The sequence below is a fragment of the Hippoglossus hippoglossus genome, chromosome 20 (genome assembly GCF_009819705.1).
Source record: "Hippoglossus hippoglossus isolate fHipHip1 chromosome 20, fHipHip1.pri, whole genome shotgun sequence".
Taxonomy (NCBI): Eukaryota; Metazoa; Chordata; class Actinopteri; order Pleuronectiformes; family Pleuronectidae; genus Hippoglossus; species Hippoglossus hippoglossus.
This window is the reverse complement of record NC_047170.1, coordinates 8,176,247-8,303,134: the sequence shown is the minus strand read 5'-3', so window position 1 is coordinate 8,303,134 and position 126,888 is coordinate 8,176,247. Positions and strand designations below refer to the sequence as shown.

General features: G+C 42.0%; 6 protein-coding genes across 23 annotated transcripts; 2 read left to right on the top strand and 4 right to left on the bottom strand.

The window, feature by feature from the left end:
* Positions 1-7,149: 7,149 nt before the first annotated feature.
* On the bottom strand, positions 7,150-19,272 carry LOC117753837 (TLC domain-containing protein 4-B-like). Its single transcript, XM_034572269.1, has 7 exons — positions 18,901-19,272; positions 15,653-15,822; positions 13,887-13,976; positions 13,395-13,453; positions 12,750-12,844; positions 8,093-8,166; positions 7,150-7,819 (listed from the first exon to the last, which is right to left on the bottom strand). The coding sequence occupies exons 2-7, from the start codon at positions 15,811-15,813 to the stop codon at positions 7,501-7,503; spliced, it is 798 nt and encodes a 265-aa protein (XP_034428160.1). The 5' UTR covers positions 15,814-15,822; positions 18,901-19,272; the 3' UTR covers positions 7,150-7,500.
* A 2,358-nt stretch (positions 19,273-21,630) lies between these two features.
* On the bottom strand, positions 21,631-66,175 carry phldb2b (pleckstrin homology-like domain, family B, member 2b). 8 transcript variants are annotated; one of them, XM_034572520.1, is made up of 25 exons: positions 65,865-66,175; positions 58,261-58,317; positions 58,018-58,141; positions 56,330-56,428; positions 55,436-55,519; positions 45,848-45,967; positions 43,412-43,596; positions 41,959-43,155; positions 38,195-38,569; positions 36,704-36,865; positions 35,898-36,035; positions 34,182-34,310; positions 32,579-32,734; positions 32,314-32,424; positions 32,082-32,156; positions 30,305-30,451; positions 28,747-28,887; positions 28,520-28,619; positions 27,291-27,441; positions 24,944-25,034; positions 24,701-24,847; positions 24,182-24,401; positions 23,842-23,927; positions 23,489-23,628; positions 21,631-23,394 (listed from the first exon to the last, which is right to left on the bottom strand). In XM_034572520.1, coding segments are annotated over exons 1-25 (4,269 nt in total). In that variant the 5' UTR covers positions 65,898-66,175; the 3' UTR covers positions 21,631-23,393. The 8 variants fall into 8 exon arrangements, with proteins under 8 accessions (XP_034428411.1, XP_034428412.1, XP_034428416.1 ...); XM_034572521.1 differs by having other exon boundaries at positions 21,631-23,628; XM_034572525.1 differs by lacking the exon at positions 30,305-30,451 and having other exon boundaries at positions 65,865-66,174.
* A 4,343-nt stretch (positions 66,176-70,518) lies between these two features.
* Positions 70,519-76,739, bottom strand: plcxd2 (phosphatidylinositol-specific phospholipase C, X domain containing 2). Its single transcript, XM_034572381.1, has 8 exons — positions 76,276-76,739; positions 75,421-75,557; positions 75,146-75,265; positions 74,417-74,470; positions 74,134-74,289; positions 73,013-73,123; positions 72,585-72,715; positions 70,519-70,977 (listed from the first exon to the last, which is right to left on the bottom strand). Exons 1-8 carry the CDS (start codon positions 76,376-76,378, stop codon positions 70,818-70,820), a joined length of 972 nt encoding a protein of 323 aa, XP_034428272.1. The 5' UTR covers positions 76,379-76,739; the 3' UTR covers positions 70,519-70,817.
* A 1,395-nt stretch (positions 76,740-78,134) lies between these two features.
* Positions 78,135-92,068, top strand: mak (male germ cell-associated kinase). Of its 8 annotated transcripts, XM_034572731.1 has the most exons (18): positions 78,135-78,303; positions 80,493-80,595; positions 80,894-80,984; positions 81,087-81,192; positions 82,882-82,936; positions 83,168-83,289; positions 83,967-84,046; positions 85,389-85,521; positions 85,790-85,961; positions 86,455-86,622; positions 86,935-87,216; positions 87,378-87,583; positions 87,729-87,868; positions 88,369-88,518; positions 89,246-89,332; positions 91,049-91,168; positions 91,427-91,522; positions 91,756-92,068. In XM_034572731.1, exons 4-18 carry the CDS (start codon positions 81,089-81,091, stop codon positions 91,914-91,916), a joined length of 2,076 nt encoding a protein of 691 aa, XP_034428622.1. In that variant the 5' UTR covers positions 78,135-78,303; positions 80,493-80,595; positions 80,894-80,984; positions 81,087-81,088; the 3' UTR covers positions 91,917-92,068. The 8 variants fall into 8 exon arrangements, with proteins under 8 accessions (XP_034428622.1, XP_034428623.1, XP_034428621.1 ...); XM_034572732.1 differs by lacking the exon at positions 80,493-80,595 and having other exon boundaries at positions 91,460-91,522; XM_034572730.1 differs by lacking the exon at positions 80,493-80,595.
* A 542-nt stretch (positions 92,069-92,610) lies between these two features.
* tmem14ca (transmembrane protein 14Ca) lies at positions 92,611-96,054 on the bottom strand. 3 transcript variants are annotated; one of them, XM_034572741.1, is made up of 6 exons: positions 96,002-96,050; positions 95,635-95,697; positions 95,463-95,547; positions 93,935-94,036; positions 93,705-93,792; positions 92,611-92,797 (listed from the first exon to the last, which is right to left on the bottom strand). In XM_034572741.1, exons 3-6 carry the CDS (start codon positions 95,536-95,538, stop codon positions 92,740-92,742), a joined length of 324 nt encoding a protein of 107 aa, XP_034428632.1. In that variant the 5' UTR covers positions 95,539-95,547; positions 95,635-95,697; positions 96,002-96,050; the 3' UTR covers positions 92,611-92,739. The 3 variants fall into 3 exon arrangements, with proteins under 3 accessions (XP_034428632.1, XP_034428631.1, XP_034428630.1); XM_034572740.1 differs by having other exon boundaries at positions 95,635-96,054; XM_034572739.1 differs by lacking the exon at positions 92,611-92,797 and adding an exon at positions 93,002-93,035 and having other exon boundaries at positions 93,663-93,792; positions 95,635-96,054.
* Positions 96,055-101,837: 5,783 nt separating this feature from the next.
* tfap2a (transcription factor AP-2 alpha) lies at positions 101,838-114,305 on the top strand. Of its 2 annotated transcripts, none has more exons than XM_034572718.1 (7): positions 101,838-102,041; positions 104,665-105,084; positions 106,217-106,268; positions 107,902-108,127; positions 109,006-109,124; positions 110,930-111,071; positions 112,562-114,305. In XM_034572718.1, the coding sequence occupies exons 1-7, from the start codon at positions 101,991-101,993 to the stop codon at positions 112,845-112,847; spliced, it is 1,296 nt and encodes a 431-aa protein (XP_034428609.1). In that variant the 5' UTR covers positions 101,838-101,990; the 3' UTR covers positions 112,848-114,305. The 2 variants fall into 2 exon arrangements, with proteins under 2 accessions (XP_034428609.1, XP_034428610.1); XM_034572719.1 differs by lacking the exon at positions 101,838-102,041 and adding an exon at positions 103,456-104,137.
* Positions 114,306-126,888: the final 12,583 nt, after the last annotated feature.

Genomic DNA, 126,888 nt, shown 5'->3' with positions numbered 1-126,888 from the left:
CACACACACACACACATACTCAAGGGGCAACTCAAAGGGTGACAGACACACACACACACACACACACACACGCACGCACACGCACACAAAATCAAAGCACCTAAATGCCTAACCCCAACAATTACCATGACCTAAATTTAATCCTAACCCTGACGTTTTACACTTGGACAGGCCAAAATGTCCTCACTTTCTCATAATGTCCATAATGTCCATAAATTCTTAGTGGTCCTCAAAAAGTGTAAGTACAAGTACACACATATATAAAATATATAAAGAATACATATGAACACACACTGTAACAAATGGCTGAAAAAAGCATCCAGATTGTGACAGTTACATACTGTTTACCATTAAAATAGTTAAAAACAATGCATTCTGGGCAATATTTCCCTTCTCTGGGTGTGATGTTTGAATCAGCAGCGAGGCTCTGCAAATATACAACACACTACTGTATTTCTAAAGGAGGAGAAATCCTTGCATATATATATATATATATATATATGAACTCCTGTAGCTGAGAATATCGAATAATTTCTTTGTTATTCCTTTGAGAATTTAGGATGATCTCAGTTCTTAAGTAATCGCTTTTATCTGCTGTGGTGATCAAGATCACAGTATTGTTTAATGGCTTCACGTTGCTGAATATAGCATATCCGTCATATACATGCACTGTGCATGTGCAACCTATTTATCTTGAGAATTTGTGGAGCAACATAGTCAGAAACAGCTAACTAGGACCTGTTATCCTGTGTTTATTGTGTGTGTGTGCTCGTGCACGTTCTGTGCATGCAATAAATAGTTACGTTCATATTTTTTATGGGGGAATAATCACCAATAAAACATTTAATATTTTTTGGGTCATGTCATGAATTTGTTGTGTTGCTTCTTATCTTGAAGCTCATTGAGTCAATGCTTCGCTTATGAAATATGCCATATAAATAAACTTGACTCGACATTCGTGGAATAATATCGTCTTAATCCTTTTATAACATGCATTATGTTTGTTTCCAGGAATAACCAGCTGCTGATGAACCTGTCCTGAGATGACCGGAGCAATCTGTGGAGCAGTAGGGCAGGTGACCCTCCCACTCTCCTGCTGCAGTGGTGACCTGTTTTTTTTTATGTTAAAAGTACTTGAATCTGACGTGTTCTTTAAACATTGACACGGATACTAACTACAAGAAACACGAAGAAACTTATCTCACGTATATCTTCCATTTCCAACAACTAGTTACACAACAATTCCTCACATTTTTTACAACTCTGTCTGAGTCAGGATGTAATTAGTAACTGGTTCAAGTGGCTGTGTCTTAATTTTTGTTGTAAATTATTCCTATTGTCTGATTTGGTCTGATGTTCAGTCTGTTTGACTCTTATGAGAGATTATTTTTTCCTGCCGTGTTCATATTTTTCAATACTTTTTTCCACAAAGTTAAGCGCTGTGTTAAAGTTGTGTGTCATGTACACCGACAAACATTTTTTCAGACAGATGCACATTGCAAAAATAAGAAATTTACGTTTTTCTGCCTCAATAATAAATACACAATAAATATGACATATAGTGAACTTTAGTTGCATAAGCTTTTTATCATTCTGAGGGGAAATGCTGAAACGACCTGTCTTATCTGAAAAGAAGCTCAGAGACATTGAAATCTGCTTGAAACTGTTGACGTGTCAGAGTGTGTGTACACAACGAGTGCAGTCAAGCCATTGAGGGGGGGATCAAAGGGTATACAGTAGATAGCAACACGCAAGAAATGGATATATTCCATTTCCATACAAAACCTTCAAACCTTGACATCATGTGTGTGTGTGTGTGTGTGTGTGTGTGTGTGTGTGTGTGTGTGTGTGTGTGTGTGGGGGGGGGGGGGGGGGGGGGGGGGGACTTAGCTATCATGTCACATGCTCAGCTAATGAGGGACGTTGGAGACTTTCAGTGTATAAGCTGAGAAGGAGTGTGCTCAGAGGTCATTCACAAGAGAAGGTGGAGCACAGGCCCAGGGGCTACAGCAGGGAGCCAGGTGTGGGATTTGAAGCCTTTGGTCTGGGCCTTTAACCGTCGTTAAGTCATAAGTGAGTGTAATCAGCTCATTTCACCTGCAGACGGACTAATATGTGAAAAGAGGGCGTTAAGTTCCCACTTGTCATGCAAACAGCCTCCGAGAGGCTCACACATTCACCGTTGTGTTTGCTCTGGTGAGCAGCTAAACAGCATCTGTCACACCTATGAAGTGTAATGAACTGTTATGTCCCTTGTAACTTTGTGGCACACTCTGCTGTGGGTATGGCCAACGTGGTCATCTCTCTCACCACCAGGAGTTATTTCAGTGATTCGCTGCAACCCTCCTCCTACCCAGTCCCCTCCAGTCTCCATATCCAGTGTCGGGGTCGAGCTCAGCTGAGTCCACTCATCTCATCTATATCAATCATCTTCATCATATCCGAGGTCCCATTAACCACCGGTGGGTTTCCTATACTATGTAGCCACGCCCCATTTCAACCTTGATGACATCACGGGGTCTAAGCACCAAACAGACTCTCGTTTATATCACATCACTTTCATGAAAACATAACTTTCTTTGGCAGAGGTGATAAATGTAGTGGAGCAGAAAGTAAGACTCTCATGTAACGTTCATGCAAGTATAGCAGCCTACTTGAACGGTCACATTTCACAAATGCTTTGATTACTTGCTCATCAGGTTTGTGATGTAACTTTATGTGTGCATGTGTCTTTAAAGGAGGATATTGTCAACAGAAAGATAAAGGGAGTTATGAAGAAAAAAAAAAAGTGTAATAAATACTCTCTCACCAAAGGACGGATCAACGACTTTCAGCATTTATGTAAAATTGAACTTTTATGTTTTTGTGTATGAAAAGCTGCAGCGGCTGCTCATTGGACACAACACACGTACAATGTGAGGGCTTAATAAAGCACTTAGACAAATAAATCACTCACCCGGAACTGAGGAAACGCTGTATCTTCCGAAGTTATACAAGTGCACAGCATTATCTTCGATCTGATCGTCTGTGATGAAATGCTTTGTATGCTGATACATGCCCATCTTGTTTATATCTTGTAACCCTGGTAACGAAGATACTCTCATCTCTGCCTGAAGCAGCATAGCTCGACATTCCTGGTTCAACCAGGTGACTGCTTTGTGGGCAAAATACGATAAAGTGGCAACAACAAACCAATTTGTTCAACGCCCTTTTACTGTAGCTGAGAGAATACAAATAAAATCTAAATCTACCCTTTTAGTCCAGTTGAGTTGCGTGTGAGGTTTAAGTGAGGAGCAGAGGTATCAGGCCGACACATTCACTCGTATGTCCAATGTTAGGTCAGACAAACAGACAGCAGTCTTTCAGATTATAGTAAACACATGAATGAGTTCACCCTTTTTTATTGATAATGACAACACAGCACAAGGAAAGAAACACAGGCACCACTGCCCTCCTGTGGCTCATGAAAGTCATTACCATACACTAACATATTCAGGGAATATGTTGTTGATGACACCCATGTGCTTAATTATGACAAAAAATAATGAATGTAAACTTTAAGACTTTTTTGGACAATAACCATCTTGAATGTGAGCCAACGGACGTCTTGGCAGAAACCCCAACGCCTTCACAGACTGAAATCTAGAAGAGCAGATAAAGATTTCTGTTGTATTGTTTGACGAGATGTTAACTTGCTCTTACCCCGTTTTGTAACTTGAAAAAAGGAGAAAGCCTTTCAGGGCTTCTCTGGTAATTTTTGAAATAATATTTAGTTAAATAAAGAATAAATTATGCATACATTTTGCAGAATTGTAAAAATATGAAATATGCACACAACGACTGAAGAAATTCTTCAATGGAAAATTCAGCAATAAAATTCCACATGGCAAAGTTCACTATGTTTTTATTGGCAGTTTCTGTATATTGCTTTTCCTGAAAGAAAATCACATGAGCAAAACAAAGGCAATAATAACTTGTTATATATGCTCAGCTGTACCCAGTAATAATGACTTTCATGTTCTTGGCAGTAGTTTGAAATCCATGCAACACATTAATGGTTCATTGATTCAGTACTAAAAAAACATTATTTTTCTTGGCCGAGGGTTAATTTGGTATTTATTGTAATGGACAAGTGAAAAAACTGTAAGTGACAAATATTTTCTCATCTCCAACACATTCATGGAACGTCACCAAACCTTCCACCTACGTCTCTCCTGTACATTCAGAGCAGACGACGGCGCCACGCTCCGGTACCATAATGCCTGCTTTGTTTTGTTCTCTTGGATTAATAAATTAAAGACAATGGTACGCCTATGTTGCAAGGTGATCCTAGTATTCATGTCTATTTGCACTGCCCAGGTTCTTATGAACTGTGCTGATCAGTATTCAAGTTTTCCCTTAACGATTTACTTCTGTGCTGGATATTGGACTAAAGTTGTTAAATGTTCTCCCCCACACCATCATCCTCGTCATTTGTGGATTTACATTGTGTGACACAGTACAAGAATAAAGCTTAAGTAATCATTATGTACATGTACTAAGAAAAAAAGAACAAAATTACTCTTGCAAGTGTATATGTTTGTTTTACAGTGCATACCCATGCGATACCACATGCAGTAATAGTGAATGCATGAAGACGTTGACCATGCATGACCCTGCTCAGAGACGCCCACGTCCCCCAGAAGTGGCCGTCTGCTGCCGTCCTGAAACCCCTTGCAAGATTTTCTATTGAATCCCACTGACGTATTAAGACGCCACATCCTGGCTGCTCTTTAACACGTGAGATAAGCGATACTCTCTTGTGATGTGGATGACATATGCCTTACATACATACATACATACATAAATCCGTCCTGATCTAAACACACTGGTTTAATGGCTCCTACTGAAAAGTTTTACCATGGCAAACAGAACAGAACTAATCAGAACCACTGAACTCGTTGCGAGTTGGCACTGCTGCATGGGAAAAGAAAACCAGCATCATCCTACGACGACACCAAAAGATTTTTTTTTAACCATGGAATTGTAATGAATTCAATCACTGGCACATAAACATACGTTTTTTTTCGTTTTTGTTTTCAATTTTAAAATCCTTAACTAAAGCAAAAACAACCAGCCTCGAGAAGCCTCGTGGTTTTTTACATTTGAAACTGCTCCATTACAAAAGGCTTAACAATCACATAGTACATGGGGGGGGGAAATCACACAAGTAAATCACAGTGTTGTGAGGAGTCGAGTAACAAAAATATTCACCGTGCAACAATAATTTGCGAACAAAAAAGGCAACAAAACAAAAATTCGTAACATAAACAAGGCATATTAGCAATCCCTGTTTCGCTTTCACATATGACAGCTTTTGATGTACAGCTCATAAAAAGATACATTTACAGTTCAAAATTCAAGTAGGTATCGCGGATCACCGATAAATCGCAACTTTTAATTTTTAAACAGATGATACACATACCTTAAATACCTTTGAGCTGACTTGTTCCATGTGTGTTCAGTGTTGTACGGGGGTCAGTAGAATGATGCTAAACAAAACAAGTAGAACTCAGACCCACTGACAAACTTAAAACACTTGTGTCCAGCTTGTAAATCATATACAACACGAGGCAGAGGCTGGTTTTATTACAATGCTCTTTCTGATTATAAAATATTTGCTGACATAAACTTCTAAACCGTATGAAACACAGATGTTTTGTCTGGGAAACAAAAACTACTCCTCAATTGTAAAACACGTAGCAGCATGCAGCTTGTTGGCAATTGTTGCCCAGGGGGTGAAATTAACAGTTTGTGCCTGTAAAGAAACAATTAACAGGAAGTGTGAATATTATATAAACCTCCAGACAAAGCTGTGTCCCAATTCACGGGTCGACCTCCTTCAGAGGACGCAGTCTACCCGGACAATAAAGGAGGCGGCCTTTGTGGGCTGGGGAGACCGCTAAGGCTGAACCACAATGAGTCGGTCTGATCTACAGAGGATTTCGATGATGGGTGTCACCAGCTCATCCCGCCCTTATTGCTGTTACCTAGCAACGGAGCTGAAGTTGGACACAGCGAGAAAGTTTGAATGCCCCTTGATTTTTTTAACGTGCGCAACATTGGCTGTTTGGTTGACTTGAAGTGTGATACTTCAGCAACGGATGTCTCATTACTTGCCGGCGCCATTACCTCTTTGAAAAACAGTAAAACGCAATGAATTCTGGGATAGATTGGGATAGATCCACCCATTGAAGCCTTCATTTCTTGGGGATGAAAAGACTAATTTCTCATCCGCGTTTGAAGGGGTCTTCAAAATGAAACGGCCTGATCCTGCCACCTTGACGCAATCGCTCTTCCAATGCAGCCTCCGAACGGTACAGCCCCTGAATTGAGACACAGCTCACAACTCTTCACGGAACATTAGGTTTGTCTATGACACAGATTCCACGTCAGTTTCACCCCTTCACATACATCACAACGTGAAATAAATAAAAACGCAGACTCCCAGAGGAGAGTGTCGGCAAGATATTTGTGTGAATGTGACACGTCACTTTGTATACACATTGAATCATGTGTATTTACAAATCGGATGTTAACTGTGGCCTCTATTTCATTACGGTTACGGTCCTTGCATTGCAAAATCAAGAGTTAAAAAAACAACAAAAAACACAGTATTGACATTCAGTTTCCCTTTTAGCACTTCTGCACTGATGTACCCTGAACACATCAGTGTCCTGTTCGACTTCTGCTCCTGCAAGATTAAAGACACGAACTACATACGTGGCACTGACGCCCTTTAACCCCTACATAATATAAATGAACCATTCAAATGCCACCAAGACACTCACAATGTCGCCATACATTTCTTAAAGGCTGATTTTTTAAAAGCGAATGAAAACGAATGAGTGACCAGGTGATGTATTCATACGTATTCTTCTCAGTTATTACCCTTTGTGCATCTCAACCAAGTACCTGCATCTAAAAGAAGGAGGGGAAATAAAAGTGATGCTAGACTCTTCTCCCTCAGGAGGCAGCTCCCAATGATTTCATGGCACCAATACGTTTATTACACGGTTCCCTCAAGTGTTGGCCTCTTTGTCGACACAAACTCAAATTTTGAATTCATTCGTTGACTAACAAATATGTAAAGAACAGTAAACTTTTGGACAATTTCCGGTTCGGGCTAACAGTCCACTGTCCCCGCACAACCTCTTTTGTGTAGTCGTAAAATTGTTCAAGAGAAAAATAAGTGGCCATGCCGCAGAGTATTGCTAAGACGTCATTTCATGGCTTACGGACGGCCAGTTGATTGGTCCATCGGTACGTCTCGGTGACTGTACCCACTTTCCAAAAGGAATCTCAGTTTCCCTCATTACGTTCAGCCTTTTAATGTCACAAATCCCAGGTGTGCTCCTGCTGAAGCAGCTCGACATGTGAGGGGTCCCACCTGTTGCTAACCAGTGCACTGAGAGTGACGTCATTTTTGTCCATATTGTGGCCACGGACTTCCTGGTTCCCTTAATCTGTCTTCCCATTCTCCTGAGGCGTGCTGGCTTTGCTCTGGTGAGCCGAGCGCAACACCTTGTAGCAGCCACGGGCGATCTTATGCATCCACATAATGTTCATGACATCCAAGCAGATGCTGGAGCAGATCCAAGCTACGCGGCCACCCCACGGCACAAGGTAGAAGGCCTCCGTGCCATAGACTGCATACATGCGACTGTAGTAGACGGGCATGACGGCGATGCGTACCACGAAAAACACTACTGCCATGGCAACGCCATTTGCCATGTTGGGCCGAGAGGACTTGGCATAACCTAGTACCTCAAAGAACCAGCTGAAACAGAAGACAAATTTAAAAATACAGTATCTAGCAATATTAAAATGTCAATATCTAAAAGTTTCATTCATGAGTAACTTGAACCTTTACAGTGCATGAGAGTTTAAGTATGTCAGGTATGACCTCAGCTTTATTAAGATAAATGGTTTGAAAACTGCTTGTGCATATAATTACAATTCCTAACAATCCAAACAACTTCTGACACATCTCAAGAAATGTTAAAAAATTTAGCCTGAATCCTGAATTAAATAACGCAAAGAGGATACATACCGCTGGTTCACACATGGTGTAGAAAACTCAGCGAGCAGACGGAAGTTAGCAAAATAAGGCAACATTCCTTCGCCCTGGAAGAACAAGGCAAGAACAGGAAAACCACAGAAAATGAAATGACCAGCAGGCATGAAGCTGCTGAGCGATCTGCTCCTCAGTGAACACCATCCATTGTCAGTATCTAGCAGATCCACAGCACTTACATCAATGACAGCAAAGATCTCGATTAACTATCAAAACGAAGGTATGTTTAAGATTGAAATACTTTTTTGGACCTTTGATATTTTGTATTTGATTTTAAATTTAAGAAATAATTGTAAGGAAGGGGGAAACTCTAAAATTACATGAAGTTCCCACCAAACTTAGACCCATTTGACACATCTAACAAAAGACCCTTCTCTGTCAGGGCACATTATTATTCCTTCAGAATTTGCAGGCCAAAATTAGACTGCCATCTCCAATTTCACTTCCTGATGATTCATTCTCTATATTTATTGAGAGCAGGAACTCGTACTACCCTACAGGAGGGGCACAAAGAATTGGCCATTGACAAAGTCATATCAATGTGGCCAGTAACTTTCAATGCCCCAGTCCAAAACTTTCATATAAAATTGGTAAGAAACTCGTCACCATAATCCTCCATCTTTCAAGAAACCGAGAGGACAAGGTTCAAATGCAGAAATGCTCACATAAAACTATACATTTGTCTGCACTGAGGTAATAATCACTAACGTATCTTTGCTACTATTGCTAGCTAACTTTGATTATACATACAGATTTATCTATATATATATAAATAGATATAGATAACTTTCGAGAGACAATTCATCCGAATAATATCTCAACAATAGAAAACGGTATTAAGCAAATATCAAAAGCACAGGTTTTGATAAACATACTGTACAATCATACATTCATTCATTCAGCCAGCCACTGGTTGGAGGAGAGATTAAAAGCCATGCAGAGAAAAAAAGTAAAATGTTTTCACTGCCAAACATGTCACAGTTTAAGAGTTCATGGCCGGAATGCCACTTTGTCTTGTATGTAATCTGAGCTCAGAGCTGAGTTATGACTGCTTGAGGCAATTCCTGATGAAACTTGTAATATCAACAGTCATATGTGTTTTACGAAAAGCAACAACAGCTGCGTTTGCTAAGAGGCCCTATTATAAGATAAGCGCTTTCTTTATTGAGACTTTTTCTCAGCACCCCCAACTCTGACTTACTTCCAGCATTCCTGGATATACTTGCATGAATTTATTTTATTTTTTAAATAAATTGCACAATTTTTCAACTGCTGCTAAGTAGAGAGATGAAATGAGAGATAACCATAAAACCAATATGGTTTCAGGAGACCCGAGCTTAAAAAACATTGACCTTGCCACAATACTAAATCATCTGTTATGTCAAAGCTGCTGTGGCTTTATTTATAGGTTTTGACTGAAGCCTTAGCAAGAGCTGCTATTTGGTGTTATGTCTCATTCCAGTCAATACAAAACAAATCAAAGTCTAAATTTGGTTAAAAAAAATACAGTATTCAATTGGACAAAAACATCCACAGAAATGGATTCAAGGTGACTCTTCTTGTGGCCTGATTTATAAAGCATGTAAAAAGAAGACTTACCGTCAGGGCTGAAACAAAATCTGGCCATTGAAATATACTTACTACAACAAACAGGGTGCATCTGCATTTCAGTGTTTCTACCTTGTGATTTGAACTTTCCACCGGGCATGAGAATGCCAATACCTCTAGGAACTGGTAAGTCCATACTGTGACTGGGCATCATATCTGCTCAGTGCAACACAACAGCAATAACAGCAGACAAGACAGGAATAAAGAAGTCCCCATCTAGATCCAGACCCAGCTCTGGGGTCTCTGAATGATACACAACCCATTTTTGGTAGTTTTTGCATGAACAGGGATGACACACCCCAAAGTGCTTGTTGGTAGTTTTTGCATGTGGGGTTTAAAGAGGGGCTTTTTGTGTTAAAGTCAGCGGAAGACACAGAGACAGACAAGACTGTACACATACATTAGAAAAAGATTATTGAAATGAAAAAACAGATGCCGCCACAATTGGAAGCGCCTCAGAAGCGAGACTAACAACACTGAGAAGAAAGCATGCATCTGATATTTAAACAGCATATATATGTTCTGCTTTTTAGTTAAGCTTTAGTCAAGTCAGATTATGCTGCTATCAGATCAGTCAAAGTCATTGAACACTCTCACAACATTAGTGGCAGACTGATCAATAAGCAAAACATACCAAGATAAATATAATCATATTAAATACAGGTTTCCCAAATCCAAGTACATTTAATTGCCTTAATTAGGCTGTACAACTCAGGATTTAATGTTTGTATAGAATAGGTTCAGGTTTTTGTGTATTTTACATGTACACTTCCACATAAACACACTCAACACAACAACTAATGAGACAACATATTTGAAGACATAACTAAATCAAATGAAAAATGACATCCAAGGTTATGAAGAATTTAATGCAAATGTAATAGCGCCAGAAGTAATTTGACTCGCAATGTGTTTTCTTTTTTAAATCACAGTCGTAAAATGTGGAGCATTCATTCTGTTATCCCAAATGAGCATCAGATCTGGTCTGAGGAAACAGTCACGAGTGTCCAGTAACAGTATGGCCTACTTCATCTCACCGACCTAATGGTTTTTAGACACAGGTGCTTGCTCTGTTTCTCCAACTGAAAGGCCAGATTTACAGTCAGTAATCAATCAGAACTTTCTGATGACAATGTGACACTGTTTCAATTTAGATGTAGAAATGTGTAAAAAGTAAAAATGATGCGTGTCACATTTAAGACGAAATCTGTTAATCCAGCCGACGACTTGAATATTGTATAGGGTGAGATGTACATCTGGATTTCTGCTTTGACACAAGTCGTCCTCAGTGCTGTGCTGAACTTGGCACTGGCAACATAAAACTACAAGTATGGAACTAAGCAATGTAAAGCATGTAGTTCTTTATTTTTAATCCAAGGACAGTTTAAGTATGGGGACTCAGAAGCAGAGCAACGCACGCTATATGTCCTTTTGAGTTTTCCTATAAAGAGCATTTATTGTTGGGGAACTGATGGAATTCCCTGCAAGTTTTCTTCACTCTAAGTAAAATGGTTATAAAGGAAAAGACTGACTTTAAAGAGCAACAACAACAGTAATTCCATTGGTTACACCTGACAGAATACTTCCAGCATAGTATTAGAAAAAGGACTTGGCTATTTGGTGAGGGCCTCAACCACCTGGGGTCATATGGATGCCATTCTCTGAGCGGTTTTGTCAGTATTCCCTCACTGCAGAGGGTCGAGAGGTGTGTGAAGCAAGAGAAAGAGGAGGCAGACTTAGGTTCTGGCACAAAAACAAGACAGGCTGAAGGCACTGCAGATAGGCAGGTATGTTATTGAGACAGTCAAATACTGTTTGTTTGGCATGCACAGCAAAGAGAAAGATACCCCGTCTGTGTATGAAGCTGCCGGCATGCACACAGTGGTTACCGCTCGGGGTTCAGCTGCGCTAAGCTCCGAAAAGCTCAGCTTGAGTCATAACAACAGTGAAGGGGATCGGTTAAAAACAAAACAGAGAGCACAGAAACTGGAAGAGCAAGGTGAAGGGGGGGAGGGAGGGGGGGTCATCAGCCAATATCATTATTGAGCATTCCATGCAAAAAATACCATAGTCATTCATTTCTATAGTATATTATGCGACAGATCCTGGAGACCTAGAGGGTTTCGGACTGAACCAAGAGTGAACAGCACTGCCGAGTACGCTCGACAAGATAGGAGCCAACTGAATACCAGCAGCACAGGAATTGTGATCATGCTAATAACCATACCCACAATTGATGTCACCAGAAAGAGGGCCTTTACAATGCAAACTGCTGGACCTCAATGAAATGTGTCAAACTAAGGTTACATCCATACTACTACATTTTCATTTGAGTGTTTTCAAACTAAAAAGGATCTCTGTCCACACTAGCATTTTGGCTCTGCATCAGCTATCCCATCCATACTATCATGCCTTAAAAACGCATTTTACATGACCAGAATTGCTTGAATAATATCTTGTCTTCTACGCATGTAAGCAGTTGTGTCATTTTCTTCCAGAAGGTGGTCATGTGATAGGACAACTTGGTGAAGTCTATGTCTGAAATGGAGGTGGTGTTGATGCATTTTCAAACGAATACGTACTAGTGTGGATGTAGCCTAACATGGCACCTGTGCATATCAATGTTAGTACGACACACCTCATGACAATGTATAGACTGTGTTCAATAGTTTTGAGACAAAACACAACCACAGAAGTGGCAACAAACATAAAAACATCTCAACAACGTCAAAACTGTAGCCACTGCTGAAAACACCAAACTGTGGACTTTATCCATCCATATAATTTCCTTCTCTGATGTTTGTACAGTTTTGGGTGCATTCTTTCCACATATACTCACTATGCTTAACCTGTGCATATTGAACTAACCTATATGAGCTGAATGGCTGCGTGGGGACAGCCATGGACACTGAACAGTGACTAAATTCGTTAAAACACCCAACTCGGCAGGACACAGCTGTTCACCCTTGGTTGTCTCCTTCCCATCTTGCCTGCACGTTCTGCTATTGGACAATAGGGCACTCACCAGTACATAGTAGTAAGCATACAACGCTGCCAGATGGTGAACTACAAAAAACTTGTCCCCTATCGCCTTCCAATAGTAAAATATTAGCAGCAGATCTGCAAAACAAAAGTACAGAGGACAGAGAGATGACATGTCATTGGTGCAATAAAAACATTTGGAGTGCATACAACTGATAAAAAGCATGCTGTGAACTTGAAATACTTTATTTAGAATTGTCTGTGGTAGGGCTGGGTGATTAAACGATATCGATAATTATCGCAATATAACTTTTCTTCGATAGAGATTTTTAAGACATGCCGATATAACGTCGATAGAACTCATCCTGTCCATGTTTTGACAGACAACACGAACAGCCAATGAGATCATGTGGCTGGAAAGAGTTATGTTCATGTTTTCAGCTACGTTCATAGTTTCAGCGGGTTTCCACCCCTGAATAATTATAACACTACTGCTTCAGGACAGACATTTTACATAAACACAAATGTGCAAAAAGGTTATTTCCTGATTATTTAGATTATATCGCGATATATTTCGATATCGACTGATATCGCCATAGTCTGTGGCTAAAACTTAATGGTGTCATCAAAGGATCAAGTGTATCGTATCTTTTACAAAAGTTTTAATTAAACAGTATGTTTCTCTTACCAGATATGAGGTAGCCTGTTGTGATGGCCACATTAGTCTTCACCAGTGTAGGATCTCCCCTATTGAAAATACACATTTGGTTTGACTGGGTTTGTCTGATGAAAGTCACTTTGTTCTGGCCTTGGTAATTTCAAAGTGTGGCTATTTCAAACGGTTGTAAAAAAAAAGATATTTTAAATAAAAGAAATGGAAGGAAAATTTGCCAAATATCAGCTAACTTTACCCCAAGTCCCACCTCTCATCCATGCCTGTCAAGCTTTCTATTCTAGCACACCACAGAAGCAGACCCCACCGATGATGCTGGAAGATGTAACACTCAAAGTTATTTGTAATATTTGAAACAATAGGGATTAAATTTAATTTCTCAATTTAAAAAAGGAGGTTTCTCATTTCTGGCAGATCAATCATCACCAAAATCATAACTGTGGCTGGTAGAGATGTTCTGATAAAAATGTTTCCCTTCCCGATACTAATTCAATGCCAAATTCTCACCAGACTGGGTCTTCATTGACGGCATCATCGAAGAACAAGATGGAGAGACAGAAGATTCCCACCAACAGTGCGTGAAACGTTGAAACTGTCCTAAAATGGAAAAAAAAAAAACATACAGGTGTGATCAGAGACGTGTGAGATTTGATGTTAAATAAGCTTGTCCAAAGGATTTTTAGAGATTTATCTTTATTCATCAGAAGTGCTTTGTTTTAAGGTTTAGCTCTGAGCTTTTAGCACAGTGAATGAACAGATTCCCGGTCAGGGCTGGAGACAGATTCAGACCAATTAGACTAATAGATAAAACACTGCTTAAGGGACAGAATGGCACATAGTCCCAGTCCAGCAGGGAGACCAACAGTTGCTTTTCATTATATTCTGAATGATGTCTCACTATGGGGAGCAAGTCTCATCGTGACAATTACTCTCATTAAGCAAATCTTGATTAAATAACAGACATTACAAATACAGCCTAACTAGCCATGTTTGTACGTAGTATTACCGCCGACCTTCATTCAAGGCAGAGTTGCTTTCCTTGCAAGCCATGCTTGACATTACCGTAAGTGAGGACGGATTTGTTTGAGCAAGTTATTTTGGTTAAAACCAACAAAGAGTAGAAGCATCATCATCAATACCATCTGACATCAGACAACTTGCCAAAAAGAAGGATCTCCAGCTATGCATTAGAGATTTAACATAAAAAAAAACCCTGATAGGAAAAAAAGTTTCCCCAGACCACCAATGTAAGATAAAAAAAGAATCCATACACCACCGCAAAATGTTGACCAGACCAATTGCTGCATCAGCATGGGGAGAATGGGGGTTTGTTGTAGCAAGTTTAAGTATTTTGTTTCATTAGGTTACATTTGAAAATGGTTTGATCTGCCAGTTTATCTCCTTCTTGTCTCATTTGTTTGGTCAGTTGTTTGAGCCAACTGTTTTGTTCGTGGTATTTTGAGTAGAGTTCTGTTTGGTTGACCTCTTTATAAATAAATCCCATCTTTTAAAAAACTCATCCTGTGCTCTTTTGTCATTTTATTGCTTGGGGCCTGACTGTCTACACAGAAAAGAGTGTACATCAACTGAACAGATGCTGGAACACACTTGCAGCAGTGGTTAGGAGGTAGAGGAGGAGCCAATAACGGAGGATACAGTGGCTGTCTTTGAAAAACAACAATGCACGATGCATTATTTATGCTACCTTGCATTAAAAGGTTTGTCACGTGGCACATGAATTATCTGTGGAAATTCATGTTTCAGTGGATGATCAGACAGTGTGAAGGGCATCACATGAATTCAGCCATAGCATCTAAGAAGAAAACCATTGCTCACTTAAACTTGTTGTGATACTGAGCAATGTACTGAGTTATCTTCTATACTTTGTACCGGAATTTTGCACAATCTGGCCAAAATCTGTGGACAAGAGGTTGAGGATGGTAGGGGGTAAATAAGTTGCACTACTGTAGGGACATGTTTGGCATAATACAGTTTGAGAAAAAAAATAAAACATTGCATTGGGTTTCCACCACACTGCCAGAACCTTGAAGCAGTGCCCTGTAGAGCAAGCATTACAAAACACACAATGCATCCTACTGGTGAGTCAGATGTTTGTGTCACAGGAGCTATGTAGGTTGACTGCCAGTGCTTATCTTTGGACCCAGCTGAAACAAAACCCTTCTGGCCAACATCCGAGCTGAGCACACACTCCCTGCCTCACGAAGCATGTGTGTTTTACAACTCATCAAAATCATCGGTTCATGTCAGGTCACCTTGAGTTCCATTCCACCTTCTGCTTGTCACCGAGGCCGAGGAAGCCAGGGCTGACTCGTATGGACACCCAGGGGCTGACTTTGTGGAAGAGCCACTGGAAGGTGAAGAAACTGGTCACTGAGATGGTGAGGATAAGCTGGCTGAATGGGTCCATGGCCATCCAACCCCACTGTGGGAGGAGGGACACAGAGAGGGTAAAGGTTAGACAGAAGACTTCAGCCAAAGTAAGCTGACCTAGATATTGGAGTAAGTTTTCAGGCCAGTGGGGCCGAGCAACAGAACAATATCAATGATTATCCCAATATAACAATATAAAAATACATTGTTCTGCCCATAAAATCACAACCTTCACTCAGATTAATCACAGCATTCACATTAATTAATCAGTCAACATATATGTCTCTATCATAGTAACTGACTGTAAGGAAGACTTGCACTGGAACTGTGGGTGATAAAAGTAATGTTTTTAATGTGAAATTACAGGACTCTATTCTCATGTATCCTGTCCAGTGTGAATACATCTCCCCAAATGATCTTTATATCATAAAAAGTATTTAAAATGGATTGTAATGAATCTCATTAAACTCAAATGTACCCACGTGTGATGCTGGATCACAAGGCCAACAGCTAGAAGCTAATTTTTAGGTACTTTGTCTATTTTAGGGGGATTTATGTGGGACTGGTATTTCAGGTTAACTTTAAGGGGTCAACCCTGTGAGAGTGGAACATTGGTTCATGTTATAAATGCTCATCAGCACGCAATGTTTCAACAAAATCTATTTCATTCCTACTCATACGCAACTTACTACCAAATCTAGGCCTTGAATTATTGTGGTGTGCAGTAAAACCAGGCCCTATAGCTTAAAGCCATTGTTAAACCTAAAAATCTATTCAACATGTCTATATTTGGATCAAAAGCACGTCAACAAAAGATCCAAAATTAGCAGCTCTTCACTCTGGCATGCAGCCAGTAAAATGTAAATGTATGTCAGTGACAGAGGTCCATGCTCTGCAGCCACTGTGAGTCCTGACCACCGAACTGTTTGGAGCGTGGTTCATTGAGCTATTTGCCAAGTCTGTTAACCTAAAAGACATATTTACAGTGGGTCTCCCCAGTAATAGAACTGGGTATCTTCCAGGTCAGGCAAACAAAACACACACACACCTCACTCCCTGGAGCTCTAGCCTCTGCGATTTTCTACCGGCCTTTGTTCCTGTGTTATACCAAAGAAATGCTTGAGGGCCTCACTGAAATCGCTGTAACCAAGAAAAAGCCACCGGGGAACTGAGGCCATTCCCACAGAGCCCTCTCCTTTTGCCTGCACATAATGCATTCGTGGTCAGTGAGTAGCAGTACTTTAAAATAGCATACTGGGAGACAGAAATACTTTTATTGTTCTTATAGGGACACTTGAAGAAACTATAAGCAGGATTCTGCCTGAAGTGATACCTGATGCCTTTTGTTAAGCTTACAAAGCACCGACTGTGTAAGGTACACACAAGTTCCATACAGGACACTGTAACCAAGGCCACATGGTTATAGAGGTCGACTCAAAGACAGGCTACAGACAGGAAACGCCATGGACAAATGTATAGAATGTCCCCATAGACTGGATGTTAAGATGGACGACGTGTCTCCACTTTCTCCTGTTGTACAACAATGAAGCTGAAATAACTCAGGTCAAATAAATATTTCTCAAGGGTGGTTTCGGTCACTGATTTTTTCTAAAAGATGGTTTCTATCATTTTAGGTCTGTTAGTTATTTGTTGCTAAAAAAACTAGTTGAAACAAAAATGCATGTGTGCATGTGAAAATCTACACTCTGGAATAAATAAGTATATAAGAAGTAAACCCAAAGTAACACCATGACTTATGAGCAGTGTTATTCAGCCCCCTGCTGATTTTTTTTAACCTCATTTTGATCATCATTGCGATTTTGTTTTCACTTCAGTCTCTTTGTTGGTTTGTATGGGGTTTTTTTGTAAGCAAGATTACGTAACACTACTGGACGAATAACCACATCCGGATCAGGGGGCGGATCCCAGAATTTTCCCTTTCATTAACATGGTGAGAAAAGGCGTTTACCAACATTGTCTCTAATATCCCAGGGAATAATGAATGAAAAAAAAAAAACGGCATGTGTATTTACAGGACTGCAGTGGTTGATCTAGATTTATTTTTGCCTTAAAGGGGCCACAAAATTGAGACAGAGGGGCAACTTACATGTCCAACATCCATACACAGTTCCTGACTCAGAAAGATGCACATTTAAGTCATTCCTTGTTTACCCTTAACTCAACCTTTTTGAGCAAAGCCACACATCACTGAATATATTGTTGTATGTTTAAGCAGATTGAGAATAACAAAAATTCGTAACAAATTGTCAGATTTATTTTGGGTGTTGTTGGTAACTGACTACTGTTCGATCCCAGTCTTCCCCATCTGCATGCCTAAGTGCTGCCCATAGATGCCCTGTATGGATGTGTGTGTGAATGGCAATAAGCTGTACTGTAAAGCGCTTTGAGTGGTCATTAAGGCTGTAAAGATACGGACCATTTACTACTTTATTAAATATTAAAAAAGTAAAGATGACTGACGGGGAAAGGGGCCAATCAGATTTCACTTGAGGCCTGTGCCCCCCCCCCCCTGGTAACGCCCCTGGAGGAATGATCTTACACACTGAACCTTTAAGGGGGGGGGGTGTTGGGCCTTAGTGAAGGTTTGCACTATACTAGGGGTTATTCTAGTTTGTTATGATCACAGCCATTAGGACTTGCAGGCCTGGGCACGCCTCAAAAACAGACCTGGCATCAGTTTCCCTAGAAGGGGTGGTGTCTTATTTCTACTGCACGGGGAAGACACAGGTTGCTTCCTGGAAGGTTGTTTTCCTCTCCTCCATGTTCCTATGACGACTGGCACGTACGGTTAAATGCGCTTGCGTGAAACGGGGTGGGCCGTGGAAACGAAAGCATTTCGGTGGCGTCACGAAAACAAGACGCAGGTTAGAAACCCATTGACACCGAATAACACGTTGTCGTCAAAGGATTTCAAGCCATGCAGCAAAGCGTGCGCACGTATATACACACACAAACAAACACAAACACACACACACACCCACAAAGCCAAATCACGCCGCATTGCCTGGACAGCAGCTGGAGGACCAGACACTGGCCTGGTGGTGTTAGTGTGGAGCAGCCCCCCCCCCCCCCCACACGAAAACAGCGCAGGTGGGGGAACCGAACGTACCTTTTGACTTTCATCCAGATGATTAGCGCGTCACTCTCTGCGCTGTGTGGTTCCCAGGGTCACGCGCGGAACGGAGTCGTGTGTGCTGGGCAGAAGACGCCACATCCATGTCGAAAACACAGCCTGCCTGCCTTTCCTGTCACACACGCACACGCACGCACGCACGCACGCTAACAAGTTGCGGGGTGTGCGGTGGTCCTCCCGCCGCTGCTCCGTGCCCGTTCCGCGATGTTCACCGAGGAGAAGCCCACAGTGTGACAACATGGAGCGCGCATGGTGGCTGCAGAGGCGATGATCGTGAAGCTCGACGCTCGATTACTGAAGCGACAGCACAGGAGAGGGTGGGAGGTGTTGGTGTGTGTGAGGTAGCACGCACGCACACACACACACACACACACACACACACACACACACACAGCCTCTCTCGCTCTCCAACCCGCAGAGATCATATTTCAAGTGAATTCTTAAAGAAACACACCCGCGTGCGTCTAGTTCAGTGCCGTTGGCATGGTGCCTAAACCCTTATCCCAATTTAACCCTAACCCTCAAACAATCCTTGAATAAAATTGATAGTTGGACTGTTACCATCCCAACTAAATACCTAACCTTAATCTTTATTGCACTGGAAATTACTAGTTGTGCTGGGATTATTAATTAATCGATTCAGGGTTTAAAGGTCCAGTGTGTGAGACTTAGGTGAAAGGGATCTATTGGCAGAAACTGAATATAAAATAATCTTTGTGATGTTTTCACTGGTGTGTTTCATCGATATTTTATGAAATGTTGTTTTCTTTACCATTATATTTAAATACTTCGAAATTATATCGGGAGCAGGTCCTCTCTACGGAGGCCGCCATGGTTTTATTTTTTTACAGTAGCCCAGACTGGACAAACTAAACACCTTTTGAGCTTTTATGACAACTGAAGGCTACCACAGATTGTTGATCATGTTTGGAAGGGGTTGATGAGGTGAGGGGTGTTCAGCTGCAACATCCAATTTCACCACTAGATGTCACTCAATTCTACAGACTGAACCTTTAAGGAATTAATCGGTATGTTTTTAATCTGCCTGTGTAGCACTCATTAAAAGGATAGTAACAGTAACTAATGGGAGGATAACAGTGGACATTTAGGCTATAAACATGGTGTAAATTGCGCCGTTTCGAGTCGAATTTGTCGGGGCTTCCGATCACTTTTTTTTACATTTGAGGAAGTGGTCACCATTTACTTCAATTGCTTTGGATTTAACTACAACGTTGTTTACCCCTGAAACTCCAAAAGTGTTTTGTGAACTCAAACACTTCACCCACCACTCCATCGGCATAGTGGTGAGTAGATAATAGGTCCATTTTCATTTACCAGTGAACTATCCCTTTAAGAGTGCTGCGTTTTAACTCAAAGTGCTCTTTGTGGCACTTGCCCGGCCAAAATGTCCTCACTCTCTAGGTTCTTGGCTCAAAATGGTTCTCACAAGTACACACACACACACACACACACACACACACACACACACACACACACACACACACACACACACCGGTCTTTCCAAGAACACTCACTCAGTCTATTTATAGCCAAGGCTCGTTGAACTGAACTGATCCAGGGTAAACCAGCCAGTAAAGCAAACTGGTCTTTATATCAATGAATCCATTCAGGCTTTTGAATCTCCCCCTTAACTGATGGCGTTTACGTGTCTGTCTCTGGATTATATTGTCCTGCAACGTTTGTGGACTGATGAATGGCCCCATTGGGAAATGTACTGTGCAAGAGTATTAGACTACTTCATATTGTTTACTTTACCTGCCTATATACATATATTAGTATGTATATCTTTATTTGATCTGATCATATCTTTGTTCGGAAACAGCAATTGAATTTCATATCAAGCCACAGACGATACAGTCCCTGTCCTTCCCACATATGCTGATTGCAGTGCAGAGTCCACCCATAAACATTACCAGAGGGCAAATGACATATTAAATGATCATTTGGTGCAGTATATCAAATTATTGTGTTGCTTGAGCATTGAGATGTGGTCAGGCCGACGTCATCAGTGACCTGATTTGCAGTCGGGCACACTACTGGTTTAAAAGTGTCACTATATATATTTACATGACTCCTATACTGGCCTTTGCGACTGAACTCTGCCACACACGTTCAACAGAACCCTCACAACTGGCACAGTGCGTGATTTGAAAATGATTCCTTTCGCAATCACAATCCGTCTCAGCTCTAACGTGGGTTATTACTTTAAAAGGTTGAAATGCTCTAATGTTAAAAAAAACACATCACATACCTAATCCTGTCTATTGCTGTAGCTCCTCTTTTTAGCCTCTGTGTGAAACACTTGGTTTTAGCTCCCGTCTCTTTAAGCCCCTCCCCTTGCCGATAATGCCAAGTCTCTGATTGGCCAGCTCTGTGGTGATTTGTCAAAAACGTCCAGCGAGCGAGAAGAGCTCCCTTTACTACAAACTTTGGGATTTTTTACTTTGCAAAACTTTACATACACAAACAAAACTATATAATACACTAGAGAAAAAAAAAATGAAAAAAGCATCAAGTCTCCTTTAAGCTTCTATTGCAGGTCAGTAATGTAAATGGTAGCAACGGCTTGTTAAGCGAAAGTTACAGTGGTGTTCATCCATGCAAAATTGTTATTGTAGATTATTTTGAAGCATAGGGAGGCATAGTGTGCTCCTCAACAGACTTACTACAAAATGGACAATAACAAAAGTAAATTGTATTTTATTGTTCATATGGAAATACAAAAGATACATGCATTGGCATAAATACAGTATAGTAGGAGCAACATAAAAATTATTATTTAAAAAAAGGTGAAAAATGTTTTTCCTTTAATAATTTAGCATTTCTTAATGCTGCTTTTGTACTGCCACAGGGTATTGAGTGTAAATTGATGAGGGGAAACATGAATTAAACATCTTCAGAGTAAAGCTGCAACATGAATACTTTGTGTGTGTACTGTCTATATTGCACGTCATGGACATGTACTTTGGTCAATTCAACAAAACAAAAAGCAATGTCATGAGGCAATATAATGAATGTACTAGTCAGAGGACGTTTTCTGATGTAGTGTGGAGGATGATAAAAGAAGCTTCAGTAATCAATGCGGAATCGTCAGTTGAAAACAAATACATCACATTGACGACAATCAAAGGAACACATTTAAAGCTAAAGGACCAAAGCAGCACAAGTATCTGCCCGTTTTTACGACTCAATGTCTATTAATTGAGCTTGTGTACCATAGATCTCGTCTGCCTGGCAAATAATAAAACAAGTCATTTTTCTCAGTCAACCACACAGGAACATATTTCTATTTCATTTGCACATTTTCTCACCACAGACAGTTCAGCATTTAGTGTATAGATAAACGTAGATCTTAAAAATATAGACAAAATATGACAAAAAGGCACAAACGGGAGTCTTAAGTGGATAATGGCTCATTAAATGTGATAACTGTTTTAAAACAACTTAAAGAAAACAATATGTACAAATATAACGACTCTGAGGGTTATTAAAAGTCAATATTCCTCTTTCTGATTTAACTCTTGATGAAGACATGTCACATGACACGATTGCACAGTGGTTTCATCTTCATTTCTGAGCCCATGGTGACACTCTTGTAAACCCAGAATAATAATACATCCTACATGATTGATCACTATTTTGAGCATATAATTACACCCCAATGTAAATGTGCTGTGACTTGAATTATTAGTGACATATATAGTATATAAGAATACAACCTTAAAGCTTAATAGGAACCTCATAGAAAATAGATATTTACATTGAGTATGCACAGAAAGAAGGCACTTTTTTTAGGACAGATATATATATGATGCATGTAATTAAATCAAGATGAAAAAGTTTAAATATAAAATATATTTGCTCAGCTACATTTGCTAACTTTATATGCATTATTTATTGTGTACAAATAAAATGGAATAAATGATTTACAATGCACTTGAAATCATCTGACATTTGATAAATCCTTTTAAAATTTGAGTTGTTCCAAGACACATTAAAATTATTGAAGGTTGTTTGGCACTTAGCATTTTAAGACACAACTTTTTATGTATTTCCCCTGTAGATGTAAGTAACAAGATGTTGATATGGACGTAATAAAGCTCAATTTAGCTGGCTGAAAAAATGGTTACAGTCAGCGCCTTAATTAAAAAAAAAATACTAATGTCACCTGCATGTGCAAATCATTGTGATACTCCTGAGCCCACTGCAAGGCACTGCAGTGACCATAGCACCAATTTCCTCCACTTAATTTCTTCTTTTGGCCTGAACCTGATTGCCTAACAATGTCAAAATTATTATCATACATGTGCCTATTCTATTTCACATGAATGGTCCACATAAAATTGTAAAACCCTGCCCATATTGAAAGTTTGAAAACTCAAGGCAGCTGTCTCAGCAGAAACTGTTTTCTTTCTTCAGCATAGATGCAAACAATATCCATCCAGACACTTCAAAAAAAGTCCAGGGATAAAAAAAGAAATAATCTTTGGAGCCACAAAGAGCAGTAACATGTCGGCGTATCCCGCCGCCATAACCCATTCACTAAACCATGAACTGGGTGTATCCCTCAGCACCTGTGACGATTACATCCATCCAGATCCTCATCGCCTCCGGAGAGGGAGCCACCATGTAGTAGACCCGGTCGTGAGTCTTAATACTGAAGGTCAGGGAGGGGTTTGGACTCTGGAAGGAGAAGAACACGAGGATGAGCGAAAAGGATGCGCAAGAGGAAAAGTGTGGGATGTGTTTAAAAAATATAGAAAGATGGGAAGGAGACAGAAGAATATTAGACATGAATATTAAAAGATAAGAAATCTTATTTTTCACAACAAGGGTGAGTAGCATTCATCGCTGTTGGAGTAATATACAGTATATGCAAAGGATGCAAACACATACCTTATGTGCATTCTTCAAGTGATCATAATACACTTCCTCAATAGCTTGAAAGTAGACGACTCCTTTCAGCTTGACTTCATGTTTATCTGCAGTAGATCAATATGAAATTAAATATTCAGTTGAAAATATAAGAAATTCCACTCAATTTTGGCAATAGACTTATTTGACAATAAAAAAAATACATAAATAATAATTACTGATAAAATACACATTTAATTCACTGTAAAGTTCCTTTCTGATAAGAAAGCGATCCGTTTAATGTATATATAATCTCCTCTGCTCCGTATGACCAACACACACATTCATTTGGGTGCATGTGTGTGTAAATCTTCTGTCCTACCTGCATAGTAGGAGAGTGTGCGTCGGTTGCGGTCGAAGACAAACCAGCGTTTCTTCCACGTTTTGATTTTGCCTCCCATCTTGACCAAGTAACCGCGACAGGTCTTTTCGGAGATGGACAGGTGGAAGCATGTGTCGGCGCTGTGGCCCGCCGACTCGATGTGAGCCCGCAGGTCAAAGTCGTCCTTTCTCACTGGCAAGTAGCGTGTTAATGGCCGGGACTGGAGGGAAGGGTGAATGAGAAGGAGAGGGAACCGGTTCATGTCATGACAATGATGCGTTTCTAATTTCTATTAATTAGAAATAGAATTACGAGCCATTGAGATGTATACAATATTTAGCAGTTGGTGGTAAAAATAAAAAGTTAATGGGTGATGCTTATATTAAATTATCTTTAGGTAGAAAGGAAAGGATACGAAACCTCTTCCTGATGACACTGAACACTCCACTGGTTGTAATTAGGGTGGTGTCCCAAAATATAATCACATAACCACCAACACTGTACTTTCCGAGTTCTCACCTGTGCCCTTTGTTTCTCTCGCAGTTTCACCTCGCGGTCGATGAGTTTCTGGCGTCTGCTCGTCTCCTCCTGTAGCCTCTTTTCCAGTTCCTCCCTTCTTTTCTTTTCCTCATCCAGCGCCTGCTTTCGCATTTCCATCTCTTGCTCCTGAAGAAATAATTCATTCACATACCAGTTTAAGTTGTGTCTCCTGGTGTTTAGGTTTAAGATTTGAAATCAGGCTGCATGAATCTCTTTAGTGACCTTGTTTTCGATGAGACGGTTCTTCTCCGCCTGAGCCTCTCTCAGCAGACGCTCCATCTCCTCTAGCTTGGCCACATTTGACGTGCTGGCACTGCGGAGCACAAACACAACACATTCATTTTAAAGTTAAGGTTATAGAAAAAACAAACACCAAACCATCTTTTCATGTTGAACCTTCAATTTCATCACATTGCAAATGTCATGAAGCTGTAATGTTAATGAATTAAACCTGATGCACCAGCAGTGAATATGATGAACTGATTCCATTCTGACTTTAATATTTACTTTGTACATCTTCGACATATACAATCACTAGTTAGATTCCCGCCCAAATGCTGCCCTCTGCTGAGGATTCTCAGTGTTGTGCTTGTGTGGGAGCTGAACGAATCTAAGGAGTAGAGACAATCACGTCCGCTCTAGTTTCAGGTCACCCAGACAGCTGATGATCTACACATCACATAAATTATCACAAGGAAGAGATTTGTGCACATGTTTTGTCATTTTATCACTAACAACAACAGTACTTTTTTCTCTCTTCATCACTCAATCGTTCTCTCTCTTCCTCTGACATGCACACACTAATTCTTATCTGCAGCAAAAAGGAAAACGTGATGACATCACAACTTGAATTAGATGATTGGTAGACATTGGACAATATCCAATCAAATTATTAAAAATAATCAGGCAGACAGAGAGAGGGAGGAAAGAACTAGAGCATCTGAAGAAAGGATTTGGAAAGATATCATGAAAAAATGAAGGAAAGACAAGAGTAAGTGGTGAAGTGAAGAAAAATGCTTTTCATTGTCAGTTTCAACAGTTTCCCTTTGCAGCATCCTGCAATAATTTCAACAGAATACTAGAGCCCTGCCGATATGGATTTCTGAGACTGACGCAGATACAGATTTAAGGGAGAAATACAATTTCCTGACACAAATATATTAAATATATATATTTTTTAATCCTAAAACATCATTGTCAAAACACTTTGACAAAGAAATGTAATTGAGACTTGATATTTTACAGTTTAACCATAACCTTTATTATAAAAGAACTAAATTAAAAACAAACACAAATACATCCAAATATACTCTATACTATACAACTGAAAATATATAAATATAATATAAAAATAAATCTTTTGTGCATTGTTAATACTGTAAAATAAATGTTTTCATATCTGCAACACTAAAACTGAAATGGCTCATATTGGCCAATTTTTACCCGCCAATCAATAACCTGATAGGGCTCTTCTGAATGCCTCCAATTACAAAGTATAGGATTTGGGACGTTCTATACAGGTAGTTAACATGTTCAATATAATTCAGTTTCATTAACAAAAGCTACTTGTCATTACACGTTCAACTCCATCCTTTCCTCTTCCTACAGTCCCCCCTGTCTTTCTCTTACCTCAGTCGACGAGAGGGAATCGTACTCATAGTCACTGCAGACTAACCCAGAGCAAATATATTCCTTTAAGTATTTGGATATGGGACATCACTGACAAGATAACAAAACTAAATCCACTTCTTTACTATCCTGAAACTAATTTGTTGGTCCAGCATTAATCCAGGTTCCACCACCACGCATTCTGAAATTCAATGTAAGATGCTGCAACACAATTCAAACTGGAGCCGAGCAGAGGAGAACATACAATGCAGGGAGATCAATCTGCAAATGGTTTAGGGAAACAAGACCAAACCATTGAGAGGAACAAGAGAAGGGGGGACAAAAGACAGATGCAACCACTGGAAAAAACGTGATAGGGGGGGGAAAAGCAGGCACACATGGTTTTAGTCCAGACTGACTGGACCCCTAAAATGTACCTCCATATTTAAACTGGTTCGCTCAGTTCATCTGAACCTGAGGGGGTTGACTGACACACAAACACACACACACACAAACACAAACACACGCACACACTTCGATGTTTTCTCTCCTCTGTAACCTGACCCCCAGGAGCCCTAATCAAGAGTTCCCCTTGACTCATAACACACACAAATGTACAAATCCTGCGAGGGACCATGAAAGGCGGGAAACCTCTCCACACACTTTTTACATTAACTTACTTTTTCTGTCCTGTTCTTTGTTGCCGACCGCCCCCCACCCCCTTTCTCAGAATCAGTGTTTCATATTAAATACCACAAAGGGACATTTTTGTGTTTTCTGTCTGTCTCTTGTTTTCTTTCATCCTTTTTTGTCATTCTTTCGTGGTTTGTCAGTTTTCTCATAGCACTTATCAGCCTGAGGAAGAGATGATTTAACGTTCAGCAGCACAAACAGGATTCATTCTTTTTTATTTTTCCCTTAACTTCTATTAGTATATACAGTGAAACACGTGTGAACTTACCTGGAGACATTGTCAGGAGAGCAAGCAGAGATGCTGGTTTCAATGGAGTCCGTACTATCCATGCTCATCGTGTCAAAGGCCTGGTTGTCACGGTACCCAAAGGCATCGAGGTAGACGTTGGTCTGGGAAGCGGCTCGAGAGCCAGGTTGACCTGGAAACACAAACAGAGAGAGAAAAGACATTTAGTTAATTAACAGTACTCTCGTGTTTTCCTGCACATCCATGTTGTACCTGTTTCAGTCACATCCTCTGGCACAACGCTTTCCTCAGACAGCTTCGAGTTTGGATCACAATGTCCCGCCACGGTGAAACGAAATATATCCACACCTTAATGGTGCAACTCTTCCTGTGTCCAGATTGTCAAACTAACAATGTACAAAAGACTCAAAAGACTAAGAAATATGAGACATCCTCAGGACGAGAGCGAGGAATGGTGGCAAAATTACAAAGCCGATACTTTAAAGAGAGACAAACTCAGCCTCTGGGTACAGGAAACAGAAACACACACACACAACCTGATACTATCAGCTCCATGCAGCAGACCCACCCATCTGATGAGCCACATCAAGGGACCAAAGGGACTGGGGGGCCAAATATACATCCCAGTGTCAGGCACAAAAAAGATTAAAAGTGGTACATATGTAAATCCATTTTCTTTAAAGACAAAATACACATTAAACTTATCTCACAGCAGCAAAATCTAGGTTCAACACCACAAGTCAGCAAACGTCTAAACCGATAGAAAATAATGATATAAAGATTTTTTAAAGATTGCTTTTGCAGTAGGAAGTTTACGTGTAACGACGAATAGTAGATAGTAGTATAGTAACAATAGTAGTAACAATGAATAGTAGACGCATATAAAACACCTCTAACAGTTGACACAACAAGACTAATTGTTCATACTCAAAAGCATTAGGACGAAAACTGTCCACTTGTTGTAACGGTCTGTATCACTTGACGGGACAGCCCTCCTCCTCTCGCATTCCTCCATGATCTTTCCCGACAGATAAACAAAACGCAAAGATGTGCACACCCACACACAAAACCCTATTCGGGTTATTGTGACCATATAAGGCTTATTTCCATGTCACAACCCAAGCGAGAGATGGAGACACAACTGACAGATTAACACTCTCTCTTCATCCCTATTTTAGGTTTCCAGGCAAGTGTGTTAGTGGATGTGTGTGTGTGTGTGTGTGTGTGTGTGTGTGTGTGTGCGCGCGCACCTTTATGCAAACACCGAGAATCATTTTCCTTGCTGGACAGCGAGAAAATCCTTGGAAGAATGCTGCCACAGCTTGTGCTCTGTACCAGGGGCTGATGGGACTATGAAGAACCAAGAAGAGAAAAAAACGTTTTTACTTATTCCTTTAGTTAATCAATAAACAGTATAACTTCATATAATATGTGATTAACAATTTGGTTATTTAGTCTTTGATCTGTGCGTGTGTACCTTGGTGGGGTAACTGCGTCCGAGTGTTGCACACGTGAACTGGCGGCTCATGTTGGGAGTGACCTTCTTCCTGGGTAATGTGTCGCTCAGATGGGACCCATCTCTCTCAGACCTCTTCCTCTCCTCCAGTAAACGGAACTGCTGATGAAACACACACAAATACAGACACACACAAAAAAACGATGTAAACCGTTAATCTTTACATTAATTAATTTGTATATTTATTAATTAATTTCTAATTCTCAACATTTATTTCAATTAAAATTAACAATCAATATAATCCTAGTTAATTTTAGGTGATTTAACATGGTCCCACTTTTTTCTAACTACTTCAAGTATGAGTTGTTAAATTTCTTACTTTGCTGCCCTCTAGTGGTAGTAAGAAAGAAAAAAGACGACAAGACAATGTGGCAGACAAAACCACACTCCATTGACCTTTATTCCACAGCAGCCATCTTGACATGAGATAATAGGTTAACACCGCAAACACAATAAGCAAAGCTCTGTTGGTGCCTTCAAATGGTTTCTTGTTTACCATGTTCACAAGAAGACGCCCCCCAAAATGTTGATATTCCCAACAGGTGTCATCATTGCCCTCTGTCATTGTGCGTTTGCATTCAGTGCATTACGCTACTCAACTGTTGGCTCGCTAAATTGCTAATACCTGCACCAAGGGGGTTCAATTTTTACTTTTATCTGCTGGTTTGTTTGCTTGTTAGAGTTTCGGCAGAATTACACAAAACCTGGTGAAAGGAGGGAACAGGAGCCAAGAAATAAATCCATTCAATGTTGGCACAGACCCGGACAAAGGAATTTTTGTCAGTTTCTTTAACATTGTGTGAGACATTTCCACCAATTTCTCAGGTTATAATTCATGGATCTCAATGAAAAAAGGCGCATTTAGGAGACTGATATTTATAAATGTGTGGAACTGGTGTGATTGTATTTAGGGGGACTGTTGGACCATAGCAGATGGGCTCTACTACGTGCCAGTGTCGTTAGCCTCTGCGCCTTATAGACACCAACAGAAAGGTTCATAATAATGTCCACACAGTTGTTTAGCAGCGCTTTGATTTGGGTTTTGTGTTTGCCTACAATTTCATATCAAAATGGCTGCAGGGAAAAAAATGTCCATCGTGCACTACAACTACATTTTCAACAATCTATATCTACAGTTCACTTTACCTGGCTGAGATGGTGGTGGTGTTTTTTGACAGGAAGAGGAGGTGGGGGAGAGTCAGGGAGAGGGGAGGGGTCTCGATAAGACACCATGTTCTCTGGCCAATGCACAGAGGGGGTTTTGGGGAAGGGGCGGGGATTACGATGGGAGGAGGAGAAGGAGGAGGAGGAGGAAGAGGAGTGACAGTCGGCAGGTGAGGAAGAATAATAGAGCTTTGGAAAGAAGAGAGGAGCGTGTCAGAAAAGTGAAAAAAACATAAAAGGAGGAGGAGGGGAAATAATTCTTTCACACACACACTTTGTATCATCTGCGTCTGTGTAACTAACAACACACGCAAGCCCTTTGCACCACTACACGCACACACACACACACACACACCTCATCCTCCAGTGGTTTGGGGGTGTCGTCGCCAGGGGAGGGCTTTGCCTCGGAGTCAGGAGAGGCATTGGCCAGAGCAGGGGCGGGTTTAGGTTCTCCTCTTAGCTGTGAGTAAAGCTCATTGATTTCACTGACTGTGACATAGCCCTGGAAAGCATCAACAGAGAAATGGAGGAGAGAGAAGGGGTGAGGCGTAGCGTAGCCATATTAATATGTTATGACAAAGTAGTCTTTAGAATGATGCAGACTTTTAGTTTCAAGGCAAAAAACTGGGGGAAAGTCCTGTCAATTAGAGACAAGCTACACTGTAAATGATTGAGAGGAATAAACAAGACCATTCACATCCTTACGAGGTTACCTCAGGGTTAATATGTGTGAGTATGTGCATAGAATTATTATAATAGGTCCCAACTCAAATTCCTGGCAGAACAAGAAACCAATTGGAGAGGAGGAACAAAGCATTGGAAGTAGTCCGAAGACGATCCTAAGGATCTGGCTGATCCAGGCATTCTTTAATGGATCTGTATCTGATGGAACAACATGAATCCAAATTGTTGTTCAAAACAATGCTCGGCTGTGTTTTGTCCACTTCATCTCGATTGTGTTGCAGCTCCTCTTCCTTAAGACACCTGACTTCTACAGTGCAGCATCAAGCTGCTTAAGCCAGGGAGGATAGTATGTACTGTATAAGAGTGAAATATTATTTGGACGCAGTGGTGATGGAATCTGAATTCAGATTCTCTATGCTCCAACGCTAATTATCCTCAACAGTCAGTATAGAAAACATTACACTAGCAGCCTCTCATTTTTAGGCAGTGCTCAGTTTTGCTTTCTCCAGTAAAATGACAAACATGGCCGGTGGTAGTTCATATCAGCAGTCGCTGTGAGTAACCTGATGGCAGGGCCAACATTTATCTGAGCTGCTCCTGTCCCACTTCACACCATATCAATGATTTAAGCATAAAAATGTGATTTTGATTTGTAGCAGGTTCTACAGTATATGGGGCAAAAATATATATTTTATGAAGTAGTCTACAGCTGTGTTATTTCAAATATGTGTGAAATACAGACAGTAGGTTATTTAATCAACATTTAAGTAACGTAATTTAGCAAGTGTGGCAGCGGACTCTATCGGCAGATACCCAATGTGAAAGGAGTCGGCTTGGGATCAGGGAAATCCCCAATAGGAAGAAATGGGTTTAAACAGACAAGCTGGACAAAGAAGAAAACAGGGGATAGAGGGAGAAATTAGTAAAACAACACAAAAGCCGCAGAGGATTCTAGAGGAAAAAGAGGAAAGGAGGGATGGGGGGTGTAATTTTTGACTGCACCCTCTCACTGACTGCGTTTCCATGGACAGTAATATTCAGACTATTGAGCATAGACCTATACATGTTAACATAATGTGAGTAAGGTCAGAATGCTCCACAAGTCCACATGTCTTGACTGAATTATTGCTTATTCTGAGTATGACCTTATTTGGGTTAAGTTAAAATGCTGTTTGCATGGCATTGACTTTTTCTGATTATTGTCTTAATCGAGTTATTATCGGAACATCGGTGTCCATGAAAACATGTGTCTATAGTTTTGTTGGAGGGGAAATAATTGTAGCCGATGTGCCGTCACAGCAACAGTCACTAAAAGACCCTCGCAAGCACGAAGGGAAACGCTCAGCCATTCAAATAATGGAGGCTCCCTTCCCTTTTTTATAAATAGTTCAAAAGGAGGCAATCAATCATTCTCATTTTCTTGTGTGACAGCTGTGAAATAAACCTACCTCTCTAAGTGTGAAACCCCTGCTTCCAGTGAGGTCGGCATGCTTTCCCTCCAGTTGGGAAAGGTTTTCTTTTTCCTAGAAGAAACGCAAACAAAGGGGAAGCAAAACATAAAAAACTTCATTTAAAAAAAATTACCTTTTGTTGATGCTGGACTTTTATGAACATTTTTATCACATGCAGAAGCAAAGAACAGTCCCATGCATACACATGCAAACATGGATTTCCTTGTACCCTTTGCAGCATTGATTCAAGGTTGCTCCTCTCCTTCAAGAAGCTCTCCTTCTCTCGCTGAGCCTGCTGGGTAATTTGTGCCGCCTGCTTCTTCAGAGTCAACAGTCGCGCCTGACGTTTTTGAAAGGGAAAATAATGATGGTTTGTTTCTTCACAAACATTTCAAAAAGACTGCATTACATTAAAATACAAAGTCAAGATTTTTCTGGACTGATATTAAATCAAAACATTGTTGTCGGGTCAATCGCGAAGAGGCGGCTGTCACCTTGCGGGTGACTGTGCTGCGCTGGTAATCTGCGATCTCTCGCAGAAGTTGCTGTGCGTGCGTTTCCTTGTCCTCGTCCTGCCTGCTCTCTCTCTCAAGCTGCTGAAACTCCAGGTCCTCGAAACGCTTGGTCTCCGTCTCAAGCACCTCACAGTCCTGAACACACACACAAGAATAATGCATCGGTAAACAGGCATGATAAAGGATTGCATGTATACAGGAGTGTGTATGCAATTGTGTATGCAAGTGGTTAATAAACACACACACAAAAAACCCTGAAAACTCTTTTTTTTATTAGAAAAGCAGCTTAGAAGTCGGGATTATTATAATTTTGCACTATAGTCATATATGAATCTTTGTTGTGTATTTTTATTTTACCTGAAAAAGTTTTTTCCAACTGCTTTGAGAAAAACAGAAATAAAGAAGCAATCATGTATTGACAAGCACCTTCTCATTTGCTAATACACCTGATGTCTTATTTCAACCGTCATGCAGACAACTACACCAAAGCATAACCAGTGTTTTACAGTTTAGGCAACATGTTACATTCTGCAAGCATTTACCCAAAATATAGAGTTAAAGAGTTGTAAAAAGAATGGAGACTTGGCCTCGACATTCTATATGTCGTGGATTTCTTTGAGCCCCAAACAGATCTTAAAGCTCATCCATCGAGATAACTCATACTCTTACAGGATCAAATCATTTCATGAAATAAAGACTTAGTTAGTGAGAGAGTGAGAAGTGAAGATGAAGATGAAGATGGACACAGAGAGCAAGTTAGCTGAGGAGAGAAAATGTTCACATGCAAGTTCAAGCAGGCAAGCATCATGTTAACTCCACATTTATAGTACATTGATCGGATTTTGTTCTGGTTTTCTGCTCCCAGTCTGTGAGCACAGCGGCCTAAGTTCCCACTTCTTGTTGAATATTGTTGCTTGTGAGCTTGCCTACATATTGTGTTTAACTTTCATGGATCCTCTGGTTTTACACACTCAAGATTCTGAGGCTACATCCATACAGCAACGTCTTTGTTTTGAAAACGCATCAACTCTGCTACTGATACGTCTGTCGGCCACACGACTCCCAAGTTTTAGAGATGCGAAAATGGAGAAGTTAGGAAACACTGCCGACACGGTTTAGTTGGAAAACTCTGGGGCTGCGTTTTAGTCTGGACGGGCAGAAATGGAGGTTTGGAGAACGTACTCTTTGCTGATTCGTCAGGCTCCTACCACATGACCACTTTCCGAAAGAAAACAGCCGGCATCAGCCTCGGCGACCAGTGTAGAACGCAACATTTAATAGTGTTGCTGACCCTCTTGTCTTTGCTAACAGATACAACTGCTTACATGGAGGCGAGCTACTATTTAAACAATCTGCAACAACCAAATTTACACGTTTACACCGGCACACAAATGCCCAGTGATATGGACTTGGATTAAAACTGATTTGGAGCCAAAACACTTGTGAAGACAGAGGAGCTGTATGGATTTAGCGCGAGATTCACTTTCCACATTCACCAGAAAGGGAAAGTGGTCACAGATTTTTTTGGACCCAACTGTTTCTTCCTGTGCATGCATGAGTGCGGTGTTGAGTGTGTACTGACCCTGGCTAGCTGCTCCTGCAGGGGCTCCTTGGTGGCCTCAGGGCAGCTGTCCAGCTGGGAGCGCTGCTCACACACAATCTGAGCCAACCTCTCTACTCTGCCCCTCTCTGCCTGCAGCAACTCACACGCCTTCGCATACACACGTGAACACACATGAAGAGGATGCCCACACAAGGACACATGTACCGTGTACATGGTTTTTTGTGTACATATAATTACAAAGACACACACACATGCGCGCACACACACACACACACAAACAGGACAAAGAGAGGATGGCAGCGTTAGTTGGATTGGGGAGCCACGGTTAATTACTACAGCGACTGGGTCAGCGATATTAGCCTAGAGGGAGGGGAGGGAGGGAAAGCTGGAGAAGTAAGACCTGCTAAAATGGAGCAGGGAGTAAAAAGGAAGGTGGGATGATGGTATGTAAAGTTTCATTAGTTCTGTTTCCTGCATTTTTTCCTTTATTTGTTGAATGAAAATGAATGATGGGTGAGAAAGAAAGGGATATATGGGATGTTTCAGCAGAAGGTTAACTAACACCTGAATGATTGATTCAATAAATACCACACATACACGCACACACCCAAAACCTGTACAAGCACTCACATTCACCACTCTTAAACATGTTTAGCATTTAACTGTTGAATCTGTCTTTCCCTCTGACTCACTCAGTATCATAATGCGGTTTTACCATTGACTTTATGTACCTCTAATGTGGGGTGCATGGAAAATTCCCATTCAGGGTAAGACTCAATCCAACAGAGAAGAACTTCACAGCACATGTGTGCGCGTCCCCCCACGGCAGTGTGGGTAAGATGGGAGTGCTCGGTGACCGCTATACCCTGGGCAGTATTAACAGATATATATTTGGACCAGAGACAGCATGAGAAGGATTAACACCTATCAGTCAGTCACATGATCCCAACATGTTGGAGAGTCTTTGAGTAACACATGTAATTTCACTATCAAACTCACACACACACTTTGGGAGGGGAAATGCAGGCTGCTGGTTTAAACCATAAATTGTATATAGAGATGGACGATGCGTCTCCACTTTCTCCTGAAAGCCTAAATATATCTGATATGGGAGCAGCCATCTTGTGCTTTTATCGTCATTTGGAGCCAGAGAGTCTGCGCAGTAGTGATTGAGGCGTGGAGTATCGAGGTTCCATTGATATACACACTCAACCAATTGAGTCTCAGCTGTCAAAAATGAACTTTCACCCTGTTTTTGAAGCATCAAATGACTAATTAAAACTAATGTTACAGGGAAAATAAAGTACACCAATGTGATTATAACTACCTAAAAGGACAGAAACCAAACATCCATTTGAGAAAATTTTGTTTGACCCATCTCCCATCCACCCACATCGAGGAGGTGGGATTTATGACACATACTGTAGCCAGCCACCAGGGGGCAATCATGATGATTTGGCTTACATTTTGGAGAGCTGTCATGTTGTCCATTTTATATACAGTCTGTTGTTGTAACCCCCCCCCCCCCATTAGTTACAGTACGTTTTGCCCCTCTCCCAATTATTCCTTACTAATGACTCCCAAAAGTGATTCTCACAATTTGTAGAAGATTCATCAGCAAACACATCAGTCTGTGGATTAAACCTCTTTACATTTCAAGTGTCCTCTCGACAGGTTCTTAGTAGAAGTACCTACTCACTCGCATTGTTTAACGACAAAGCTCACACAGCGTACCTTGTCTTTTTCCTGTTGGGACTTGGTCTCCATGTGAGCCATCTTGTTGCGAAGAGCTTCCAGAGCCTCTTTCTCCTGCTGGATAGCAGCCACCTCTGACTCCTGCTCAGCCTCCACCAGCGCTCGCTCAACCTCCACCTTGGACAAATACACACAGCAGAGCTGATTTATGAAGACCTGCTGTATTCTTAATTTTATTATAACTTATAATGTCACCACTTGAAAATGTGAGCTTTTCACCGAGACACAAGAGTTTGAGTGGTGTAATACAGGTTGTCTTCCACAATTTGGAACGCATGTGAACTGGGGATTAATTGCAAAGTTTAAATATTAGTGTAAAATACAGTATTACTTTGAATTGATTCAGTCTGTGGCAGCTGAGACTACGAGGTCTGACTGTCTGCATGAATGGTAAAAACTGAATGGACGATAGCACAAGAGGGAGAGGCAGAGTGAGCATGAGGCAAAGAACTCTGCAGACGACAGCTTCACAAGGAATCAACAGGAAAAAAAACTCAGAGAGAAATATCTTATGTTATTATGAGAAGTGCACATTTTTGGGGTTCATTATTAAACTGTGGTGGCACAAATTAAAATATGATAATCCGCCGCAGTCAAGATAATTAAAGGGAAACACTGAAGTCACAAAAACAAATTACTATTGTTCATACTGCGCTTCCATTTGTCAGGTGATTATTAAATATTTTTAATTAAAACTAAAAACCATAATCTGATCTGTATATAAATATCCATTTCAACAAAATGTATTATTTCAAAAGATATCATGAGCTGTCTCTTCGCTTTACCTCGCAGGCAGACTCTTCCACTTGGTTGTCCAGGTCCTTGATCTTTTTCTCCAGCTCCTCCATGTTGTTCAGCACCTGGATCCTCTCCTCCTTCACTTGCCTCACTTCCTCCTCTGAAGGTCTCACGTCCTGTCTGCTGCGGCGAGCTGCGTCCTCCAGAGCCTGGTGACATCAGCAGGAGAGTTAGAGATCTTATGCATTCATAGGTGGCTGTAACAATAATCCACCACTCCACAATTGTACTAAATCAGTGGCATAATGTGGAAAAGGAGCACAGACAGTATTCATAATTATATCACACACACACATAGATACCAGCTCTCCATTATAAATTCCCACACTTGACCAGCTCTAATCTAATAAAAGCTCTGTAAATATCTCACATCTGCGTATGTGAGGTATGTGTGTGTCAAGACTTTCCAAGTATTAAGAGGAGTGATCCTTAGCTTTCAGAAAGAACATGGCGAGTCGACACTTCCCACAATTAATCCCGATTAATCTTTTAAGAAGCTGACCAAAGTCAAAGGAGCAACCATCGCAGCCCTGCACTCCTGTCCTATGTCATTAAAAAATTATCTCTAGATCCAAGACGGTAACTGTGCCTCTTAACACATCTACAGCTTCCCCACACAATGACACAAAACAACTAGAAATCACTTCTATTCACCAACTTGTGCAGTCTCCGGTCTCTCTCTTGCCAGCGTTCTAGTACTCTTCTCTTCACTTGTAATTTGTCATAATGAGTAGGATAGTCCTGTTGTAATGACCAGTGATATCAAATTACACCCCACCACTTCAGCTGCTCTCTGATATGCACGGATCTCCGGATAATCTCCTGAAATTATCCAGAGGAGCTTTATGTGAGAACGCAAAAATGTCCGAGTCAGTAGCTGGGGACATTCCCCAGAGTTTTTCCTGCCGGCCCCTTCGTAAAAACTCCAGTGAAAATACAGCAGGATTATGTCCGGAGAATTGGGCACGTTGAAGCTGACTAATGCAAAACTGGGAAAAAAGAATAGAATACAAATTCCTCAGGAGGAAAAGGAGGTACCATACACGTAGAAGACGCTGACTTGGGAAAACAATATTCTAAAGCTTTTGGATCAAAAACACAGAAATATTTAAACGTCATGCCCTGCCTCCTGCTCGACCTACCCAGGCATCACCTTTCACATGAACGCTTCAGCATGTCACAGACTTTGGGATAAAGCAGGAGGACCTTGACAAAACCCATGCACAAACGTAGAGAACATGCAAACTCAACAGAGACTGGGATACGATTCAAGAACCTTCTTGCTAACCACTTAACCACTGTGCCACCCTGAAAGTGGTAAAGTGACCCTGAGAATAACAAACGTATGTAGTGGAATCAATTCACGTATCAGTCCCCTATTCAATGCTCGACTAGAAGATGTGATATTAATAGGAGAGCTGTAGATGTTGTTTTAACACAAAGTAGACATCTGCATTCTAATTAGAAACTTCTTATACCTCATTGGTCCTCTGTGTACGCGGAGAAGGTGAGGGGGCAAAGCTTCGCAAACTGACAGTGGGCGATTCTGCCCTATTGTCTCGGTGGCTTCTGCGCCACTGCAGATCGTCATCGTAGAAACCGTTCTCCGATCCAGGGGAGGCCATGTGTCCGCTCCCTGGGGTGTCGATAACAGCCGAGAAGTCAGAAAAGACAGACGGTGCGTCATCGTCGTCGTCGTCATCATCGTTCAGTTGGAGCTTCTGGAGCTCCTGGTTGATCTTCTGGAGATCTGCCACAGCTGAGGCGGGACTTGAGTTTGAGCCGCCACCGTCCCTCTCGGCCTGGCCCAGCTCCGTACATAGAGACAAGATGGTCTCTAGCCGCTGTCGCTCCTGAGATAAACACACACATATAAACACGAGCATGAGTTACAGCGTACGCAAATGTAGTAGAAGGTTTGTCGTCGACTATTGTAGTAAAGTAGCAGATTATTTAATAAGGTGTACTTAAAAGTGAAAAGGCCTGATTTCAAATTGTATAGTCAGTTTTTTAGTGTTGCTGTTAGGATGCAACAGAAATGCAATATAAGCCTATTTAATTAAAGAAAAAAGATATTTTTATAAAGCTCAGGAGTGGTGCTGAATGTGTGCCCCAAATTATAATAACACACAATTTAAATAAAGATATTACAAGTTGAGATATATCAAACAGATGTCAAACAGTGCAACAACTTCTGACTTTTAAAACCAGTTAACAATACATTTTGCCCTTTTTCATACCAGTTCTCACTTTTCCTTTCTTCATGCATACTGTGTATAGAAAATGTAAAATTGCTCGAAGCACAAATTGTTTAAAAAGGTTCTAGAGCAGAGTCACAACAACACAGAAGAATTATAATTTTCAATTTTCATCATCATAAAAAAAAAAAAAAATCTCTTCAATGCTCAGGTTACCTGAGGAAGCATCGCAGAAATCACTGTCTGTTTTGTCCTGGTTTTGTCGAAAATATACTCTGGATTATAATTTCTTGTATGCCATTGCACACACACCACTTTAGTAGATGATTTCCCAACTAGAAAGTCTAAGTTCCTCTCACTGGGAATCCTGGGAGAGAGAATCCCTTTTTCCCTCGCTTCGTCCAGCCCGGATGAATCTATATGGGGGAGCTACAGAGGCTGCACGGAGTGAAAAAGTCCTCTTACAGGTTCAGTAGTAACGAGGAGCCTGTGTGAGTGAGTAATGTTAGAGAGGGAAAGATGGAGGCAGGAAAAATGTAACGTGGGATGGCGGGGTGTGTGTGTGAGCTAATGAGGCGGTGGACAGCTGTCAACTATGATCGGAAGAGTACGCGAGAACAAGCCGTGACTCCAGACACAGGAATGTGTCTGTGTGCTGCCACTGAGGAAACAAGACTCTTTCCAGGGAATTGTACTTAAAAAAAAAGGAATCTGAACCAGGTGAAAGTCATGATACAGTAACCTCCTTGTTTAGAAAGGCTGGAGAGATATGTCCTATCCTATGTAGGAAAAGTATCATCGCAATAAACATACATTATATTTATTATTTAACATGTTATATTAGAAATTAAATGCAAAAAAAATAACTGAAATCTATAAACTAATAATGAATCACAACATTAAATTGTTTGATAATGTACTTCACATTTGTACATTATGTGTGCATGCAAACAAGCAGATATTCACAGTGCACTGGGTAATATGAACCAGGAGCTGAGACCAAAACAAGCCAGTGTCAGTTTGTCACCTTGCTCGATTCTAATGGCCACAAGCCTCTGTGGAGCCCTTATAGTAATCAGCTGTCAACTGGAGAGGGACAGATGGGAGCGGGAGAGATGAGAGCCGGACAGCGACCACGATAAAAAAAAAGATGGATGGAAGGACTAATGTGAAGGGAGAAAGACGAGGGGATCATGCTGGGAGACGCAGCATGAGCTCGTACTTTGGCGAGAAAATGAGAGAAAATGCCGGCTGTAAAATATTTTGGTTTTTTTTAAATCCTGATGTGTAATTTCTAACATTTTAAGAAAGAAAATGAATATTACGCAAAGTCATAATTTTAGCCTAGGTGTCATTTTGGAGGATCAGAAGATCCGCCTGCCGCATGCGTTAAAATGAGGAATGCGGACATCTGGTTTCAATACAAAATATCAGCTTTTGTCACATCAGCAGCTCATTATCACAAATATCTAGACTCTGAACGGACTGAGCAAGAAACTGTGTCTATTCCAAAGAATAAACTACAGAGAGGAAATTGTCACTTTGTGGATGAGGACATGTTTGGTAGAGGTCGACGGTAAGAGACCTGCATGATATTCAAAGTCGTAGTTTTTCATTCATTGTTTCAAGATGACATTATTCTCAAAATTATTTTCCCTTCAATGTGACCCTTACAACATTTTAATCTCACTCTCTTGTCATCTTTCTTTTTTCCAATCTATGCCCCTTTGTTTCTCTTCATTACTTGTCAGTGATCCCATGCTAACAACCAAATTTCTGCTCTCTTGTTCATTCTGTAAATTCAAAACCATTTACACAATCAACACAAGATGATGTTGATGGCTGGTTCAAAATGCAAACTTAGATGGGAGCTGATGAAATGCCATAACTGACATTGAACCAAAACTCACCAAATCCATCTAAGCTGCACATTGTAAACGGCACAACAGGTAAGGTCAGATACCTATTTAGTGTTACCCTGCAGGTTTCCTGTACCACCACTAGAGGGCAGACACAGCTTGAGAATAGACTTGATGATGCTGATGACTTGCTTACAACATTCCAGTTTATGTGATCAGTTATTTAGAGCCTGCTATTCAAAACATTCAGTTAATAATCATTTTGACAATTAATTAAAGAAATGCAAATCACTGCTTCAATTTAAATGCATATTCACATGTGCCTCAGAGGAGGTTGCAGTCTTTTATATCATCTACTAAAAATAACAGACTAAACCAAATGAAACCTAAAACTGTGGGGTGAAAAGCAAATATTCCATCTTGAAACTAAACAAAGTAAAAATGTCTCAGAGCAGGACATTCCATCTTTATATCATAACTACAACATGTGGAGGTTAGCCCAAAGCCACTGGGAGGTTCGTGGAGCAGTTTAGTTTGTACAGCCTCCAGAAAACTATTTCTCACAGTTAAAGAAGAAGACACCAGTTCACTCATCTACGCTCCCCTCTTTCTGGGTGTAAAGAGAGAAGGACAGTGGGATTTCTGAGTCCACTTGTCATTACACAGTGTGTTGAGAATCTGTATGTTTTTCCACCTGCTCCACGACAACTCTGCTCTCTAATCTTCGAGAGTTTCTCTGACCGACAACTGACTGATGTGCTCTGTGGCTCTTCGGTGGGCCGAACCACACTGGGCGGTTTTCCAGATGACTGATATAAACACACATTACACACACGCACGCACGGACATACACACAATCCAAGCCCGGGGTTAAGAATAGTCCTGTTAGAAACGGTTAACTGCCAGGGACATCTGTGAGAGTGGTGAACCTCACTGTGTGCTTGTGTGCTTGTGTGTGTGTGTGTGTGTGTTAAGCTCCCTGGGAGAGTGTGTTTGAGAGGACAAGGAGGAGGTCAGTGATGGAGGGAGGCATTCCTAAACGCATTCCTTTTCTTTCCACCTTCAGTAATCGTAACAATCAACGATCAAATGAAAATATGTTCCCACAGTGTGGATTTACATTTGCTGGAAGACATGAAGAAAACATGGCGTTCTTTATGCATCTGCACACAAACTCCAACTCACCAGTCTCTCCACCTCCTGCTCACGTAGTCTCTCCTCTTTTTGGTGCTGGTGGTAGTCAGTCAGTTCCTCCTTCCCACTTAGTGAGCTGATGCTGCCCCTTCTTTCCCTGAAGCCCCCCTGTGGAGGCACTCCTGCCTTTCCAAATGACGTCCGTCTATCGCCGAACCCCATCCGAGGCTCCAGCCCCGCCTTTCCAAACGAAGACCTCCTCTCCCCAAGACCAAACCCCAGGGTACCATTGAGTTCAAGATCGCCCCCCCGCCTCTCCTTTTCTGCCAAAGTCTGCTCCATTGATTGGGCGACTCCATGGCTGGCATAGTGTTCTGTGTCTGGAGAGCTGGGGGTTGTGGAGCTGATGGTGCCAACTGAGCTAGAGGAGGTCAGACTGAGCTTTTTGGCCACACGAGGTGATGAGGAGCCCCCCGCTTTGGATGGGATGGTCACATCAGGTGGGGCTGTTGTGGTCGAGATGGAGGGGGTGGTAGAAGGCAAGTTCTTGGTGGAGGAGAGGGAGATAGACACAACACTTTCTCCCAGATTTTGATTCCTGCTGTAAGCACCATAGTGGTTTGCATCCTGGCTGATGTTGCTGTAATGGTCTCTACTAAATTTGTGACTCCCAGCTGTATCGGATCTGCGTGGGGGCAGCGTTGACAAGGTCATCAATCTACCGTTTTCATGAGGAGAGGACGAGGGGCAGAGGCGTGGCAGGGAGCGGCTGTACCCTCCTCCCATCATCCCATTCAGCGAGCCCCCTGAGTATTTCCTGGGTCGACTGCTGGGCGATGGCTCCTGGTTCCCACAGCTGCGACGTCCGAGACGGGGGCTTGAGGGCATGCTGACTGCGCCTCCTGTCGATGGAGTGCGGGATGAGGAGGAGGAGGGAGGAGGAAGAGAGAGGAGGGAGCCATCCATACCAGCAACAGAACTTGAAGAGCCTCCACCGTTCCATGCGGACAGCAACGGAGAGGAGCTCTGGCTATGCAGTCGCCGGCTGTCACCGACACTGAAGTTGTCCTGGTTGCGGGAGGAGCGGGAGGCCAGATAGGAGGAAGGGTCAGATCGACGTCCAGGGGGAAGAGGGGAGGCAGATTTCAAAGACATGGGTGGACGATCCGAGCCATAGAATCGCCTCATCTGTTCCTGACAGGCTGATGAGGATGTGGAAGGACTTGTGACGGGTGTTGTGGGGGGGGACTGAGAGAAAGAAAAGAGAATAGAAATATTTTAAAATGCCATCTTATTGAAATGTCTAATGCACATTTATAGACAGAATGTAATGGTGCAGCTTCAGTAGATTTAAGTTTATGACTAAATCATTTGTTGCCAGTTCAACACTTTAGTAGAGCCCAGGGATAATGGGTGAACCCTGGTTAGCCCAAGACAAACATCCAGGGTAACTGAAAAAGAGTGCCCCTAATAAATCCTGTAGTGGAGCTAAATGATGGCCGACCTGTGTCATGCTGAAGTAGGAGGGGTTTGCATTCCCATTGGCTCTCAGGCTGTTCTCCAGGGCAGTCTTCTTGCGCTGCAGGGTGTCCATCAAGTCCCGGAGTTCGGAGGCCGACCGCATGCCCCTTGCACTGCTGGTGCCGCCCACCACCGCATAGCTGTAGTCACTGCTAAACTTCAGGTAGTCTGGAGGGAGGGCAGAGGTAGAATGGGCAAGAAAATAAATGGACAACATGGGAACGTGAAGATACACAAATACAGGTGAACAGTCGTGGGGAAGAGAAACACGATGAGGAAACAATTGTGTGTAAAATAAATGATAAGACAGGTACAAAACAAAAACATCTGTATAGCAGGGATAAGACATAAAGATGTACAAAGATTATATCAAGATCCTTGGCTTATTCTCTGAGAAATCAAGGAAAATGTGGGAAAATATGCAATGTTAAAGAAAGTCTGCTCCCAGATCTGTATCCGCATAAAAATGTAATGGTTTCTTTTCTGACTCATACTGCATCCTTCTACCAAGTTTTGTGGGAACCCATCCAGTGTGTTTTTTTAGTAATCTTGCTTGCAAACAAACAAATGGACAAGGGTGAAAACATAACCTCCTTAGCAGAGGTAAAAAAACGAGGGGTTAAGAACCACAAATGGTGGCAGGAAGAAGAGAAAAAGAAAGTTTGCATTTACCTGAAGCTGCAGCTATTCATAAACTGGGCCCTTGGCAGAACAAACCAAACCCAAACAATTCCCAACTGGCAGGAGATCCCCCAGAAAAGGAACCAACACACACACACACGCACGCACGCACGCACGCACGCACGCACGCACGCACACATGCACACACAAAACCCTCCATCTGATCCAAGACAAACAGCTCAACTCTAACTGGAGTTCAGTTCCTCACTATAGGATTTGGGGAAATGAAAAAGACCACAAAATATTCTGGAATACCCTCAAGAGGCCCCCCCCCACCCTTTCTACAGCCTTTTATTTAAAGCCGTTTTCAGCAGTGGAAGGGTCTATTTTCCAAACCTCAACCAAGTCCGTTTTTACTTCCTCTCTGCTAAATTTAACTCGGAAATATCAGCCAGAAAATTGTAAAATATCTCCAAGATCAGCTGGAGTTCATTTGATCGATAGCTCCAAGTCAATTCTGTTTTAGAGAATCCCTGAAAGCCTGATCTCGAAATATTGTCATCAAAAAAGGTAGGTAAAACACTTGTGGTAGTGGAAAGGAATGTGTGGGAAACCTACCTAGGTTTTTCTTTATCATGTGTGGTGCTATGTGGAAAAAAGGAGCTATTACAATGTGTCAGCTCGGACCACCCAGTGTTTGACTGCCTCACACACCCACACACATAAGCTGCGGCTCCGCCTGAGAGAAATGAGTACGCTGCATGTCCACATGCCAAGAGCGTACATGTGTGTTGCAGAAAACAGTGCAGCGTATTCAACAGCTACTACCGCCTCGCTGAGTGGTATTGTACGAGGGAAAGTAAAGTATCTAAAAGTGCACGTCATGGGCCATGTGGAGAGAAATGGGGCAGAAAATCAAAGACATCATAAGATCTGCACACGCACACACTCTCTGGGTATTTGTGTCCATACATGGGCAGATTTATACTGGAGGTCTGGTGTGCATCAACTCTCCTCTATTGTGACCATTCTCATCTATGCCTGGCCACTCTTGCCTTTGTGCGAGTCTTCACTGTAGGTGCACATGTCCGAGTGGGAGTCTTGGCAATCTGAAAGGTATATTATAGATGCTGGCAGCCAGTAATAACACAGATGTGTGTGTGTGTGTGTGTGTGAGAGGGCGATATAAGTCGGAGATGTAAGGCGGAGGGAGACAGGATTGCATTCCTTGTGTCTTGGAGTGTAAGGAGCAAGGATTCCAGTGATTATGGCGTGCTTGCACCTTCCACACAGGCCGATCAATCACTAAGGAGACAACAGAGTCCAGCTGAATCACCACGGCGATGAAGGGCCACCAGATGACGAAAACATTCCATCATGTTTTGAATTTAAGTTTAAGCATGTGTGTGACAGTGCAAGCGTGTGTTTCGGAGAGACATCTGAGAGCGCTGGAAGAAAGAGCTGCCCCCACCCTACCTGTTTCTCTTGCTAACACACACACATACACACTCTGATCTTACACACCTGCCTGGGTCGTGTCTACCTACAACTTTTTTGCAAGGGTGTTGATGTTACAACAGGAAAAAAAAGCTGATGAATGTCTAAAGGTGGACAAAAAGGTGAAAAGCAGCTGCGTGAGGATGAAAACCGAGGAGGTGGAGGAAAAAAGATGGTGATGTAGCAGAACAAAGGCAGAGGGGTGGAACAAAGAAAAAAAGAACAGGGATTAACTGCAGTTCATGGGTCAGGGAAGGGTTTTACTCTGTGTGTGTGTGTGTCTGTGTGTGTGTGTGTGTACCTGTGTTGTAGGCCAAAGCCGACACAGGACTCTTCTGTGGAAGCATGCTCTTCATTCTGCTTGCCTCCTCAGGATGGTTGAAGCGGAAGAAGTAGGATTTACCCAGACACAGGGAATAACCTGGAGAGAAAAGAAAGAAAAGTAAAGACCCCAAAAAGCACAATCAAGTAAGTCGTGGCATTTAAGTGGATAGAGCTGCTTTCAGACACACTCTAAAGTCCGCACACACCAACACTGACACGTCAGAGTCAGTTGCTCTGGACATTTTCCCGTCGGCCCCTATGTAAAATGTCTGTGAGCCCATGTGAGAAAGCAGCGGGAAAACGTCTGGAAAATTCACAGCGCTTCAGTGGAGACGTCCACTTGGAAATAAGGGCAGACGAAAGTGTCATGTGCTGTAAACAAAAACAGGATTTCTACAGTAGTAATTATGCATCATGTCCTGCCTCCTGCCTGCTCTACTCAGACGCCACCCCTCACCTGATTGTTCTGTGCATTTTCCTGTTGTGAAAATATGTCTGACGAGGAATATCTCCTCCTGCGTTGAACGGCTGAAAAAGACTCAATAGACTAATTGGGTGATTGGATTATCCTTCATGAGGGAGAGATGAAAATGCGAACGCAGGCGATGGAGGGGGACGATAGAAGGGAGGAACTGGAGAAGAGGCTACAAGAGGAGACGGGCAGAGTTCAGAAATAGGGGGCCGGACATTTTCCAAAATTCACGTCTGAAAACAGTTCTGGTTATTCGGTATATCCCGAAAACTGTATGAAGAGTCACGAGTGGAGCTTTAAAATGAGTTTTTTTTTCACAGCCAGACCCTTGCACATGCTCGCACACAACCAGCAGTTCCAGACCACAGTGTTTATTCTGGCCATCAATTAGACTGAGAGGGCCAGGTATTAAACAAGATGTCAGGGTCACAACCTCTGTAATACACACAGTCGGCCACAGCTGTCCAAATACTTCAGAGGGGAAGGAGAGGGACGGCAGTGCTGACACCACCACACACACACACACACACACACACACACACACACACACACACACACACACACACACACACACACACACACACACACACACACACACACACACACACACACACACACACACACACACACACACACACACAGTCTGTAAAGTTAAAGAAAGTTGAGAGATGCCAAGTCAGAAATCAAAGTACGTCACTGAATAAAGAAAAGATACAAAACCACAAGCCTGACAAAAAAAGACACACGTCATCTTTGCTCTCTTTCCTCTCCCGACCTCCATCCTTATTCACATAAGCATTAGAGCAAACCCCCACAATGTTAGCATGTGAGTAAAAGGCTAAAACAACACAACGTCTCCTTAATAGCTCCATTACAGTTACATCAGATTCCTTGGACCTGAAGCTCGTCATAACCACCGAGGCAGGAGGGGGATGGCAAAGGGGTGAATGGAAAAAGACAGAATGGAAAAATGGCAGGATCCGTTTTTTCTTTCCTTCCCACTTCCCCGGTTCTGATCTCGACTTTTCCTTTTATTCCTCATTCTCCAATTTCACGTGCAGTTCCACGGACACCTCCACTCGAAAGCTGCATAATGTGAGATTATAGTTTAGCTCCAAGAGGTCATACCTGTCTCGACACTGCCTCAGAGCGCCGAGAGTGCAGATTCTCTTTTTTTTTGCTTTCAAAGCTGCAATTTCCCAGCACAGAGGGAGACCTGAGTGCAGCACTGAGGTGGAGCTTACACCACACACACACGTACAAAAACAGCGTAAGAAATGTTTAGTCTACACAGCTGGACTCTCAACCTCTTCAAATATACTCAAGTTAACACAGCCGTGCAGGTTTCGGCAAAAACTGTAAGGAAGTGGCATCAAGACAAGGAGAACAAAAAGATGTGTATCTCCCTGAAGAAAAGAGAGGGAAAGACACACACACACACACACACACACACACACACACACACACACACACACACACACACACACACACACACACACACACACACACACACACACACACACACACACACACACACACACACACACACACACACAAATACTATGTATTTTCTCATCAACAGACATGAGTAATGTGAGTGTATGTCTTCACAAACCATGCGTCAATGGGAATGTGTCTTGTTACAGGGTCTGCCTAATGACTCGCAGTAGCTCTCAGTATTTTGCTAAGCAGCAAACTCACAGGCATCTGCGAGCACACAAACACACACACACACGTACACAAACACACACTTAACCAGCCCTTGTAAAAATCTAATTTCCTATCTTCAATGGCCTCAACATGTGCAAAGTGTGTCAGCCCCTCATTTGTTCACAGCCCTCCACCCCTCCTTCTTCCTTAGCTAACAAATAACTAATCCTCTCCTCCTTCCCTCCCTCAGCATAAACAAATACCAGCCGTATGTGTGTCTATGTGAACGAGATAACAACAAATATACCGTTTATTCATTATACTTCCTTTCTCTGTTTTGGACCTCGAGTTATTATTACCTCCCCAAGGATGTTAGGGTTCAGCCACTGTCCGTTTGCTTGTTTTTTAGTCCGCAGGATTACGCAAAAACTACTGAGCGCATTTCCAACAAACTAGAGCTGCTTTGAGACAAGCACTGAACTCGGGAGATCCTCCAGATCAGGCGCGTGTGTGAACCCAAATGTCCGAGTGAGAGGCTCTGGAGTTTCTGCGGACTTTCCCCTCCTGGCCCCCTGGTATAAAGTCCGCAGGAGACCCTTGCAGGATTCACCGTGAGCGAGTTGACAGATATCGATGTGAGTGTGTGCAATGTGGTGCGGCTTGATTGAACTTGTTGGGGCCTTGGCAGAGGTACACGCTTTATTGAATCTATTTCTAGCAGATATATGGAGACTAATCTTTCCTAGTCTTAGGACTTACTCCCTTAAATTCATCTAACAAAATAACAAGGGAACAAACAGCATAATCATAAGTTCTTCCACACAGATCAAATTTGAAGTCTGACGTCCGACCTTACTTTTTTATGCAAGTTATTCAGGACAAACACATGTTCGCTCCCCTCCGCGCACAAAGACGTACCACATCCACAACAAAACACGTTTAATCTTGTCCCCGTGTTTTCTTGTTTACGGGCTAATTGAGTATGGAAGCAAGGGGCGCCAGCACCCCCCAACAAGTACATAGGGCACAGACCTTCTTCAATAACAATAAAACTTGAAATTAGTCTGTATATACATTTATAGGATAATTGAAAGTTTGCAATCTACAAAGTCAGACCTCAGAGTCTTTGAGGACACAGATGTAGGAGCTGTATCACGTCTGGAGTCAATTTATGTCCCTACGTAGATCCGAATAAACTAAACTCTTGCCGCAATGTTATGGGAGGGAGAAACTCAAAACTGCTTCTCTGTTTGGTTAACATAAGTGGAGGAACTGGCAAATTAAGACCATTGGGTTAGAATGAAAAATAAACCAATGACAAAGATCCCATACTACCTGCTAATTGGTCAGTTTTGATGTCCAAAGTGATAACAATTAAAACTTTCAAAGTGCAGTCTGTCAATCAGTTTTGTTTTTAAATCAAAATGTATGCATTGTTTGAAAAACTGGCTGTCCTCATAATGTTGCTAAGATCCTGAAAATAGTATGTGCATGGTACTTAACTGAAGAGGAATTTACTCAGGCATGCAAAGATGCGCGCACACACACACACACACACACAGGTCCCAGTTTGAGTGTGACTTGGCCTCAAAACCACAAATGAACCCTCCCTGGGGCAAACGGGTCCAGCAGTATCATCACAAACACCAGGCTGATCTTTCTCAAGGGAGTTGGTGTAGATTATTTCACTCTCTCTCTCATTCACAAGAATAATGTTTCTGAGCACCAGCTCAGAAGCCATCTTCTGTCTGCTCCATTTCAAATCGTATCCGCAAAGATCCCCCCCCCCACTTCCCAACGGACAGGGATAAACTTTCCGCAACCTCTGATTTATCAGAAGGTAAACACAAACGGATAACAAAGGGATCTATCTTTCATTTATCTTTATAGCGTAAGAGGAAAAAATATATACGCTGGAGGCAGGCAGAAGAAAGACTTATGAAAATAATACACGCAGAACAATGAAGCAGGTTTTGTTTTCAGGTGTCAGGTATCCTGACCACGCACCCTCTCTTCATGCCCTCAGGCTAGTTCCCTCTCTCACATGCACTCACACCACCCTGTGATCCTGCCAGCTAATTTATTTTAGCCCAAGGCATACGCTACTAGCTTATTTCCATTAAAAGGGGCAGGCGATGAACCACAAGCAGGGTGTGATGGAACGAGTTTGACTTCCCACCCTGGCTTGAGCTGGATTGGATTGAGTGGCTGCACTGATTCACAACTTAACTCCTGCTGAACGAACATGCCATGTGAAGCATAAGGCAAAATAAATCATTGAGTTAAAAAACGATCAGTTCAGTGAGTTCAGCTCTACTGATTCATATTGATACTGATCTATAGTGGCAGATGGACCTTGCAATTTACTGGAGTTCTAGCAGCTTCCATAGAATCTAACTGGCTTTAAAAAAAAATTAAAAGACGATATACTGAAAATTTAAAGTAGAATGGCACTCAGTTAAGTGCATACCTCTGCCAAGGCCCAATAGTCCCCTTATGAAACCACATTTAAAGTCAACAGATCCAGATTTAGATTTGGATCTGCACCAAATTGCACATACACAGAAATCTTGCAATGTGGAGGAAAGTGATAAAACCATTCTTGGATCCACACCATAATTTAACGGGTTCTTCCCCAGACCACATCCTTCCACCAAGTTTTGTGGTAATCCATCGAGGTGTTTTTGTATAATCTTGCTAACAAACAAATCAACCGACAGGGGTGAAACATAACCTCCATGGTGGAGGTGACAAATTCTTCAATTGCTAACCCACAAATTAATGAAATAATATCTGCTACTAATATCATCCTGACTGGCTGAGACGGCTTACACTGCTTATTTAAGGGTCAAGTAAGATAATAGTTTAAGCAAATGCAAATCTATCGACCCATGATGATAACTAGAAGATTTCAGATTAAGAGCATTGCCCAAACATGTTCAAAGAGCACATGAGGCTAGTTTCAAAACATTGATCACAATATGTCACTGGTAACTCACTGAAAAATATCGATTCTGACCACATGTGACATGTTTGGGTACATCTGGCTTATTTCAATCAACTTAAAAACATGTTGATTTAGATTGTTTTATTTTGTGTAACCACTGAACATAATAAAATGTAGTAAATTTAACTTTTCTTTAGTGTGCTGTGGTCAAGGTGAATCAGCCATAAACCGAATCAGTGAAGGAGAGAGTCTGAACACACACCCATCATATCCAGATTCAGCTTTGCACACACACACACACACACACACACACAAAAACAAAGGGCCAGGAAGGTTGTGCTAGCATGATGACAAAAACTGCTAATTACTTGATTAAATATAACAGACGGCCATGAGATGTGTAGCGTCGCAAATTAACACAACAAACTATTTCATTTACAAACATTGCAGGGTACAAATATTAAATATACAGTGAAGTCGAACGGTCTCAATAATAAATTGAATTGAGTTAATTAACTGTTGCTTCTCTGTAAGAAGAGATGAGAAAAAGAAAGAAATCCGTTACACACCTTTTGATTCCCATTCAGTGCGCACTTCTCACGACAGAAACACCAAACTTCTTCCTTCTCACTGTGGATAAATGACTACAACATAACCTGAATCTTCCTCAAAGAAAGAAAAAAAGGGGATAAATGAATTATTAAACCACTATTCCCCTTTCTCTCTCTCTCTCTCTCCCTGTGTGTGTATGTGTGTGTTGATGTCTGCCTGTGTTGACTCTGTGAGGAGGAAAGTTCACAGATTTACTATCCACCAGCCAGACTCCAGGACTGAACCAAACTTTGAGAAGGAAAGGGGGTGGAGGAACATTCGAATTTTTCAAGAGAACACAGTTTTAACTACCAACAATTGTAATTGTACCAAGCGTATATGTCTTTAGCGAAAATAAACGAGTGAAGGAGAGAAAACAGGGCTGTAAGTGTTGAAAACCGCATTTAAAGCAGTAGAGTCGTAAGCCATCACCCCCATATGTAGATGGGGTTTAAAGACCATTCGACAGTGAGGTATTCGTCTGACGCCCCCTCAGCTTCTCTTTGTCTACCTACCTATTTTCTTTCTTTCTCTTTGAAATACCTTGGATTAGAGTAACCCCCCAACCAGTTTGACTGTAGAGAATGACTTTGAAAACAACTTTTAAAAATTGGTGGTTGAATTCTAATTTAATTAGAACATCTTTATTTGTGGAGCACTTATCAAAACAAAGTTTGAAAAGTGCTTCACAAAAAAACAAAAAGACCCACAAGAATAAAATTTAAAAAAAACAGTCTTAAAAGAATACAAAAAGCTAAACATGTGAAAGAAATTTAAGTATGACCACCCATAAAAAGTAGAAAAACTAGAACACACGCATACCTGCACCAAGGCCCAACGATCCCTGAATGAAACCACATTTAAATGCACTAGATCCAGAAAAATATCAGTCCCCTGAACATGCACAAATTTTTTTCGTCAAGATCCATAACTTATTTTCGCCCTAACTCGAAATGTTGAGGAAAGTGAATGTTGATCCATGGGTTCTGCCTGGGGTGATGCCCCTGTCCGCAAACTATCATGGAAGTCAGTTGGGTATAGTTTTTGCGTAGTCCTAGTAACAAACAAACAAACATGAACGAAAACATAACCTCCTTGGCAGAGCTAGTTAAAATCATGGAATGGTTTATGTTAAAAGTATATTTTAAGCTTTGATTCAAAGGAAGCTACTCACATAGCCTGCTGTATTTCCTCTGGCAGGGTGTTCCAGAGCCTCAGGGCTCTTATTTCAAAAGCTCTGTCCCCCTTAGTCTTTGGCCAAGAATCTGGAACAGTTAAAAGGCCCCTGCCAGAGGATCTCAAGGTGCAAGCAGGGTTGTGTGAGGATAAAAGATCCACAAGACACTGAGGAGTCAGACCATTAAGCCTTGTAAATAATTAAAAATAACTTTAAGATTAACTTTAAAACGTGCTGGAAGCCAGTGTAAAGAGGCAAAAACCAGGGTGATGTGTTCCGACCTGTTAAATCTGGTAAAAATAGCCTGGCAGCTGAGTTCTGCTGAGTTCTTCTACCACAACGTAGTTCAAAAGCAGCTTCTAAGATGAAACAACAGATGAGGGAGGGGTTGATTGAGATTTTAGGGTCAGACAAATTGAAAGGGTAAAATGGAGGAAAGGAAGAGACACCACTGAGAAAACAAAGGCTTTGTTGGGAGAACTTTGCCCCCTATAGCCCCAAGTCAGGGGTTTGTGCTACTCGTGTTTCATTTAGACAATTTGTGATTTGCAACCGAGACATGGACCCAGACGGTGTGCAGACGGTGCATGTGTGCGTGGAGACTGACGGGGGGGGGCGGAGTGGCTGTTAAGAGTAGTTGCATTTAATTCAGCAGCTAGATTTGCATTCGCTCCAGACTGGTGTGATTGCTGGGAGATTGGGTTTTATAGGCTCCTAAAACCCTGCTGACATGTGTACAGAAATAAAAGCAGAATTAATGAGGCCTGTATTAGTAACACTGCTTGTTTGTCAGTGCAGTTATTGGCCCACAGTGATTTTTAATTGACATCATTTCTGTGTCTGTCATGCTGTGTGAACATATTATGCTCTAGTACAAGCAGAGGCGGATTTAACATGGGTGAGATTGGGGTCCAGGCCCCCAAAATTCTTGGAATACTAACGAATTATAAACGCAAAATGAAGAATTTTAAGTGTTGAACGATTGCACCGCCCTCTCATATGCCTCACAGTGGTTTGATCATGTAGTAATATAATCTATAATATTTAAGACTAACCTCCCTGAAGTATTTAGGTCCTAAGTATTCAGTCTTCTTTCTTACTCCAGAGTTTAACATATTGACAGCAAAATATAATAGACCTGCTTCCTTGAGAAAACTAAATCCCCATTGGAAAAACTGTGCATATATAAAGGCTACTAGACTGTTAAGAAACACTGCTATTATTCTTACTGTAACTATTCTAAACATTTGAACATCCATTCATTATCTATACTGCTAATGCTCTGAGGGCTGCAGGAGGAGCTGGAACTAATCCCGGCAGACATTGGGCGACTCAAGACATAGAAAGACCGCGGCCAAACTGGGATTCGACCCGGGAATGTTCTTGCTGTGAGGCAGGAATCTCCAGCTGATCCAGCGAGTTAGTAGTGAAGCTGATGAGATTCCAGGTCGAGTCCCAAGTACAGAGTAGATCAATTCCTAAACAAAGCTAATCATCTCCAGACTCTGTGTAAGAGTGTGTGTGTGTGTGTGTGTGTGTGTGTGTGTGTGTGTATGTGTGTGGTTGGAGTAACTCAAACTAGAGCGCACCCTCTCTCTCTTTCACTCTCTCTCTCTCTCACTTGCTGCATGATTTTCCAAACCATGCCCTTTTTTTAACCCCTTTTTTCCCTTCCTCCATCCTTTCGTTTTCAAACCATCCCCTCCCCGCTCCTGCTTCTTCACAATACCCCGGCCTTCTGTGTGTGGACACACCGACACGATGTCAATATTTGAATCGGCCAGGCACGCTGGGAGGATAAATAGGCCTGTCAATATTTAACCCAAAACAGGGCAGGCCACACAGGGCACAGTGAAAAGGAGAAAAGTGCAAATTGGAAGGATGGACACGCAGGGAAACAAAAAGCTGGTGTAATGCAAAAAACGTGTCTGTGAAGTACAAAAGTGAAAGTAGGAAGAAGGGAAGGAGAGTGGAAAGTGTCACAGACGGCAAAACACCGTGAAACTGAATGTGCTCTTCAGCTGCAAAAATCCTGGGACGTTGGGGGAAGAGAGAAGAAGAGAGAAGACAGACTGAGGGGATGAACTAATCAAGATACAGGCAGAGGATAATCAGACACAGGCACGTGGGCAGGGCTGGAGAAAGATAGGAGAAGAGAATGTGGGAGGCTTCTCTCTTTCTCTCTCTCTCTCTCTCTCTCTCTCTCTGTGTGTGTGTATGTTGTTTTCTGCAGTCTAATGTAAAGTTGAAGAGTGCATCCTCTGCAGTTTCTGGAAGCTATGACTCATTGTAGCAGCTCACTTTTGTAAATCACTACAAAATTTAAACCAAACCAGAGGTGCACGTACACCACCTGCAACACACATACACATTGGTTTGGGAGAAACACACACATGGGCCCATACATTTATGTGCACGCACGCACACACCCTGCATAAATATACTTGTTGTTGCAGAATGTCAGTGTAACGTCAACTGTGCACGTACATGACTCAGGCTTTAGGGAATGCACATTACCCAAACCACAAACCAACCCCACTCTCTGTCTCTCACACACACACACACAGACACACACAGACACAGACACACACACACACACACACACACACACACACTGGAAGTACAGTATATACACTTCTGATGCAATTAAATCAACTTCAGCCCACCTCTTTACTGCTATTGACCAGTAGGTGGCAATATTTCAAAGCTTGTACACTGAAGCTCTCACCCTGTGTCAGTGGCGTAGGCGCAGTAACCTGGACTCCATCCAAACTGCAGAGGTGACCACAGGGGTCCAGGGTCACCACCCCTCCTGTTGTATTGGATATGAGAAGAGGCTCAGCTTTAAACACACTTTCAAAATTTGAAGGGCACGTTTAAATTTACTCCTATAACTATCACACTATCAATTTTCATTCCTATCCTACCACACACAAAACCATTGTCATTAAAACCCTTTTAATCGGAAACAATTAAAGACAATGTGCCACAGAGAAATAGCAACTGAATTAAGAGTAATCACTTTCAAACACTTTATAAGATAAGAAAATATAAGATTGCACACACATGTTATTGAAATTGCACGGATAGAAAATAATTATTGCACTGTTAAATTAGTTGAAAACCTGAGTTAGGTATATATAAGGTGCATGTGGTCCGCACGGAGCAGAGATGATTGAAGAGTCTAACAGCAGCAGTAAAAAAACAAACTCTCCCTCACTCCTACACAAGACAGTGTGCTTACAGACAGTTATCTAGCTAGCTAAATAGTTCATTAAATCTCATTTGAAAGATTATCTTTCTTAAAAGATCAGACCCTTCAGAGTTGTGCAAGTGTGCTGCGGTAAGTTCTGTTGCAGATTTCTAACAATAATTAATCCTCTTTTCATAAATTGTAATCTCACTTCACAGGCACAATTCTTTTTCAGTACATTTAATAGTTTCAACAAAAGTAAGATGTTAGGAATACACAATAAAAAAGATAAAATGCCTTGGGGTCAATGGCCCATGCACGCTTTGCAATGTGCTGTATCAATGTAAACTAGGTTCAGCAAATCTAGTACACATTCAGAGGCCGACCAGTGTTAGAAATTCTATTGAGAGAAAGTGAAATGAGACAAACCTTCGTTGAAGATGAGGCAGTGCTCCGCCTCGATGCCCTGCCCCTGGATGGTGATATCCTGAGGAACTGGAGCATCTTCCCGGCCGATGCGAGTCACCCCTGCAACATCAATAAATACACGTGATCATCATTTGAGTAAAAATATCAGCAACATAGAAATTAAATCAGGCTTGATGGTGAACAAGACACCATTTGAACCAAACACTCATGGACAGCATCTTTTTCCATCTCAGTTAAAAAACTAAACTATAGTGTATGCCAGCAATTAAAGAGGCACTACTACACTATGAATTGGAACTGATTATTCTTCTTCCTCAGTAGACACATTGTGGAGAAAAATAGACCCCCATTTGTCCTCAAATGGCTTGTTCACATTGTTGGCATGCCTCAGTGAAATGGAAGGACGCACCAAGAAGGGAGAAAATGTGTGGCAAGGCTTATACAACAATGAAAAAGTAGAAAATGAAAATGTCACAATGCTGACTCTGCCATTGCAATCGACCTTTGTACTGTATTTGTTCCATTTATCCTGTTAAATATACTGTGGCTGAAATCACTCTTGCAATCGCTAAAGCCAACAGTTACTGTCGTACTTCGTCATTGTGACTACAGCTCTACCATCTGAACGTGTTAAAATCCATTTAGAAGCTGGTGCTGAGAATGTGTGTCTGTGTGTGTACGTAATGCCTGTATTTTCAGGATGCACTAGAATTAGTGCCCTGTGGTTGTGTTAAACCAGTGCAGTTTCAGTCTGCATTAATTTTTTTCCACACTCATATGATCTAAGACCACAGAAGTTTAATCAGATAATCCTTGAGTCCAGAACTGGTCCAAATTTGAAGAAATTCTCTTGACATATGTTCAAGAGGCCAAGAGACATATTTTGTGAAGCAACTGTGACCTTGACCTTTGACCCTTGACCACCAAAATCTGATCAGTTAATCTGTGAGTAGAAATGAACCTATTTGCCGAATTTGAAAGCATCCACTCAAGGCGTTCTGAAGATAGCGTGTTCACAAGGTAAAAAAAGGGGTTTGTGAGGTCACTTTGACCTTGACCTTTGACTTCATGACCACCAAAATCTAATCAGTTCATCCTCAAGTCCAACAGATCATTTGTACTAAATTTGATGAAATTCCCGATAGGTGTTCTTGAGATATTGTGTTCAAAAATGGGATGGATGGACAACCTGAAAACATAATGCATAATAATGATAAAACATGATACACTGGATCTCAGTCTTTCAGGTGATTGGAAGAAGGGGATTTCACTCTTTGTATAAATCACTTCCATTGAACCGTGCAGTGTGAGTCATCACTGTTTTAAAACCGTTGGGTTGTTGTCATCACTTTTATGGTAAACTGTGAGTTCAGGCTGTGCAGTAGCACAAGAGTGGGATAATTCTCTTTCCCCAATAAAAATAAACGGAAATAACCAGGGATGTTTATGCAGTAATTTGTATAAGTATGGGTTTCAGTCCTCCTGTGTGGCTTTATTATGACCTAGGATAGAGTAACACTTTCAATTATTGAACCACTCCCAGCACACGTCTCCAGAAACCATGGAAAAAAAGGGAAAAGCAAAGAAGGAAGGGCAGTGAAAGAAAACAACTAGGGAGGAATAAGGAGGAAGATCTGACAGGTGGGAGTGAGTGTAATCCTTCCATGTCTATGCAGCATGTGCATTACCTTCTTTCAGCGGCAGCAGCGTAATGGCCACACTCAGCCTCCCGCTGCCCAAGCTAACGAGATGAGGCGTCGCTGTCTGGACCTTCAGCCCCTTCCCCGTGTCGATCAGGTCCAGGTTTGGAGACTGCAAGAATCAGTCAGAGAGGAAAGATCCATTTTGTTTATTCAGAAACCTTATATGTAATATAATCCATTATTTGTTCATTAATGACCCAACAAATGTATTTGTGTGTATTGTCTTACCTTCGATTTAACTGGAGACATCTGATCTGACTCCGGTTGGAACATCCTCTCAGAGTCCTGCAGCAAAAAAGCAAATCATGTGAAGTTTTCTTGTTGAAAAGGTCAAAAGTTTACACACTCATGTAAGGACACAAATATTTCCTATGTGAAAGCAAAGCAATAGAGTAAAGAGTAAGTTGTACACATCTGATGTTTATACCCATACATAGCTACACTTACTTATAAACTCAAAGAAGAAAAACTATGAGTGGCATGTTGGGTTCCCACATGAGAGGAACTCCCTGTGTGAAAGTCTTCCAGGGAAAAAAACCCACTGGAGAGCAAAATTACAAACACACACAACAACACAGGCTTGTATTGGGAAGAACTGGTAGAAATGTTCCATGAAAACACAGATAGTCACTCTGAGAGCACATACCTCCTCCAAGGCTTATTGGCCACTTTATCACCATGTTATCACGTACATGTTTTAAAACAAGATATCTGGATCATTATCTGGATCGAAAACTAATTTAACCTGTTTATATTTTTTGTATCTCTGCATTTTCACTGCCAAGGAAGATATGTTACTGTCAGATCACACAAACACAAGTGAACGGATTTCCACAAAACTTGGAAGGATGTGCTATGGATCAGGAAAGAACAAATTAATTTTGGTGCAGATCCAATATTTCTTTTCACTTTCTTTATAATGTGAGATAGGGCGTTTTAAACTATTTCTCTATTTTCCCAAGGAATAAGTCATGAATCTTGATGAATAAGATCAGGCACATTTAGGGAACTGATATCTATCCTTGGCAGAGGTATGCACTCTACTGAGTGTTCTTATTTTTCATGAGCAATTCACACAATGAAAAAAACTTGTTTTTCTCATGTTAAAGAAAGTGAGAAAAAAAATCCCTGGAAGTAGAAATCCACTCCGAAAATGAATCAATTCTTCATTGGCCCACATCGCACCATTTCACCAAGTTTCGGCAGAGCAATTTTTACGTAATCCTGCAAAAAGTTTGACAAAAAGAGAAACAAACAGTAATGAAAACACCACCTCCTGCTCCCCAGAGGATGAACCCTTACTCCATTGGCTTCCCTTTTGTGCCAAAGTTCAAATTTCAAGTTGTCATGGCCAATATGTCATAAATTAACAGGGACATTATGTTAGCCAATTCATGGTCATGAGGAGATAAACCTTTGCTTCAGTTATTGAACGTTCATAGTCAACGGATTTGGTTTTATCTGATCTTTCAGCACAATATCTATTTGTAGTGACGTCAGCATAATTCATCTTGCTGTGTGGTTATGTGAAAGCCCTCACAGCACTTAGTTAAGGTCAGGGAACGACTGGTTTGGTTTTATACATATTTACATTGAAACAAAACTGGTCTCCCCCCCCCCCCCCCTGCATGGTGACTCCAATGCTGTTAACAAACATAGTGCTTCACCCATTCAAAGCTTCTCACCACAGCACAGATGATTGCTGCTTACAGGAAACCACCCCCAACCACATCTCCCTGACTACCCTCTGTCATCTCTTCCTTCCCTCTTCCTTCTCCTTGTTGTCCTCACCACCATTTTTTTTTTACCATTCTTATTTTTTTTTTTCTTCCTGATGCTTAATTACTACTCTATTTCTTCGACTGTTTGTCTCGTCTTCTTTATTCTCCCTCTCTCCTTGCCCCATCCTCTGGCCGTTCTACTGTCACTCTCCCCTCCTTCCCGTTCTTTCCTCCAATCACCAGCAGAGGAAGCACAAATTAAAGTCAGCTCCATTGCACTTCCTCTAATTCAGTGCCAGCTTCCTTTCTGAGTTCACTTCCTTTTGCTGCCTTGACACCCTTATTGCCTTCAAACACACACACACACACACACACCACCCTTATAGCTCTTATACCCACACGTACACACTCAGACACACAAACATCCACAAATACGGTCACGCATCAGCTCTTTTTGTTATCGCATGAAGATATGAGGCCCAACATTCCACTGAGTTTTTTTCTTTTTTCCTCTCTGGTGTAGACAAAGCAAACACACTAATGTATGATGGCAACATCAGCTCGACAAGAGTTACGAAGTCCAGATGAGAAATCGAGGTTAAAGTCAAATCACAAAGTTCAAGGAAGACTGTTGTGAAAAACAGTGACAAAGCTCTTTCCTCCTCTTTCTCTCCTCCCAATTCTTTCCTTCCTGTACGTCCTTTCCGGACGGGTTCCTCGACTCTCCCCCTCGTCTCCTCTCTTTACTCTATTGTTCCCAAACTTTGTGTCTCTGTCGTTCTCTTTCTTCTTCTCACCAGGTGAGCTTCGGTCTGGGCAGGTCAGGACACATCTCCCTGGCCTTGTTGTGCTCTAGCAAAGTAAAGCAGTGAAGTATGTCAACCCACCCCCTCCTCGATTTCCGGATTCTGGCTCTGGCATCCTTGAGTTCTCCTTAGGTTCTTAGATCCAAACACCAAATCTGATGCTATCAGGGCCTTTGGACTACTGGCTGGTTGGGGTAAATGTGGGCATAAAGCGTTAAACAACAAAACAATATTGATAAAAATAAGAGTGAACCCACAGACCACTATCAGTCAACTCTGCTGTTTCCTGGAGATCTACACACCTTGTTAGCCTCTTTCAGCTCATTGTTTTGGCTTTAACATGGTTTACGTGTTCTGTTTCACTCTTAACCACAGACTGTACATAAAGATGGACGACATGACTGCTCCCCAAAAGTGAGGACAATGTGTCCTGCTCACCCGCTCACCTGTCGTAGAGGTCATAGGCACTGCCTCCTCCATGTTCGTGGATAGGACACTGACCAAACTAAAATGTCAAAGTAAATGTCAAATAATTTTTTTCTATCATTTTAGTTAGCCAGAGTGTGCACAGTAGGGATCAGGGATGGAGCAATGGGATCAAGGTCCCGCCGAAATGTGCGCTCAAACAATCGTGAGTCAGTCTCAGCTGTCAATCATGACTTGTTACCTCATTTTTATAGCATCAAATAACTAACTTATAACAAATAACTTTTTTCTTTTTAATGATGTGACATGCACTTTGACTTCTACTTCAACTTCTAACTTGATGTTTAAAACTCTCTCACACTCTTGTGCCCCCCATTTTCTGTCACAATGCAATATGGGAAAAATAAGCACGCTTAAAAAACATGTAATCAGTAGTAAACAGAGTAAAAAGACTAACTCCTGAATCATACAAAAGACTTTGACAATATCTAACAGTATGTTTTTCCATTTATGGAAAAAATCTTGGGCCCCGATTTCATACTTTAAACACCTGTAATCCTAAATCTGGTGTACTTCAGAACTCGCCCTTTAAATAATTGAAGACTGGCTGAAATAACTTTGAAAATACAAAAACATTTTTTTAATCTGCAGTCGAGACGGTGCATGCACCCACAAACTCTCTTTGATCCCATCTGCGGAACAGCTGAGTCGCCCTCAAAAATGCTGTGTTTAACCTGCATCTGGAGACAGAGAGATACATGAACTAATGAAAAAAAAGGGAAAGTGATGAAAGACAGGGAGCGAATCCGTGAAGCCAGAAGGGAAAGACCCTGCAATCCCGGGCTACTACTTCTTCATCCTCTGCTTTCATCCCTCTGTCTACTACCTCTATTTCCTCTGTATTTCCTCTCCATCTGTTTGGTCTTTTCCTCCTGTTTTGTTTTCCTTCTGCATTATTTCTGCTTTCTGGTTGTAATGCAGTCTGCACTCTCATGACCACATCTCAGTGCCATTTTCATCACCATTGTTAATGTCACTGATTTTGAATATTGAGCACTAGTTGTCATCATAGAGTCCTTTGCATACATGTATGCCTTTTTGGTTGTAAGCTCTTAAGTAAAATCTGCAATATGGGCGACTCAAAATAGGAACTTTAGCATTTTTTGGTCTCTGCATGAATTTGCCTTTGGAATATGGGTTCCCACACCAACAATTTCAAAAGCAGAAAGCACAGACGATTATGCAACAGGCAAGTCATCAGTATTTTCTACTTCAAGGCAGATATCTGATGTTGGCCATCTGCTTCTTCACTGCATCTGGCCGCGTTATTAAAGGGGCTCACAGTGGCCTGAGGCTCGAGGGTCTTTTGAAGCAGGCGCCTCTTCAAGATGATGGACATGAGCCGGAATATGCAATAAAAGGACATTAAGGTTCAAATGACAAAGCCCTCTAGTGGCTGCAGTCATAATGACAGGATCAGAAGAGGAAAATAGGAGTTGTTGGTATGTAGACATTGTTGAGTCTATTTGGTGAAAAAAACATGTTTGTGTTATGGCTTAGCAAAATATTGTAGGTAAACAGGAGAATAAATGAATGAATAATAAATGATAAGTGTAGAGACACGAGTGTTTTATTTAAAATCAAATGCATTGTTTTCCATCTATTCGAAACAAGGCCAACTGCTGATGAAATGAATCAAACAAGGTCAGAAAACAAAAGATTGCTGGTCGTGTAAATAAATGTGAAGTTGTTTGTACTGCTTGCAGAGTATCAGGGAAAATAATGTGCCTGTGTTGAGTAGTGCTTATGCACACGCTTGGGTGTTATACATGTGGTATAATCCTGTATGCCTTCATTTCCACAACTCTTCAGCTGCTCTTTAAAATATGAGTGGATGGCGTCACCTGGTTATTACAGGATCTCCTCCTTCCTTCTGTCTTCCTAACTTTATTTCCTTTGATACAAAGCCAAAACAAGTCCTCCTCTTCTTCTTTTGCTCTCAGTCTCATATATATTTACGAGTATTGCCTGTGTTTAATCTGTTTTGCTCGTTTCTGTGCCTGGCTTCTCTCTCTGTTTTTATCTCCCCCTCTCTCCATCTCTCTGTTCCTCACTGACATCCCCTCCCCTCACATTCCAGTGTCACCCTCTCCTCCTCCCACCTGACAAAGCCAGTATTGTATCACAGATGCTGGTTAATATGGAGTCGTCTCAGGCGACCTTGTATGGAGCAACTCACGTGGCTAAATCAGCTTCAACAGGACTTTAATTAGTTTAATATGAGCCCGAGTCATTCAGGCACACGCGACATAGATGACAGCCCCTTAAAAAAACTCAGATTATAAAACACTGTACTTCTCAGTCCCTGATTCCACAGGACACTTTTAGTTTATTCATAAAGTATTCAGACCTGTTGACTTTTTTCACATTTTATGTCGCCTTCTGCTAAAATCATTTAAATCGGTTATTCAACCTACAGTCAATACCCCATGAGTGCAAAGCGAAAAATGTGTTAAAAAGAAAACCCTGAAATATCACTTGATAAAGGTACTCAGATCCTTTACCCAGGACCTTGTTGAAGCACCGTCTGCAGAAATTACAGCCTCAACTCTTTCTGGGTATGACGCGACAAGCATTGCACATCTGGATTTGGAGATTATCTTCTCTGCAGATGTTCTTGAGCTGTCCGTCAGTGGAGCTCGGGCAATTCAAGGTCTCTCCAGAGGTGTTTGATTGGTTTCAAGTCATCTCTCCGGCTCGGCCACTCAAGGACATTCAAAGAGCTGTCTTTCAACCAGTCCTGTCGTGTCATGGCTGTGTGTTTAGGGTCATTGTCCAGTTGGAAGGTGAACCTTTGACACACTCTGAGGTCCCGACCACTAGATGCAGGGCCAACATACAGAGATAAACAACCATTCACGCTCACATTCACACCACCGGACAATCCAGAGTCTTCAATTAACCTAACCCCTAACGTCTATGGGCTGTGGCGGGAGAAAACCCACGCACACACAGGGAGAATGTGCAGCCAAGCCGGGATTCGAACCTTGCTCTGATGCAGCAATGCTAACCACTACAACACCAAGCCACCCTGACATTATAATGTTCTGCAAAAATACATTTCTTGTTCAATGCCATAACTCAGGAGAAGAAAATGTTGACCATATTTCCTGCAGCTTGACGGGTTGGCAGAGGTGGTAATTCTAGTTTCCTTTAAAAACATTTGTTAAAAAATGTCTAAAATTACAGCTTTAGCTTTGTCATTATGGGGTGCTGCATGTACACTGATCTGGACACGAGTTTAAACATTTCAACACAACAGAAAGTGAAAAAGTGAAAGGGTCAGAATACCTTTTTTTTTACACCAAACATACATTGTGTGTGCGTTTATGTTTGGTGTAAACTCAAACCGATTAACACAACCTGACATTCAACTCCTGCCAAACACAAATACTAGCCAGCATTGTTAAAACCAAATTCAAACTCTCCCACACATTTCTTTCATTTAACAAAAGGCAAAGTCCTCACAGGAATCAAAGTCCATTGTTGCTGCAGATGACTCAGAGTAGGAGGAAATCTAAATTAAATATGTACTGAGTGTGTGTGTCTTTGAAAATGTCCACAAGTGGAGGAACAGTGAAGTTCTGGAGGGACACATGACCCACATTAGTGCTAATGGCTCACATGGTGAAATGAAACGATGGATAGAAAAGAAAAGAGGAATGTGAGATAAGAAGAGAGACAAACAGAGCGTGAAGGGGAGACTGGGACAAAAAAAAAGATGAATGAAATCACAGAGTAGAGAATCCAGGGATGAAGGGAAATGTGATCCTTTTCCACAAAAATGAAACTGAACCAACTTTCAGACATCAACTTTTACTCAGACTAAAAAAGTAATATGCAATTTGTTTAGTTTTAAGTTCCGCATTGACACCAGCGTCGGTCCTCATCCCCAAGAGCCCTTTAATCTCATTGTCTGTCTTTGTCTTCTCCTTGTATGATGTCTTTTTCATCCTGAGATATTCGTATTCATTTAGTTGTCTTAGTTTTGCATCCATCGGGTGTTAGAAACGTCATCACGTCCACTGATTTGGACATTTAAGTTACTCCCATACAACCCCTCGGCGAAAAATTAAGGGTAGAAATATACATTCACTGCTGCGAGGTTGAAAGATTCATTTTAGTGCTGTAGCATCTGTATAGATTTATATGTACATGTACATGCATATTTGCACACATACCACATACCAGATGTTTATCAGGCTTGGAGTTAGTAATAGTCCTTATGATGGAAAAGTCTTGTCAAGCTGATTTCCTCATCCTGGCCAGAGCCAACTTGACAGGTTCAACATATGCTGAGCATTCTGATGGAGAAGTGCTTTTATAAAGCCACATATGAATTTTTAAACTTGTAGCTGAGGACTTAGCCTAATGATACTACATCAAGAGCCACACTATAGATGCACAGATTGACCTGAGGTACTCTGCTCCACACGCACTCACACATCATGCACATTCTTCCTCTGTGATACTGTGTTTATATCATCAGCCTAAGCTTGTGCCTGAATATCACATATGGAGGAAGGATTTCTCTGACTCAAACACCAATATAAAATATCCTGTAAACCATTCATCATCAGTCAAAACACTGCTCTGATTGGCTGTTGAGGGTCCTTTAATATGCCATAAATTTTCGTAATCAAGATCAATATTGAAATAAAATATGATCATATAATGAATAATCTACGTGATTCCAATGTCAACATAAGAAAGAAACAAAACTTCTCCTGTGTTTCATTTCCTATGAAGAAAATCTGCAAATCAAATTGAGCCTCATTAGCCCAATGAGAGTCACACACAGTGGAAGAAATGAGCTCACCATTATTGAAGCAGGACTGGCCACCTCTGTCATGGTTACGCAGCAGCAGCTCCCAGATCCAGGATTATGTCGCCTGACAAGAACTCCAGATACAAATATTCCCTCACTTCTCCCCTTTGGTGATCACGGTCTCTGCTTGACAGCACACACACATTCCCAATGAGCCACCTCTGGATGCCTATGGGGAGAGACCGCAGCTCCGGGCTCCCTGACACGAACACACACTTCAAACATAACACACACAAACGTGAAAAAGCCGGCGGCCCCTGCCAATTGCGACGTGTAGAGGAATGCAACAACAGCTGGAAAGTTGAGCAGGAGAGGGAACAAGGGGAGGGAGGGAGTCTCTCTCTCCCTCTCTCTCTCTCTCTCTCTCTCTCTCTCTCTCTCTCTCTCTCACTTACACACACGCACACACACACACCCACACACACAAAGAATAAGGTGCAGGTGTTAACAGAGCACCTACACTTGACCTCTCATTCTGACTGCTTCAAAGGGAGAAGCCTTAAGAGGTGGAGACAAGGGGAGAGCGAGGGGGGAAATAAAGAGTGACAAAGAAAGGGGGAGAGAGAGAGAGAGAGAGAGAGAGAGAGAGAGAGAGAGAGCATTCTTTCAGAACTACTTGGCAGCAATGATAAGAAACAATGATAAGACGCATTTTTAACTAATGATATTACAACAGGAATGCAGACCAGTCGGCTTTTCTCACAACACAGTCCAGTCTTAAGGTACAGTCACTTATACCCTGTCTACACTGAAGCAGATATTTTGCTATAAAACTAACCTTTAAACGTTTTAAGTCACTAAATAGAGATTTTTTACACCTTTCAAAGTAAAGATTTTCAAAAACTCCAGTTTCTGAATTATAAATGAAGTGTCCGTGTCCTGTTGGTATTCTTTAGCTAGCAATACATGTGACAGTTACACAACAAGGAACAATTTTCAAAATATGTTCAATGATGAGGCTTTGGTCAAAGCTGTAGCGCTAACAGGAAACAAGGAATGACTACAATTGTGCACGTTACTGAATCAGGAAGTGTGCATGGACGTTGACACAGAATTGGCCCCCTCTGTGTAAATTGTGGCCCCTTTATGGCTTCCGATTTAGAAAAATCCTAGATCCGCCACTGACCGAACATACTAGTGGGTGTGTTCTCCTGGTGAAAGACCTGTAGTGAGGGACGCCCATCTCACAATGCAAAACTCTTCATAATGAAACAGGGGAAGTTAAATATATGATCGAATCCCACAACGTACCTCAAGACAGACCCAACGTCAGCACACCTCTGACAAGAATGCACATTTATCCAGGAGGACATTGAGTTCATGAGCCTAGTTCACTAGCTTTCCTCAAAATAACAGTTATATAGACTATGAGAATCAGAATGTTAAAGATAAAATATAAAATAAAAATGATCCTATAAAAAAGAGCCACATATCCTCCCTGACAACACATATTGCATTTTACACACAACACCTGACACACAGACACACACACACACACACACCCTTTGCTCCTTTTTAAGTTATGTGCACCATCTGAAAAATCTCAGCTACATGTACAGTCATGCTTCGCCTTAAGACATCATGCAGGTTTGCCACTAGGCCTGTATCAGAATGGGTGATTTCAGGTGGAAGAGGTTCATGTCTTTTCAGCCAATTCCGCAAAAAAAACCTAACATTTATATTCAAGTGACAGAGCCCTCTGGTGGCTGTAGTCATTATGACAGGAGCAACAGAGGAAATCAGGAGACGTTATGTCATCAAAAAGTCTAATTGGTGAGGAAGTAGAAACCTCTCAAATTTGCTTCTGTTTGGTGCGCTCCCCTTATTTTTGCCCATTTTAGGCGTAAACTCAATGTAGACAGGAGCCAAAAGTCTTAAATTGGGAACAGCTTCAAGTTATCAGGATAAAACTCTTGCAGTTCCTTTTGATGTATTTCTTGTCAAGTGTCTCCAGGAGCTATTTGGCCTCCATGGATGCTCGCTGGCATGAGAGCATGGTGCGCTTTCTCAGTGACATCATCCAAGCGCCCGTGGGCTCGACAGCATTCCCGAGTCAATTCCTCAGCTCCCATGTGATCCCAGGAGGCCGAGCACAGACTCTGGAGCTGTTTGGAGAAGGATTCTACCCGTCGTTAGGAGACTCCGCCATGAAAGACCAGTTTCATTCAGATAAATCCTCCAGCTTAGGTTTTGAACAGGTTTTTAATAGCCATTACTTAAAGGCCTACATTCCTTTTCACGTGAAGTTATTTTTCCAGTGCAGTCCATCCTGCATGAAACAGTTGCTGCACCACTTAACATCCACATGTTACTTTGAAGTACCAGTACAAATTGAATTATTGAAAACAAATTATTATTGAATTATAGCCTTTATCACGTCATTGGTGTACGGCTTTGAGCATTTGTGTGGGTGGAACTATTCAAACTGCTTGTTTTTAAACAACATCTCCAGTACAGATAATTGGATGAAATTGACATTGTTAGTGGCTTAGGAGGAAGTGAGGTCTTTCTGTTTCTTCCCTCTGCCTCTGTGCGAGATTCAGGACATGACATAAGATACTGAGCATTACCATTTGTTTTTAACTTGTTTCAATACTGCAGTCATCGTGGTCTAAAAGAGAGCACTAATAAATCTGTGTGTAATTTATGTTAATGGCCTGGTTGGCTCCGCTCACTGACATCACTTGTGTTGATGTACAGTGGCTTCAGAAAGTCTTCAGACTCTTCACTTTTAACACACTCCGTTGTGTTATAGATTTGATTTGAAGTTAGTAAACTGCCCATCAATCTACCCTTAATAAAAATGGGTTTTCAACACTCTAAACACTGACCACAGAGGTAAATGGAGGGTTATTGAGGGTATTGTTGCAAACTAGTTTGAGGACACTTTGATCCAAACTGAGAGCAAGACTCCGACTGACCCCTGGTTTTGCAGCCAAAGAGTCTGAACAATAGGTTGTAAATAAAGATGGCAACGTGTCATTTCCTCCCACTATCCCCAATACGCACGTTGCCATCTTGCGCCGGTGACATCACTTGGAGCTAGAGTCTGCACATTAGCGATCGGTGGATCGATGGAGCAGCGGCATCATGACGTTTCACTCTGTATTTATATCAATAATTAACTCATTAAAAACGAGAGAGAGAGAGAGAGAGAGAGAGAGAGAGAGAGAGAGAGAGAGAGAGAGAGAGAGAGAAGGCTCTGCATAACTTGGGGCTGCGTACTCCTCTGCTTTCTCACTTGCCTGCCAAGGTAGGTGTAATTACTGCACTATTTAGCTGTGTGTGTGTGTGTGTGTGTGTGTGTGTGTGTGTGTGTGTGTGTGTGTGTGTGTGTGTGTGTGTGTGTGTGTGTGTGTGTGTGTGTGTGTGTGTGTGTGTGTGTGTGTGTGTGCTAGCTTTGCACTGCTTGGTGATCACACTCAACTGTGTAAACAACATGGCCTTGACAGAAACGCTATTTCACTCAAATTACTCAGGGAGTGAAGTAATGTAGGGCAGATTAAAAAATTGTCTCCGTTAGATGATGGTGCTGCTGAAGGAACCTCTCTGCATCCTCCCACTGATCGACACTCAGGGGAATTCATTCCCTCTCCCTTTCTATAGTCATCCGAGTTCTGTCATTTTTCTTTCTTCCCTTTCGTTTACTCTTTCTTTCCTGTCTGCTGAATAAAGGCATCTACTCTGTGAGTTACTTTCATCTTCTTCTGCTGTCCTCTTTCTGTCCTCTCTGTCTTCCCCTCGACTCTGACCACAGCAATGCAGGTTGACTGCCACTGCACTCCTGTCTATGTCCCACATAGTAATCACCGGGCCCATAATGAACGCACACTAGACACAGTAACACACACCGAGAGAGATCCAAAACAATTCAGTCTGCATTCCCATTGTTTCTATATGATGCGTGAATGTTTTATGGAGCGTGCCGCACATTGACATATGCTGGACACGGCCATATACTGACTATTTCTGTGTCTCCATGTCCGCAAATAGCAAAAACACTACAAACGTTACCATTTATTGCCGCGTGCATATGGCTGCATACGTTTTATGAGGATTGTGGCACAGGTTCCACACATATTTGGTTTTCCCACTGAAATCCTGTAATTTATTTAATTCTGTGGAACGTATAAAAAGATGCCAGCGTTTGCATCTCTCGTTAAACTCTATCGACAAACCACAGTGGATACACTTCGCTAAACATGGAAACAAAACAAAAAAAAGGAAAAATTGCAACTTCTAATTTTGTCTCGTGCTGATTTAATTATTGGAAAAAACACCAAGAGCCTAGTTGAAAAGCCAACTTTGCTCGTGGGCTCAGAGTTATTATGGTATAATTATTAGTGAGTTTGGAATACAAGGTAAACAGATTGCATCGCCATCTCGTTAGGCCTTTGCTCTCATAGACTCCATGTACATGACAAATATGGATGTAATTATCTGCCTGTAAACGGAATATTTGTCCCAGTCGAATCCCAATACCTCTACTGTGTACACACATTCCTTAGACATTGATGTCAACAATATTTACCTTTGGTATTTTAATATGTAATCAGGTCCAGGGAGTTTAAGTGTAATGCCAAACTGTACTTTGAAAATATGAAGAATTCCAAAAAGAGTTTGGTGAATTTGTTTCAGCAGCTGCTCCTCTGGTTCAGGAAGCCGGGGATCATGGGTAACATCCACCCTTCAGTTGTGTTTCAGCTCAGTCAGAGCTTGATGGAGCCCGACAGAATTCATCACCACTTGTGACTGCAGAGGGCGCTGTTGCTCAGAAAAACTTACACAGCGTTGCTTTAATGTGCCAGGGACAGCTGATGATAGAAATCCTCATTTGAATCAGTGATGGAAGAAAATACATTATCATTAAAACTAACTTCACAGAATCTTGCTCCCAGGGCTCCAGCAGTCACACACACATTAGTGCCGCTGTTCAAACATGTGTCATCTTGCTTTGCACTCCTGTTCGGACAACAGCCGGTTATTGAGTTTGATGACAATGTTGGCGAAGTCCGTGAGCTCCACAAAGTCTGAGGTGATGATGTTAACGCCGTCCTTCCCCGGCCTCTGAGCCTCCACCCAGGACATGATGGTCGGCAGGTTCCTAGAGCCACCAAAAATAAGAGATGGATTTAGATTAGATTTGATAGTTGATTATTGGTGAATTTTATTGATTTAGAATTTTTGAAGTTTCTGTAGTTGGTTTCTCAGGTATAATGAGAAATGACTCAGTTCCGCATTAGAGGAACTGAGTAATAGCAGAAATCCACAGTCAGTTGTTCCTTGATGAAGTTGTTGATCGGGTTTTGAAATATTTTGACGGCTTGGGACGTGGGAGAAAGGGAGTGATGCATGTGTCTGTCAATGGGAGACGACTGTGCCACTATTGTTTCCAAATCAAGTCTCCGGGACACTTTCTGTTTTTGGTTCCTGGCACAAACACACACACACACACACACACACACACACACACACATGCCACGACTGTAACTGTATCACTTCCAACACCCTGTGAATTCTCTGCTATGTTTGAGCCGCCAGCAGAACAAAACCAGGAAGCCTGAGTGTTTGTACAGCGGCGATAAACAATCCCGTTTCCTCGGAAGGGCAAAATTAGGCCACCTCCTGTCTCGCCACAGCGTCCATACAGGGGCTTCACACATACCCCAGCACCACAGGCGGTCTCTTTCAGATTTAAAGGCACTGGTGGGTATCGACTCAAGTCAGGATTTCCAACGTGATTTCCACTCAAATCTTGGGCTCTTTTTGAGCTGGATGAGTGAAAATGTAGGTCTAGGAAATAAGATCTCTATTCCAAGAGATGAAATGGTTTGGTCTATGGTTTGAGCCTCTATTGTTTGACGACTTTAGATTATTCCCAAATATCGGATAAAACAGTGAAGAGATATAATATTGTAACAGAGAATCTAAACACATGTGCCTGGAGAGTATTTTTATAATATTCAAATATTTATTAAAATTAAACACACACCCACACTGGTGTCGCTACAACACGACTTTACATCAATGTAGAAGACAGGGTATATGTTCTAAGAAGTCGAACCTTAGAAAGTTTTTGTTGACATTGTGTTTTTCAAATCTTCATTTTTCAAAAGTTCTACCTTTTTTCCAAGGGCCTGCACACATTGCACACGACTGGCAAACTTCTTATTAGTTGCAGGTATATGCAGCTTTTGCTATACTGCCCCCTCCTGGCCATATATGAGAGTTCATAAATGAAGATTTTGAGATTCTTAGGTGAGGTTCGGATTTATAATATTAATAACAATAATTATAATAACACTTTTCATAGCGTGATTCAAAATATATGAAATAGGACAGTTAAAGATGTTAAAACAATAAAAAGTAAGAAAAAACTTAGATGTCCTCCTCATGTGAAAAATATTGTCTCACTCTTGTAATGTGTCTTAAATGATAAAAAGCTTATTTTATGACACTGCTGATGATGCTTGCCAAATCTAATTCAGAGTCCAGGATGACACCAAGTTGTTTTTTTACATCAGATTTGTTCAACAGAGCCAGATTTCCAACCCTGCATATGATTATATGTATTATGTGTAAAAGCGATGCATCAGAACCAACAATGCTGTTGACATGTTCAATTTTGTAGCTCCACACATCTGGAATAGTCCACCACGCCTCTCTCTGTCACACTTTCTGATAAACAGACCCAGACTTGTGGTGACTGACCTCTCCACCAGGTAGTTACGGAGCCCCCAGACCAGGCCCTTGGCCACAGTGTTGACCCTGGGGGTGAGGATGGCCTGCGACACGTGGAAGGAGCCCTGTTTGGCTCTTTCCTTCAGTGTGGTTTGCAGGAACTGCAGACATGAGAATGTAAAATGGAAGAAATCTCGTCTCAGCATCAGTTTAATGGGAGAATTCTGGATTATTTTCAGGATAGCTGTATATTCAGCTTTTGACATTTTGCGGGGAATAATTCATTCAAAAAAAAGTATAGGCATATTTAGGGGACATATATCTATTAGTGTGTTAATTTAAAGTGGGTTGATTGAATTTAAAGGGAATGTTTGGCCTTTGCGCAGTTAGGTGCCAGCTTTAACTTATTTTCTTTAGGAATTTAGCACATAGCAGGGGTCTGACTGTAGTTTTCTGACCTGTATGAGCTTGTTGGGTTCAGTGGTGTTTGCCCACGGAGCAGGGATCTTGTTGCCAGGCCACATGATGGGGTTGCCCTGACCAGAGGGATGATGGTAGAACACTATTACCTGAGAAGAGCAGAAAATGAAAGACACTGAACGACAGCACGGGAGAAAGTGTTTCTAATTTCCTTACTCGTTTCATCTTCACACACATCAGAGCCCATACATGTTCGTTTGCAACCTTAACACCAATCTCCATGTATGATAATCTATAACCCTTTAATTTAATCATGGGATCCTACCCTTAATTATTTCATTTTATTTCTAGATAAACAACGTACTATCCAGCGTTTTCCTCATATTTTGTCATGGCTCTAGATTCGGGTTGTGACATCAGTGTAAGAACAGTGACACACAGAGCAGGAAGTGAAGGCTGCCATCTCCAGCTCCCTCTTCTTTGCCAACTAAGTCAATCACAGATTAGGGTCATAGGACCAGATTTAACTGATAGCGGGCTATCAGCATGAAACACACGAATGGGACAATGCAGATGCAACGCGACGCTATCTGCATCTAAAGCAGGAACCACATGCACACGCAAACCAAGAGGTAAGAAGTAAAGTGGTCAAATAAAGAAGGAAGGATGTTTAGCTGGGGGCTGAGTGGAGGTACGAGGAGGAAAAAGAGAGGGAAAAAACAGTAGAGGAATGACTTGAAGAAACGTTGAATACGATGACGTGAGGCGAGAGAAGGTGCGTTGGATGGAAGAAGGCGTGGTAATAGGATGATGCTCGCCACTAATTCCTGCCCAGGAGAGTTAGAGGCAGCACAGATTAACATTAACAAGGGTTTAAAGCACCATCCAATAAACCCCTGCACACTGCTTTTACTTGCAGATCTGCATGCATAAATCTTTTGCTGCAACCACTCATGCATGCTAGTGCACACACATGCAGTCAGGGGACAGTCCTGAATTGATGGTCACTACATCTCACTATGAGATCTGCCAATTCAGATAGAACTAGTTTTATATGATATGATTATTGGGATTTTTCCCCAATTTTCTAAACACGGAAATTCCTGGGAAATGTTAAGATAATGTTGTACCTACTTTCATTGATGCGCCCGGATCTCACCTGATGTTTCTTCTCCCACAGGTAGTCCAGAGTAACGCTCTCCACTACACAGTTGTAACAAAGCTTGTTGCCAAACACCTCCCGCAGCAGGTTGATGAGGTACACGTGATGCTCTGCGCCCATCGCGTAGTAATGGTTGAAGTCCAGGAACACGACCTAAACCAATCAAACGTTACCTTCAATCAGTTGATCATCCAAAACTCTCACTGGTCATGACTATATTCGAATCAGTGTTTTATTTATTTCATTTTATAAATACATACATATCGAAAGTTCTTCCCACCTCTTTCCTGTGTCTGCTTAGGAAGGAGTTGATTTCCAGCAGACCGTCACTGACCTTTGGGGAGAACAGACGAAATGTTGTTTGTGACATCAAACCAAAACTGCATAAAATTTCAAACACTCAAAATGTCCCTCAATGTGCCGGATTTCTTCCTATTAAGATCCATGAATTATTTCGTTAGCAAATGGAGATGAGGTTGAAAAATGCCCAATCTCACAATATTAAGGAAAAAAGAAATACTGGATCTATCCCTGATATGTATCTGCACCAAAACTTGATGGGTTCTTCCCTGACCCATTCCACATCCTTCCACCAAGTTTTGTGGAAATCTGCTCCGTAGTTTTTGTATGATCTTGCTTACTAACATACAGACCAACAAACAAACAATTGACATAACCTCCTTGGCAGATGTAATAAAGCATCAACTGAAGTGGCTTGATGATTGTAAACTGTTATAGTGCATTCAGCTGTTGTTATTATCTAATATTTAACACCCACAGTTCCATCTCATGACCCACTTGAAACAAAACAGTGTGTGGGTCAGGCACATGTCGGTGTGACTGGTTTCAGAGGAGGGACGTTTGAAAGTAAATAAACAACATTCGATCCCTGTTCAAGGCCAACACCATCCCACGCGGTGACAGATAACACTGTACTTTGACAAGTTTACAAAGAGAAATATGAAACACTTGAACAGGGACAACGTCAGCAAACGTGTGCTCTGCTCACCTTGTGTCCGAAGAGGCCGTGGATGAAGTAAATCTCTTTTCCTGGCTCACCTGGTTTGGAGGAGACCCTGAGATCAAAGTAGCGAATTCCAGCGTCCAGCTGCTCCTTGAAAGTCAGATTCTAGGAATACACATCACAATCGCGTGTTAGGCCCACAACTGGCAACAAAACACAACACATCTGCTGGACTGTAAAACACACAGACAACTTTTAAAATATGCCCCAGATATGTATATTCACAAATCATCTGCAACCTGCTGGTTTGTGAGCAGTACCTGTGTCATGGACCACTTCACCATGACTTTCTTGGCTAGGACGCTGAACATGGTGGCCAGGTATTTGACATAAGCCTTCTGATCTGGGCCCACGGGAGCATGCACATCCACCCAGAAGGTGAAAGAATCATGGGATCCTATTTAAAAAAGAGGTGATGATGGTAATACAATAGGAAAGGAACAGAGCAAAAGCAGAGACAACGGAAAATGATTCATTTCAGGGAAACTGTGACAGAACATATGGGACGGAAAGGCAAGAAAGAAAATAAAAAGACTGAAAAGCTGCAAAGGAGAAACTGAAACAAACACCCTAACCTCAAGCAATATATATCTAATCCTAACTGTAACCTAGTCTCAATTCATACCTGACCCCCAACCTTAACCAGGACCTCAGACTTTTTATATTTTGCATCTTTAGGACCAGCATTTGATCCAAAGGATTGGTCCCAACAAGGTTTATAGAGGAGAAGGTTCTGAAAGCTGTATCACACAAACAAACACACACAGGCTTGGGTAGCTATACTTATTTGGATTTTTGCATCCATTGTAGACAACCTAACCGAACCCTTATCCCTCACCCATTGACTGTGACTAATCCATGCCTAACCCTAACCTTGACCTATAACCACAATGCACATCTTACTCCTATAACCCTAACCATCAAAACTGAATTTCTAAACAGGTCTTTGAAAAAGCCAAATGTCCTCACACCCTAAGGTCCAGCTCCAAATAAGATATAAGTACAAGTATACAAACACACACTCACAACACTTTTCTTGTGTTGTCCTTTAACAGTGTGACACTATCCATACAGTGATGGAGAGAAGGGGACATCTCTACGCGCTCCGGGCTCACCTGGCACGGCGAGGTGTTTCAGGGGCATGGCACTGAGCTTGGAGGGGAGCGAACCCATCCAGTCGGCATGGACATCGCCGATCCCGGCTGGTCTCGTCTTCATGTCAGAAACGGCCCGTCAACAGTCCACGCCTCAGGAAACCGCTCGCCGGCGCGGACGCACTCCCAGTGAGACTCCCGTGCGCTCCCAGTAGATGCAAAACAACTATATATGGCATATTGGAACGTTACAATATAAGTTCACAATAGTATTACATCTGGTGAACGCTCGTGTGAATCACATCCAGCTTGAGTCCTCTCCTCGCCCGGTTCCTGGTAAGGCTGTGGCACGCTGTTGCGCTGCGTAACGCTCCAAACGGCGAACCGGGCACATGTTGACAGGACCAGCGGGTGGTAAACGACCGGGATAATCCTCTTATAGCGAAATCCCACTTGTTATCCCCCTTCTCCTGCTTTTGGGCTTAACCTGTATCGTATGTGTGTGAGCAAAGACCACCCCTGGGTACACACACACACACACACACACACACACACACACACACACACACACACACACACACAGAACAGACAGGTCTGGGTAATCTCTCAGGTAAAAGGTGAGTTGCTCTTCAACTGGTGTGGGATGATTAAGAGGACGTGCATGAGCAGAAGCAACCAGTTAGTCCAGTTAGCAACCAGTCCTCACCCTCAAAGACTCTTCCTCTATAGAACAGAAAATTATTTTTACACTGTAATAAATAAAACATAAATCCCATCTCTTTGTTGCTTGTCGACGTTTGATTGTGCGCATGAGCATTCAGAGGCTCAGTGACTCTCCATCAGAACCTGTGGGCTGACCAATCTGAGTCTGTTCATTGGCTGAGATGGACAACCACAACAAGGCAGCGCCATCTCCTGGTGCAGCACTTTAACTACCACTGAGTTTCAGATCAAACCCCCTCCACTGTATTTCACTTCTCCCAAACGTGAGTCTCTGGAAAACTATGATTTAGACTTTGATTACTTTTGCAGACATGATACAATTCAACATCTTTCAGGAGGAAAAAAACTGTTCAGCTTGGTTACTGTTGGTCTGAAACATCCAGATAAAGATAAGATAAGATAAGATAAGATAAGATAAGATAAGATCAGATAAGATATAAGATAAGATAAACTGTATTGATCTCATGCTGGCAAAATTCACTTGTTAAATAAAAAAAGCGTTATATTTAGTTAGACAAGAGAATATGTGAAATTATAAGATATAAAATAGGCAATAAAATTAAAATACAAAATACATAGAATATGTACATAATAAACACAATATACACCTTTCACTGCAGACGTAGATATTATTTGTAGAGAAATGAGTAAAATGCATGATTGCATGAGGATGTTTACTGTATTTTAGGCCCACATTAGGAGACATCGAAATAAACGTAAATGGTGTACATGTATATATGCTGTGTATGTAGGATTCAATATGAACCCTAATATAAAGATGGTACCTCTATACATATGAATTTCACAATAAAATGAATACATGTGAAATAGTGGTTGGTATATGTTTTAGAGAAAAAATACAAGTAATGCAAGTGGACACTAATGTGCAAAATGACATGTTTAGCAAACAATAGTGCAAAAGAGTGGTGTATGAAAAACTTATATATCTTCTATATTAGGGTTAATTAAAAAACAGACTTTGTGTTGTCTCAATCTGTTTGGCAGTTTATTTGGAGTCACAGGATTAACAAATACACTATATTTATATAGTTTTATACTTCCGTAGTTTATTCGACCGATCGCCGACACCCCAAAGACCACAAGTCCCACAAAGCATTGCCCCTGCACGCACGCACGCGCCGTTGGTCACCTAGCAGCTTAAAGAAGCGTCCCGTGTTTGTGTGTACGTTTCCATAGGGAGCGGACACACGCACACACACCCTCACGCACGCAGCGAGTGGGGATTAAACAGTGTGTATTTGACCCGAAGACACTCGGTGCTTTCAGAGGACACAGACAGCAGCCGAGGAACTACACCCTGAAATGGTGAGTTTAAAACTGAGAGGAAGAAGGTGCTGTGTCAAACTGTGTTCCCCTGGACGACATGTTTCCCGGTACCTGAACCTCCCCTAACCCCCTTACCCCCTAACCCTGAACACCCAGTTCTTACTGGGGAGAAACAACCTGTGAGAAAACCATACTTGTTGTTATTGGTAGGCTAGAGGAACTAAACTGTACAACTGTCAAGTGTTTTGCTTTATATTCTTCATCAAAACAATATCCGTAATTCTGATGTTATAGTTCTATGTGTTAACTCTGCCGATATGGAAAGCAAAGTCTCAGTGGGCTATTCACTTGAGTCTGACAGATATGGATGTTTAGGGGCCTGGCATCCATACCGATCTTAGGGAATAAACAAATTTCCGATATATTGGCCGATACTATTGATAAAAAAACTTGTCAACGATTCCTTGGATGCCGTTATCAAACCATGATGAGAAAGAAATACAATCAAGGCTTGAGATTTTACAGTTTACCATAAACATTATTATTAACAAGTTGAAATAAATAGATAACGGAAATACAACCAAATATATATAACTTTATTGAGTAATAATTCCTTAAATATGAATCTGATGACCTCGATATGTTTCGTTACTTGGGGTGAAACGTGGGTGAAAACATGTTAATACCTCAAGGGCGATGCCGGTGAGTTGTGGGGGAGGAGCAGAGACAATTGAGGACAGTTTAACCATAAACGTGGTTATTAATAACTATAAATAAAAAGAATACACAAATACAACCAAATATATAGAAGTTCTATTAAGAAAATGAACATGTTTTAAACTAAAATGTAATCACCAACCTATATCGGCAAACATACCGATGTGTAGTGAGTAATCGCGTTTCACATCACATTGAACAGTTTCCTGGTCACTTACAGGTTAGTGTCTGCGCTTGCTTACAATATGATTGACCTTGAGTAGCTTCTTAATGTCATGTGGCCTGGATATATCTTAATTCCCTTTAAATCCCTCCACAACAGATTGCCATATGTGAAAGCTGAGGGGCTGAGCAGCCTCTCTACTTGTCTTCTCGCTCATTGTCTCAGTGAGACTTGAATATCAAGCAGGGTATTGTTGGTTTGAGAAACGATTTCTTATTTGAACTAAACATTCACATAAATGTTGGCTGAACTGATTTGTTCATCGTCAAGAGGCAGAGAGCTAGATTCAGTTTGGACATTCTCTTTCGATGGGAGCTGTTGGTCACCTCCTTCTTTCAAGTGAAATGAACACTGATCTTACTTTGTTTAGCTGCCCCTGACCCGCCTGCAATTATATTTCTTTAACCTTAACACAGCAGAGTGGTTGCACTTACTAGAGTTTCATGAAAACAGCTCACAGATGGAACTCAAATCCCTACGCCCTAATCTTCAACATCATTACACTTATTATTTGAAACCAATTCATTCAATCTATTAATCCATTGACCTTTGTTTCTTCACAAATACCCACTTTTCTCCTACACCTCCTCAGTGGATATACGCTGTATGAACAGCTCCACCTTTCAACTGCCGTGCTCCAGAGAAGTGAATTGATAGATAAGGGGAAAAGTCTTCTATCAATTTATTGGTCACAGTCTCTCAATTGTTGCCTCTTGTCACCAGTAAATGACCCCTGATAGTACGAAAACCCACAACCAACCCATTTTATATAAGATTTTATACCCGGAGGACATTTTAAATGCCTATTTTATGGGATACATTGAGGCACACACATTTTGCAGGAGCTATTAGAATTGAATGCATGCAGCATCATACCCTAAGAACTCAAGATGTATGTTTGATAGCTAAAATATCATGACATACATTTTGGGGGCCCACCAAATGCTTTCTATGGGCCTTCTGTTGCAGAAACTAACATGTATTGGACAACTCATCTCTTTTCAATCTTCCCTGCAACACAGGGATAAATTGGATGGGGGGGGGGGGGGGGGGGGTCCTCAACCTATCATAGATTCTATCAGGGTATTTATGTAATGTCAGTGTAAGAATGCATACGGCTATGGATATGATCTGACTGCATGAAAGTTGAAATGTCCAGGCTAGCATGTTGCAGAGTTATACAGAACATTGGGCAGCAGTGCAGTTTGGTCATTACCAGTTACGTTTTTTCCGACTTGTTGCTTTGAGGGTATCTGTCGGCTCATTTGCTCGTTTTCTGCTTCCATAGAATTTTTTGAAAAGTCCTGAGGGAGATTTATTTGGCCGATTATACAAGCTAACAGTCAAATCCTCTTGCCGGGCAGGGTGCTTGGGGAAGGTAGCGCATGTCGGTAAGTAGTGACAGTGATGTAACAGCCTATTTACATCCCTGTGGGCCTAATCTGCCCAGGGCTGCCTATGTCATCTCCTTTGGGTCGTCGTGTTGGTGCCTCATACCAGTGTGACACACACCTGCTTCTCCTCCATAAGAAAAACAACAAGAAATGGTCCTGGCTTTGAATTTGTTCTCAGATCACAAAAAAAGAGTTTGAGATGCTTTCTGGGTTAAGAAAAATACCTGCAGTTTTATTTAGTTCAAATGATCGCGTCTGATCCTGATGATATTTGTTCCTTCCTTTTTTACCAAAGACTTGCAAATGCCCAGTGTTGACTGAGCCACACCAGGATTTTCCAACCATGGATCAGTTTCTGGAAGATGAGTTGTGAACCTGAAGACCAGGTGAGCAAAAAAGACATTTGATGTGTGGACCAGTGGTGTGTTTCCATAACTTGATTCATGCCTCAGGAAAGTTAAGAAGCTGTTGAAACAAATGTGTTGTAGTGATGATGAATCGCTACACCACCCTGAGGCAGCTGGGTGATGGCACCTATGGCAGTGTGCTGATGGGGAGAAGCAACGAGTCAGGAGAACTGGTGGCTATCAAGAGGTGAGGATGATGACCATTTAACTTTAAACGCACTAATCATCAGGATATAGTTTTCATCAATAACAATGTAACAAATGTCCAGTATATATCCGATTACTATATCAATATATCGATCAGAGAGGAGACATAACACATAATTGATCTACCTCAAAATAGTTTCCCTGTTTATTAGGTGTTTGTCATTCTCTGCTGATAAAGAGAAGTTTAAAACCACAACCTTCACTCAGGAGCAATAATCAGTCTTTAAAAGAAATACTGTGACAATTACCAAGAGAATTATAACAATAATAATGTTGTTTGTATAGCACACCAAGTGGTCAAAATGAAAACAAGAAGCAAATTGATAAAATGTTGTTTAAAATCAATGACAGCAAATGATATGGTACAAAATCATTTAAAAGTAATGGCAAAAGAAAAAGATTAAAGATACATATGTAAATGCAAAACAAATATTGATATCGACTGATACTGACATTTTTATCTTGATATAATATTTGGCCATATCGTATGATTCACAGTTACTGTGTTGGTCTCTAATTTTAAAAGTTGCTTTATGTTATAGTGAAGTCGTATTTAAAAGTGATACATATCAGGGAACCTACTGACTGTCGTGTTGGATGAACAATCTAAATTCAGACGTGGTCCATTAAGCGCACCCCTCGTTTTCATGAAAAATTGTTTAAAAGCATCAATAATCATCAATAAAAAAAAGTGAGAAATGTAATGAAAGATTAAAAGAGGAATAGACTATTTGAATTTGACAATATTTCCAAACTCTCCTAAAGAGAGCATATAAAGTCTTTTTTTAAGTTTTCATAATTTCATTGAGGGAATTCTACACTATTACACATTTTAAGCATCTTTTAGTCTATTTTTAAGTCTCACAAACTTTTAAACCAATGTCTTTAATATTTGCTGACTTGTAAAACGGTTCTTTTCGGCAGATGATGTACAAAATATTCATAAACCCGTATTTGCTTGATGAATTGTGTCTTTGATGAATAGCAGGAAAAGAAATTCAAAGTGACTTCCCGGACGGAGGTTTTCAATGGTTTCCTGCCATCACCAAGGCAAACAAACCGGCTTTCATGGCTTTGTTTCAGCAGCGTGGCAGCAGGGTTCAATAATAGATGAGAAACCTGGGAGATGTGTCCACCCGTTGATCATTCGGTTACCATGCAAGACAATACCTGTGGTGACCGTGAAAGGGAGTGAAAGTAGAAGGGGGTGTGTCAGGTTGCTGACATTGTAGAAGGAAGGTGCCCAGAGAGTAGAAAATAGATATCTGGAAGTTCTGTAACTCTTAAATAAGTTTAGAGGGAGGGGAGCTATCGTGAAAGATGTGCCATATCCCGGCTGGTTGTGTGGTGTTTTCATGTATTTAGCAACACAACGTGTGTTTTGAGGTTATCAATGGGTCAGAAATTAATCTGTGAAGCGTGTGTAACGTTAAAAACATCAATTCACTTCACGTCAAAATACAGAGGTGTTGGAGGTTTGCTCATGATATGAAATAAGCTGAAGTCAGAGACGTGTCAAAAGAGCTGAATTATTGATAGAGCCACACAAAAGAATTTTGCAAAGACGGTGACCATATGTTGGGTGTAATTTATACGGCCTGCAATCCTGACGTCACCTCTTACTCTTGGCATATGCATATACTGTACATCTGTGTTTTGTCTTTAATAGGATGAAGAGGAAGTTTTATTCATGGGAGGAATGCATGAACCTAAGAGAAGTGAAGGTAAGGACAGTGATACGTTCAGGGGCTTTCACACCTGACTTGTTTTTTCCAGACTTCAGACTTTTTCAGTTCAGTCCAAACCAAAGCAACAGGTGTTTAAAGTGCTCGGTTCAGGGTCTTGACCAACGCCGTTGCAGAGCAAATCTGTGAGATGTATCCATTATAGTCTTGGTATCAAACATGTGCAAGAACTCTTTTTTCTCATCCTTCTCCCGTGGTGTGTCACGACAGTCACTGAAGAAGCTGAACCATGCAAATGTGGTGAAACTGAAGGAGGTCATCAGAGAGAACGATCACCTCTACTTTGTCTTCGAGTACATGAAGGAGAACCTCTACCAGCTTATGAAGGACAGGTAAGAAGCTAAACATCCCCCTTTATGGCGATATCTTTGGTAGAGCCTGACCGAGGTATTATGGGGGGCCGATGGTGATTTATTCTATATATAGAATAGGTATAGATATCAATATAGATATCGACATAGATATATAAATTGGCAAGATGTATTTTGGAGGGGCGATGCTGTTTTATTGGGGGTAGAAAAAATTCCATATTAATATATTGGCTGATATTTATGTATATATATATATATACTTATATATTTTACAGTTTATCCATAAACTTGGCAACTATAAATCGTTATTAATAAAAAGAAAATACAAACACAACCAAATATATGGAACTTGAGCAAAGAAAAAACATATTTTTTAATGTAAAATATAAACATAGATGCACATCTTCCTGTGCATTGTTTATTCTGTAAAATAAACTTTTTCATATCTGCAAACATAAACTCAGATACTAAGATATGGGCTGATTTCCAACCGCCCATGGGCTCTAATGCTTGGACGTACCCAAGTGTGTTTGTGTATGTTCTGGTTTTACAGGGAGACAGTTATGTGTTTTTTGTGATTTGTTTTTCAGCATATTTGACCAGTTCTTCTCTGTGCACAACAGCAAACAGAGTGATGTTTATTTAATGGCGCTCACATTAGCGGGTTAACTGGAATAATATCCATTTTCTGTTTCCAGAAAAAAATTGTTCCCCGAGTCAGCTATAAGAAACATAAGCTTTCAGATATTACAAGGCCTGTCGTTTATTCACAAACATGGTAGGTGTACGTGTTCTCCTCTTGCCTCGTGCATGGGAGCGGCTGCATACTGCAAGATTCAATCAAGAGTTCTATAGAGTAAAATTAAAGACTTCACTACAAATTAGGAATTCTTTCAACCTGCCTCATCAAATTGGCGATTAGCTGATCAGAATCTTGGAGTTTGTGAACCCTCCATAACTGCCTCATTCATCCTGACTCTCTGATCTTCGTTTCTCTAACTAACGGATGTGTGGATAACTCATATGTTGGGTAGGAAGTTTTCAAACTCTTACGCGAGTGATAAAATCCACACTCGTTCACAACAAGCTGGCAAGTGTCTCGCACAACCCATGCTTCCACACATCCAGTTTAAATGCATGCGCTTTTCCTCCCTTTTTAACTTCTTTTCTTACATGTATCTGTCTTTCCTCTCTTCTTCTTCCATCTCTTTGGTCTGCGACTAGAGAGAATAAGATGTTCTCAGAGAATGAAATTAGGAACATCATGTTTCAAGTGCTGTCTGGGCTGGTATTTGTACATAAGCATGGTAAGAGGCTTTACTCTCTCACTCTCTCAGAAAATAGCTCGACCTGTAGCTTGGATGCTGTGTTTTGTAATAGTTAGAAGTCAATGTGACTCTCTACGATGAGTATTAGGGACATTTAAAGGGGCAAACAAATCATTACGAGAATAAAGTCATAATATTACAATAATAAAGACGTAATTTTAGGCTACGTGTCATTTTACAGGGGGCGATCAAAGGATCAGCCTGTTGCCTTCATTAAAGTGAGGAATGTGAATCATCTTGTTAAGTTATACTTTAGGTTTTCCTGATTTCTTCCAATATGTCCCTAATACTCTGTCGGAACCCTCAGACAGACTCCTAATAATATGGCATATTGTTTTATTGATTATGTCTATGAGGTAATGTAGGTTAATGCATGAGTTTAGATATATTCTATATAAATCTGGGCCAAAACATATTTGTTTGTGACATCAAACTTTGTAACTTCTCAAGGTTTAAACTTGATTAATTGAGAGACGTTTACCTTTCATTTTACCTGAGCTTGATGGTAGAAATGAGGTTGCAGCCATATTTACAACTAAACACAACTAAATGGCTGGGTTAATGTTAAGGAGAAACTATGTGGCCCTGGTTACTTTAAATACAAAAAAGTGAAGTACAAAAATCAGTTGTGGTTCCATGCAAACAAATAAGAACCTTTTTACTTGCTCCTCTATTTTTTTCCAGTTCTTTCTGAATTTTACTCATCATTTGCACAAAGTGTAAAATGCTTCTACAGAGTAATTGTGTATGTAATCTCATTTGGCTAAAAGCGTGTTGTTAACTGTTGTACAGGCTTCTTCCATCGAGACATGAAGCCGGAGAATCTGCTGTGCATGGGTCCAGAGCTGGTCAAAATAGCAGATTTTGGACTGGCCAGAGAGATCCGCTCCAAACCTCCCTACACAGACTACGTATCAACCAGATGGTGAGAGGAGTTTCCAGACATCAGTAGCCATTGAAAATAAAAATAAAAAAAGTATATTTACACATCTATTACAGTTTGTTAGCGCAATTAACATAGAAATAAGTCTCATTGTGAAACTGTAGCAGGTCGGAGGACGTCAGCTGGGTATAGGGGGCCCTTCATATGTGGCTCAAATGAACAGGGTCTTTCATTTGGGTCATACATATTTGTTTATGGCTTGTTTATCTGAGCACTATTGAGAATTAGGTTTTGTATTTTCTCTGTGAAGGTATCGTGCTCCAGAGGTCCTGCTCAGGTCGTCTACCTACAGCTCTCCTATTGACCTGTGGGCTGTGGGCTGCATCATGGCTGAACTCTACACACTCAGGCCTCTTTTCCCCGGGAACAGTGAAGTGGATGAGATCTTTAAGATCTGCCAAGTGCTGGGCACCGTCAAAAAGGTGAGAAGAGGCTGAATGGAGAGAGCTGGGAGTGCAAACACTTGGTGGAAGGATGCGGTATGGCTCAGGAGACACCCTAGTATATTTTGGTGCGGATCCAGATCCGGGGGTAGATCCAGGAATTTTCACTTTCTTTAACATTTCCAGGCATTTTTCCAGATATTCATTGATTTCTTATGTTATTCATGGATCTTGATGAAAAGAAATGAGGCACGTTTAGGGGAGTTATAGGACAAGATGGTGAATATACAGCTTGTGTAATTTGGTGTAGCTCCAAATAAGAAATTTGAATCTAGTGAATTTAAATGTGGTTTAAGAAGGGGACTGTTGGGCCTTAACAGAGGTTTCTAGTTTAGTAGAATGTATACTTAGAAATATTAAACATTAAACCTCAAGCTGAGTCACAAAAATATTAATACAAGTGAAGCAAAATCTCTATTTTGGTCTTACGAATGAATATAGTCACGTGTAACCATCCATTCTTCTCCATTAGATGGATTGGTCAGAGGGCTACCAACTAGCTTCTGCGATGAACTTCCGCTTCCCCCAGTGTGTGCCCACCCACCTAAAGACCCTGATACCGAACGCCAGCAATGAGGCCATCGCCCTGATGAGGGACATGCTGCAGTGGGACCCCAAAAAGAGACCCACTGCCGTGCAGGTAGGCTAGACTGAGCCTCAACGACTGCCACAGAGAAGCCTCATGTCTGCACTGGATTACTGCCACTAATGCAAATAAGACAGTTGTGTGGCCAAGAGTCTGTATGTTTGAAAAGAGTAAAATATGCTGATGTGATTATTTATTTACCTGGGCGGGCCGCCTAAGTAAACCTCCCTGCAGGTCTGAGCACGCAGGGAGGTTCTATGGTTGTTATTCATGTTGTTTGTATGTTCAGGTTTTAAATAAGTCCCAGTGGTTGTAGAATATTCAGAAGAACAGAATAGCAAAGTATTCCTATCTTTCTCTCGCTAGGCCCTGCGTTACCCATACTTCCAGGTAGGCCAAGTGTTGGGGCCTCGTCCTCAAAGCCAGGAAGTCAAAAAAGTCCAAGCCAGGCCACCGGCCCAGCAGCAGACCTCCGAGACCAAGACTGATCACCAGCAGTCTTCCTCCGAGTCCAAAGGCTCCACACCCTCAATTAAAAATCATCATCAGCAGCAGCAGCAGCATCATCATCATCATCATCATCATCAGCCTCTTCAGCAGATCCCTCTGCCTCAAGCCGAGAGTAAACCAGGAGGTGTCAGCCATGCAGTGAGTGTTTCTGTGTGCCCTCAGAAAGTTATTTGCAGCATTCTGTGTTTAATGAAAGAATGAAGGGACTCAAGATTCTGTAGATACAGAACATACTGAAGGGCACCTAGTCCAAATGTGACAGTTTGTGTGGATACTTTCTATATCTCTCCCTTCTACAGAAAGCATCGCAGGGCAATGAAAACAGCGCTGGGGGTGGCGGGATGGGGGGGCTGAAGAGCAGTCGTCGGCGCTGGGGCCAGACGGTGGCCAAGACCTTGGATAGCATGGAGGAAACCGACCAGTTAGAAAACACAGTCTCCAACTCCAAGAAACCGAGCCTGGGAAACGCAGAGGAGGAGAAGAGCTCTAAGGAGCACCACTCACAGTAAGTGCCACCATGTCTGCATAGAACTGGATTACCAATTGGACAAATGTAAGCATTGAAAAGTCAGATGATCCGGACTAAACAACTTTGGTGTGAAAGCCTTCTTAGTGTGATGCATAACATTCTGTCTGGTTTCTGTTTTCAGGCCCAAGGAGCAGAAACCTCTGTATTCCTTCAGCACAGTTACTAAGCTGCCCAACAATGTGAAGGTTGGCCAGATGGACAACAGTCTTCCAGGATCTGCTGCACGGCAGCACTACCTCAGCCAGTCACGGTACTTGCCTGGTAAGTCCGCACGGTTAACAGCCAATCATCAATCATCTTTATCATAGCAATGAGGTCAACATAACTTGGTGTAATAAAAACAATTGTGTAACTAACTTTGGGTTTCTGTGTCACCTATTAAGATTAAAATAAGAATAAATCAATAAGATCAAAATAGAAATACATGTATTATGTGCAATAATAATAAACAATACAATATAGATTATTATTCTATACATGTGTAATTATGTATTCATGCAATGTGTCTCTTAATATAATTTGTTACTGTGCAGAGAAAATTGCAAATATAGATTTTATTTAAAAATATATTATGAAGTAGTATGAAAAATATTATCATAGTAACAGTGTGGGAGTAAATGATGTGAATCACAGATTATATTGTTTGATTAATAGTCATCATTTCTGGTAGTAAGATTACAGGCATTAAAAATCACTGAACTACTGTTTGCATGGCGACTCAGCTTTCTCTCTAACCCAAGTTGCCCTCTGACTGCTTTAAGGTTTGATTGGCAAAAATCAGACGACCTCCTCGGGCGATAAGGAGATGAACGGCATGACGCTGCGGGATCTGTGGGAGACGTCCTCGAGCAATGTGAACAAACCACTTGCTCCCATTGGAGGAGGATTATCCGTCACCAGAACCAATGCAGGTGAGTTGGAGGAGTTGATTATCAAGCTCCCGTAATGTAGAGAGGAAGATAATGTCCTGAGCTCCAGTATATTTCTATAAACAAATTTGTCGTAATAACAGAAATTCAAAATCGAAGGTCTTTTAATGCAAGTTTCCTATATTGCATTAATGAACGGGTCTGTGTTTGCCATCAAGTCAAGTCTTCAGCGACGTCAATAATGACGCTGTGACTCGTCTCATTTCGCCATGCGGTGGAAACCTGGCAACTGTCACTGTCATCCACCGCTACACGATATGAGATTGTCCTCTGTGACACTAAAGCCGTAAATGCTAATGACGCTGCTAATGTCTCCTGATCAGTAGTTACGGGGCCGCGGACAAAGCCGTGTCAGGGGTGGGCCTAAGTGTCTGCGAATTTAGAGATGGGAGCCCTCTAAAAATCATTTGTCATGTAGACAGACACACAATATGACTCCCCGCTGTGCTCCCTCCTTCGCTCTCCTCCGTCTCTTTCTTTGGCCTCGTCTCTCCCTCCCCATTGCTTATTCATGAGATTAAGACTGTCCGTATAAGATCAAGTGTTTGAAACGGCCCTCGCACCCCCTGCTCACTTGGCCCACCTCCCCGGCATTTAAACACACACACCAGCATGTTCGTGATATTTCTGTTTTCTCATCTATTTTTCTTCTTTTTCTCTGATTGCATGTCTTTCCCCTCCAACTCTCCTTTGTGTGCCGTGAGAATAGAAGAGACTTCCTCTAAGTCTGTGGATAGCCCACAAGAGAAAACGGTTGTTAAAGAAAGAATACTGGAGAAAATTGATCTGTCCAAAGGTACTTGAAGCAAATGACTTCATGAGAACTGTTTGCTGTATTTTATCCTTGTAAGCAATAGTATAAGGTTAGATATCTGATGACTGTAAGGTGCTAGCCATGCTAAAGCTCTTTAGTGTACAAACTGTGTAGCTGTAGTTGGAGTAGATCAGTGAGTGGCAACATTTAGAACGGCTCTGGTTCCGTTGACGTTCCAGAAAATCCTTATTAAAAGAGTTTTAAAGGTCCAGTGTGGGTCCAAGATTTAGGTGAAAGGGATCTATTGGCAGAAATCGAATATAAAATAATCCTACTGATGTTTTCAATACTGTATTTCATCTAAATTGTACAAATTGTTGTTTTCTTTACCCTAGAATGGGCCCTTTTATATTGAAATACTTTCTATTTACATCGGGAGCGGGTCCTCTCTACGGAGGCCGCCATGTTTTTTGCAGTAGCCCAGACTGGACAAACTTAACACCACTGACAACTGAAGGCTACCACAGGTTCTCGTTCACGTTTGGAAGGGGAGGGTGAGGTGAGGGGTATTCAGCTGCAACATGCAACTTCATCACTAGATGTCACTAAATTCTACACACTGAACCTTTAAGCCTGGAACCAGGCCTTTTTTCTAACAACACAGTTGATACCATACAAAGTTGAGGCTTCTACAGGATAATATAACATTGTTTCTCAATCTTGTAAATCTACCTTGGGTGGTTGAAATATTGTGGCTTATAATCAGAAGCTATACTCAACAGAAAATGAACGTTTTTTACTTCTGGAACTACGCTGTTGAGCTCTATGGAGTGAGGGTAAAATGAGATAAACTAACAACCAGCATGGCCTCTGATACAAGCAAGCCTCAGGTATTCAGCCAGTGACTTAACATGAGAAAGAGAGCCAGCAGCTAAAAGCTCTGCAGGAGACGAGGGTATAAATACACAATTTAACCTGGGAACTAAGAACACCCGTTGCTAAATAGATGGTAAATTGCACTACAACCACAACAGCTTCATGTGGGAACAATGGGGCTCTCGACTAATTATACTGATAACCATCTGCGAGTGCTGGTGAAGCAGATCGATGGTGTCACTTGAGAAAATTGAATGACTTCAATCACTCGGCCTTATTCATCTGTTTTGGTCTGTTTGTTTTTTTCTTGTTGCATTTGCAGCAACTACTTCACACACAATTTACAAGAGCATCTACTAGCTGTTAGCTTTCTTCATTTGTATGTTTCTTGTAGCCTCAATGTAGTCATTGTTAACTTGTATATTATCTCTAAAGAGTCTGCATGTGAATATGCAAAATCTTTAGGCTAAGGAAAAAAGATTTTGGTGCAGTTTCTAGTTTGACCAATCCAATTGAGAGTCTGTGTGGAGGTGGACTACATTGACTGAAACCCATTGGCTATCTGCTTTTTAATTTATCGGCATTCATATGCAGATAGCCGTTAATGGAGATTGGCCCAAAATGTCACCTGGACCTAAAACACCCACAGAAAGTTTCACTGTCAACATACAAGTCGGACTGTTAAGGGTGTACGTGAATGGAAGGCGGAGTCTTGGCCACTCATAGCCAAAATATTGGCCGTTGCCCCAAAGGACTTTAGCCAATGGCCTCAGAGATGGATTTATAGGAAGTTGACCTAAAGTCCATGCTAGGTGGGTACCTGAAAGGTTTAACAACAAAATACACAAAAAACACTAACTATGTCTCTCTTCTCTTGTACAGGGAACTTTGTCAGCACCAAGTACAACCTCTCAGGCGGTTACATCCCTTCATTCCAAAAGAAAGAGGTGGGCTCAGTGGGGCAGAGAATCCAACTTGCTCCTTTGGCTGGGCAGCACGCAAGTAAGGACGCATTTCATCTATGTCAACATGCCAGCATGATGATTCTTGATACTTTTAGCCAGATCACCTCGGATCTGATCTGAGATAAATCCAACACTATTTCCCCCTTACGTTCCTCATTTCTGCTCGCTGCATTATCGGCCCCCACTTGGCCATTATACCTGGTTTCCTGCATTCAGTTTCCCCTTCCTCACTTATTTCCATGTTCCAAGTTTTCTCTCACTGGTACTACTTGCTACTCTTTCTTCACTCTTCCAGTCAATCTCTCTTCTTCTCCTGATAATAAAAAAGACAAAGCTATAGCGGCAAAGCCCAAGCCCACATCCAACTCATCTTTGAGTGAAACCAATGAAGGTATTGTCATTTTCTCGTTGCCACAGATACAATTATACATAGGATACTGCAAGTATATAAATATTGCTATACCTCAAATCTTAGAGTTTGCCGCTTCAATCATTAGTAGCATTTCAGTGGAAAAAAGTTGTCCTTCATTGTTTTCTACTGCATTATATATCGAAATGCTCTTAATAAAAATGTACGTGGCTAAATACAGTAGATGTGTAAACTGGCTGGCGTGTTCCTTACAGATTACGAGGGCTGGAAGAGGAGGACGGACGGGTCTCAGGCGAAGGGGAGCAGCTACTCAGCTCTGGGGAAAACCTCTGGGAACCTCCTGACCAGAGCCCCTGCAGTACAGCCCGTCCACGGAAGAATGGACTGGACATCCAAGTATGGCGGAAATCGGTAGTTCTGGGGAAAAAGGGACGCAACGACTTCTGCTTGTCGGGCGTCGTTGCCATGGGTACACAACTTTGAACCTTCTGAAAATGAATACGAGCAGATTTTGGACCTTTTTTTAAGCTCAAATCTGGAGGAAATGTGATAGTTTTGTATGTTGCTCTAAAAAAATAACACATCAAGGTGTGCACGACACATCCCACGTTCTTTGCTGAGACATTTTTCATCAGGCAAGATCAACTCAACTTATGCTGTCTGTATATTGTGGAGATGAAGGTTGCCATGAACCGAGACTGATCCTGTCTGCAAGACAATCCCTCTGTTTCCCTGGAGGATTCAGTGTGAGCCAATTCTACTGTTAGCAGGTGGATGTTCTAAGTAGGATTTAAATGTTGCATAGCTTTTTTAACTAGTTTTTAAATTGTCAAGTATTGTTTCACTACCCATGGACAAAGTGTTAACAGGCTTTTATTAACTGTTAATGCTGCATTCTCTCTGCTTTTATCCACCAGTGTAGCCGATAGATTCTCAGTGTAATGGCTAAAAGGCCAACATCAACTTACTCTTAATATTGTGAGGCGACTTCAAACATTTGTGTTATGCAAAGCATAAACGGACAATTTTGTAAGCATTTTATACAAATAAATATTTGAAAGTTCACAGCATTCCTTTTTTTTTTTAAATAAAGGACACAGCAGACATTCTTATTATACAAACAAAGTACTATATTTCAAACATGTAACATGGGAAATATTTCAAACATATTTTTAAACACTGAATGACACACGGCTCCTGAAGCAGACGACGGGATACACTTCACAATCTTCGCTCCATCAGGACGGCTGGGGTTTCTGGAGCAGTGACACGCCAAGCTTCCCCACCATCAGAAGACTGGGAGAAGATAACAGAGGTCGTATCAGAGCGATGGAAGATGTACAACAACAACAAAATGAAAAAAGTATTGTTTTTTGAAAGGGAATGTCACATTACGAGCAAGTTTCTATCAGGGATTAACAGCAAAGGGCCAGAGTCCTGCGTGGCTCCATATTTGCCAACTCGCACCTGCAAAGCTCCATAACCGACCTGTTACTATCTCCTAATCAGGACCCATCAGGGGCTGCTAAATGACCCACAACCTAACCCGTAACCCACGATTTAACAGATGCTACATACACAGTTACTCAAATCAACTGGGTGTGGCCTCCTTGTGCTCCCATTTTGGTGGTTGAGTTGTGTTCTTGGAAAAGTATCTGTGAATTGTCAAGAGCACCTGCACTCCTGCAGCTGTCAATGAGTTTCCTCCGCAACTACGTGCCGAGCTTGCTGCTAACAAATGAAAATACTTTTGACACTTTTTACAAGTAGCAAAGCCACAGAGGACGTATTCAACACTGGCTAGTTTTGCGATACAGTTTTATGTACTAGTCGGTAGTGACAGTTATTTGAGCGTAAGTGAAGGGGGTGTCATAGGCTTTCATAATAAAACAAATACTTACTGCTGACCAGGCTTCATTTTAGCTGATATAGATGTGAGATGATACTGCACAATAATTATAATTTCTCCATTTAAAAAAAACACACATTGTAGTTCTCACCCAATGTCCATCCATGTTTAGTTCATTTTTACGCATGCCAGAACTTGAAACTTTATATATTTCCTACCCGTTACACAACTTTTCTGCAAATTACCCCAACAGTGAAAATACAGAATTGCTTCCACAGAGCACAACACCACATCCTGTCCTTAGCACTGATCATTATTACTTCTCCAGTATGTTCTGCATGAAATGAATGATACCTTGCTGCAGCCATCAAGCCCGCTGGCATGAACTTCCTGGACCCATAGAACCTCTTTCCCATTACGCCAGTCAGAGCTCCGGAAGTAGCTGGAATGAAGCATGTGGTGTGAAATATTGGTAAATGTTGACAAATACAGGATGAATGAAGAACACAGAGAAAAACACTGACGCTCTCAGGAAAGGTAGATCTCATTTGTCCACATGCAACACAAAAAAATATTGTACCAACCGAGGGAAACCCAAATATTCTTGGGGTCGTTGGAGATCTGGTAGGCACCAAACCCTGAAAGGCCCCCGAAGAGGAGACCTGCAGCCAGAGAGGGGACGCTGCCTGGAACAGACAACAGGCGTCAGGTCAACACCTGCACGTGCCGTGCACCGGACATATGTATGGACTGGTGTGTGGTTTATTTCAAAGCACACAAATCATTGAATGGACGTGGAAACTGAGGTCACCTCGGGGGGGGGGGAGGTTAGGTGACTGGAGCTCACCGAACCGATTTAGATTTTTGTGGGCCAATACCAATATTGGGGAGTAAAAGATAACCAATAACGATATATTGGCCGAGGTTATGATCAAATCCTTATGACAAAATATAACTGAGGCTGGATATTTTTCAGTTTAACCATACACTTGAATATAAAGAACTATAAATAAAAACACCAATAAAACATTTAGTGTGGATTATACACATTTTACAGATATGAAGCATTTGAAGATACTGCAAAAAAAATTACATCACAGCATTCAAAAATACCAATGTAGGCACCGAAGTACCATTTCTGGTGTTTAAGTAATATAAAATACCTGGGTACACCAAATACTGATGAGAGGTAAACATGGTGAGTTTCAATGAAGGTTCAGCAGAGTAAACAGGATGTCTGTCAGCAGTTTGAAGAGCTGCTGTAATAGCAGAGAACTAAGATCATAGTTTGAGGTTTAAAAAATTGAGGGAGGTCCCATTTTTATATGTATGTTCTTATATCTCTGTGTGTTATGTGCCTGATACCTCTCTGCTGCAACACAGTAATTTCCCAGTTTTGGATCAATAAAGTAAATCCATTTATAGAGGAGTAAGTCGGTTTCTTTCTCTACAGCTGCTTCTGAATACCGGTTTGAAAAATATTAACATGCTAATTAATCACACGGGAAAAGTACATGGCTAGTGTGCCAAGGCCTTATAAGCATTGCTAAGTTTTCGTATCGGCAAACATTAACACAGATATCAATATGTCGGCGACAGGCTCATATGTACTGACTTTTATGGGCTAAACGATAGAACGGCCGGGCTCTAGTTGTGACCATTGAAGATCAGACGGTACAGGAGCAGGGCTGCATGCACCATCAGACTCAACAACAGTTTCTACCACCAGGCCATCAGGTTTCTAAACTTCATCCCACGACTAACAGCCCCCTCTGCACAGCTGTTGTCCTGCATGTTTGCACTTTATTTTTCTTTATCTGGCTCACCTCTGGAAAAATGTGAAATAACCGACACACACACGGTGCAACATGTGCAATGACTTATTCACACACACACACTCCATACCGTTAAGGTCGTTACCACATTTGCAACAAATGCACGCTCCACCTTTGAATGTATTTCGTTTTAGATTTGTATTTGACTTGTATTTATTTGTAGTAAAGTCTTTCTACCTTGCATTTATTTTAATGTAACTATTGCACTGCTGAGCTGACCTGTTTCTCCTCATCCAGCACGTGACAAATATAACTTGAAAACTAGTTCCCAACGTACCTGCTTTGACGTAACCGATGACTCCGCCGGATGCGACCAGCGCTGCGTACCCGTAACCGACCCAGTCCGTGGACATGTTGGACACCTGTCAGGACACACACACACACACACACTTTAGACAGTGCACACTTACCCTTCAGGTCAAGGTCACTTCTTGCTGTTGTTGACTTACACGAGTGAAAAGCTCTGCAGGAGCGAGTGAGAGCTGCGACCCGGAGCTGCTGGAGAGGACGAGCTGAACCAACAGGAGACACGGGAGCATTGTAGCGCATGTACACACACACACACACACACACACACACACTCACAACTAGATCGTTAAACTGTGGCCTCATAGGCGAGCCCATGTGCGTGTCTGGCTTCGTTAGATAAGAATATATCTGACCGAGCCTTAGCTTGAACTAGCTACACACAAACACAGACAGGACATAAACACACCCGGTCCGATGGAGGAACACGTGTCTTTATTTATATGACAGTCGGAAGCTTTACATGTTCAACAAGAAGCAAACACTGATATAAATATAAACACATACAACCTTGGGTTCTTCTGCTTCTCCTCTGTCACGACCACCAGATGCAGCCTGTTCCCCGTCGAGCACTAATTATTGGTGCACACGTTCCGTGCAGCGGGGTGTATGATGGGAAATGTAGGAGCCAGATGCTAAGAGGCTGGGTTTTTACAACACCACAACTATAACATCCACTAAAAATTTAAAAATAAAGATAATAGTAGGCTTATAAGAATAATAATGTTCATATTTACTAGGATTACATTTAGTTTTTTCTCGAACAGGGTTTCTATAAAAATAACTACTACGACTACGACTACTACTAACTACTACAACTAATAATAATAATAATGCTCCAATTTCCTATGATTACATTATGACATTTTGTTGTGTTTATCTTAAATTGATCAAATAATTTTGCTTATCACTATATCTCTATATCCCATACTGACAAACGTGTTTTTTTTAATAAGGAATGCAACTTTCTTATGAATCAAAAGCAAGAAATCTCCTATTTACAAAAGTATTCGGAACCTTTGCTGCAAACTGTGGCACAGGCACATCCTGTTTGCTGTAATGATCATTGAATTATGTCCTCAAGATGATTGTAGTCCTCCTGTAGCAAAGTGAATGGACTGGACGTGGTTGTAGAAAAGCACAAACAAAGTTTACACGGCATCTCCGGACAAAAACAAGTCATGGAATCCAAGGACCTGTCTCCACACTGCTGAGAGAATATTCGGAGCAAGCTCTTGGCAGGAGCCACTCTTGACTTACATGACATCTCATTTGGAGTTTGCCTGGCAGCATTTTAAATGTTTAATACAATAGGGGCTAATATATCTATTTGGTAAAGTATGGTGGTGGCAACATCATCCACAGTCAGTGTTACTCTGCAGCACTGGACTGGGCTGGATGAAACCATATGAAGATGAATGAAAACCTGCTGCAGAGTGCCTGAGACTGTGGTGATGGTTCACCTATCAGGACAAGAGGAAAACACCGGAGAGGCTGCAGGACATCTCTCAGAGTTAAACATCTGTGCAAAGACCTGAGGAGATGAGCTAACAGACGCTTTCCATCCAGTCTGATGGAGTTTAGGAGGATTTGCTGCAAGCGAGCTAATTTCTTAAAGTGGGACCTCACTTTTCCTAAAATAGATGCAAGTAAAAGGGTCTGTAGTTCTTCTCTTCCTGTTGTGCTTTTCTAGTCCTGATGGCCGCTCGCCTTTCAGTACAGCTTTTGCCACCCACACACACATACTGTGCATAAATGTTCAGCACTCTCTCTATCATACTTCACTCGTATACTGGGGCAATTTGTGGCTATGTCCAAGAACACTTTGGCACTTGTAATGGGGGAAACTGGGATCGAACCGCCGAACCTTCTGGTCAGTGGACGACTCACTCTACCTCATGAGCCTCACAGCCGACCCAAATGTGGGCCGATGGGGAAATAAATCAATTTTTTATCAATTTACGATCAGATCTTAAAAAACAATGGGATGTGCAAAAAATAAAGGTGTCTTCATATTTTCAGAAGCCACTATATATTTAAATATGTATATATCTAAATGTGTAGGCCTATATAAATATACACACAGACACATATTGGCAAGCGTCTTAATCTCCTGTATGAGTGGAGTATGTGAGACTGAACCTTGTCTATTTATAAAACTATATTCTAGTCTATATTCTTATCAGTTTAACTGTTGCAGCCTCAGTCACTCAATGGAGGCTGGTGTCCTTTTCGCGACCACAAGATGGCGCCACAGGATTACATTAGGTTTTACTGTGTTCTGGGACAAATCCCCCCCAACGACGTCCCTAAGCTCTAACTGTACTTGATTGTTCCCCCTCTGTGAATTTCTCCAAATATATTTTCATTTCTCTTATTTTGAAAATGTCCCTTTTGATCCACAGACATCACTTTGGCACGTTCACTCACTGTGCACACATGCTTATGGTTTCCAGCTACCTGCCACATTGTGTGTCCCCGCTCTCCTCCTGCAGGAAGATGGCGCTAGAATACAACTTTTTCACATTGAGGGCCAGCGTTTCATACGACGGGGGGGGGCCTGGAACCTCACTCAGCTGTCACCAATCTCATATTTTTACGAGGCTACACGGGGCGTTTGTACCTGGAGTGGCTGTGACGGGATTGTTGGTGTCATCAGCCACGAAATCTGCCACAAATCCAACTGTGCGTCTTTTCTTACAGATGATATTCCAAATCCAATTGCTCAAAAAATGAGGGTTAAGGATTTAGTGTCACCACTGATCAGTATTTTAAAAGTATAAGGGAAGGAGCAGAAACCATGAAGGGATGGGGAAAAGCCTTCTGGGATGTTTCTGAACATTTTTGGCACCTCGAATTACGCATTAATTACGCACGAAATTACGCACCACACACATATTCATAATAATAATAATAATAATAATAATAATAATAATACATTCATCAGTGTCCTTTATTGAATGGCTGTACAAGGTGCCTGAGGTGCAACCGTCTATGAAACACAGCCTCGCCGTTTTAGTAAGCTGAACGTTGCCGGAGGCCCCGTGCCATGGTGGAAGTGCTTGAAACCAAGCCCTAGACAAACACGGCTGGATATTCAAAAGGGACCCCGCGCTCTTGTCAGACAGTAACCCCACTCTCCGACAGCTCGGCGTTAAAACTCCACTCCTCCCCAAAGTGCGCAGAGCCCCCCAAACAATATTTCAGATCCTCCTCCCACCTCCCTCTCTCCCCTGCTTTTGTCCAGGCCTGGTAGAGGTCTGGGTCTATATAGCTGCAGGTATTGTTCAGTTATTGTGCAGTTAAAATGTCTGCGCCTTTTGAAGTCAGACATGAAGGCTTTGTTTTAAACATTAACACCAGAAGAGAAAATCTATAGATGCATGTGTGGAATTATATATTTGGGGGAAAATATGAACTATAAATGGTTTATTGGGGGGAAATAAAAAGAGAAAGTTTTTTTTTCCTGTGAGAAGTTTGTCCAGCATTCTGTGATCATGCATGAAATGTGTTTCATGTCAGTGTCTGAAGTGGAGAAGCATCCGTGCAGCTGTCTGCTGGAGACGGGCTCCGCAGCTCTGCATGTGTGTGTGTGTGTGTCTGTGTGTTTTCTCTGAAAAAATGGGTTTTGGACTAAAGCTTGGACCATTATCACCTATGTGAGCGCATATGTTGCACTGTCTGTGTGTCTGTGTGTGTGCGCGCGTGCGTGCGTAAGAGAGAGACAGAGAGAGAGAGTGAGGGAGGGAAAGCTCATTCGCTCTTGGCCCGAGGGGTCTACATAAGTATGTATTAGAAATAAACAGTGGATAAATAAATAATGACCCTCACAAAAGCAGGGGAGCTCTCTGTGCAGAAGTAATGATGTTGGCAGTTAACCTTCAAGTTTTTTAACTTGACACAGTTTCATTTGCGGCGAGAATTCATGTTTTCGTTCAAAGACAAAACGGTAAAAGAAAGAAAAGATGGATAGGCAAATTGACTTAAAGAACTTTAAGAGATCTGTTATTTTTGACTCTTGCACTAGTTGACGACAAACCTGTAGGATAATGTTTATACTTGATATTTTAACCTTATTTTATCCTCTTTAATTTGCAGGCATATTGTCTAAAAACTACTCTTTATTATTGGTGTCTTTACTATATTGTTTTTACTGGAAATTTAACAAGTTGTCTGACTTCTCATGTGCACAACACACATTTACTCACTTTCCATAAACACCATTTATCTCAGATGTAAATTCACTTCATGCAAATAAATTGTCAGGATTTTATATGGACAGGTGTAAATTGAAACATTCCTCCAAATATTTTCTATTCATAGCAGTGGCATTAATGTCATATATAAAAAAAATATTTTCAGTATTGTATTATTATTACCATTGGCTTAGTAACACGAATAGCTTGTTGTCTAGTACAAATTACATGACAAACCCAACTTGCACACACACACAGACAAATAGGCCATTTCACTTTTTCTTCCCTCCTCATGTAGTTTCTCCTTTCTCGTCCACACCCGGCGCAGTGCGCATGCGTCACCAGGTGGCCTCACACCGTTTTTATGGCCAGGTGAGACGATCCGGTCCAGGTGAGAACACAGTGGGTGTATACGTTTGGGACCGAAGGCTCAATGAGACAGACACAGCAACGGATCGACTAAAAAAGACGAGGGAAAAAAAACAAACCCAGCAGAAGACAAAGAATGTCAATTATGGGCAAGATGGGGGAATGGCAGGTATGTGCTGCTTACTTTAAGACAAAGACACGCCTGAGAAAAAAATCCAAGAAAACTGTCAAAGTGTCGAGTAGCTGTAGGATGAGGCACGGTGGATTGTTTTTAGTAAAGAGAGCTGGTACAGCGACTAGACGCTCCTATATTTGATGTTGAGATATTTGTTGTTTTTTCCAACTCCAAAAATGATCCATCTCCTTTTGCTTTGCTCTGGATGTTGATCGCATGTTGTTGTAGCTTGTAAGGTCTCCGTGCGTCTTTCAGACAGATCGTAATGTAAAGGGTGTGTTTTTAAAATCAACTAGAAATGGATAAAAACGACATAAAGTGGCTGAGATTGTGCAGCGTTTACTGAAACTCAAACCGTATTCAAAACACTGCGCCGAGCCCTCGATGTGCACTGTAACTTTTCATAAATCTGCTTGTGCATGCAGCTGTTACATGTCTCGTATCCATACGCAAACTTTGGGTAAAAGTCTTATTCTTTATTAAGTTGCCTGTGCGTAATTGCAAACCTGGCCTTGCTTTCTGAGGTAGGTGTGTGTGTGTGGTAAGGCGAGGGGGTTAAGAGGCGACTTTTCCTGAAAACACTCGAGTTTCACTCCTTTAAAAAAAAAGACTACATCCACCCCAGACAGTTTCTAGAAGCGTGCATGGCTGTCATTGTCAGTATCATCGCTCCATTATCATTAATGACAACTGCGCGTAAAAATAGGGTGTTAGTACAAATGGTAATCCGGGGGCCAACGCCTTAAAGATGTGGCGACCTGTCTCCTGACCCACGACCCGCTGAGGTGAAGGCTCGGCCGGCGACAGTGGCCGAGACAGGTCCCCCCCTCTAACCTAACCGGTATTTGAAGTGAAACAAGGCCATGTTGTTGTGTTAATTATTGACGTCCCCCCCACCTTATCTCCAAACCCATGCGCCCTTACATGTCGTCAATGGACCTGTAGAGCCGCTCCGAATTGCATGGTTCACCCCTTTTTAACATAACATTGAAAGAATGGCCTCTCAAGGTCTCCACTCTCAATGGGATTAAAATAACAGTTTGGGAGTTTAAGAAAAAGAAAAGAAAAGTACAGGTCGGTGTGTGGCAGGGGGAGTATTTGCATATAGGTACAGTGTTTTCACATCAAGAGAACTAATCAATAAGACGCTGGGTTGTGCGTAAAAGGAGCGAATCAGTCGCCAAAAGTTCACAGGACAGATATTTGCTCCTTTCAAAAAAAATAAAAATAAAACAAATGTTCTTAAAATGTAATTTCTGGGGGTCTTGTGTGCTTTTCCTTACCCCCGGAAAGACATGCAAAATGACCATAAAACCGTCCCATGTGCAAGCAGGTCCCCATGCATGACAATACCCTGCACCCCTCCCCTTAACAAACACTGACCCACACACACACACCACCATGAACGGTATAGAAATGATGTCAAGTAATGCATGTGCTGCTTCGGGTTTTTTTTTTTTTACCTGTGCGGTGTCCATTGGTGTTGTGTGAGCAGACGAGGGGGGGGGGGAGAAAAATCAAACGGCTGTTGATATGCTAATGAGGCCCTGTGCCAGCGTTATTACAGAGCTGCTCCAGCCCCATGTACTTCCACCATTAGAGGGAGACCTCAGAGCGCAAGACAGACAGCGAGCAACACACAGCTTCAATAAAAAGTAGTTTTTTTCTGAGCGGGGGAAGCACAATTCACTGACTGAAAACAAGGGCGATATAAGGCGATATACCCACACACTCAAAATACCAGCCACCTCTACAACCCATGAAAATGCTTTGGAAATTAACAGATAACATTAAATATGAAGATTGCGAGGTAAGGGGCTGCTTTTTTTAATTTTAAAAAAATTGTGTCATGCGATGTAAAAAATATATATTTTTAAAACTTTACTAAGAGAAATTATTTTATGGAAATGTCTTTATGTTTTTAGTCCACATATGTCATCCTTGTTTAATTGTGCTCAGGAGGAATAATCATTGTATTTTATTAATTTGGTAAGGTTTTATTTTTTGTGTAGCCTATTTGTATGTAGTCCAATAATATTTATAATGATAATAACAAGTTTGTCAAATATTTTAGTTGCATGAATAAATTCGTGCCACTATTTTATTTCTATTTGAATTCACATTACACATATCTACAAATATTAAATGACACGTGAAATCATTGCTTGTCATATTTAATTAAAACAAATATATATTTTTTTTTTTATTTCATTGACAGCACTAAGCGCTAACACGGTCTGCTTTATTTATTGCGTAAATTGCACGGGCATTTACCCTTCACTTTTAATATCCGTGCAATTTGAGCTGCTTGGATTTTTGCGTGCAGCTTTCTGTGCATGTGTGCGTGTGTGTGTGTGGTGTGTGCATACACTGAGTGGCTGTTGTTGTGGGCGCAAAGTTGTGCAGCAATATCGGGGACTTGTTTGGGGAGTGGAGAAGCCAGTCGGACGTGTTTTCGGCCGCGCGTCCAGTCCTGGGAGGGCTAGAGACGGCCGCGAGAGCAGGAAAACAAAAAGCTCGGCGCCGAAGCGTTTGTGTCAGTTTGCAGGCGAAAGTGTTTTCCCGGTTGTGTCAACGCAAAAAAGAAAAATATAGAACAAAATTGTCAATCGAAACCGGTCCCCAGCCGGTGTTTGGTCATTTTTAAAAACGTGTGATTAGAGCAGGAAGCGCAGTTGGAGCTGTTACAGTCGTGCGTAAAAGTTGGTTCGAGCGCCGGATCCGAGCGGCCCTAAAGACAGACAGACTTTTAAGAATTTATTTTTTCTCTCCCTTTCTCCGTCTTTCCGGGTCAAAGTTAAAAAGTTAGCCTCTGTGCGTTTTTTGGAGTCGAGGAGGAACCGGTGGATTAACTCGGCTGAGGAGAGAGAGAGGAGACCCGTGGAGGACAGCTCGCTGTCGGAGTCTGAGGTGGAAAACAAAGGGATGAGCGGTGGATACGAGCCGGCTGCAGTGCCCGTGTATGAGTCTGCTGCTGGATTTTCACCCAGTTCAGAGGTGCACAATTGTTCCCTTCCCCTGCCTTCTCCTTCCCCTGGCTGGCTGTCCAGCTCCCTCTATTCCCTTGTCTTTATTTCACTTTTTTGCGCTTTGGCCCTGGGACCCCCTTTTTAAAAAAGCCCCCCTCCTCTTCCTCCTCCTCCTTCCTCACTCTCTGATTCGCCAGACGAGAGTGAATATCCCTCTTTTTTGTCTCGCTCTCTCTTCACTCCCTCCACACTCTCTCTCTCACTCACTCCCTCTTTCTCTCTCTCTCCCTCCCCATCTCTGATTAGATATACTGATTCCTCCTTTCAATGGACGTCATTTAAGCTCAGACTCCTGCCTCGAGTTGCGTCCTGCGCCTCAGCCACTCTCAACCCGGTCTTTTCCCCTGTTGTTGTTATCATTATTAAGTATTCCTGTGATATTAATAGCCATGAGCGCGTTCCATTAGGAGTCCGAGAAGGGGAGACGAAGAAGCGGCTCTTTTCGCTAATATGAGCGCAAGCGAGGGGACGGCAGCAGTGTGATAGAAGCCAGGAGAGCGACGAGGAGAAGAGGGGTGTTTCTTTTTTTCACCGAGAGAAACTTTTCGACCTAAAAAAATCCACAAAGACGCCACCGAATATCAGCATTTTTTATAGCTCCGGATGAAGGGCAGCGGGGATCTAACCATTTCTTTCTGATGGATTATCGTCCTGCTACTGTGGCACATATCTGATCGCCGGGGCCATTGTGGTCTTGCAGGAAAGAAGAAGAAGAAGTCTTTTTCGGGGGCAAAAATATCGATATTTTTCTTCCTGGTTTGCTGGTTATTCCACTTTTGCTCGCCCCGACTCCAAATAGTGTCTTTTTCAACCCATTATTCTTTGCTTGAATCGCACTAAATCCTTTCAGATGTTGGTGCACAGTTTTTCCGCGATGGTAAGTTGCTGGAGCCTCACCGCGTCACATACTTGGGGGTATTGTTTGTCTAGTCTATCAGATTTTTTTGTTGTATAATAATAATATTTATATAATTTTTACCCCTCCAGGTGATTCATGTTTTGCAACGCTTGCACGCGTAAAGCCCGTGGGACATATTGTAAAACAAATAAGTGATATAATGCAAATTTATTTGAAGGCATTTCACCTCCGGAATTTCTGTTTCATTTAACTTTTTGGAAACGTATTATCATATAATTTTATTCACAGAAAAAAAACAAATGTGGACTTGCAGCAGTTGTGTGGACATGTTGTGTGTTTTTGTTAAAAATTGGAGTAAAATGTATTAATAAGTCAAATTCCTGTCATCCACTCGGGCCATATTTGATAATACCCTGACACCAGCCCGCAGAACACCCAGTAAAAACAAAGAGGACAAACACGCACGTTCACGTTGAGTCTTTTTTGTGTGTTTTAAATGTGTTCACGCTCAAATCAACCTTCCTCTCCGTGTGCTTCTTTGCCAGGATCGTCACGACGGCACCAGCAATGGGACAGCCAGGCTACCTCAGCTGGGCGGCGTGGGCCAGAGTCCCTACACGAGCGCGCCGCCGCTCTCCCACACGCCGAACTCGGACTTCCAGCCCCCGTACTTCCCCCCGCCCTACCAGCCCATCTACCCGCAGTCTCAGGACCCTTACTCGCACGTCAACGACCCCTACTCCCTCAACTCGCTGCACGCCCAGCAGCAGCCGCAGCACCCGGGATGGCCGGGCCAGCGGCAGGCCCAGGAGAGCGGCCTGCTGCACCAGCACCGCGGCCTGCCGCACCAGCTGTGCCGGGACTACCGCAGGGAAGTGCTGCTGCCGTCCGGCCACGGTCTCGACTCGGGACTGTCGGACTCTATCTCTATCCATGGAATACCTCACTCTTTAGAAGACGTTCAGGTGAGACAGCGTGTCCCTGCTGGGTTGTGACCTAAAACATAAATAAAACGTGGTGTTGGTGTTTATATTAGGAACAGTTGAGCACTGCTATAATTTTTTATCAATATTGTTATAATTACAACGAGTAACGGTGGTGATGTTTTTACGTTATTCTCTTTTGATTATTAGTACTCTTCACAGAAACATCCTACATTTGATGTGTTAATGGTATTAATATTAAAACATATTTTAGAAATGTTATAAAACAGTTTTCATTGTTATTACCTGTCTTATAAATGACATACATTCAATTATTATTATTAATTACTCGGGTTCGGGCTCATTGTAGTTCTTAATGCGGCCATTTTTCACTGCCTGAAAAATCAGCATGACAAAATGATATATTCTGAGCTCTGTTATAATATTAAAAAAACTAATCTTTTTAAAACGCTGTTATAGCCAGATCCAATGTTGTGTTGTTCAGTGTAATAACTCAAATTAAATGAAATGGATTTTAAAAAACACAACAACACACACTGTACGCCTGTGATTTAACAAGGGCTTCTTCGTGTCTTCTGCCTTTATTTAATTTCTCAGTTTACAATAATATCGAGATGGCCGTCCTGCCTGCACCACTCAACCAGAATTGAGTTTAGGTCGATTAGCAAAAAGATGAACGATAACACAGTCAATAATAATAATAATAATAATAATTCTCCTCCTTATTGGGATCATTCCTCCCGATTTTTTAAAATCAGAAACAAACACCGATAATCCTCTAATTAGTTCATAGGCCTTTAATAGGCTGCGCCGCCGTAATTACTATCCAATCTAGATTAGAAGTTTCCCTGTGAGTGGAGCCAATATGAGGGCAGAATTAGGTCAGGATTATGGGGCGACACGGCGTCGTTATTTAAGTCTGCAGCTTGTGATCTGTTGGAAACGCGTCCATCAGTGGAAAAATAAAGAAAAATAAAAAAGCCAGTGAAAGCACTCCTGGACAATAATAACAGGAATGGGCCTCCAGAGCCTCCATGTTGGCTGATCGTGCCCGTGGCTTTTGTTCGTGCATGCACACAGATTTTTTTTATTGCCCCCTTTTCCTTTTGTGTGCTAAAATTGTCCATCTTCTTTTTTTGCATTTGTGTCGCAGCCTGTTGAGGATCAAGGAATTCACATCCCCGACCAGACTGTAATTAAAAAAGGTAAGCGCTTTCCTCCGAGATAGCATGCATGTTGCAGGCTGGGCGCACACACATGCACACACACACACACACACGCACACGCGCGCACCATGCACCATTTCTGCTTGAGAGGACTCAATGCAATGCGGTAACGCCTGACTGATCCTAATATGCAGTAGCCTATTTTTCATTACATGGTTTCCAAGTGCATCAAACTGGCTGCACCTATTTTTTTTTTTTCTTCTCCGTCTCTCCACCACCTCTCGCTGATGGAATTTACTGTCAGCGTTTCAGAGCAGGCGTGGAGATGAGTATAGAGCTGGTGGGCTTTGTGGGGGCCCGTGGTGTTGATGGTCAAAGACGCACGGAGCTATATAGACGATCCTGGCACTCGGAGCGGTGCACGGAGGCCAATATAGAGCTGGAAATCACTGCATGGTCAAATCTAAAATGGAAGTTGGTGCCGCTGGATGGAGCCTTATGCTGTCATTTAGAGGGAATTCAAAAATCCGTCCTCTGACATGGTTTCCAACGTCTCCAAATGTGATTTTCATACTTACAGCACTCTGGTGAAGCTTTCTTGGATTATATTGCTTAATTTCGACTTATTTGCTGTCAAACAATTATTGGTACAGTACCAGGAGGAGGCCTGCTTCCATGGTCAAGTTTAAAAGCGCATTGTCAGGTCAAATTAGAGCTCACAAGATCAGACATGGAGCTGAATTTTCTTTCTTTTTTTGGTCTTTATTTCCGTCACAGCCCCCCCCCCCCCTCCATTCTTCATTCTTTTTGGAGTCTGCCTATCTGCGCATCGACGTGATAATTGGCTTCTTATATTAGTAATCTCAAGAGTTCGTTTAGCTCCTATTGTCTCTATTAGGCTCCCCTGAGCCATTAATGTCACAAGTGATCTATCCAAAAAGGCGCACGGTCGGTCCCCCTTTGTTACTGCAACACCAAAAAACGGTGGAAAGCCCAGTAGTGTGCTGAGTCCCCCCACCACCACCACCACCGCACCCACCCACCCGAGCAACCAACCAAGCCCAGTGCAATGAAATCACACACGGGCCGATGCGTGGTGCTGTGCTGGATACCGAAGATCTGTGTCAGAATTGGCACAGTTTTGCCAAATCTCTCGGTTGAGTCGAGGCATGGTGTGACGCACGCTAATACTACTGATAATAATATTCTCCATCTTGTCCTATGTTCTAAAATATGGTGCCTGGGGGGATCGCACAGGCCCTGGGGGGGTCTTGCTGTTGAGAGATTTGTGCGCAAAAACATTGGCCAGTGTTTTTTAATGTTGAAGAACATGAATGGAAATATTGGACATTTGTATCGTTGAACGACAATTGTGCCAACTAGTAATGATTCTATGCACAAGAATATTATCCGATTATTATTATTATTATTATTATTCTCGTTATTAATATGATTACATGTTGTTGCTGAAAGTGTACACATGTGGTGCTAAACTCCAAAATCCAAGGCCTAAATCCCCCCTTCTCATTTAGTTAAGGCTCTGCATTGCATGAAATTCACTGAGCACGCTCTCTCTCTTTCTCTCCCCCCTCCATCCCTCCATCCCTGTCCTTTCTTACTACCCCCCTCCCACCTCTCTCCCTCTCTTTCTTTCTCCCCTGGCTCTCCATAGGTCCAGTGTCCTTATCCAAGCACAACAACATCTCCTCCATCCCCGTAAACAAGGACGGTCTCTTCGGCGGCGTGGTGAACCCCAACGAGGTGTTCTGCTCGGTACCGGGCCGCCTCTCCCTGCTCAGCTCCACGTCGAAGTACAAGGTCACGGTGGCCGAGGTGCAGAGGCGCCTCTCGCCGCCCGAGTGCCTCAACGCCTCCCTGCTGGGCGGGGTGCTGAGGAGGTGAGTGTGAAGTGAAAACAAAAAAAAAAAAATGAAAATACCTACCTGTGCGTGTGTGTACGTGCGTGCGAGTGCGTTCGAGCTCTCTCACTCTATACGCCAATCCATTCTTTCTGTGAGCATGCATCTGCCTCTCTCTCTCTCCTCTGTACCAAGAATAATTAAAATCGACCAACCATGACACCTAGCTCCTGCATTTAAAGCAGGAGGGGTCTGTTAAATTCCCTATTAACTTCCCCATGCTCGCTCTCTCTCTCTCTCTCTCTCTCTCTCTCGCCCTCCCTCTCTAAATTAATGTAGGCCTAGTCTGTTTCAACCTCAGCTCTATAGGCCCAGTGAAGGCATTACGCATGAAAACATTGGTCTCTAGTGAACTGTCGAGTGAAGTGCTGCAGACACGCAGCCCTGCCTATTAAGTAGGGTTTTATTTATTCATCTTGTACAGTATTTGTCTGCTGCAGAAAAGAAGGGCTGCACGGGGCTCTTTTATAGTGTTAAATAGCTATAGTTTGTATATCAGGGATGTGGAGGAGAGTATATAAAGCCATGCAGCCAAACTGAGCCCATGCAGTCACTCTTAATTAGTGCATAAAAGGAGCTATGGGTTTCATATGATGCACATAAGCACTATGCATCCAAGTAAAAATATCTGGCAATGCATAAGTGACTTTTCGCTTGTGCACAATTTTTTTTGCCTGTTCACAAATGCAAGACTGCAATATTATATAGGCCATTTCAAACATGCACATATAGCCATATATTTGGAGGGCAGCGTGCATCTTTGCAAAATGAAGAACATATCCATCCTCAAAATGAATGCCCACTCAGAGAGAGAGTCATCCACTACAATGAATTTCCGCTTTGTTCCTCTGTCACAGGGCCAAGTCTAAGAATGGAGGAAGATCCTTAAGGGAGAAGCTGGATAAAATCGGCTTGAATCTACCTGCGGGCAGACGCAAGGCAGCCAACGTCACCTTGCTGACGTCACTAGTCGAGGGTAAGTCGGGTGTTGCCGTAAATCACGTTCCCACTCTCGCTGCTCCCGCGATACCAGGTGCTTGCGAACTGGGAATGTTTCTCTCGCTCCCTCTCTCCCTCTCGTTCTTTCTCTGTGTTTTAAATCAGCATATGCGCTCATCCGTGTAATGTGGACCGACTTTGCCTCGCAAGTAATAAACCATGAAGGATGTGTGTGTGTGTGTGTCTGTGAGAGAGTGTGTGTGTGTGTGGAGAGAGAGAGAGAGAGTGGGAGACAAGGAAGAGAAAGAGAGAGAAAGAGAGAGAGAGAGAGGGGGAACGGTGCTGGTAATTCTTGTGGCTCTGCAGCGTTTGGCCCTCGCTTGCAGGAGCGCACTTGCAGGTCCACGGCTGGCCTAGTTTACACGCTGGATGAGTTTGTGTTGAAGTCCAGTTAATTATTGAGTGCTGCTTGTTTATTGGGCACCGCTGAGCTGTTTCACCTCACGGATGAAGAAGTCGATTGATTTATTAACCCTGCATTGTTTCAAACATTAATACAGCCACGGCCACGGCGACAGTTGCGCGCAGGGGCTGATGTTTTTTAATGGTGACTTAATTCTTCCGTTAATAGCTTCTGCTCCCCCCCCTCCATGCTTTTGGGTTTCTCAGTGAAGATTTTTTGTTGCATGCAAATGGAGTGGCTCTGACCTATTGGGAGCTATATGTTTTGGGGCCTATTAAAGAATAAATGAGTCCGTTATGGTTGCGCGTAAGGAGATGCCTTTTTACGCGTGTGGGTAAATCCATTTCGCTTGCAGAGTTGAACCTTATTATTCAGTGCGGTGGTATTTGGTGCGCTGTGGGTTTGCAAAAGGTGAGAGCCCGTGACGGTTCATTGGTCCCTGTTAATCATTATTACAGACGAGGGCCCGGATGCAATATTCATTGTGCGCCGTAGAAATTTGGTGCTGTATTTGTAATGAGCCTGGAGAAATGTATGATTGTGAGTAATAAGCGGCTGGTGGCAGATATGGGAGAGAGAGAGGGGGGTGGGGAGAGGGGGGTATTGAAGGCAGTCGGTCATTTAGTGAAGATCCACTGTGTTTTCTGGAGAGCTGTCATTGTTTATGGTCCCCTCCATTTTATGGAAAACGAGTTTACTGGACTTGAGCTTTTGATGCTAATTGGCGCATGCGTTCTTCCGGAGCACGGGGCTTATGGACAGGAAGCCCCGCAGTCAAACTCAACTGCTTCAGGAAATTAAAACCAAAGACTTTGGGGGGAGAAGAAAAAAAAAAAGAAATTCAACGAGCTCAGACTGAAACCTGCAGTGATTCTCATAGCTGAAGTATGTGCAGGAGGAAACGTGAGATTTAGACATAGCCCTTTAAAATTGCATGTCCCTGTGATCTGCTGGACTTCCAATAATGCGCAGGGCATTGGTAATCAATGACATGGTGTTAAGCATGATGCCTGTGTCTATATTTCATATCCACTTATTGTGTCTCCTCCACATTAAAGCGTTCTCACGGTATGGAGGAGGAGGGGGCTTGATGCGTATTGACAGCTCGCAGGGGCTGCTTTATTATTAGTATTAGTATTATTATTATGGGCTATTATTGTTCTCATCATCATTAATGTTGTTATGGAGGCACAGGTGCCATAACCCCGCTGTCTGCACGCGTGAACACAAGTGGAGGCTCTGCTCACATCAGATTAATCAAGTGTTGGTGCGAGGAGTGTGAACTGGCCCCTGGATTTGATGTGGCCACATTCAATAAGCACAAACAACATTCAATCTCATATTTTTCCCCCCCTCTTCTTCCTTTTCCCTTTTCTCAGGCGAGGCGGTGCATCTTGCCAGGGATTTTGGTTATGTATGCGAGACCGAGTTTCCATCCAAGGCAGTAGCTGAATATGTAAACCGTCAGCATTCCGACCCAAACGAACAAGTCCAAAGAAAAAACATGCTATTGGCCACAAAGTAAGTGCTATTATCACATTTCACTCAGTGTTGCACCGAAATGCACCCCCCCCCCCCACCCCCCTGTCTGTGCATGCCCAGTGTGTGTGTCTTGTTTACTTGACAGTTTGCAAACACACACGCGCACACATACAGCTCTACATCTAAATGTGGAGCAGCATTAATTATATTGCACATTAATTTTCCATTTTTCCATTTAAAAAAAGTTTCTTTTAAACGTTTATTCCCTCTTTACGTGTTTGTTTTTAGCATGTATTTATATATTGATAATAATTACTCATTTTAATCATAAAATAAAATATATATCTATGTACATGTTGGTCTATACATAATTATTTACCAACCTAATATTAATTAATACACACACACACACACAGTTTATGTGTTCTTACTTAGATTCTGATACATGGTGTCTCCTGTCAATTAATTTGATTAGGAACCTCACACTCACACTCACACACACACACACTACACTTGACATCTCTCTTAATTACGTATTCCATTACGTTCTCTTTTTTAAATGTATTTCATTGATACGATATGATCAATTAATGACGATAATGAAAATACACAAAACACATTAGTGCACTTGAATGTACCCCGCTGCGTGCACGCGCGTCCAATGGGGTTTCTCTCCGCTCGTCCACGCACACAGCAGCGTTGTTGTTTGCCCTGTGATTTCAGTGACACTGACAGATCGCTGGTCCTCATCCAGCGCTGCCATTGGACATGTTTTTTTCCCCCTTCACGCATTTACTTGAAACATGGGAAAGTCCTTTACGCGGGACACAGATAAGCGCAGAGGCCTGCGTTTAATATTGATGACGGGCCGCCATAATCAAACAGCTGTCAGCTATAACCGCTTATTACAGAGCGTTATTAAGATACCCATGAAATAGCCCAGCCCATGAATCTATTTTACATGAACTCACAGGGGAATACATTTAAGTAATATGGGCTATAAGTTCCATGAAAGGAAATGTCTTTTGAACGAATAAACGCATGAATTAATGTATTTTTGTCTGACTGTTTTGATATTGTTTGTTTTTACACTGGAAACAAATATTCACCTTGCCTCCATAAGACTTTTTTTGCCCTGAATTTATATATATAATAAAAGTAAAACTCCCTGCCAATGAGCTGAGAGTAATTCTATTTTCCCCAAAGTTTTATTTTTTAGAACGAAAGTAGAATAAGAACAGTAATTTTATTACATTAATAGATGTTTTGCTTAAAAAAAAAAAAAAAAAGGTACACTAAGGATTTAAAGCCACCTGCAGACATGACTGACTTTCTGGTCCTCTCATGTTTTATCATTTTTTTATCGGGACATTAAAGGCCAAGCAGGGATTTGCGTAAAACGATATCATGGGGTGGCGCGCAAATTGCGTGCCACTTCTGCAGGACACGTCTGTGTGCATTGGAGTTGTGGTTGCAGATGAGGGGGTTTTGCCCACGGGCCTGACACTGTCTCTCTCCCTCTGTTACAGGCAAGTCTGCAAAGAGTTCACGGACCTGCTGTCCCAGGACCGCTCGCCGCTGGGGAACTCGCGGCCGCAGCCCATCCTCGAACCGGGAATCCAGAGCTGCTTGACCCACTTCAGTCTAATCTCGCACGGTTTTGGGACCCCGGCGCTGTGCGCGGCCATCACGGCCCTGCAGAACTATCTGACCGAGGCTATCAAAGCCATGGACAAAATGTACCTCAACAACAACCCAAACAGTCACGATAACGGCACTAAAGGCGGAGACAAAGACGAGAAACACAGAAAGTGATGTTTCCATGCATCCCGCCTCCACTTGAGGGCCAAAACCCCCCCGGGCCCCTGCTTCCACACCGGCCCTCACCCCCTCCGCCTCGGCCTCGGCCTGGCCCCCACCCATCCAATATAAATATTATAAATACCTTATAAATACTATTGATAAAAGTTAATTGTGCCACTTCCTGATCTTGCGTGGTTTTACATGTTATTTTTTTTTTTTTGGTTTTGTTTTTACATCCCAACTTTGGATCCACCGAGGAAATGACGCAAGTATTTTCTGCTTCTTCCAACACCTGAACCACATGAAATGATATTTAAAAAAAAGAAAAGAAAGGAAAAGAAAAGAAAAAAGGAGGCTGCAGAGGATGAGCTCCGGGGCAGAGGGAGGGAAAAAAAAAGGTGTAGGCCCACAGCCTCAGCCAGAGGACTTTTTATGTACTCCCTCCACCTCCACCTTTTTTTATGAGCTGCAGCGAATGGACTGAAATCCAGCGACCCCTCTCTATCTCCATTTTACGATTGTGACGAGAAAAAAAAAAACACACACCGAAGCTAAAAGAGGATGAATTCTTATCAGTATTGTGAATAATAAACTTGAAAAACAACGAGAAATTCCACAGAGCTCCCTGTCATGACTTCAGTTGTAGACTCTCACACACTCTTCTCTCTAACTCTCTCTCCAAGCGACCAACTTGAACTTTTTTGAATTTCAACACGATTCGCGGTTATATAAGGGAATCAGTGTTCATGTATGTATATATTTATTTATGTGTAATTTAATGGGAATTGTAAATATGGTGCGTCTGTTTAAACTTCTTTTTTTTATTTATCTGGTGCCTCCTGTTTTAGTGGGTTTTTGAATATTCGGTTAGTTCTTCATGTGATTTTATGGTTTTTAGAAAACAAGAAGTTTTGGGGGATATTTTTTTTTTCATTTTATTTCTCTGGGATATTTCAATTCAGCCCTCTTGTAGCATGTTGAGGCGACATTGAAGCAAGTGAACAAATTTAATAGAAATAAACTTCCATTTCTCTCTCTATATATCATCCTTATTTTTTGCAGTTTTTTAATTTGAGACAGAGCATAAGTGAGACCCTGAGGAGAACTGTTTTTTTTCTCGTGTGAGTGTGTGTGTGGAATGTGTGTGTGTTTCTATTTTCGTTTTTATACAAGCTTTTATGTGTTGTGCCAATCAGAATACGTTTCACCCCTTGTTCTCTCCTTGAAGCACCATAAAAGCAATAAATGGAATATTGTCTCTTTTTTTTAGATAAAAAAATTGTTGGAAGACACTCAAAAAAAAAATTTTTTTTGGGGACCACCTGATATCCTGTTATGTCCGATAATGTCCAAAAATTGGAGGCGGTTTTAGCTGTATTGTATAGACATGTGCTGGCAATAGTTCCCATGCCTGTCAATGTATTATAGTCCTTTGTTGCCCTGAAAAAAATAAATATTTGATACGCTTCATCTCGATTTTTATTCATATCTCTAAATTTTTTATTCACTTGCTTGATAGCCTGGGTGTTTTTTTCTTCTTCTTTCTTTTTGGTCTTTGCTATTTTTTTCTCCCCATTCTGAACGGCTACAGTAATTGAGCTTAAGTCTCCCCTGACAATTGCTCCTTGCAATAAGCAGCTGAACTCATTGTTTCCCTCAAGTATAATAAAAAAAAAAAAAAAATTCTTACTTTAAACTCCCTAGTTCAGAGCACAGGATCTCATGCAGGCCAAGTGGCTCACAACAATGGATATATTCGCGTTTGAAGTGTGCAGCAACCACCCCTCCAGCTAAAACCCTCTGAGATGTATATAGGCCTGGTGCGCAATGTTTGGATGTTGCAGGGCTATATTTGGCACCACCGGTTTATTCTGCGCTGGAGTCTTATTCAAAGACGCGCATCAAATATTTGTTAGGCTGTGTTGTTTCGCCTCTCGGTGTAATCAATGAACAATCAGTGTGCTGGAGATGTGTTTTGGTGATATAATCATAATACTTTCATAACTAATCTCCTCTAACTGCGATTTAATTTCGCTGTGTTTGGCTGAGTGAGTCGATAACTGTGGCTGTAATGGCAACAACAACAACAAAAAAAAATCTGATGCTGGTCTCTCCTGTTGTTTTTTTTCTTCTTTCTTTCTCCTCTTGTATTTCGTGAGCTGCAGAGACTGGAGCGCTGGTTGCATAACATTTGATTGTGTATCGATGGCGTGGCACCTATATAGCTCGGGAATCAATGTCGTCTGGAGCATGAATCAGGCGAGTGATGTGCAGAGATGCATCTTGTGTGTTGCTGTTTTTTCCCTTTTTCCTATTTCACTGTCTGGTAACCATGCAGCTTTAAAAAAATACTGTAACACTGGGGAGATATGGAGCTGGACGACCCCTCCTCCCTCATCTCCCTCACCCATATTTGTTATCTGCACAATTCCTCTCTCTCCCCCCCTCACCACCACCACCTCTTCTCTCCTCTCCCCTGGTTTTAATTCTGAGGCGCTTGTTTTGCAGCAGGGTGAATGAAACCTAACTGTACATGTCCTTGGCATAATTGCGATGCACGGTGCTGGAGCAGGTGAAGCGCAGCATTGTCTGTCAGGGCCCCTGTTTTTGTTGGCTCGGGCCTCAGATTGTGTGTGTGGGATCCTGTCCTCGGGCACAATAGCTCACTCATAAAAAAAAAAAAGGGGGAGAGAGAGAGAGACGACTATACCCCGGCTGCTCCTGCTGTGGTGGATGCGTGTTGGTGGTGGAGGTTGGGGTGGGGGGGAGAGAAAAGCATAAATAGTCACTTTAAGGGGGAAAACAATCGTATTAAAGCAGCATTCATTGGTATTAGCGAGAAGGGAAGCCCCTCACGTGCAGTATCATTAATGCTAATGTTATTTAATAAATGTATCAGAGCTTCTTCTTCGGTTGAATGGGAACAGGTTTTTGCGCATTAGAAATAGTGCTATCTGCAACAATGGTGTGTGCCATATTTGTGCGCATTATCAGTCTGAGATGAGGCGGGATGCGTATAAAAAGGCCTGTAATTGTGTCTTTCTGCATGCGTAACGGCACTGGAGTGTTAAAGAAACTGCAAATCCTATTGTCTTGCGATTGCTTTATTGTTTCCACCGATACTAGTTAATAATTAGCATTCCTTTTTATTACGAAAAAAATGGGACGTGGAGCAGGTAGAGCTGGTTTCTCGTGATTGCCTCAAAGCGAAAGTCATTTGGAACAAAAGTCGGAAATAAGAAGAGCCAGTCAGCTGAATTTGGTTAATTCAATCCTGCTTGACTCCAACTCAAGCAATTACAGTGGCTTCCCTGTATTATAATTAATAATTATTATTACAAGTGTGAGGTCTGTTGTTGTCAAATGATGTGGAAAATAAAAGATACAGGCCTGGAGAGGTGGAAATGATAAATTATGTGTGATTAAGCGTAAAAATGCAAGGAGGTGATGATCGTGACGGATGACGTGGGTTTATGTGGAGATATATCTTTATTTTTCCTTTATTATTTTTGAATGATACTGCTTATTTGATGCCATATTTGTCTGCTGGTAGACAAGAGCTGTGTGTGTTGGTCCAAATCAAAAGCTGCACCATCGAATAACCCGATTTAAATAAATGCTGTGTGTTTCTGTTGGATCCATTCAAAGGATAAATGGGTGTTCGCGTGCCAATACCCACAAACATATTTATTTATTGTTCACGCTGGTCGCATTCTACTCAACACTGTCTGTCGGTCATGCAACGCAACTTTTTTTCCCCCGCAACCAGCTGCACGTCACTGCTGCGCTCATCAGTCCTCTTTACGAATGTGCCCCCCCCCACCCATCCCACTTTTACGCGCTAGCAGCCATGTTTGTGGTCAGAAAGTGTTTAGCTGATGCTGCTGAGATCACTGCTCCTCGGTGGAAAGAGTGTCTGCCACGGCCTAATTACCCCGTAGCACCACCACCACTACAACAGTCTGCACTGTAGCGCTCGGAGGCAATGCTTTGGAGCTGCTCGCCTGCAGAAGATATAGGGCAAACCACGAGGCACAGATTTTTCTGGGGGGGGTTTGCACTGTACTGCCACGAATGTTATATTGGCATGATCGGAATTTGATTTAAGCCCAGCCCTGACATTTAAACAGAGGGAATGGGATGGAGATTGGAGTGCTTGTTTAAAGATGAAGAAAGAGAGAAATATCTTTGCAGAGGTGTCAGTGTCCACACAACGCTGGAAACTTTTCTCCTCATTAATGGCGGAGAGGTGTTTCGATGGACTAAACATGCTCATGATGCTCTTGAAGAACTGGGAGAAAATAACTCTTAAATGATAGGAACCAGATGGCCGCTTCCATCGACAGATTTCTATGATGTCAATTTGAGCCACTTTCACATTTTTTTTTTTTTGAACTTATTTTAAACTCTATAATAAGTGACTCGGACAGGCCGCACGGGTTTCCATTAAATTCGATATGGTTATTGGCTGAATCCAATTACTTGACTTTAAAGCTCGCAACGAGGCGCAAATAATGGCTAATTGTCCTCAACTCTTGACATCAGCCGTCATTTGGGGGGGGGCTTTGCATTCTCGCCTGGCGCTGACCCCCCCCTTTTAGCCACTTATAGAGCCGGGGCGCAAAAGCCAAGAGAGGTCAACGACTCCCACCAAATCGCCCTTGATTACTTGAGACATTAGCTAATCGATTAGAACACATTAAGTCACTTTGAATAAACAAAAACTCTCCTGATAGGCAAGTGGAGCTCGACAATTCCTCCGCAATATGGTTCGTTCACAAAAAAAACCCCGAGAGGTTTTGATCAGGTTTTAGTTGCCATCTGCATGGAGGAACATGCGCGCGCTTCTTTACGCACACTTCTGCAGGCGCACACACATAAACAGAATATATAGGCCTATAAATGCATAGATGTTATATTTCCCAGGCTTTTTTTATGCGATCACAGTATTTGATGCCCTGTTACAGGTTGATTCACATTTGATATTGATCCTGCTGATGTAGTTTTATTCATGTTTGGATATGATGAAGCAAACTATTTACTTTACAGGACATGCATGTTCAGTAACATTATATAACTATGCAACTACATACAAAGGTATAATATTGTTGTCCTCCAGTTTCGGGGGTCTGACAATTTCACAGCCTTGTGTTTCCCCAAATATAAGAGAGAAAAGAGCGGATTAAAATTGTGTTAATGTTTCTCCACTCGGTTAATGCAGTTTATATTCTAGTTTTAGTCATTCTCTCTCTCCCTCTGCCTCTTTTCTGTGTCTCTACCCTGCATCCTCTGCATGCAGTCAGCCAGGGGGAGGGAGTGTGTCGCCCCGGGCCAAACATATGCTTCTTTCCATTGCACTAATCCAAATGCAGCGTGGAGGAATAATTGCTCGAGTGGCCGTGGCTTCGCAGGGGCTTTGTCCCTCACTGGCTCCCTTCAGCCAGGCACACGCCATTTCAATCAGCTCCCTCTCTGTATCAAACCCCCAGACCTTTTATCAAACCAGACCCCCACGTTCTTTACGCACACAGCCACATCCCTAAAAGAAAGAACCGGGTTTTTATTTATTTTCCACTCATGTTGTTGTTTCTGTCATGTCATCCCATTTGGATGCACCGTGTTCTCTAATATTTCTGCAGCACATTACTGGGAAAACTTACACATACGAGCAACGATTGCAAATGAAAATGACTATTTTCTTGTATTTGGGGACTTTTCTTTTGGTCATGCGCCTTTTCTTTTCATTCCAAACACCAAGTGTTATTCAGTCAAGAAGAGAACAATCAGCCTGGTCATCCAAGCAGAAAGCTGACATGGCTAATCTGAGTTCTGGGGAGAAATGGCTGAATTATGTGTTTGTTATTTTGGGGGGAAATTATAAACCGAAAGTGGCAAAGGACATCATCTACAGAGGTTCACAGATGTTGTTGAAGCATCAGAGCAGCTTTGGGAGCCCAAAAGGCTGAGGGCCTTTTTTAAATATAAGCAATTGTTCTTCAGTAATTAACATTACATAATAACACCAATACTACGATACTAATGACACTAATTCTGTTCATAAAAATAATAATATAAATAGTAAGACATACCAGACTAAGTTTTTGGGGACATTGCATTTGGTTAAGAATACATTCCAGACTTATGGGAGATATTGTGCATTTTAATGTTAGATGTTGAAATGTTGGTGCAAAAGCAGGTGGACAAACTGTATCCAGTTAAAGGTGATTCTATAAGGGAATACAAATATCTGCTTTCTTGGAATGAATTTACAAAGGCGCACGGTTTCTCCTGCTAGTGCGTAAAGCGAATGAAGGCGCACACGTGCAGGCCTGCAGTGTTATGTCCTGCAAACACTCATTCATACACACGCAAACACACACGGCGCTTTAACGCCCCATGTCAACATCTCGCCTTATTTTCCGTGCATCAACAATGACAAAAATCACTCGCAGTAAAAATGGAGAAATTTGCTATAGAAATCACATATTTCCACGGATGGAGTAAGACAGAGGAGGAGGGGGAGGAGGAGGAGGTGGAGGTTGGGGGGGGGGGGGGGGGGGGGGGGGGGTTGGGGGGGGGGGGGGGGGGGGGGTGACAGAGCCGTGGATGTGTCTGACTGAATTAATAGACATGATAATTTCACACTATTTCATAGCGAGCTATCTGTTCCATCACAGGAAAATAAAAGGGTCACCGCGCAGCTGTGGTAAACCCCAAGCGTTATTATGAAGTTTGATGATAGACCTCCCCTCTCCTTTCTTTTTCTCCTCCCTCTCCCTCTCCCTTCTCCCTGGTACTTCGCTTCAGGCCAGCAATAGCTCCGGGCCACGCCGGTGCCTCCCCATGATAAAGGACTTAGACTCTGCGCGCAAAGAAAGCCGCAGCAGCTTCTCTCCCTCTCTCTCTCCCTCTATCCCGAACCTAATCAACTCACTGGCTTGGGCCTATTGCGACTGGTACACAACCCCCCCACCCCCCCTTCCCTCTCTCTTCCTCCATCCGTCTCTTTCCCCCTCTTCTTTTCGTTGCTCTGGTCTATCTACGAGTGAACCACTGCGTATTTTGTTGTTGGATATTTTTGTATTCATCATTAAGTCATAAATAATATAGCTCAATAATAACAACAATATTAACTACAATAATGTAAATGTACAATACAACAGAAACGGTTTAACGCACACCTGGCGCACTATCACATGAAGCCCATCAAAACAAAAGGAGGAAAATAAAGTTATAACATAATAAAATAGTTGTGTAAACAACCATAAAGCTCGATGAGGTCACTTAAAACAACCATTTTCTTCTCTCTCTCATTTTCACTGGAAGGACTTTGCGCAGTTCTCTGAATCTCAAATAAAGAATATGTAGCCTGTATTTGTTTTCGTTTTTTTGCCCCCCCCCCCCCCCCCCCCAATACTGTCGGTTTTATTTCCCAAATGGAGACGATAGCTGAAATTTATTTCTGAAGAAATGGGACACACAATATTGACCTCTTACCCCTGAAGCATTTTAATGGACCTAAAACTCTAATGCCAGGTGAGAGAGCCCATTCTGTCCATTTGGGTTTACTTCTGCCTTCAGGTCAGCCAGGGACGGAGAGAGAGAGAGAGAAAACACTTGTGCTCTGACTGCGGTTTATTCATTCTGAGAGCTCACATTTCCACAATTTATATCTTGATAATGTTTTTTTATTTGTATTCGCCACTGCTTCTTTTTAAAAATCAAACGTTGGGTTGAAACCATCTTTTCACCATTATTTTAAAATAGAAAATAAGGTGAATCACCACCATTATCATCACAATCACAGAGATGAGTTAGGGATCAATATAATACATATTTACTTTTTTCCTCCCTGTATTTTTTTATTTTTAATTTTATTTTAACCTCTCACATTATTGACCAACATTTCTTTTTTTTTTTAACAGTTAGGAGTGACAGTGAGTAAGATGGAGAAAAGAGAGGGGGTCCGTGACATGTGACCAAAAGATCATGAGCCACTTCCGAGCCAGACTCACATGTCTGAACCTCCACATGGAGCCATCAGGAGGTTGTGGAGGCCACATGCTCTTTGTATCATATGCATAAGAATGACAGTGATTCATTTTTTTTTTACATGTCTGAAGAGGTCAGGGGTGGCAGGCCTCAAATCATGTGGTCCCTAACAGAAATATAAAATATATAGGTACTGTCAAGCGTGTAAACAGTGAAGGCCTTCACTTGAAAACCAAAGGATATTACTTTTAGCATTTTAATAGATTGAATGCATTGATCTTCCCAACTTTGCTGAGATGTCTTTCTTCAGCGAGCGCTCTGTGTATTTCTCCTCTCCGTCATGCTAAAGATTTCATTGTTTAGCCTCGAATTTTACAGATAACAGAGTGGAAAACCCTGCGAAACAGCAGTGAGACTATTGTTCGAGGAGAAGTCTTTGCTGACACCAAAACTAATGGAACTCTTTATGGTATAGTTAAACAACACCTCAAGGCAGACCCTCTGTTTCACTTATTCACTTAGAACAAATCGGCTTTTCGAAAAATGGACACAATGTTAGGATAACATTCAATTTGAAACTATAGGCTGCATTTGTGTTGTTTCTTTTTGTTTTTGTAATATCATTTCTTCTATTTAAAATTGGCACGATATATATTTGGTTATATTTTGTTCCACTGTTTTGGGCAAAAAAAGACGAGGTAAATCTACTTTGCCTGAGGTTAGGGTTTAAAAAATTTGGTCACGGTTTGTACAATACACAAGTTAAAATGCGTAAAAGCCTTAATAATACCCCTCAAATGATGTTAATGGATTTATGCTATGGGTGACCACATGAACGTCTATGAAAGAAAACTATTCTGTTGCTGTGATTGATCGTTTCAACCTGTTAGTTGCCCTTGTATGAAAATAAAAATTATATACTTGCATAAAAACTGTAATCGTTCGTGACAGGGCAGAAGGTCCAGGCAGTTTTTTCTGTCATTCTCAGTAGTTTCTGTGGCCGGCTGATAATAACATATTCACTTTATGATAAACAGCCACATTATTAGCTTAAAGCGGAGACCTGTGTGGTTGAGAGAGCTCAAGAGCTCGGTCTGGCCTCTGCAAGCCTGTGAAGAAATGGTTTTGATCTTACCACAGGCTAAACATTGCCAACAGGACTTGACGTTGCAGAACAATTTCCCAATTACCTTTTGACATGCATATTGACACAAATGCGCAAAACTGTAATTTTCTCTCTGAATTTGTTAGCTTGAGGGGCTCACTTTCATGCCAGTGGATTGTCAGATGTGCTGCTCTCTCTCTCTCTTCCTCTCCCTCACTTAGTATCTCTCTCTCTCTCCCTCTCTCTTCCTCTCTCTCTTTTCTAGTGCGCCTCTATGCGAGTGTCCAGAAAAAGGATTCCCTCCTGACAGCCGGAAAATGGAAAAAGACCATTTTCAAAATGGAGGAAAAACGAGTGTGAACTTTCATGAGAACCCGCTTCATAAGAAACACATTTTCTGCCAACACTTAAATCTACATGTAATTGAAGTTGGTGTTTTTCACTGTCTCTGCAAAAATGTGTTGATGTTTTTTCCACTCATGGTTTTTTCGAATAGCGCCGTGGACGTTAATGTAGTCTGATAGTTGGCTTCCCAGAACAAGTTTTATTTACTATCACTGAACACGTTTGTGTCACAGACCCCCCCGACCTTTCTCAGCGAACTTTGCGACGCTCACAAACATGTTGTCTCTCCCACTGTCAGTCTCGAGGTTCTGGTCAAACTCAACATGCCAGTTGACACTGAAATGCCATAATCACTGGGATGTTTTCTTCCGTTTGAGATGTCCAGGCAGCAAAAGTGGAGAGAGGACGATGGCCATGTCATGACGGACTTCGTCATCGCGTTGGGCTTGATTGGCACATGCTAGGCCGCATTACAGGAGTTGGTGATGATGGAGGGTTACCCTGCGACTCCCAGACGCCTGCTATTAGGAACCCCTGGAAACTGGGTCAGACTCGGGCTTGGCTCTGCCTGAAGCCACCTAACCCCCCCCCCCCCACCATGGCCCAGTGTTGGTTCTAGTGCAAGTTTTACTGGAAGAGGAGGATGACATCTTGGGCTTTCCAGATGAAGGATAAACAACACAACTGTTTCTAAAATCAGAATCATAGTGTAACCTTCTTAAATAACCTTCTTTTTTGCCTTAAATTACTGGCGTCCCAACCTATAATATCGTTTCCTGATTATGTTTCTACTCCTTCAAGCTTAATATGTCATCTTCAGATAGATAAATACACTGTCACAGAGGATGCAAATTTAATCTGAGGTACAAAATCTGATCATATCAACTTCACAATTCTTTGTAAAATACATATTATAAAGAGAAGCAAGCCTATGTATTTTTTGAATTGTAAAAGAAATTGGAGGATTCCGTGATCTGCGTCACCAGCTTGTCCCACCTCTTTCGCTCAATGCAGTTGGGTTAGGGTTAGGCAGTTGAACACGACAAGAAATTGTTTAATGTCCCTTGGTTTTTAAATGTGTACCGTTAGCTATATGGTTCAGTTGAAACCCGATACTTGTATTTAAAAGTGTAGGCATCGGACGTCTCATCGCTTGCCCGCACCATTATCCCTTTGAAAAGCGGTTAGTCACCGAAGCGCACAAATCCTGAGATAGGTTGGCCGGAGATGGGTCAACCCACTGGAGCCTTCGTTGCTCTTGTATGAAAGGACGAATTTGTTGGCCACATTTGGACGAGCCTTCGAAATGGGACAGCCTAGTTGCGCCGCTGTGACCCAATCGCTCTCCAAATGCAGCTCCTGAATATTGGGCACAGCTATAGGGTGAAGCCATTTAAAGTTAATAATTTGGAAAAAAGTTGCACTTTGCCTGTAAACCAGAATATGTAATTTTCTCTCATACAAGTTCACTAGCAGACTTTTTGCAACATCTTAGATGCAACTTGAATAAATGAATTATTTCCCCGAACCCAAGTCCTGGAAGAAGTTGCAAAGCAGATGCAAATGAGAAAATGTAAATGCGGCCTATGTGAAGTCAGTATGTGCATCCTCTTTATCTCCTTCCGTGGCCGTGGCGCACACTTTCAAAGTGTGTCCCCCAAATGAGCTCCGTCTTCTTCCAGTAGTCACCTAAATTAAAGCAGCCACAACTAAGGGCTGAACGCCAAAGCTTTGCAGTGGCAGCACCATGTTTAACACAAGTTCCATTAAAAAGAGCCCATTACTACTACTGAAGGAAACGGTGCCCGGGGCCTCTCTAAAGTGTTGCGAAAACCTCATTGATAATTAAATGTTGGTTACCCCCGGTATGCATCGCTCCCGCACTTTGCTTACCAATCAAACCTGGGCCCACCACTGCTGCCATTTGCTCTCTCTTCTCTGTGTTTATCAAGGAATCATACAGCCCTCTAATAGGTGCCAATTAGAACCAGTGGGTGCTCTGAGGTTAATTATTCCTAACACATTATTTGATTGAGCGTATTTAGAGCTGTACAGTGCAAGGGGGGAAACGGTGACAGCGGTAGAGGTAGATAACGCCTCCGAGTCTTAGTCGACGTACTCTCGTAGTGGGCAGACAGTGACAGACGCACGCACATACAGAGTGTGCTCTTACTTATGGTCTGGTCTACTGTATATGTGATGCTAAACGGTGCGTGTAAAACAATAAAAAAAAAAAGAAAATGCAGGAAAAGGCCTCCTGCCGCCCTTCCCTCATTTCAGAATTGATTTGATTACCAACATATTCAAAGCAGCGTTGCTCATAACAGCCTGCGATGATCTCTCGCAGCCGCGTGAGAGCGTGATGAAGGAGGCAACTTGTTAATAATTTGTACTGTTGAATAATCTCACTCTCACAAATAGCAAATGCCCCCAAATGTATTAGATTTCATTGCAGAGGCAAACAAACAAAAACAACAACCAGTAGAAAAGTCGTTATCCCTTTTGCAGGTTTTTTTTTCTTCTTCTTCTTCTTTTTCCGAAGTGCTACGTCGGATGCATCGCCATGAATAATATAATAATATGTGAAGAGGGAGAAACAAATGTGGATTCAAGCAGCCCTCATTGAACAGAAACTGGCAGGAGAAAGTAAAGAAAGAAAGAAAAACTGTACACGGTATCTGATTTATGTCGGGCGAGTAGATAACAATCATTATGCCCAAATAGTGCCTCTCCTCTGTCACACTGCAGAAGAAGCAAAGGCATAAAAGTAAGTTGGGAACGAAGCTTTTGACAGGTTGCTAATGGATCGCTGTAGGCCCATCTGTTTCACTTGCAAATAGAGAAATGGCGGGGTTTTGATTTGGGTGTTGAAACTGTTACCACTGTCACTGTAAACAATAATTGTCAAACATATTTACCCCGCAATCGCTTTAGCAGATGTTCTGCTTTTTGTTTCAAGCGGCTTTTTGTGTGCGTTGTATCTCCCGTCTGCAGACACACCACATGTCCCACCACCGCCGCCGCCGCCACTGTTGCACCCCCAACTGGAATATTGAGCAGGTATTTGCAAAAGGTGCTCCGGGGCACGGAGTGTGAGGGATTGGGTGGGGTGGGGGAGATGGGAGGGTGGTGGTAGAAGGGGAAAGAGAGACGGGGGGGGGGGGAAGGAGGAGGGAGGAAGAGATTATCTGGGCCCTTCATCAGCGGTTCAGCCCACACCCACCCTCCTCCTCCTCCTCCTGCTCCTGCCCATCGTGGAGCCCTGAGGGCCCGGGGAGGCGGCCCCGTGCCTTGCAGCCATGCAACCTCTTTATCACTCTAATCTGCTAATTGTAGGCGCTCAATTGGCACATGGTGGCTTTTTATTAGAGCCTCCCAACATTAACTAGACAGAGAATGTTGAAAAGCTGGTGTGGCCCTAGTCTTTTTTTTTTTCCGGTTTTACTCCGTCTGTCTTTTAAGATGGAAAGCACTCAGTACTCCATACTTAGCATTCTTCATTTAACATGGTGTACTCACAGTCCTCACTCTCGGCCCTTCAAAAATCTGCTTCATAATTCATGAAATTAACATTTTAATGAACTGGGGTCTGTTTAAAAATGAAAATCAGCAATGAAATAACAACCTATCAACTATTTTTGATGTTTCGAGTTTATAAGCTACATTTCAATTTTATTACAAATGATCACGCCTGTCTCAAATGAGAGACACAATGAATCACTTTCTTTTTTTTTTCTGTAACCCCTTGAAGTTTTTTTTTTGTTGGAATGGCTCTTTGAAGGGGAGAATGAATGAATGCAGGGACGACCCTTTACTCCAGGCAAGTGATCAACAGATCTGATCTCAGGTGTTCAACTCTCCTCCCTCTGCTCCTCCCGCTGCCTTTGTGCAGCTAGTTAGCGCGGGCCGATCCCCCCTCGTCTGAGGAGACTCTGAGGGACGAGCGGTGGAAGGCCAGAGGTCTCCCCTCCTGTCTCGTCCGGGCTTGTCCGGGAGCAACTGCTCTTTTTTCCCCCTAGCCCCTCCTCGCAATTTCTCTCCCTTGCTCCTTTGTTTGTGGTGCATCAGCGAGACGCCATAGACATCCACAGGTCGATTTCAAAAATAAAAAGGGGTGCAGGGGTAGGAGGGTTTTACTCAGGTCGTCCAGGTGATATGTGCTCCTCACCCACCTTCAATGCTTTCTTCCCAAACAGCTTGTGTTTGTTGTCAAAAGTCTGATCAGGTAAAAGACCCCTCACAGCTGGCTTTACCCTCACTGTTCAATAGCAGCTGAGGGTATATCCACACAACCACGTTTTCGTTTGAAAACACATCAACCCCACTACGGATACGCCCGTCCACAGTCCAGAGTTTTAGAGCCATTATAACAGAGAAGTTTGGAAACGCTGCTGGCCCCGTTTTAGTTAGAAAACTCTGAAGCTGCGGGCGGAAACGGAGAAGTTTGGCACCAATGATGTTGACACACACACGCTCACTTGCTGATTGGGTCTTTTCTGTCACGACATAGCCTTCGCTGATTCGTCAGGCTTCGATCACATGACCCCTTTCCGGAAGAAAACAACCAGCATTAACCTCGGCTACCAGTGTAGAACGCAACATGGATAATCA

What these genes read in the sequence shown, in the direction of transcription:
- LOC117753837 (XM_034572269.1), bottom strand. Translation starts at nt 15,813, where the DNA reads ATGGCCATGGACCCATTCAGCCAGCTTATCCTCACCATCTCAGTGACC. An exon ending in GTCAATGAAGACCCAGTCTG is followed by an intron (nt 13,454 to 13,886) that starts GTGAGAATTTGG and finishes TATTTTCAATAG; the next exon opens with GGGAGATCCTACACTGGTGA. An exon ending in ACACCATGTGTGAACCAGCG is followed by an intron (nt 7,820 to 8,092) that starts GTATGTATCCTC and finishes CTTCTGTTTCAG; the next exon opens with CTGGTTCTTTGAGGTACTAG.
- phldb2b (XM_034572521.1), bottom strand. Translation starts at nt 65,897, where the DNA reads ATGACAGAGGTGGCCAGTCCTGCTTCAATAATG. An exon ending in CCAGTCCTGCTTCAATAATG is followed by an intron (nt 58,318 to 65,864) that starts GTGAGCTCATTT and finishes TTTTTGCTGCAG; the next exon opens with GACTCTGAGAGGATGTTCCA. An exon ending in AGCAGGAGGTGGAGAGACTG is followed by an intron (nt 38,570 to 41,958) that starts GTGAGTTGGAGT and finishes TGTTTATCTCAG; the next exon opens with GAGCGACAGCGGCTAGAGAC.
- plcxd2 (XM_034572381.1), bottom strand. Translation starts at nt 76,378, where the DNA reads ATGAAGACGAGACCAGCCGGGATCGGCGATGTCCATGCCGACTGGATG. An exon ending in ACGGCCTCTTCGGACACAAG is followed by an intron (nt 74,471 to 75,145) that starts GTGAGCAGAGCA and finishes TTCTCCCCAAAG; the next exon opens with GTCAGTGACGGTCTGCTGGA. An exon ending in CGTAACTACCTGGTGGAGAG is followed by an intron (nt 70,978 to 72,584) that starts GTCAGTCACCAC and finishes TGGTGGCTCTAG; the next exon opens with GAACCTGCCGACCATCATGT.
- mak (XM_034572730.1), top strand. Translation starts at nt 81,089, where the DNA reads ATGATGAATCGCTACACCACCCTGAGGCAGCTGGGTGATGGCACCTAT. An exon ending in CCAGTCACGGTACTTGCCTG is followed by an intron (nt 87,869 to 88,368) that starts GTAAGTCCGCAC and finishes GACTGCTTTAAG; the next exon opens with GTTTGATTGGCAAAAATCAG. An exon ending in TTTGAGTGAAACCAATGAAG is followed by an intron (nt 91,523 to 91,755) that starts GTATTGTCATTT and finishes TGTTCCTTACAG; the next exon opens with ATTACGAGGGCTGGAAGAGG.
- tmem14ca (XM_034572739.1), bottom strand. Translation starts at nt 95,724, where the DNA reads ATGCTCCCGTGTCTCCTGTTGGTTCAGCTCGTCCTCTCCAGCAGCTCC. An exon ending in CATCGGTTACGTCAAAGCAG is followed by an intron (nt 94,037 to 95,462) that starts GTACGTTGGGAA and finishes TGTCTGTTCCAG; the next exon opens with GCAGCGTCCCCTCTCTGGCT. An exon ending in GAATATTTGGGTTTCCCTCG is followed by an intron (nt 93,793 to 93,934) that starts GTTGGTACAATA and finishes GCTTCATTCCAG; the next exon opens with CTACTTCCGGAGCTCTGACT.
- tfap2a (XM_034572718.1), top strand. Translation starts at nt 101,991, where the DNA reads ATGAAAATGCTTTGGAAATTAACAGATAACATTAAATATGAAGATTGC. An exon ending in GCTGACGTCACTAGTCGAGG is followed by an intron (nt 109,125 to 110,929) that starts GTAAGTCGGGTG and finishes CCCTTTTCTCAG; the next exon opens with GCGAGGCGGTGCATCTTGCC. An exon ending in AACATGCTATTGGCCACAAA is followed by an intron (nt 111,072 to 112,561) that starts GTAAGTGCTATT and finishes CCTCTGTTACAG; the next exon opens with GCAAGTCTGCAAAGAGTTCA.